Below are 141,238 nucleotides of genomic sequence, written 5' to 3' on the forward strand. Positions count from 1 at the left end.
GTTCAGATGAGTGAAACTGCATGACTGAGGCTTGTGAAATCTCCCTGGCGGTTCGGGAGGCAAAGGGATGGAAAGGAGAACGGGGATGAGTTTAACGCTGGTCTTTGCTGGAGATCCGCAATAAAGGTTTATGCTGCCGCCTACAGTTCTGATTCTATAGCTACACCGCAAAACCTTCACTTGAATTCCCCTCACGGGCTCCTCGGGACGCACGGGCATACAGTATTTTCAATATTTCTTCTCATTTTGTATCCTGACAGCTGTTTTAAAAATAATTAAATTGAGTATCCCTGCTGCTCGATATAGGGCTGCAGAAAACAGCTGTCTTTGTGCCAGTGGGAACGCGAGAAACGGTATTTAGGGGGTGTTGGTTAACTCTCACAGTTAAGCCAATAAATAGATAAATTGGGTTGATAAGAGCGTAAAAGCAGGACTGAAATAATCTCTGTGACTCGGATGGGAGTTGTGCAGTCCTCATGTACAGACCAGAGAGAATGGTACCACCGCAGTTCAGCAACGGGAAGTTAAAACAAAAACACCTACCGTGCTTTTCTCATATCTGTGCTTTCATTGATTAGAACATTCATAATCTGTGTTTTAAATGGATCCCGAAGTTAATGTAATATTGACTGTGATATACCCTATTCAGGAAAGATTACTTCTGAATGTCACTGTTCCATTGCTATAAATCATATGGTTTGTAATCCCTGGCTGGCAGGGAACAGTGGGCCAACTGTCGAAGCGTCTATTTCCCAATGCATTTCCACGATGTTATAATGTCATTTTTCTGAGATTTTCCAGCGCACCTGAGTCTGACCTGTCAGTGTTCAAGCCCTAGGATTTACACCATTTTAAACAACAGAGCCAGAGGGGAGATTGTCCTCGTTTTAATGCTGTGGGCCTGGATTCAATCCGGATTTTGAAAATAATTGGAAGATTGATCAAGCAGAGAGGTTCTTATAAATTGGAAGTAGTCCAAGGTGCGTAAGACTGTGGGGTTTTCATTGTGCAATCCCTGCAACAATGTCTCCACTCCAAAACTGAAGAATCCCTTTATGAATACTGAGTGAATGAATTCTCCATAGGAGATGATCAATAGCTCTAGCTTACAAGTGCTATATCATACACCTTTAGATATATTACTGACATTTTTCACATTTCCAAATATAAGTGCCATTCCTTATAGCGCATTAGGTGATTGTCACTTTCTATATATCCCGCAGAGTTTTAAGGTCAGAGCTGTTAAGCTTGGCCGCTTGGTTAGAAGGAAACACTTTCCAAATTCTGCTACTGAAGTGCAGTTTAGTCCCTTTCTAAATGCACCGTGCAAGGATTTAGATATATTTTTATTTATGGCTTATTTAGTGCCTCTGAAAACATCAATATTTTTCATCATGATCAAATTATCAAAATAGCCAGCAGCCATGTCATCTGGCAACTCGTAGTCGGCAGTGCACTGAAGCTCAGCAGCTGTGAGCCTGGTCAGTACCTGGATGGGAGACTCCTGGGAAAAACTAAGGCTGCTGCTGCTGGAAGAGGTGTTAGAGTGGCCAGTAGGGGGCGCTCACCGTGCAGTCTGTGTGCGTTGTAATGCCCCATCCTCCAGATGAGATGTAAGACCGAGGTCCTGACTCACTGTGGTCACTAAAAATCCCAGGGCGTCTCTCGAAAAGAGTAGGGGTCTTACCTCTTTGTCCTGGCCAGATTTCCCCCCTGGCCTTTACCGATCATGGCCTCCTAATAATTCCCATCTCTGAACTGGCTTCATCACTCTGCTCTCCTCCCCACTGAGAGCTGGTGTGGGGTGAGAGTACTGCTGCACTATGGCTGCTGGCGCATCATCCAGGTGGATGGTGTACACTAGTGGGGGTGGAGGGGATCCCCATTACCTGTAAAGTGCTTTGAGTGGAGAGAGAGCTCTGGCTGGGCAATCCCATGCTGTCCTCAGAGGAGTCACTGTCCTATCCAGCTAGCGGCATGACCCAGGCTCAAACCCCCGATGCCTGCATCATAGAGCTCAGCCTTTATTGACTGAGTCGCTCAGGAATCTCTGTTATATTTTTTAATGTGTAAAGACAGTGAGGCTGTGTTGAGGTTCAGTGTTAAGACACTGAAGGATAGATGGCAGGCATCAGGCGCCCCTTTGAAAGGTTTCGCCACCTGATTGTCAGTCAGTTTGCTTCACATGTAAAATACTGAGTACCACCCCTGCACCCCCCCTTAAATTAAATGACCTAACACCACATCACAGTGGGATTAAATGAATGGAGAAAGTGACAGATAGAAAAATGATGCAATCAGAACTGCCCTAAATGAGATCAGGTTAGCAAAAGGGATTAATTCAAACATGATGACAGATGGCAAATCACAGAGTTGAGACCCTCCTGGACCAGAATCCAGGTTTGCCAGAGCTCCGGTGTGTCCCAAGAGCAGGCCTGTAATCAAGACTCCTTGAGGAAAAAAAATGGAGGGTGTAAAACCAGCGGCACTTTGCAGGCAAAGTCGCACTTACAGGAAGCAGCAGGAGTCTCGCATCTGCTGCCTGCCGGATTCCGAGAGCAGAATTCACATCACGCCGATCGGCGCTCCGTCACATACAGTACACGTCTGTTCGCAGGCAACAGAAAATGTGATCTGGCAAAGACATACGGATGAGGAGAGGACATGTGACCCCAGAACCTCATCTGGCTGCAGTAGTTAAATTGGGCCATGAATTCCATCAGGAGCCCAGAACCCAGCTTCACCCAAAACACAGTTGTCACTGAGGGGAGAAAGGAGGGCTACTGCTCTAATTCCTTGGCACTCTTTCTGTTGAAGTTATTGAAGGCTCCCTCTCAAACACAGACCTCAGCAGGAGCACCCCCTACAGGTTCCACTAACACCTCTTCAAGCAGGAACCTCAGCTTTCCCAGGAGGTCTCCCATCCAGGTACTGGCCAGGCTCACACCTGCTGAGCTTCAGTGGGCTGCCTGGTGTGAGTTGCAGGGTGATCATAGCAGCCAGCTGAATAATGCTATCGGATGTCATCATTCTTCACTATTTAGGAATATTTAAGTCATCTGATGATCCAATTTCCACTCTTGGGGCTGAAGGTGGAGTTTGCCCGTGGATGACACAGAAATAGTCGAACTCGCAAGTCTGGCCGGGAAGCTGCATTTAAGCTCCTGGTGCCAGCTTGCTGCAGCCATTAAGACTGACGTGACCCTTGCTTTAGCGAAACACACAGGGAAGAGTTTTAATACAAGTGCGCAGGTGACACCATCGCTGATTCATTATGTTGCTACTGTGGGTGAAGGAGCAGCGTCAGTGTCAGTGGCTGAGGTCTAGGAGAATCAGTGACCTGGGAGGGAGAAGATAGCACTTCACACTGCAGAAGTCCTGCCCAGACTTCAGCCAGCAGGTTCCTATGATATCTCAACCCATGTTCAACCACAAGTCCAGGTGCGATAGTCTAGGGGGCTAATAGAACGCTTCTCCCATCCTCTCCATGGTGTGTGGTGCATCTCAGCTGCCGATGATGTTGGCTTCCAATATAATAATGTGAAATGGCATAATTTCAGGCACTTTTACATGGCTTTTCCTCTGAATGAGCTGTGTCAGGGGATCTGGCTCAGTCCCTGTTTGGATACAACTTACTCTTGTAATGATGGAGATCTAGGGAAATCTAAGCAGCAGGTTTGTATTCCATTAGTTTTCATTTCTAATAACTGTGAAAATGATTCACTTATAAACCGATCCATCAGAAAATCTGGTTCCTGCTCAGGAGGCAAATGACAAGATCATTCAGAGCACCAAAACATATTCGTAATGCTATTGTTCAAATAAAATACTGCTCTTATCAGAGTGTGGTGTACAGACACATTAGAACAAGTTTCCTAACCATTCCCTAATAAAAATCAGTTCTTCAGGGTTTAACTTAGTTTTTTTGTCTTATTTTTGCAGTATTTGTGGATTTTTTCCTGTCAGCGACAAATAACCTGTGCTTGATGTAAGCCCCAGTCTAAACTACAGGAACAGGAGCTATGTATTTCTTGCCTTTGAGTAAAAATAAAGTATAAATTAGCCAGCAGAGTAACCGGATCTCTCGATCAAAATTGTGAACATAAATGTCACATTGTGGTAAAAAAAGCCACCAACTCACTCCATCCCATTTGCAGACATGCAGTTTAAAGTTTGTGTCATCACCACTGACATCTACTGAAATCACTGTGCATTACACCCACACCAAGACACTGAAACTGCATCACCCACAATCCATTGCTCTGTGGTAGGTGATTTTTTCCATTGCAGAAGCCGGAAGATAGACAGATGTGATAGAATCATAGATAAATACATTATACTATATATAGAGAACTTGTACTGAAAGCACAATACGCACAGGTTCGGCTTGAGGGACTGCTTTTCAGCAGTCAATATGATAGAAGTCAAACACAGATCTACAGGTCAACAGATCTATCTTTAGCACTGTTAGACAGATTTTAAAGAAAGCCATCCAGGGGTAATGAAAAATCTTCATTAGTTTGTGGAGACCCCTGACATACATATACTGAATATATAGTATATATATATTAGTAGACATTGCATTATAAGTCCGGATGTCCCTTATATATCCACTCTTATGCACCTGAAAAACAATGTAATTTTAATCATGTGGAGCACAAACCAGAGCGTGCAAATGAAAACTAAGGGGAAATGCATGCATTTAGAACTGGAACAAGAGGCATTTCTTTACACAAAGGGTGGCAGGAGTTTGAAATGAGGCGCCCAGCCGTGCTGTTGAGGCCGATGCCCTGGCTCCTTTCAAGAAACGGCTGGGTGGGATCCGCAGGTGTGTTAGCGAACGCACGAGCTGGACAAACGGAATGGCCTCTTCTCTCCTTGTGAACCTTTTTCTGCTCTTCTCCTCCGCTCTGGGTCACATCCTTTATGCACAGCGTCTTCTGCAGGTGCTCAGAGCTCAAAGCCAAAAGCAAAATTCGACTTTTCCGGCAGGTTTAAAGGCGGACCAACAACAAGTTGATGAATTAACCCCCAACAGCAACAACAACAGCAAAAAAATAAATAGTTGCACTGCAGTCGTATGCTGGTTGACCTTTGAAGGAATTTAAATTCAGTTTCTGCCAGATGACTGTGTCCTTGAATCGGATGGGCTGAGAGGGGGGGAAGGCAAGGATTATAAAAAAATATGGCCTTCCTGTCCACAGTTGGGAAAAGAAGAAAGACAAAACCCTTTTCTTTGGAACATATTGGAACCGGCATATAAACCTGGGAAAAGCCAAACGTCTTGTCCGAATATTTTGGGCCATGGGTCAGGTGGAAGTGAAGGAGAAGTTTGCGCTGCCCATCGTGCTGACAGCAGGCCCCTCTCTGACATATTGTTTCCCCGTCTCAGCTGTGAGTTATTGTGGTTCCCTTGAAGCCGATGCTTGACGGGGGAGGGGGCCTGGGGGGTTGGGAGAGACCATGATGGCGGGGGGGTGGGGTTGTACGGGGGAGTGGGTGGGGGGCAGGGGTTTCACCTGATGAGATCAGGGAGCCACATGTGCCTGTACACACGAGCTCAATCTCCCCCATCCCACAGGCCACACGGCGCTTCACAAAACGAAACCCTCCTGATGACTAAAAACACTAGTTAGGCTCTAAATTGAATTCAAACTTGCGTAAATACTAATTAGCAACCACGCTTGATCTTGTTTGTATATGCAAATAAATAATGAGATCTCGTTAGTCAGTAAGATTCTTCCAAGCAAAGACATAAACTTTAATAGAGATAATTTGCCGCTGTCTCTATACTTTGGGTAACGACCAGAATGTATTTCTCTGCATGGTGAAATTTTAAGAATTTTATAAAAACATGGAAAAAAATCCCTTGTAGGTTTTTTGGGGGAATTTAAACATTTCTTTCTCTGGAGGCTGTCAGTAATTTGGATATAATTCCATTTGCCTGGACAGGTGATCCCCAGGTAAATTCAGATTTTCAAATATATTTATATTCAAGGCACTTCTGTTCACACTACGTTCCCTAAATGGACTTAAATTAATAATAAAAATCTGAATTTTTATTCAGTGTTTCGGACTATGTACAAATGGATTTTTTCCTTTTAAATGTTTACCTAAATTAATAAATTCTAATAAAATAATATTTGGTCTGGCCTTATTTCAAAACTGGAATGATTCATCTAAAATGTAGTGATTACAACTGTAGGAAAAAATAATGTCCCTTTTCCCAATAGCAAGCTAGTTTATAATTTTCTTTAGACAAAACATAAATGCAATGTATCATGATATAAATTATGTGTGTGGATCTTCACAATATGTCATAGCAAAAATGTTAACCTGTAGGCTACACAATGGTATATTTCATTGTTCATGGTGATGAATGAGAGAAGATAGATCGAGGGTTAACCATCCTTGAATAAAGGTCATGACCTGATCCTGAAATCTTTAGGGAACATTTAAAAAGAGGATTTGGTATGGTGAGGATATCTGCCCTGGTCACAACTGATCAATGTTCTCACAAAATACATTAGAGTGACACATTTACAGATCGGCATTATTGTATTGAACTGCAACTTGCCATATGTAAACACAGACCGAGTACAATACAATGTCCTGTACAATACAGTACATCTATGGTAAAATAGCACCCCTGTGCTTCAAAAACTGCCCTTTCAGTTGTAATTGTATGTCTTACGAAAATATCTGTTCATTAGTTCTTTTTCATCACCATTGAAAGATATCTATGCTCAATGCATCGCCTTAGGTTAAAAGACCCACTGGCTATTCAAAGACAAGAAAACAATCTGAACTCCTTTGAAGCAGATTCTGTTCAAGCACGCTGCTTTTTTACCTTTACTGTTGTCATGAAAATCCATACACTGAAAATAAGTATACTGCCATTGGTTGCTACAGTGGGTTTCTTTATTTAGTGTGATATGCTAAGTGGGATTAAAACAATAACCACTCAACACTGCCACTAACATTAAGGCAACTAGGCTTCATCTTATTTAGAATTTAAATTACACATTTTGAGCTGGACCTGTGTTCTGCTCCATCACAGTTCTGCTTTCAGATTTTAGTATGTACCTAGATCCAGCCCTTGCTGTTTCCTGGAAAGCTTGTCCATTACCTCCCAGCAATCCAAGTGGTTCTAGGATATAAAATGTAAAATTCTTAAAGGTGTGGACAACGTCAACCAATCTGACTTCTTCCGAGTCAACTGCGAAATGTAAATCAGAGGAAGCAAGTGGAAATTACTGGGTGGCAAACTGAAAGCAAGAACACTTTTTTTAAACAAAGGAAAGTAGGAGTTTGGAACAAGTTGCCCAACCATGTTGTCAAAGCGGACACCCTAACTGCTTGAAAGACAGGGTTAATGCAATTATTCCTCACACTTATATAGCGCTTTTCTGGACACTCCACCCAAAGTGCATTACAGGTAATGGGGATCCCCTCCACCACCAATGTGCAGCAACCACATGGCTTGTGACAGCAGCCAGTACCCTTACCACACACCAGCTCCCAGTGGGGAGGAGAGCAGAGTGATGAAACCAGTTCAGAAATGGGGATTATTAGGAGACCATGACTGGTAAAGGCCAATGGACAATTTGGCCTGGACACTGGGGTTACACCCCTACTCTTTTCGAGAAACACCCTGGGATTTTTAATGACTACAGAGAGTCAGGACCTCGATTTTACATCTCATCTGAAGGACGGCACAGTATAGTGACCCCGACAATTAGGACCCACACAGACCACAGGGTGAGCGCCCCCTGCTGGCCCCACTAACACCTCTTCCTACTTCCCAGGAGTATCCCATCAAGGTACTGGCCAGGAACACACCTGCTGTACTTCGGTGGGCTGTCAGCTGGGAGTTGCAGGGTGATATGGCTGCTGGCTGGATGAGGGCTTTCGCTCACTTAGCTATTATCAACCAAACAGGCTAACAGGCTGATTAACCTACTTTCACTTGTAAACTTTCGTAGTTTTTATGTTCTAATGAAACACTAATGCACACAAATGGACATCGCTGCTGTTTTGGTGGTACTAAGTAATAAAATCCCAAACCAAAACTGTATTAGGTGTATTAGGTGTAATACACTGTATTGGTGTATTAGGGTATTGTTACACATGACACATTAGTTAAGGTAGAATAATAGCATAGATTGGGAATAATTATCGTTTTATTCTCTGCATTTCATAAACAGACCAGCGGAAGATTAAATGTTCTGCTCCACGCACAGTTATTACTTTACAGTAACCCTGTCTGTGTGTTGTTTCTGCATTCTCACAGAAGTTCCTGGACTCATCACACAGCTGTGAAGGATAAGCTCCGCACATCTCCCCTGTTGACATTCCTACCATTCGCCGTCTCTTCCCTTCAGACTTTGACTCCAGCCGGTTCACAGCTCATACTCCCCAATTCAGAACCTCAGCATTCAATTCTCCCTGCTATCGGATATTTTTAGAAATTTTATTTTTCATTTAGTTAACTTCCTTTCTGCTGGAATGAATGGCCGCTAATATACTTTCATCCAGCCTGCTGGAACCCAGAAAGTGTGTACGTACAGTTCAGCGATTCTTGACAATAACAGTTCTAGTGGACTCAATTTACCGTTGGATACCTGATGATAGCTTCCTCGTCACCATTCGCTGAACGTCTGCCTAGATGTAGGCGCACCGAGGAGCTGCACCAAACCTCAGTTAATTGATTAGAAGAGCTGATGGTAAAGACGAGGATCCGCCTTGGACCTGTGGGTGGTTAATGCACATCACTTCTTCTCAAACACGTACAAAGCACAGAATCTGATTATACACCTTCTTCCAGCGTCCAATCCTCAGGTGCATTTTGCAGTATACAGAACATATGTCAGGATTCTGTGCAAATACATTATTCAGTTGGAGTGTTTGCTACTGTAGCCTGTGATTTCATTTCAGAAAGTCAAATAATTGAGGACGATCACTGTGGAGGGCTATATTATAAAAGCGCTCTATGCTTCACAGATGAAGCCCTGCCTGCTTCCTTATCCTGGATGTTTAAAATGTTCTTATAACATGTTAAAAATATAATGTTTCATAGAGGTACTATTTGCCAATACAATTACTGGTTGATCTACTGTATGATGCAGGAAGAGGCCATGGTGATTAAAGAGGTTGGCATTCAGTAATTACACTCTTTTAAATGTGATTAAAACAGCAGTCCTGACCCTCTTTCAAAAGGTATTCCCGGTTTATCACAACCCCAGCTCCAGCACAACTCATCGTGAAGGGGAGGCTGGAATGATCAGTTGACACCCCTGCTGAGCACTGCTTTAATCACCTGTAGGAACCCCTCCTTGCACTCCTCCTCCTAGCCGATTGTAGACGCAGGAGGATTTATCGGACAGACAGATCTTGGACTCTTTTGTCAGTGGGAAAAGTGTCACCATATTTTTAAAACAGCAATGAAGATGTCTGCAGATTAAGCATACTAACATTCAGCTTTATTTGGAATGTCATCTTTATTAGTGTGGAACGAGAAAGTACTCAGCATTAAATTGAAAACTGACTTTACCCATATGACCAAACAAGAGGGGGTAATTCAGCCCAGCTAACTCATAGATCTAGTGGCAGAGGTATTGAGTCAAAAAACATGGCTGGGTAGTTTTTCCCAGACACCCACAGCCCTTAATATTAATTTGAGCATAAAAATATAGGTATTTTTCATTAAAATGGTATTATAAAAAATTGTAACAAATTGACTAGCCTTAATTGTAAGAAACGTACCCTTTCTAAAAATAAAAAGAATGATTACACACCTCTGTTTTTCAAAAGGGTCTCTGAAAATTTAGATCTGAAATTAGAAATTGCAAATAAAAAAAAAAGCAGAGGCTAAAGAAGATATAAGTTCCGTAGTCGGACAAAGTTGTACTTTTGGTACATGAAAAGAAATAAATGGATAATTGGTCACTTGATCTGTATTTTAAGAGGGTTTCTGTCTAAATCTATCACAGTTGCTAATGCATATTTATTATATAACTTGTTTCTGATACGGTTGAATGCTGAAATGACATTAGTGCAGCATACTGTGCAAAAGGAGAAGATCATTTATAGCAAGAAATGCTGAGCATTTTTGTTTGTATGCCATTTAACATTTTCTTTCATGCAACGCACAGTCTCTGCTCAATTTCATTATTTTGCTTTCATGTAAAGGTTGGATTGTGTTTTTTCCAGATACTGTCAAGTTGTGTTGCGTTTGAGCACACCCTGGATTCAGTACACACTAAAAATTCTAGCCATTTTTAAAAAATTGTCCTAACATTGGTTTGGATTTTGCCTTCTTTTTTTTCCCTGGCTTTTTAAAAAGTTTTTCTCCATCCACTTGTCACAAACTAATGGCCAGTACTTGATAGAGACTTTTCAGTTTTTAGCTGGGGAAGAACATAAGAAAGTAAGGTTTCATTTGGCACAATTTGCTTATTAGGTTGCATATTGCTAATCACTAGTGGGCCAGACATTTGATTTAAAAACTAGAAAAGTACTCTTTAAGCTGAAAGGCACCATATGCTGGTTGACTGTCTGGCCTGCAGACTTTAAAGTGTCAGACTGTACATCCACACGCTTCTGGCCTCCAGCAGGCACATAAAGCACCACACAATAGATTCTGTAAGTGTAAGGATGAACAGAAACTGTGCATGAGAAATTCATCCAGCAGTTTGGCAGAACCCTAATGAAACACTCTTATACTGTAGGTCATATTTATTTTTTGTTGTGTAACAATTTAAAACATGTAAGGAAATGATACTTTGAAGCCTTTCTTTGTCCTACAGCGATGAGCGATCAGTAAACTTAGAAACGATTTTTTCCTGATCACTCAGGAAGCATCTGTTGTCTGGTTTTTGAAAGTTTAACACACTCAGTGGTTCACAGTGTAGGGGGGTTTCAGGAAAAAAACTCCAGAAGTATCCAAGGGTGGAGCAGTGGCACTGTGGCTAAGGATCTGTGCTCTATGGCTAGAGGTTGCTGGTTCAAATCCCACAGCCAGCAGAGGAATCCTACCCCACTGGGTCCCTGAGCAAGGCCCTTAACCCCAGCTGCTTCAGGGATGCTGCATAAATGGCTGACCCTGTGCTCTGACCCCAAGCTTCTCTTTCCCCATCTGTGTGTCTCATTGAGAATGTGAAAAGACAAATTCCTAATGCAAGAAATTGTATATAGCTAATAAAGTGATCTTATCTTATTAAAAACATGTGATGAGGATAATTTTTGACTGTCATATACATTCCCTTTAGCACAGTTTAAAGGAACAGAACATCTTTAGTGTTGAAGACTCAAGATAAAATCTTGAAAAGTACTGATAAGGTTATAAGAATACAAGAGTCCTGGATCAACAGGGGCCTGGGACCACCAACCATGAAGCAGTTATTCACACAAAGACTTGCGGGGGATTGTGGATTACCCTATCCGGCAATGTTGGTCAATGAACAAAATGATAATATTTTTGTATCAACAAAGTACAAACATCCACAAAGACAAGATTTGTTTGAATGGCCTCCTCTCGTTGAAACCACACTCATGTGTCATTAAGTTGGATTAAAGGTACAATGTACTGTATCCCCACAAAGAAAGCCAACTTGTTTACTTGATTGCAGCTCCTATTGGTGTGGTAAGAACAGAAAGTTAGGCCTGCTTAGTCTAATCATGGCACACACAATGACTTCTGATTTAACACTGCTGCCATTTTGAGTTTGAAACACTGTTTATTGCCAATATATACAGTAATAAATAGATGGGCATCTTTCAAAACTAAGCATTTGCCAACACAACAACAATAGAAAAGAGTTTTTCTTTGAAAATCTGGGCATCGTGTTCGATGCAGTAAAATAATTGCACTGTTATCACAATTATATTTTGATTCCCTGTTTTTCTGGTGTGCAGAGCCTAGGGAAATAAACTGTCTTCTTTGTCTGTTGTATAGCTCTATCTACACTGGCTGCAGTGTCTCTGCAATTTCTTAAAAATAACTTAACGGTATAACTGTGTTTTAAAGACTTCTACACAGGATTCAGTCACATTGCAATAAACAAGTATTCAAATATTTGTCTGAAGACTATATGGGCAAACATGCTTTAGAGACAAGATGTTTTTTTACATTTTAAGATTTTAAGCTACAAAATACATTTCAGTATCAGAATGGTTTGTTCTGCTTCATTAAATCTGACAAATGTGAAATTGTGAAAAATAACATTTATTTTTTATCTGACATTCATGCCATGGTTTGGCTGAAAGCTAATTCCAGTTATGGAGTAACATTATCATATGCAGATATTTTTTTTGCTGTTACTACACCTTTGGAAAATGAAAAAAAAGGAAAATGGACAAATCTAATTGAATTTACAGTCACCTGACACTTTTCATTATACTGTATATTGATAGCTCTTATCTAAGAGCACCATATAGTTAATGACCACGGTACTGACCAAAGTTCAGGCCTGTGTTTTCAGCATTCTTAACCATGAGGTTATAATCAAGTGTTCTGTAAAGTTCATCTCCTCTCATTCATTATTTATAGCGGCTGCTAAGTAAATTTGCAAGATTTCTCATATCCGTGACTATGTATATACCTCAAATTTACACCACCTCCAACTCAATAATTAATACTGTTCATAAAGCGTCTTTGACTTTCAAGTCGTTTTGATAAGCAAGTCTAAAATTTCGTTGAACTTGTGCTGGGAAGGTATTTGGGGCCTGAAGAGTTTTGAAATGTTTTTGTTCAATCATGTGGACACGAGTGATCAATATTCTACTCCAGAAATCAGATCACTGCTGTGTTTCGACTCCTCTTTAGTGCTCTTGTACAGTATATAGTCAAATTCAGTAAGCATAGACAGTAAATGTAAAGATTGCACTTAAGGCTCTTCAGCGCTTTTAAAATAAAACGAATTCAAAATAAAAGTGTATATGTAAAAGTTGAGTGTGGAAAATATCTACAAGACTATGCAATTGTTTCAACGCAAACACAACAACCTATGGTCATATGATCATTAATAGGTCAAATCGATTTTTAATTGCACATAACAGGCGCAATATTAAATATGATACGTGATACTGTCTAACCTCATCTGTGTGTGCACCTGGTTTTAATACCTGTTCCTCCACAACTCGTCTTATTTCTCTCAAATCCATCAGGTTTATTCTTACATAAGGAAAAGGAGTCGGGAGTTCATTTCCACGCGTCGCAGTTAGCGCCAATGCAGATTGGCTGTTTTGTTGTAGCGGAGGGTGTAAATTGCCCTCCTTTGTGCCTGTGTGAGTGTTAAAGAGAGAGAGAGAAAAAAAACGCAGGCGAATAAGCCGCGGCAGCTAGCAGTAACAGCACCGGATTGCTCCGCGTACTTCGCTCTACACTGAGTTGCACTGAGTTACTTCACTCCAGATGAGTTTCACTGAGTTTACATCCGGGTTTTTTCCCTAGGCAATGGGAGTCGTAGCACCCCCGTTCCTTAGGCAAAGTGAAATAAATTCGCCGCACCGTCACAGAAAGTAGTCCGCTGTTCCAAACACATTTTCTCCCCGCGGCGAGACGGGTACTAAAGGATACCGCTCCACTTCCCCGTGGTTTCCGACGTCGCCGATTCGAGTGGCGGCGGTCCCGACCCGTTTCGGTCGCTCCACGCCTGACTTTTGCGAACCCCCCTCCTCTCTCCCTCTTCCTGCGCGGATTGATAACCAGTGTGCTCAGGCCGGGGGTGAATGAGATTGAAGAAGAGTTCTTGTTTTGTATCTCAGTTTCTCTCTTTTTTTTTAAAGACAAATTTGAAAAAAAAATTAAAAAAACACACAAGGGGGAAAGCAAAGATATCAGTTTGTACTCCATGGAGGGTATTTTAATCTTTGCGTTGTGAATTAGTATCCGTGAGAGGATACAGGCTTATAGAGGCTGGGGTGTTTGTAAATATTTATTTAAATAATTGTGTGTGAGAGAGGAGAGGAGGGCTGACTGCTGCTCAAGTGAGTGAAAGAGGAGGGTAAGTGCACCTCTGGAGCCTTATTTTATTATTATTATAAGAACTTTTCATTTGTATACGCAGGAGAACTTTGGTTGCGTTCTGGAGTGATCTGGATGTTCTGCAAATGACGTGCTGGTGTCTGAGCGAGGCTGAGCGTTCCTAGGGCTGCTGTTTTTTGTTCAATAATTCTTATTTCTAGGAGTTGAGTGATATTTTCTAAGTCCATTGCCCATTGGAAGGCAGTAAACGTACTGCGAAAAGGGGGCAGATTCTAACTTGCTGATAGCTTTCATGATTCCCCCCCCCGTGCACGGCGATCGCGCACGCTAAGAAAAAAAAAATATTATATATTTGGAGAGAGAGGTGGGGGGGAGGCAAATAAGACGCCAACAAAAGACTTTGCGGGGCTCTCAAAGTGTTTGTGTAACGGGAGTTTGTCTTTACACCACCGGGGTTATAAATAACAAGAATACTTGTAACTGTTTTTTTTGTGTGTGTGTCATTGTTTTGCAATCGAAACATGTTTGGCCACTAATGGTTTTTATTTTAGTTTTCCTTTCTTTTTTTTTTTCCACCCCCCTCTGGAGGAACGCAACTGTACAGAAAATGCGTTATGGTGACCGAAGTTAATATATGCTTGTTCCACGAGCAGTTGTATAGACGTGGATTCTTATTGGAGGACGAGTGTGTAGTGAGATGACAACTCTCTAATGATCTTAGTGCAACTTAATAATCTCTTTGCATCAAGTCGGGACTTTAATTATTCATCCTTTGATTCCCCCCCCGTTGTTGTCGTAAAACGTATGTTTTTTTTATGGAAAGGATTAGGGGCAGAAGAAGCACGTTTAAGACGACGCTCTCGTTTCGACTTTTACTGAACAGCCTGTGTGAGGCCTATAATTTGATTTTTACGTATACAAAGAGGGTGAAGGATTGAATTGAATTCCGGTTTGTGGACAATGTATTTCGCAGTAGCCGAAGGAGTTACAGTGCTTTCCATTTTTTGTTTCGCTATAATCTAAAATACCTTTCTATATTGTTTACTGTTTAATAAAATGGCCGGGAGGGGGGCGGATTTCTAGTATTGTATCCCACTATTAAGGTAAAAAGTTGTGTAGTATAGTTCAGAGCCTGCTTTTAATATGTATTTATAATTGTCCCAGCAGTAATTTTGTTTCCACTGTGATTCACTGTATAATGCTTCACACGTTGCTGGCTGTGAAGATGCCATTCAATTTAAGGTCCCTTATGAAGTTGCTAGAAAGAAACATGGGTTGGCTGAAGAGACCACTGACGGCTGTTCGTCTGGTGCGTGATTGGACATGTAGCATCTAAAATCAAAGGCGATCTGTGATAATTGTATCTTTCAAACGAGCGCCGTGTGGTAGAATGTCGTCGCAGCTCTCGCTGACGTTTCCTGGACTTTCAAGGTTTTGTTACCTACAGCCTGCGTGGGACTGTAGGTCATACGAGAGAACATGTAATGTGGTACTATCACGACACACAACAAAGTACGGGACACGGATAGTAAGAACGGAGTGACCCACTTTCTCAAGATCTGTCCCCCTCCCCCCCCCAAAAAAAAAAACATTTGCAAATATGGGCCGATTTAACGTTATTTCAGTACTTTAACATCCATTGCAATATTTTTATTACTGCTAGACTGTGCAGCAAAGCTTGTGTGGTATGCAGATAGTATTTCTAGTGAGGTGGGGATTTTTTTAAAAACAAAATAAACTCTTTTTGCGCGGATTTAGTGACACGTTCAGCTGTATCCGTGAAGACTGGCCGTGTTGTTACTATTGTAGGAGCAGAGGTGTGTAGCGTTGCACGTGACAATGGGATCAGCTAAATTAAAAATATTTTGAAAGGGGTGTTTTAATTCTTGAGAGCAAAGCGCACGTATTAGACTGCGTGTATAACGCTACGAAACCATAAAGTTGTAGGTGTGAGCTAGATGGAAGTAAAAAGCATTTTTACACTTAGATTTTATTTTTCTTCCAGAGATGACCTAATCTTCGTGACTAACTCCGGTTTCACGTGGAGTTATCCTATTATCCCTGCGATTTCTAGAAAAAAAAAGGCCCCGATTGCAAATTGTTAGTCAGCAGAGTTCAGGAGTTTTTCTGTTTGTGGGGCTTATGCAAAGACTTAACATTGCAGCAGTCTTCTAACTGTTTCCAATACGTAATGAAAATAAAAAAAGAGGTTTCTTTTCACGTACAGGGTTCCTCAAAAGAGTTTAAAATAATTTTGCTTTGGAGGTTTCTTTGCCTGTCTCTCATAACATGCTTGTTTGGAAGTCCAGCACCTTGTAGACTAAGTGCTAATCACTAGTGGAGAGGCATTTTGACCCTTTGTACCACAGGCAGAATCCACTCTCGGCACTTAATCATGATAACTCTGAGTGGACTAATTCCTTTAAAAACTCCCAAACTTATTAGTTTAGTAGATAGATGCCCTGTGCATGTGGGAATTCTTAGACTTGTATTAATCCTTTCATTGATTACCTCTACCATCAAAAAACCCTAAGATGAGTGTTAATTCAAAGCTGTTACAGTGATAGTGTGAGCTCTGTACCTGTTTGTGACAAATTGTGCTCCCATGAAATCATCATTGGTTAGCAGTTAGAAGTTTGGTCAAAGTTGTGATGATGTCATCTGCACCTGGATGGCTAAACCACACCTTAAGGAAGTGCTTGACTTGAATTAATGTTGTAATTGCTTTAAAAAGTATTTTTCATGCTTTAGTTTATTGTGTGACAATTGCATTTATTTTAAAATTAAGAACATGAGAAAATGAGCCCTACGACATTATAGAAAAAGGAGGGAACTGCTCAAAAACAGAAACAAAAAAGGGAGAAAATAAATAAATGCAAAAATCCAGCACTGTTTTTGTGGCGGCACTAATTCTTTCTATGAAAACAAAGTCTGTAAATGAATGCGTCTGGGTGCGAAACAGAGCTGTCTATACTTTGTATTATTACAAACTTAATGTAGAGGTGTCGCCTCATGCAGCACACGCTGAATTGCGTGTCTACAGCTTAGTTTTCCAGATATTTGGTTTGCAATCCCAGTCTGGGTAATCTATAATTTATCAGGCTCACAGTAGCTCTGATAACATGCAGGACTCAGCCTTGGAGAAACTGAAAGGGCTGTAGTGAAGGCCACACAGCGTAAGAGTTTGTCAAGATGACAGGAAAAGAAAAGATTGTCCTTTTGTGCGGGGTCTTGGAAGATGTTTCCTCTCAGGGTTACAAAACAACATAAGTACTGTGGTCATCAGTTTTAAATGTTTGGTTAAAAAAAAAACAACCCCAATGTTTGGTATTGTTAAAGGCCGCAGCAGGAAAATGTAGCTATCAAGTGTCACAGAGTTTGAAGTCTTATTTTAAGTAAAACACATAAACGTGGGTTAGAGTTTCATGTTTTAAATCAAGGCAGATAAGGGGAATTCCAAAGTGATCTAATTGTGTGAGGACATGTACAGATAAAAGATTCACAGGTATTACTGAATACCAAGCTAAATTGTTTCCAATAACTCCATATTTCTTTGGTACTCAAATGACATTATTTTCTGGGTGTGCATTAAAACAGTTGTGCACTTGTTCGATTTGATACTGAGATATTTTACTGAGCTAACAGGGTGTACAGTAGTTCATAATTAGGCCTGAAGTTTTTAAAACCAGATTGAATTAATCCTTAAAATGACAGAACCTGACATCCAATGGAAAGGATTACAGTTTACTCTCGTAACCTTCATTGACAAGAATGATGAGCCTTTTAAATTTTTTAATTATATGTGCTGTGAGTTTGTGCTTGATCGTTGTACGACCAGCGATTCACAAAGCTCACTGAACTTGAACTTGTTCTAGTTGTTTGCAGTTTCCAACCCTTCTGTAGTTTCTGAATTCTGAGAGGTCAGTTCAGAGATAAATTAAGGGTTATACTATATTACAGTATACCCGATGGGTTTGGCACTTGGCAAAGAATCTTCAAGTCTGCAGAGCCTGTCTGTGTGGAGCTTGCATGTTCTCATGTATTCCATGTATTCCTTTGGATTCATTTCATTTGGTGCTATATTGTCCTGCCACCGGCTGCCTCCCAGAAATGTGCTGGCAAAGCTTTTCTTGCCTGCTCCCGCTCCTAAAATGCCATTTTCTCCGTTCCCCTGTGATGTATAGATGTCCCGTGTGGGGGAGACCTGGTGTACATGGTTACACCTCATGCCCTGGAGTACTGTCCAGCTTGCGGGAAACCACAAAAATGATAACGGGTATAGGGACTGTAATAGTCACTACAGTGTATACTGTAGTGTTTGTATACAACCTGAAATTTGCAACAAGTTGTAGTGTCCTGCAGTGGTCCTGTATAGTGTAGTATGCAACCTCTAATGTAACTTATACAGTATTCTGTGCTAGTGCGTACATTATAACATCCCATAGCATCCTGTACTAGAGTGTTCTGTTCCATAGAGCTTTACACTACGATCTCCTGTGTTGTGTACAGAACTATAGGACACAACAGTATATACACCAGAATAAAATCCTATTACAGTCCCCAGGGATACAAGCATGGGATATCTGCAACTGTAAATAAAGAAAATTGAGAGGAGAGGTTAGTTTCAGTGCTTTTGTTGCCCCTTATTTATTTAAAGCGCAACTTAGTGACCTTTCCTCTGTCCACTCTCCCAACTGAAAGTTCCCAGTCTCGTGCCACACTGCTGTATATGGAAGGAAGAACTGCACTTGTTCAGCACTAGCATGCCATCAATCACATCTTTATGTGCCCCTTCCATTCACTATGGTTCAGGGGTCTCCAGCAAGTCCAGCAAGATTTGTAGGCCGCCATCAAATCATCAAATCGAAATACTCTTCTGCCTCCAGTGGCCAGAGTTCTCTCAATTGAAGAGGTTACTTGTTTGGTTCATCAGTAGCTGACTGGGATGGCTGATTTTTAAAAACAGGTGACCTGTAAGATGAACTAGATTGGGGCTCATCAGGACTGGGGCTGGGGACCCCTGTTGTTGTAAATACTCGAGAGGTTACCTTAGCATGCAATACCAATATAGACTTTTTCAAGTTGAGCATCAGGTAGATCTAGTTAGAAGTTGTACTCTGGTGGTGTCATGATTTTCTCTTTTGGGATTTTTCCTCATTTGTTTTTAGGGAGCTGTGATTAAGTGCTTTTAAAATCCATTTACTTGTTGTAAGTATGTAAATATATTTACATATTCCTTTTTTAATCTTTTTTAATCTTTCAGCGTTTCCTGTCTTTCGGGGAGCTGGAGAGAAGAAACCAGTGAACAGCCAGGTGGTGAGTAGTGCTATAGCTGTTATTATAATTGTGTTTTATCAGCCCAAAGTCTCTGCTTGGTTAGTGACAAGTCTGCTAAAGTGATACCAGGATCTTTCTTATTTTAGGTGGTGCTTTAATCCAATAAAAGCTGACATTAAGAAACGTTTTGTAATTGTAACCTTATATGCTGCCCCCCATAAAAAAAGACACAAACACCCTTTTCTTTGAAGGTTTCAGTTCTGTGCATGCATTCGTAAGCAGGCTTTGTGCACGAGGATGATGACAATAATTACAGTAATGTAAATGCAGTTAGATGAATATCATAATTGCAGTAGTTTAAGATCCCTTTAGGGTCTGGCTGGCCCGGTACTTGTAAGACATTACAACTTATATAAGGTGAGCATATCATCTTCCTTATTTGTTCAAGAAACACACTTTTCTGAAATGCTTAAAGGCTATTTCCTTGTGCAGCTATTAAACTTAACTTGCAATATCCCTGACTTGATTATCTGTACTGTAGCAGTACTCTAGGGCCTGAGTTGGATGGTGTTCAAAACTGGAGATTGTGTGAAGGCAAAGCACTGTAAATGCATCTGAAAATATTGATTGATGCATGTGCTGCACAGCTTTAAAGGGTTTAAAAACTGGAATAATCCTGTGATGATTACACAGCTCTAGTCACTGTTTGTTAAATTTCACTTTTTCAAATAAAAGCTGTAGCGGTATCTTCAACTAAGTTACTGGTGTCACTTTTTAATTTGTGTTTGTCTGTCTCTGGACAGCAGGAAAGTTTAGAGAGTTTCTGGATTACTTTTTATAAGTATTTTTAATTTTGTACCGACACTCATCATTCTGTCACTCGTCATTCTTCTGGGTTCAGTTTTTCATCCTCGCCAGATCCAACGTGCCCACCAACTGGTGAAGAGTACAGCCATTTTGCAAAACAGCAAGTAAATCGCTCAGCCCTGCTCCAGAGAGCCACTGTAATTTTCCAGTGTAAAACTTGGTACAGAGGCTGTGTCACAAAGAAGTGCTGAGCTAGTATTAAACTGCAAAGCCAGGACTGGCCTGTGCCAGCTCTCTGTGTAATTTGGGAGAGACGGTAGAATAGGAATTTTGAAGAACTTCTTTTTTGGGGTCTGGTTTTGTGGGAAGAATTTTATTAGGCACCAAGAGCAAACAAGGTTTCCTTTTACCCCTGCTGTTTAAATTTTTTGTTGTTTTCAGTTGGGCTAAATAAATGTCTTTCTGACTACAGTCTTCTCTGTAATAAACTGTGCTGTAGTATGCGGAGATTGGCAGATCTCTTCACAGCCTAATGAAACCATATTCTTCCTGAGTGTTTTCAAGAATATGTACACCTGCTGCTGATGTCCACTGTGACTGCTTCCTTTCATTGCTGTAAATGCGCATGTGTTCCAGTGCAAACAGCTCTCACATTCTGTAGTGTGTCTTACTGATCACCCAGAACAGGCCGCTGTTATACGATTTCATTGTGAGCTGCTCCAAGCAGATCTTTAAAAAAAAAAAGTTTCCTCCATCTGCATAAGCTGCCATTATTTCTGTTTCCATCCCTGCATTTGGTCGAAAGACCCGATTTTAAGCTATGTAATGGAATGACATTGCCTCTTCCATTCAGTATAATAGAACAGCACTCGCTTCTTGGTCATTTGTCAGGAAATTATTCCTGACAATTCCTAAAGGATCATTTCTAATGTTTGTGGGTGTTGAGATCTCCTTTGCCTTCTTGTCTTTAAAATTTGGGTTCCAGAAGTTTTTCAGTAATACGTATAGCGCCTTTTTGTTTAAAATGTAGTTAACGTAAAATTTGCAGGAGAGTAGGAGAAACTTACTGGTCTTCAGATCTGCAAGGTGATCTAAAAACGAAACCAAATTGCGCTTATAGGGTAACAGAGCAAAGTCAAGAAAACTTTGTTTTATCCGTTTTTATTTTCATTTCCTAACTTTTGCAGATCTTGTGGCACGTTTTGTGTAATTTGTCTGGATTAGGGTTTCGGTTTCCTTGTCTGGCACTGTGCAACCTACATTGGAAAGGCTGGTGGAGCTGAAATAGCAGGGGAGCTGTATTTGAGTTTCACCGGCCTGAGTACTCCACATGTCATATTGCCCTACGTCTATGTCCATCCCCCCCCGCACACCTCCTTAGTGGTTAATTATTATAATGATTTCAGAATCGGGACATTTAAACACGCCGCACAATACGTGAGAATGCAACATCAAAGAGCTGCGCAGAGTACACACTGAAGGCCTTGAAACAAATCTGTAAATGTAAATGATCAAGGAATGGAGATCAAGTAGTCCTATAAGAAAGCCGTGATTTTCTTTTCTTCCCCCCCCCCCCCCCCCATCAAAAAAGGCTGAAAGCTCCCCAGGACTGAACTTCCGAGAGAAGAGATTAAGGATGGAATTGCAGACATTACAGGAGGCATTGAAAGTGGAAATACAAGTCCATCAGGTAGTATTATTTTTTTTCTGCCTTTGCACATTATGGATTAATATAACGTGTCTACATTATTAAAGCTTGCCATCCTTTGAGCAAAATTGACTTAGCCCTTCTTCATTTGATTTCATTTCCTTCTACTTTCGTTGCTTTTCTCCTCCTGGAATGAGTCCTCCAGTTGCCCGTGTAAGAGTGCCAGTGTATTTAGTTATTTTTGTTACAGCGTTTTGGCATGCTTGCTCGTCTCTGCTGCCTACAAAGAGCTAAACAGAGCAGCTTCAAGTCAACTTTGCTTCAGAGCAGATTCACCCTCCTCAGCAAATCTTACCGGCATCTTCAAGCACAGGGCTGGCTGGAAACCACTCGCATCAGCTCCTTGTTGACAGTACAGCTGAGTAATGCAATAGGCCCAGAACTCCAAGACAGTAATAGTAATTGTAATGTATTTCAAAGATAAAAGCCCTGGGAGCAAGAGTGTGCGTATGTATACATAAAGGCAAGATTGAAGAAATAATACTGAAATAAAACGCTGTGGCTTTTGAAATGATAAAGGCCTTTTTTTTTTTTTAAAGTCGCACAGGACTGGTAGAGCGGCCTTGAACCCCTGCCCTATCCTCGCTGCCCTTCCAAGACCAAAAACTAAACTGACGACGAAGTAGTAAAAAAAAAAAGTCAAATGTTGCTATTTGATCATGCAAGGCTTCGGTCTGCTGTGACTGTTCTTTGCAGCTCATCTAACCAGCCTTTAAGAATTATTTTGCACGTTAATTATTGAAGAAGGAAAGATTACGGCGGCCGTGGCAGAAAAGATTGCGAAATGTAGTAAAGACGAAAAATTGCTGCGGCTGGCACTGTGAGCGCGTGGGTCTTCATGCTAAATTTGAGAATTTTGTGTGTGCACAGTGCACACTGTATTGAAGGGTCTTTATTTTAAACATGCTGGTGTTGCGAACAGGTTTTAAAAAAATGCAGAGTGCAGTGAATATAAAAATTTAGATTTTCGTTTTGACTAGACTGCCTAATACACCTAATCTCCGGATGTTTTGACATTATTATACATTTGTGCAAATTCAGAAAGTGACATTCAAACTTTGTCTCCTTTGGCATGTAGGTTAAATATGGTGAGAGATACCCCTCTCCTGAACAAGCACAGTAAAAGGCTGCAGTCTGGGCCTCTACCTGTAGGGGTCGCTGTAACTGTAAAGCAGGCTGATTCACCTTGGATTAGGCTGCAGGTTGAAATAATGTAGCTGTCTTTGCTGGATATACACTCCTAAGCATTTTCTAGAAACCTGTTGAATGTTTTTGAGTCTTTGCTTGAGAAGTTCTGTTGGTAATATTCTTACTAAACTGTCTTTTTCAGAAGTTTACAGGACACAAGTATTTTATTTCCTCTTGTAACTAATTTGAATCTTTTTGTTGTTATAGAAACTAGTTGCCCAGATGAAACAGGATCCTCAGGTAAAGATGGCTTTGTTACATATGATATCAAACCATGTTCTTTACTACATACAAAGTATGTAAGAAACACTTTCTTATAGCTCTCATGAACAATGTTCACAATGTGCAGTGATGTAGAAAAAGCGTTTCCTACATACTTTGTTTTAAGTATTAAAAACGACTCTTCCTTCATAATCTGCATAAAGTGATACTAGCGTTTTAATACAGTGTCCTATACAATGCCTTATTAATCTGTCGATTTTTATTGGGGGGATTTGATGGGGATTTGTGTAGTTTGTTCTTGCAAGTTCGGGCAGTGTACCGTGTCTAGCGGGACATCCTAGTACTGTTTTCAATTGTATTTGTGAGCAGGATGGGCGCTTACATTATAGATCCCTTTGACTGTCAGAGGATAATTGGTTTATTGTTATTGAAACAATTTGGGGCAAAATCGCATGATTTCTCCAAAGTAAAGAAATATGCTTTAATGTTATGCTTATAACATAAAAGCGTTATAAATATGCGTTTAATATCTAACTTTCAGCATTTTTGCTGAATTTGCTGAACTGGCCACAACTGTCGTACTAAGAAAGAACCTCAATTAGAAATAGTCATTTGTGAGGCCACTGGGTTATTTTACAGATGTGGAGTTAACAGTGACGATGACAATATTTTAAAAAGGAAAAGGACAAATTCAGTAAAAAATTCAAGGGGGGGGGATGGGAAAATGTCACTCACGCAGTTGCTGAGTTGTGGAAAACCAGACTTTCATCTCTGTTGCGATGCCTTAGGCTATCAGGTTTTCAGAATGAAGGCTAGGCTGGGACTGGACAGGACAGAGCGAAAGAATGTCCTGCCTGCCTTTGATGCTTAGTCTCGTATAAACTGTCACATCCCATGTGATTTTCTAGATGAAACGCACATTACGAGGGATCTGTATGAAATCTATGTGTCATGCCCTGGACACTTTCTGGATGCCGTGGGTCAGAGTGTTAGTACTGCAGGATGTGCCTACTACACGCAAACACTGCCTTGTATCTGTCTCTCCCGGGACAGTTAAGATGAGCTCGAAGGGTCAAAGAAAGTTGAGCTAGTAATGCATTTTTTTTATGTGGATATTGCTGTTGTGTCATTTTGGGGCTGTTTGGGAGGAGGGGAGGGGGTAAGGGATGCAAACTTTTCTTCCAGCTAGCTCCTTTGTGGTGTTGAATAAAAAGTCCGTCAGTTCATTTTCGAACCAGTTCACCAGTATAGGGTCTTGGGGGTGCCCCGGATAGGATGCACCCTGGACAGGGCAGACACACAGCTGCACAAACACACTCACGCCAAGGCCAGTTAACCTACCAGCATGTGTTTGGACTGTGGGAGGAGACCAGCGCACCCGGAGAAAACCCACACAAACTGGGGGAGAACATACAAACTCCACCCAGACAGCACCCCAGGTCTGGAATTGAACCTGGGACCCCAGCGCTGCAAGGCAGCGACGCTGCCCATCACGCCACTGTGCTGCCCTTGATAAATGATAAAAAGAAAAGGACAAATGAGCAAAATGACGTGAACGTGGATATTTCTGTTAGCCCACTGAGCGCTGCAGACTCGCTGATGGGGAGCTGGGGGCAGCAGGCGATTTGATTACTGTAAAATGCCTCGACTGAGAAGCCCACCTTCGCTCACTGAAGGAACGAGCTGTCAGGTTAACGAGCACGAACGCCCTTGCTGTGTGCCCCCGCCCCGGAAACGTTACGGTGGGGATTCCACTTAACAGCATCTCCGTCTCGCGCCGACGCCGTCGCGTCTTTGGAAATGTTTCCTTAACGACGCAACCCACCTGGCAGTCCAGAGATACCGCTCACCTTATTATTTTTAGAAAGTTAATGATTTTTTTTTTTGGGCTCCAAATAAATGGGGTTTCCAGATCCCGCTTATACTTAACCTTCTCCCGTGATGTATGCAAGGTGTCGGAGCAAGTTAATGTAACATTTAATTCCGGATTCTGAGCGTCTGTTCCCACGCAACACGTCTGGGAGAGGGTGAGATTGATGGAGTGCAGGTGTGCACTTCAGCGCAGGACTGGAGCGGGGGGAAAGCAGGCTGGCCGGCCTCCACTTCACTGCTCGTTTACACAGATTCAAATTCATATTCATCTTGCAAACGGCGCGAAACAGCCAAATCAGATAAGATTAAAAAGATATGGGACTGTGTGGAAGCCCGTAACATACTCCCCTCGGTGGCCTCCTTTACATAGATGATGATGTATAAATGCCATCTCTCTGCCAAATCCACTATTCAAACTTTGTGATAACAGTTTTGCTTTAAAATATATTAATTCCGTGTGAATCTACCTACAGAATAAGTAAAGGCAGGAGGAGAAAAAGGAGGAAAGCATATATATGATCAGGACAGAAAGGAATCTGAGCACCCTGATGAATTTTCAGTCTCTTTTGCAGCTTGTAAAGGTTGCCATGCTTGCATAAAATGCAGTGAAACTGCTCTGAAAGGCATTTAAAACAATTAAGTGCTTTTATTGTGATTTAAAGTTAACAGCGGCCTCACAATGCATCCGTGTGAGGTTCCTGTCAAAACCGCATTCTTCCGCTGATCCTACTATTATCCAAGTTCTCAGGTCCATCCCAGTTTCTATATGGCTGATCGTCTGTTATGAGTAGCTGGGGGTCTGCCTGTGAAATGCTGGGCCTCCCCCTGCTGAAGACATTTTGATCAGTAAGCAGGAAAGGGGCCTGTGAATTTGCTGCTCTCGGGCAACATGCAACATTCGGGGCGTCATATTTTATAGAAGTCAGACCTCCCAAACATTAATGTTGTATCAGAGAAGTGAAAAAATTGTCACTGTCAAAAACAAAAGGATGTACCTGAAGTTCACATGGGTTCTGATTCAGGGGAATTTGACAGTCCCATCAGCTAATTTTTTGCTTTGGAGAAAAACGCAGCCTGACGTCATGATCATACAGATACCAGGAAGGTCTCGTATTTATTTTAAAATCAGCTGCATCAGGGAGAGAGCTTTTTTTTTTTGTGTCACCCTCTGTAAGTGTAAAACAGACACTTCCAGGCTGATTAGATGCATCTTTTTTTTTTTGGGGGTGAAAAGTACATGAAGAATCATTGCACATTCCACTTGTGTGTAGTGGGCTCCAGATCTCCGAGTGCCTTCATAAGAGTCCTGTGTGGGTGACAACATCCAAATGGGAGGACAAGAGGATTAAGAAATAAACACTGTCGTTCAAGCTTACAGTGCAAATGTTACTTCACTCAGAAAATAGAACAGTGCGTGAAATTGCTGGAAGTTATTAAACAATTTCTATTTATAAACAGTAGAAAACTTGTTAGCCTCATTTATCCTAATGTGTTTTGCCATTTTTTCTTGAAGCCCCCCATTAGTACAGGCCACAGTTGTGATAGAAATGATGGAGGCAGGCCTGTTTTCTAAATGATACACTGTAAGTTCTGTCAGAGCGGAGCAAATGGCATAAAAATGTTCGGTTCTACTGGGGGGTGAAAAAGGTCCTTTATTGTTCTGAACCCTTAGATAAAACATGTTTGGCAGCGGTCAAAAGCATTCATTTTCGGCTTTTGATTTTTACCTTTTCTGCTTAGCCTTGTGAGACGAAGATGGCTTTTAGTGCGCTCACTTCAATAAGTTGTGTCCTTTGCCTGCAGAATGCTGATCTGAAGAAGCAGCTACATGAACTTCAAGCCAAGATCACAGCTCTGAGTGAGAAGCAGGTAGGACGCTGGATCCAGCAAGTTTTTAAGAGCTCTACAAATGGTGTGCGCACACACGAACACACGCACGCACGCACACACAAGCTATTGCTTTTATTATTTTCACAGTTAAACATCACGTTTACTATAACTTGCTCAGTTTTTCTCTGTGGTTCTGGTTCTGAATTCTCCCAGCGCTTTTATCAGCAATCGGGATATGTGGTGTCCCTCTCAATCTTGTGAAACAAGAAACATTTTTTTAAAGGTCTGTTGCAGACAAAATATCGTTCCTTGGTGTGGGCTGCCTGTCTCTTCGAACTGTCTGTTGGAGGAGAGATTAAAAGGCATTAATCACGCTCACTCATTTAAAAGCTTGGTTCTGAGGTGGGTTCGTGATCACTCGTTTCTGTTAACACGTTTTCCAGGTTGTGGTGAAATAATTGCAGAATGTCTTAAAAATAGCGGCGAACTTCGGTGCCAGAGGTGTCTGTAAAACCATAAGACATCGAGCAAGTGCAAAATCAGTGTGGTGTTTCTTAAAATGTCTTTTCTGGCAGCAGTTGTGCTGTCTTCCTCTGCTTGTCAGGAGGGCACTCAGAAAAAAAAACATGTTTTGTGCATTAGCCTCTTCTGCTATATGGATTTTTTTTTAAACTTTTCAAACACAAGCATCTCAGATCTGTTGCTAGATTTTAGATTTCCAAACAGTTTAAGGCAGAAGCAGTACGCGTTGCCCCAAATTACTTCCCAGGTGTTTTGCATGAAAAGCGAAACAAAACCTCCCGATTAAGTTATTGATTCACCAACTCTTTTGTTTCATTTTAACACTTTTACTATGTTTATCGTAACATCCTTGGGTGCAATTAAATTGTTTCAGACTTTGGCAAAATCCGAAAACTAGCCAGCGCTCTTTGTATATAGTGCAGCGTATGTGCAGTCATCTGCTGCTGGTTTTAGAGATGCGTCCTAATGCAATGATGATTTCTCTTTTCTTATTTTCTGTTTAATTCTAACTTGTACTCTAATTGTGAATTGGGTGTGGATTTTTATTTGATTAATATGCGTATATACTTTATTTTTGATGTACAGATAATCAATTGGTTAGGTTTTTGAACTATTTTGTAGCAGAAAGATTGCAGGATGGTTGAGGAAGGCGTTCCAGGGGCTTTTCCCAATAAGAAAAGCAGAGCAAAGAAGTCATTTTTAATACTAATGCTCCGTTAAGCTTGCCTCTTCTGTGCAAACCACTTTTTAAAAAAACAAACAAACTTTTCTTTCTTAATGTCATGTGTTGCACGACCCTGTTGTGTAGAGAAGCATTATTCGGATGAGTGTTGGTTTTTCGTTCACGTATTTTCCGTTTTGTGTCTTGTGTCGGACTGCCAATGTTGACCTGGATATTTTTTTTAAAAGAAATGTCAGTTTTTAAGAAGCCTGCCCATCACGTATTGATTGAGCCTTTTGTTCACTAGACTGGCGCAGGAGGTTAAAATGTCAGGTTTACAGCAGGCTTTGCCTTTTGCTTTCCAAAGAAAAAACGTCTTAACGTGTTGGTTGTCTCAAGGCCTGAGACATCTTAATGGGAGGTTTTGTGCACTTCATTTATTTTGTATCGATGTGTGCATATGTTTCTGCAAAGGCTCCGGTGAACGGGAAGTAGCAGGAAATACTGGTACGGATTGCCTTTGCCGCTTGGAATCGGCCAGGGCTGTACAAGCTGCGCTTGCAGAACGTTAAAACGGGCATGTGGTGATAATGCTGTTCCCGACGAGAATCAAAAGCAGATGGTTTTGTCCTGAAATGCTTAGCCGGAATATTTCGGAATGTTTCCAGTTGACAAATGATGCTAAGCAAGTTTTTAACAGTGCTTACTTCCTGTAGTTACATAGGCCATCTGATTGGGTCTGTATGCATACATGCATCATGTACTGTAGATATAGAGGAAACTAAAATCTGTGCCCGTTTTTTATTAGGTGGTGCTTTCTTTTGATGTGACATTATGACATTCCTAGAGTTTAAATGCCTACACAAACCAGCATATTGATTTTCCCAACTGTAAAGAGCATTAAGGGATTTTTTTGATTAGGAAGAAGTATTCCATGTCAATACCCAGTATTCTTTGACTTGAAGAGCATTGTCTTGATAGAATTAAATCCAGCTGCTGCCTTTAGCTTTGTGTTTTGCATTCATTCTCGTTTTACCCTTTTAGGTTTTGTTTATTCATAAAAGCAAATGCCAGCAATTTCTTGATCCTGTTTTTCTGTATGGATTTTTTTTTCTTGCATATTTGTATCAGTCTGCCAGGTCTCCTAAACTTGTTTAGTCACAGAGCAAGCTGCAACATAGGACAAATGTCACTGAACACATTACATAAGGGTTTTTATCCGCTATGAACAATTATTGTTGTGGAACTGATAATGCCGCCTAAACTTGCCTGCTAGGTGCCAGACCCTGAGCGCTTAGAAGGTCAAATGTCTGGGAATCAAGAATACGAAAGGGTCTGTGGTCCCCTAGCGATTCACATCTGTTCGGACGTTTATAACTTCTTGTTTCAGCCCGTGCTGTGCAGTTTTCGTTCTACATCTTAAGCATGCAGTTCCGACACGACAGATGTGAAATCGGAGGGCTCTCCTTCAGTAAAACGAGGAGCCTGTCTCCGGGCCCTTCACACAACAAAGGGCAAGCGCTTGATCCCTCCTCTCGTTTTCCTGCACCCTGCCCACCCCACTCCACCTCTTGTTCTGCGAAAGCGAGGATGTTTCACCTGGCGGAGCAGAGAGAGACATCTGTTTCATCTGCAGGGTTTTGTTAAATCCTTCCAGTTCTCAGGGTTCCAGCTCTTCTGCACCTGTACCGCAAGGGCCCCACTGTGCCTGTGGTATAGCCCCTTACTGAGTGCTGATGAACCATGTTTTTCATTGGAAAATACTGCTGCTCACTGCATGGGGATCAGCGGCCAGTGTTATGATTAAGCAGTGAAATAGAGGTAAGAGTCCAGTGGACTCATAATGGTGTCACCCGAGCGTGATTAATCAGTGGATTGCTAATAGCATCTGTTTTTTGTTCCCACTGTGTGTCCACTGTGTGTCCTTAAATTAAGCCCCATAGTTGATGTCTAATTTACTTATTAGACCTTCTTGAGTTGTTTGCAGCACTTCAGGTATATTTTAAAAATTTTCCAAGAATATTTGAAGCAAGTTTTGAAACTGCACCTTTTAGGAGCAGGATTTAATTAAGAAGGTTTGTTAATTAGATCAATTCAGTTACAAAGACTAACTAATTCAGGAGGACCAGGATGGAAAAGCTCCCTTCTGATGCGATGTTTTGACATTGAGGGTCAGAGTCTCGATTACACTACAGTTTTCATGGGGCTCACAGTGACAAGGGGGTGTGATTGTGAAACATTCCTACTCTGGGAGGTCAACTTGTTGTACGTAAACAATTAAAAGTATGGCTTTTAATAAAAGAGAAGGTTAATTTGCGTACTGTGATTGAGCTGCTTCTCCATTGAATGGGGAAGCTGAAATTTTCAATAGGATGTTGCAGGCATTTGTCTTTTAAATATAGCTTCTGTGTTAGGATTGCTGGTGTGTGTGGCATGGAACACGTTGAACCTTGAATGTAGTGTGATAAAGTGACTCACTCAGCCCTCTCATTTTAATGGAATCATCCTGCGCTTCTGTCCATATTATTGTGAGTTACTGTGGTACAGCACAGACCCCGTTCACATTTCATGCAAAAAACGTGAACAGAAGCAATCTCTTTTATCTGTTCCCCCAGCTTGTGTCTCTTAAGTGTGGGTCGAACTTAAGATGTAGCTCCTATATGAACTTGGGGTTGTAGACCTCAGGCTTCTCTGAAAACCTCAGAGTCCTGTGAGTGAGATTTCTCTACCTTCTCACTTAAGACGAACGCCCTACTGAGTGTCCAGCAACCAACAAAAAAAACAGTGGATCTGAATACATTACACTGACATTTAAACACGGGAAAAATCCAGGGATCACACGTTCTCTCATTTCTGTTTTTTTTTCTGGGGCGCTTGGCCATATTGATTTGCTCGAGCTTTATTGTAGGTTTCGTCCTGCTTGGCTCTTCTGGCACAGAATTGAGGGAGGGAGCCATATTAGCTGTGAGCTAAAAATGAGATCCTCTCGGAGGGTGGGACAGAAAGAGAGGGGAGAGCGAGAGGAACCGGCTGGGAGCCTGTGCCGTAGCACGTCGAGACAGGCCCTCCCTGGCAGGATTCAGGAGCGTGGAGGAAGCCTGTGCATGCGCGTCTTTTTAGTGTAAACACAGTTTGCACTCCTCGGACGTTTCTTTCCTGTGCGCTAACACGGACACCTGCAGTTTCAGTCCTGCGGAGTGCTTTCTTATTTCAGCAGTTAGCCGGCATAGAAGATTTTTTTAAATCTTCCAAGCATGGTGTCCAAGTGGCTGATGCACAGTTCAGAAAGTGCAGGTGAGGGTGGGATAAGACCTCCTGGCTAAATATTGACATTAGAGCAGTTATAAACAAGAAGAGGTCATGTGGACCATCTAGCCTGCTGGGTATTTAGTAGTTAACTGATCCCAGGATGTTATCCAGCCATGTCTTGACAGAAGCCAGGGTATCTGCTACAACAACATGGCTGGGCAACTTGTTCCATCCTTTCACCAGCATACATTTTTTGCATAAAAAGTGCCTCCTTCTCTCAGTTTTAAGAAAACACGACGTTCCTCTGAAGGTCAGTATTGGAGTGACCGTTGCCACTGTAAGAATGACACCTCTTGTGCTCTGCCGTTTTTGTGTTGTTGCAAGTGGAAATTGTAGCGCTGCCGTTTCTGTTGTAAGGAAGTCAGATTTGTGAGTTTGTTCGTACTTGCCAGTTGATACTGGGAAACAGCAGGTCTGCTTATTAAATGGATTCTCGGGGAAGCAAAGTGAGTTGTGCAAACTAAGATATATGTGGTGATTTGAATAGGAAATAAAAACATTGGCAGGAAAGTCATTGTGCGCAGTATTTCAAAGTAAATGTAGAACTGACATTTTAAATGCCTGTAAATATATTTTTCAGAAGCTTCCACAAATGGTAGGATATTCAAGGTGGCAAGCATCCTACGGACATTTTAGTAATGGTAATATATGAATTGTGAAATAATACTTTCTCATGTACTCCTCCAAAAGAATTAGGAATAAATTAAAGAGAAAACGTATTGTACATTCACCCTAGCTCACGGCTTGTTAACATGGTTTGCTCTGCCTCTTTTCGAATTTGAGCATGCAGGAAGTCCTACAGGCAGTTTTTAATTACTGAAGCCAGGTCTCCTCAGTAGCAGACTCTAGTTTACTGGACTGTGGTGGTGATACATGTGGGGATTTAAGGCAAACAGGACAGTCAAGGTCACTGGGACGCATGGCTGCTAACCTGTGATAGTCCACCAGGAAATGTAATGAACCTCAGCCTGTTTTAATCTCAGCCCTCTTACTACGGGAATAGTGACTTCTCCTTCTATATCAGCGCGGCGCGCGGGTGATAAAAAATTAATTGGAAGTTAGGGATCATAAGAGGTTACACCACTGAATTGCTAAACAAGACACCTGCCTATCTGTAAGAGAGAAACCAAATGAGCCTGGAATGTTTTTGGGGAGTTTTTTATAAGCAGCTCTTTTGCTCCTTGTTTTGGTTATTTGATACTAGTTTGTGGCAAGATTTGGAACATAACATACGCACTGGCGTGTCAGAACACCTCACTGGGATAAAAAGGCCCTCATAGCACATCAGTGTTTTTTTATTTATTTTACAGTGGGTGCCATATTCAGCCTTCTGCAGCAGGGCCCATCTGTGTTAGTTTAAAATATTGAAACATCCCACTTAAGTTCTCAATAGCCTCATGATAAAGCCAGCTGTGTTGTGAAGCCTCCTGAATGGTTTGGTTAACAACCAGAAAATCTGGGTAGTAATATAAAAACGAAGGAAGAAGCGAAAGCATACCATGGACAAGCTCAGTGATGGTCATATTTTCCTTGTTTATTTGGTTTAATGGACTTCAGTGAAAAATGTTCTAACAGGTAACTTTGTCTGTAAAATCAGAAATGCCGGACTGCAATAATGAGGAAATGCACAAGGTAAACATAAATACTACATGTTTTTAAAATTCAGGAATATTGGTGGTTGCCTGTAGGGGTAGCGAATTGCTTACGATATGTGTTGTTTGTTTTTAGTATGCTTTAGCACATTTTTACAGTATATTTATGACGCATAAAAGAAAGAGCTTGTGTATGTCTGATAAAAAAATTACAATTTTGATTGACTGTTGCATTTTTTTTTAAAGGTAAGTACAAAATACAGAAAGCATTTATACTATATATAGTAGAGTGTATATACTGTATACATTTTTCTCATATAGTAGTGTGTTTTGGGGCTGAAAAAACATCATTTGTGTTTTAACAGACATTTGCCAAGAATGGACTCCCCTTAGTCTCTTAAAAGGAGGGTGTACTGTTTGAAAGAGTGTCAAAGAGTTTTAATTAAGAATCAACAATTGGTTTGCTATACCCACTCGATACAGAAAAGCCAATTGTGTGCTTCTCCTGTCTCGGCTTGTGGTAGCAAACCCTGCGGCCGCACACGGGAGAGGAGGTATAGGCCGGCTCCTCCGACCCGCCTACCTTCTGGCCACTCGTCTTGTAACATGTCACAGGAAGCACCGCCCCTGGCAAGAGCTTCAGTGCTGATTGGAGGAGAGGCGTGTCTGTCACTGACAGCACCCCAAGCCTGCGAGGGGGCGCTGTACTTCTGAGAGTGGAGCAATTCCCTCCCTACCCTCGGCTGCGCTCGGCTGGAGAATCCCGGCCACAGCCGGCTGCCGATGTGACCCAGTCTCGAACCCAAGACCGCAGAGCTCAGACTGGCACCTTTCGTGGTTGAGCCACTTATGGGGCCTTGCGTCTCAAAGACAATCTCTGCAGGACTGCCTTAAAAGCCAGGCTTCACGTAAATACATCTCCGAATTTCACATTTGTTGCTCCCTTTTTTTTTTCTAAAAACTGCGAGTTCTGCTTGTGGACTGACGTCCCGGTTGGCTTTAGACCTAAACCGAAGCACGATAAAGCCAGCAGTATTGTGATTTCTTTTGAATGGCTTGGTTAACAACCAGAAAAGCTGGGTAGTAATATAAAAATATATTAATAAGGAGGAATAAGCAAAAGCCTATCATGCACAAGCTCAGTAATTGTAATATTTTCCTTGTTGTTTCAGCTTAATGGACTCCAGATTTAGGTGACAGTGTGCTAAAGGGTAATTTTGTCTGTAAAGTCAGAAAGTCTGGAATAATGGGAAATGCACACACGGTAAAAGAAGGTAAAAATAAATTCCACGTGGTTTTAAAATTCAGGAACTGGGGGGAGAAGAGCGGACAGGCTGATCCTGGGCAGCGCTCACCAGGTTTCGACACTATTTGCACTTTTCAAGCTGAGCCAATTCAGTGACTCAAGCACAATCTCTGCTTTGCCTGAGAACAGTCAGCCGAGCTCTGTGTGCGCTCCTTTCCCCAACCCCTTCCCAGGGTTGTGTGGTGCTGGTGCCCATGTGTAATGAGTCCGGGGGATCACCAACTGCGCTGTTCGGTGGAAAGGAAAAATATGAAAGCTTCCCTGAGAGACAAGGGAGCAAAAACAAATGTGAACATTTTCAAAGGATTCCCCGAACTTCAGAAGCACCGTGCCTATCTCTTTGTATGCAGGAACCATTTTCGCTCTCTAGTCATCCTTACTCTTTAGTTATCCTTACTGCACTGGTATTCTTTCATGTATCGTGTGTGTTTATGCCTTATTGTTTCATCATGGCTGCCAGGAGCGCTTTTAAGTTAAGGATTGACTTGGCTTCACAACTGCAGAAATTTTCAGGGACGGAGGACTTAATTTGAAGGACAGAAGGGTAAGCTCGAACCTGTCGGCTTGCTTGTCGTAAAAGTTTTCTGCCACCTTGGAACAAGACAAGTCTCGTGTGGCAGACCGAGGAGGCTGTTCGCCGGAGAATCCCGTTGTGTTGATCCCAGAATCCCGCGTGTCCAGTTCCTGGAAGAAGGCAGAGCAGCAGCTTTGGAGAGATGGCTTGGTCGCATGTTCCTGACGCAGGGAAAAACATGGTAAAGCGCAGTTAAACAGCGGGATTGTGGTAAAAGCACGCACAGATGTCCAGACACAGGAAGTTGTAGCAGGACGGGGGCAAACTTTCCTGGCTGGGGGACACCTTTGTCAAGATGTCAGTGTTAACCAGCACCCCCCCCTTCCAATTAAATCTAATGCCCCAGTGCAGTTTTTGTAATGGTGTTATTAGTAATTAAGTAAACAGTGGTCCACACCGTTGTCGCTGTCATTAAAAAATAATTATGGTCTGTTCTTCACTGAATCATAGTTGTAATTCAGTGGTGATAGTGGTTTAACAAAATGTATTGTTGCAGTAATGAAATGCTCAAAACTGTCCTGCAGTGCTGTACAGCTTCAATTAACTTGTAATTAAGGCATTGCCATTAGCGAGAGGAATAATGATTTTTGACGGTGAAATGTTTTCAGTTTTATCTGGGGAATCCAGGAGTCCCAATATCCCAATATGGGGTTTTAATTTGTAAAAGCTTGCTGTTCATTGTGGAGTAAAAGTGATAAAGAGATATACGAGGGGTATAAGGTAGGTAAACCTTCAGATTTACTGCGGTAAAGAGCCAGACCAGTGTTGGGCCTCTGCCCCAGTAACTCGCAGTGCTCATCTCTGGCCTGTATTTCTGTAGTTAAATGCCCAGGAAATCTGGGAGGGCTATTAAGCTCAGAGTTCACATGAACCTCATACGTCAAAATGTTAAACCTCTTATTTCTAAACTAATTCTAGGGATTTATCGTGCGTTAGTGTGTCTTAAATTCCTTCAAGAATTAAAACGCTGTAATCTCTGTTAGGCAATTTTGTATTCTAGATATGTGAAGATTTCATTGAATACACCATGTGATGTGAATAGATGCATACACTACTTGCATATGTATACTGTAGGTGAATATGTATTTATGTATTTCTGTTTGTGTGTATTTAGGGATTTGAGATGGAAAGAAAACTAATGAGATAAATGCAGAAAAGTCTGAAGACTTCTGTTGAGTTGATTTATTAAATTTGTGCCCTGAATGCTCCATTAGGTTTAGTGTCATCTAATCCTAATTGGTTTTTCTAATTCTTAACATTTTTTCACAAATGGTTTCTTTTCTTTTGAGAACCACAGATCATTTCAGTTCGGGAAGGTCAGGAGAAAAATATTGAAATTCTTCAAGGAGGTAAAGAGAAAGTAGCAGGACGTGAACTTGGTTCAAGTTAGCAGCGATTAAAATATTGAATTGTCAGACTGCAATCTGAAATGAATTTTGTTCAAAAATCTCTGGTTTAAGAAACTTTTCCTTCTTATTTGTCTTTGGTAGAGGGTCTCCCTTAATCTCTTACAATTTTTTTTTTTGAGACACACCTTCAGCTCTTTGTGTAGTGCCCAGTCCCTAGTATAGATCCTCTTGTTCTTTTCCAGGATATTTGTCCATACCATTCAGGAGAATGTTTGTATCTAGTCCTGTCCTAATGTCCCCCATTCAAGATGGAAGTAGTTAAGTTGTTTCTATAGTCCATGAAGTTCAGTAATTGCCACGGTCTTTACAAGTCTTTTGTGTTTGCTTGTAATGTGGTGACCAGAATTGCACGTGATGTCCTAAATGAGGTCTTGCTACTCCAGTGTTTAGTTTTAACATTACTTGCCTGTAAAAATTCATTTCAGCTGAGTCCATTTAACTGTGGTACATTATTTTTTTTTTTGTTGGATCTCTGTTGGAGGTCCTCATTGAATGGGTCTGATGTATAAAGGAGTCCTGCAGCTTGAGCTCTTTGAAAAGGCTGGGGTTCTGTAGGTATACATCATTAGGTAGGAGTCCGTAGAGCTCAATGCTATGAATAGACACTGCAATTTTAGGGCTGGTGTTTGAGAGGGAGGTACACAAGGTGTGTAGCTGTAGGTCACACATGAATATGTGCACACAACCTTCAGAAGTCCTTTGCTTTCATTTCCTCCCATAGGCTTTGGGTGCAACTTCATTAACTTGCTGAAAATCAAAAGGGCCTGATAACGATGTCGATGGCACTAAATTGCTTGTGTGTTTATTTAAAAAAAAAGTGACTATGCTCATTCTGAGATTTCCACCGTAGGAAAGCTGCAATGTAGGGAAGGAGTTGTGCCGGCAGGCTTGGGCTCAGCTTTATTAAAAGGGGGCTTCTGTCGCTGAACCTCTTGTTACCTGCTGGAGTTCTTTGGGCTTCATTTACTTTTCTTGTTTTGCTTAATCTGTTTTTAACTGGCTGGCAGGTTTTAACACATACTGCAGTGCTGTAAGGAACCGCGTGTTACCAAAGCGTGGAAATGATTATCTGCTCAGAAGGCGGTAAGACAAGTGGAGTATTTTTGCTCCGACCATCATCCCTCTGTTATTGGTATGGGATTGCCAGGGCATGAACGTGCAATTTCCGGCAATTCATTTATGAAAGCGTTTCAGTATTCCTTTTTAATGCCACATTGTGCAATTTTCATGCAAGAGGCTTTTATTAACAGGATTATTCCCGTTTGTTTCTAGTTTTTCCTTGGCCTTGATTTTGACTGCAAGGAAATCCGAGTTCCTAGCAGTAAAAAAAATAAATAAATAAAAATGTTGTTTAATTATAAAATAAATCATGCTATTCTTATTGTCTTCAAGCAAAAACATAGCAGGTCAGGCAGCCCTAAACAAACACACGCTCTAAACTCGGGGATAACATACAGTCAACTCTGGGAACATATTGAGGATTCTCCCAAAGTTGTTGAGGTCTGTGGGCCGCTGTCAATTGTAAATTGAGTCAGTATTGTTGAGGGAATGGTTGAATGGAGCTGTGAAAATAGCTTTAAGCTTTTTATTTCTGTGTCCCAGTTCAGTTTATAAACGTCTTCATGAACACTGCTTGAATACACCCAAAAAATTAAAAAAAAGGAAATTGTGCGATCGGCACAGCTGCCTCCGAGCTCACGGATCCCGGATTTGGTTTCGCACAGCGGATCCTTCTGTGTGGTGCTTGCGCGTTCCCCATGTTTGCACAGGTTATTGCCGAGTGACGTGCTTTTGTGCGGACGTGCAGTAGACTGCCGTTGCACCTTGTGGCCACTGATCTTTGCCCAAACTAACGGACGGCTGGAAATTCTGCCTTTACCTGTGCGGCACGAGGTACAGAACTGTATAAACGGTGTGTAAATAATTTAGTTTCAAAAATTGGTTGGAATACGAGCAGAGTCACACATGGGGCTCAGGGTTCTTGGAATTGATTTTCCTGACCCTTCCATTTAGGCCTTGGAGAGAAGAATATCAAACGTGTGTTTTATACAAAAGACCTTTTATTTGTGTGGGTCTGTTTGTTGTTGGGGCTCCTTGTTTAAGGTTTAAAGTTTAAGGTTTATGACCTAAAAACTATGCAATAAAGACTTTTAATCCATTAACCAGTATCTGTTGTGTGTGTATGTTTATGATGGGGGGGGAAGAGAACCAATTGTTATGCTCTTGAGCAATATTTTGTCTTTTTATTATAGAAGCTATGATATAATTCCTATATAGGAAATTAAGCTAATTAGATTAAAATGTGTAAATGTGACATTATCGGGAATAATAGCAAACACAGATTGCCTTTAAATCATGGGTCCTGGGTCTAGGAACGTGGCAGCCAGTCAGGGTGGTGTGTTTGTTTTGGCAAAGAAAGGATGTTCCGTTCATTTTTTTTTTCTGAATGAAAATTCTTCTGGGCCTGCTTGCTTCCATGATCCATAATTTTACTTCCAGTGTAGAAGTCAAACAGGAGGCCGGCAGAGCAGTTGTGGATTGAGCAATGTGATGGAGTTTTCCCTCCTCATCCGGGGTCACAGGGCCAAGAGAGCCCCGTCCCCCCTTCCTCCTGTCAGACACTGCCTGCCTTCACAAGTACCCGCTTGAACACCTTGAAGCTCTCCAGAGCTGTATTTCTTGTTTACGGTCTTTCAAGTTATGTGAATCAACCAGTGAGGTCCCTGCTATTTCCTTCTTTTCCCTCACCTGCTTCACAAGCTGTGGAAAAGTCCATTGTGCAGTAAAGTTACTTAAACCGGCAGTTTCTCGTGTCTGTGTGCGCGTGTGAGGAGGGCAGGTGGTGTAGAAGCTGTTCGGTGGAAAGGTGGGTAACTGGCTTTGGATGCAAATACAAGCAAATGTTTTTTTATCAGCTGCAGTAGGACGCTCTCTGAAATCGGACCTCTCCAGTGGGCAGTGCTGGGTTTTGCTTGTTGCGTTCGGTCTGTTTCTCACACAGTCCCAGCTTTGTTTTCCACGGCTAATGAGAGGCCTTGCTGTGAGGCTGAGTTAGCCGTGGTGCTCACTGATGCATGGCAGAATCGTGAGAGGCTGGGGGGGATTAAAAAGAAAAAGAGGGGAAATTGAAAAAGGAATCAAGACTGATTTCAGATACTTTGAGCCAATTCAAAAAGGCCTTGCATATTCGATGGCGTCCTTTTATGTTTTTTTGCCGTTTTCGTTGTTTTGCTTTTTGGAGTCAAAGGTTGGCATGAACTGGCCGGCCTGCGCCGGGAGTTCTCCCCTCTGCTCGGAGCAGGCGGGATTGGGCAGTCGGCTGTGTCCGGCTCAGCTCGCGCAGCACATTTCGTGAGTCGGTCGCCGCGGTGCCGTCGGAGCTACGCAAGCGTGGCGGATTGTGTTTTTTTTTTTAAAGATGTAGCCTTTCTGTTCCGGCCGGCCGAGGCGCGAGTGCGCACAACAAAGCACTGCCGAACAACAAAAGGCCAGGCCAAATAAAAAATAAAAAAAACGAGACTTCTGATGCTTTTGTAAAAACAAATTCTTTTAAAGAAGAGAATTCACATCACCTATCACGGTATTTGTATTTGTATGACATCAAAACAGAATAAAGCTTAAATGAAACGTCCAATTTTTTTCACCCATTGATGCCCGGAGGCAAAATTGAGTGTATTTCAAGTTATGAAGTTTACCAAATACAACTTAAGCACTTTGATTATGGTTGTAGAAGATTGTACATGCATCTCTGTGCAGATTATGTGCTTGGAACACATGGCAGATTATATGTACAGAAGCATTGTTGTTTCTTAAAATGCTTTGGGTTGCATGTTCCTGGAACTGAGACGTCTCACTGCACCATCTCTGTGTGAAGAGGCTGCTGTGGCAGGAAGGCGGCGTGCTAGCACAGGCGCTGCTCACCCAGAGTGCTGGCTGCTTCCGAGTCTCTCCACTGGGAGTATGGGCTCTGAGCACAGGGCTGGGGACGGGAGCTGTCCTGCCTGGATCTTCCTCCTCTGGGCTCCGTCCTCTCCCGCCGGAGTCCCTTACGGAGCCTGCGTTCCCAACCAGAGCACCGGTCGGAGCTGTTCCGGCGAGCGTTGTGCCTGTGGGAAAAGCAGTCTTGTCCATCCCGAATCCCGGCAAGGGTGGAGGGATGATGCAATCAGATGCGTTCCTTGGGTTCGTACAGCGTGTGAAATAACATCCTCTCGCTTGGCAGGACAGAACCGACCTAGTGCTTCAGTGCCATCCTGAGAAACATCTCTTAGGAGTGTAAGCAATGCTGTTGGTGCTTCCCTGATAGAATTGACTGCTCTTCCGTGGAAGCTGCTAATAAATGTGTCATTACATTTGATTTTGATTTTTTTTTTTTCCCCCAAGCAGACCATGGTCTGGCACCTAGCAATATCTCCTCTGGGCCACATCCTGTACTTGTAACCCAGAAACACAGTTTAACATCCTGGACTTTTTTTTTTTACCAGACGGCACCTCTCAGGAGAACGCTGTTGCCTAGTGACAGGTGCAACATATGTCACTTTTTTGGAATCAAGGTGGTCTTTGTGTGAAGTGTGACCAGCTGGCTAGAACTTTTCTGACACACCTGTACCTGCCGTGTGCAGATGTCTTTAACTGATGTTCAGGTTACTTTATGGACTGCTCATAATAGCTAGATAGACCTGGATAGCGTCCAGGTTTAGTCTTTGTTCCCTTTTTTAGGAGTGGTTCCATCCAAATTGACACAGGAAGTGACTTAATCTGTGCGTTTATCTTAGTAGATTCTTACAGGAGTCTCTGTCCCGAGATACTGGGGGCGGCAACTGATAAGCACTAATACTTAACCACTCGTCAAACACAGCTCGTGCTTGAATAAATGATTCCCCTTTTGAGCTTGACATTAATTGAAAATCAGTCAGAGAAGCAGATTTCACATTCTTCTGTCTACAGTGCATTGTAAGTGAAGGTTAAAAGGCCCAGTTTTGAACTGCTGTGCACCTGTTGATTGTGCGTGTGTGTGATGTCAGATAAGCATATGTAAGCTCATTGAATGCAGGGGTCTTTCTTGAGTCCTTTGCAGATATTGCAAAGACTGTCTCCTTGTGTGTTTTTCGATGCTTCGTGACCGGTTTCATGTAGCCGAACAAGAAATCGGCTCCTGTCACGTTGCGGAGCTCTCCCTGACATTCAGATCAAAGATGATTTGCTGTTCTTTTCAATGCGCTGAAACGTCTTCACTCGAGCTGTAGAGCTGTTCTTCAATCAAACCGCTGTTCTGTTGTGCGCATCAAGGCCAGATATTTATATTCTCCCCTCTCAGGACCGGACTGCCCACACATGAACTCCCCTCAACAGCAGAGCACCAGTAAAAAGCTCAAGTAAAGTTCTTAAAATATCCCGGTGGTGTTTTACCCTTCCTTAGGCCCTTATGAGGTACAGGGCTGAAGAACAAAAAGCAAGTAACTAGAGTCCTTCATTTTTATTTTAAGCGGTTTTCTCTTTTACGTGGCTTTTGGGCTAAGACTCATTCATGTCTGAGGTGGCTCTCGACCGGGAGTCTTGGGGGAAGACTGGGGGGAGGATGGTCCCCTGAAACATAGGGGAGCTTTTTTCTGTACCTCCCATAACAGCTTCAGATGGAGGGAAGACTGGGAGAATGGGGGGGGGGTCCCTAAAACTCCCCCGCAGACAGTGTTACGCTTCACTTGCGTTTCTGCCTTTAAGGTTTGATAATTCACGTTGGCCTCGTCCTTTATCGCCAGGGATTATGCGTTTCAGCTTTGATTTCTGGGTTAACGCTCTGGTCCTTATGTGCGGTGATGCCGTGGGAGAGGTGCCACCCATCAAGGTAAGGTCCAGAAGGAAGAGGAGAAAACCCGCTATGCCATATAGCACCTTTTCCTGTTGGCCGGCAGGGCCTCCGGGCCTTCTGTCCCAGCTTTCCCTGAGCAGGGCACTCCAGACACGAGGCTCGTCTGGGAGAGGGGATGAGCGAAGGCGCGGCGCGAGGGCGGCACAGGGAAGGCTGGCAGGCTGTCTTGTTCTGGCCGAGGCGCGTCTCTGTGATATCGCTGCGCTCGTGGGTCCTGATGGCTCTTTTCCAGCGAGTCGGATGTGTTGCAGCTGATAAGGCTGTTGCCCACCGGGCTGTCTCCGGGGGACTTCCATTACAGATCAGTGCACTCAAGGAGTCAGATTTAATTATGTTAACAACGGCGGGGCATCGCACTGTCACATCAAAAATTAGGCAAATACTCCAGCGCCTGCCCTCCGGGTGGCTTTCCTAAGCCCAGCTCGCCGGCGTTCTCCACGGCTTGCTGGCCCAGACTGAGATAATGAAAGCCGGCAACTCCGCGTGTTGTGTCACAGTGTGTGTGTGCATGCACGTGTGTGTCGATCGGGGAAACCGTACCTAACAAAAGGATCAGCTTGTGTATCAGACAGTAATAACCTGTTACTTCACTTGATGAAGGCCTGAAGAACTCTTTTTTTTTTTTTTCCGTACGCAGTGACGTGAGGCAGGGATTAGCAGCTCTTCATAGCTGCTTTCTAGATACATCCGTCCAGAAATTAGCTGTGCGGTTTGTGAAAGCACAGGATATTTGCCTTTTCACACAAGGGACCCAGTTGCATTCTGGAATGCGATTCCAATCTTAAAAACAAACAAAACTGATCAGGGCAGCTTAGCAGAGGACTTTGTAGGTACTGATCTGACTGTTCTGATATTTTACTATCTGGAATGTACTCAAATTAGTGCATTAGTGCAAACTCCAAAACTAAGTGTGTCACATTGAAGTATAAAATATTACGAGTGTGAAATTTTAAGTGTGTAATGCACACTTTAAAGAAATGCAGTGAATTAACATCTAATCAGATTGGTTGAAAATATAGATTTGGTGAGAATGTGGTGCAGTTCCTTGAAGGGTTGTTAACAGTGGTCTAGTTCTGAAGTTTACACTAGAGCTTGGGATCCTGTTTAGTGATCAACAGACGGTGAAGAAGCTGATGACTTATTTTTGCTTTGATACACTTTACACATAACTTGCTCTTGGTCTTAAGTTGCAGATTTAGAAGAAAAAAATATCCATTAACCATCCACAAGCTCTCATTCCTTGTGGAGTAGAATTCGGCTGGTGATTGTTGCTCTGCTTTGGGGAAAACCCGGAAATCCTGAATGAACTTTAGTGCTGTATCAGGTTGTGAAAAAGTAAATTAAGACAGCTGTTGCCCGGGAGGAATGGAGCCATTCTGAATGGGCAGACTGATGGGCACACAGGATTCTTTTTCAGTCGCTCGGCAGTATCAGAGGCAGCAGGTGTGGTGAATAATTGATGTTGTATAATGTGCTGTTTCACCTTCAATTTCAAGCGCTCCTATTTGCCATTGTTGTTACAAATTCACTGGCCTGGAAGTAATTAATAAGCATGAAGTGTGTGTTTTTGTGGAGAGCAGGGATTATAAGGCTACTACTGTCCCTGCCACGTCAAGTCTGTTGGTTTAACAGAAGCGGTGTTCCTGCCTTCTTTCGAAGGCTCCTAAGTAGCCCTGTGACATTAAATCTCTGGTACGCCCGCCCTAGAAACTGCCAGTAGAGCCGCATGCTGATTGTGTGTCCTTCTGAGACTTTTTTTTTTGTTTACCTTTCAGGTAATAGTTGGTAATGGTCAGGTTGTTGTTTTTTTTCTCCTTACCGAGAAAATGAAAGCCACGTCCAGGCAGAAACCTGTGTGTTTGAGATAGTGGCCCCCCTGCGCGCAGCTGAATTATGTGCAGCGCACTTCTTTGAACCACGCAGCAGAAGGAAGCGTCCGAGGTAATGAGATTAATTCAGGAACTCATGCCTGTTGAGGATCGTTGGCTCCTGAACCGTCCCAGCCTTGCCACATTTGTTTGTCAGATGCGACGGCCTTACATTTGTTGGAAAGTTTTTATTGATTGGTCACATTCCTGCAGACATTCAGCGGTAAACGCGTTGCAAAAGTGAAGCAAAGGGAGCTGATGTTCGCAGGATTTATCTCAAATTATTTGCATGGAAGCAGATGAAGCGTACAAGCAAGTCTGAGCACAGAACAGGTTTTTACATCTGCTCAACCCCTTGTCCAGATACTGTGTGTGACTGCGTCTGTGAGATTGGGCCTTTATTTTGCTCCTAGATAAAAGTGGCATGGTGGTGTAGTGTGCCAACTGGCTGGAGAGCTGATGGAGTGCATTTAATGTCTGGTTCCCTCCCCCACGCCCGGTGCAGTTGGTCCTTTTAGGATGTGAAAAGGGGTTTGTGGAAGTTTTGTGAAGATAAGTGTCAAGGCGTATGAAGGGCATCCCCGTGGGTAGCAGTGCTCATGCACAATAAAACAAGAATTGGCATCGCATCGAAATTCAGTTGAAAGTGTCGTGTCACTGCCGGGCAGATTACCTCGCAGTTCAGGGTCTGTGATACCCGAACACAGCACCAGGTGTCTGAGGTGAGTTCTTTGTGTTTGATTCAATTAGTCTGCGGCTTCCGTTTCAGTTCCATGCGCTGCTTTGCCAAGGTTATTGCTGGTGATTGTGGCCTTTCTGAATGGTTCGAACTCTGACGTCAGGAGGCCTTTCATACTGCAACGAGCGTGTTGCCACAACTGTGTGGAGTCCAGAAGAGAAGCGGATTTTCACTTTGGGGTACGGGGGCTTTCTTAGTACTGGAGGAAGTGGCATTACAGTCCATTAGCCATTTTGTCCGTTAATAAAAGCAAGCTGTTCGCTTCCGGTGGTGCGTGCTGCACCCGAAAGACATTTTAATGCCTCCGCATAATCGCTGAGAGTAGTAGTGCAAGCTTCTGCCACCAGCCCTTAAAATTCAGTCTTTTACACCACTCCGATATTAACAAAATCGGATTTCTGACTTAGTGTCTCCCAGTGTGATTGGTCTCCGGTGCTCATAGCAGAAGTGAGGCAAAAAGGTAACTTGTAGCTGTCTGTTTGGGGAGTGGCAAGAAATTTCCCAAAAGCAATCTGCACTCATCATTTTTTTATCTTAGCATTTATATATATATATAATTATTGCAGGTTCATCTGCATTATTAGACATGCCAACTGCTGTGCCAAATCAGGTTAAAGCATAATTTAATTTACAAAAGTCTGCATTTTGTTTATTTCCATTTCAAGAGTTAGATGTCAGACGTGTCAGCACAGAAAACTTTTCTCCACATCTTCTCATCTTTAAATTTGAAAATCTGGGAGGGATGTGTAGCAGGAACATTACCTCAGTTTCAGAATCTACATACGGGCTTCTCAAGTGGTTCAGCAAAAATTATATTTTTGAAATTTTTGCTGATATTTTCGCACTGGTGTCCTGAAGAAATACCGAACCAGACAAACATCTTGTGCCCTTTTGTTCTCTGTGCTCCCATTTTACCTGAACAGAAAGACATGAAACGGTGATGCTGTGTCCATTCAAAACTTTCCTTCCCAGTGGGGAAAAATCTGAAACCTTGCGCTGTGTCCGTGCATGACCTAATTCTTTCCTTTAAGCAACAATACGTGTGAGCCTGTTTTCAGCACATGCAGGGGTTTGTACCTCATTTTCCGACCATTAATCAAGTCTGTGAATAATGACAAGCGGTGAATGAAGACAGTGTTTGGAACTGGCACTGTTCGTATTAGCAATTTGCAACGCCCGCGTTTGGTGGGTTTTTGAAATGTGGTTTTACACAAGTGGTTGTCGGCTCTCTTGTGGCCTGAGAGAAGAGGGAGGGAACAGGCAGAGGGCTGGAAGAAAGTGTTTCTCGGGATGGGGCTGTTGTACAGGGCTGTGATTTACTGACTGCAGGCCTTTTCAAACTGCATTCAATTTGCCCCCGCTGATTTGCAGCAGCTGGAAGACTTAACCTTGCTCCCCTCTCCACTCTCCCACAGCGGAGGTTCATGGGGGTAGAGCGCTCTCCGCGCTGCGCGCTGCCCAGCCCACCAGCGGCTGAGGCGGCGCTCCTGAGGGAAGGGAGCCCCGCCGGGTCTTCGATTCTGCTGTGTCGCGGTATCCAGCAGGCCCGGGCACGCAGGCGGACGCCTCAGGGGTGTCCAGGCTGGGCCTGTCCTTCTTTTGAACCAGTTGTCGCGGAGGCCTCACACTTTTTGACTTGAGAAGCAGAAAACCCGAGAGACAGCCGCACGAGATTGTGCCGCCTGCATGCTCCCATGTGGCGGTAGGATCAGCTTCTCCCAATGTGCCGAGCTGATGTGTGGAGTTGGCAGTGCCAAATTGGGAAGGGCGCGTGAAGAGAAAGTGAGGCTAATTAGGACCACAGCGGTTAGGACTCTGTAACTCTGGAGGGTTGCGGGTTCAAATCCCAGGTGAATCACTGCTGTTGCACGCTTGAGCAAGGCACCTCCCCTGAATTGCTCTGGTATAATACCCGGCTGTATCGTGTAACGTGTAAGTGTCCACTGGATAAATTACTTGACTCCAAATTAAAAAATATATAATACAAATACCCTGGACGTGGGTGAAGTAGCACGTGTACCCCCCCCCTGAACTGATGTGGATGCCTGTTGCCTGTTTTCCCTCATGGCTGCTCTGTGAGTCACGGCAGTTTAAACACGCGCTCTCAAGGGGACATCATCGAAAGAGACGGCTACACCGCTGCCGGGGGGGGCTTGTGCGGTCAGGGGGGTCACCAGCCGGGCTGGCCAAAGCCGTCTCGCCTCCCCAGGGTCAGCGGCTCGGCACCGGCTGGCGGGATGTGTATCGGTTTGGACAGCGTCAGTGCGATGCTCCTGGCGGACGCGTTCCTGGCCGGTCGGCTGGAAAACAAGGACCCCGTTAGACTCCAGAGGAAAGTAACACTCCGTACGGTGGGAGTGTGAGGGCAAAGGGCCTTCCCATCTGCTTTAGGGAGCGCGTGCGTGGCGTGGAAGGGGCTCCCGAGCGCTTGTTTACACTGTGTTATTACCCAAGAATAGTGGGTCAAATAGCTTGCTGTGAACAAAATAAAAAAAAGGCGCCTTCAGCTGTGTTTCCTAATTGAAAACATTTTATTTATTCGTTCGTGTAAGGGAATGTTCTTCACGAGCTTGTGTTCGTGCTCGGATATGCTTGTTGAAACAGAACCGTTTCTCGCGGCCAGCTCATTTCCAAGCCCTGTTCCCTTCAGTCCTTCCGTTAAGGAGCTGGAATACCAATTTTGAAAAGCGTCACGTTTCCCCGCAGCGTATTTTTAATTTTTATTTCATAGTTAATATAAACGATTACAGCCAGTGCTGGCCGCACACCGGTTTTCCCAGTTTCCTTGTGTCTCCTTAAGTTTTGCCATTATTCACTGTCACCACAAATTATAGCCCACTACAGTTCTCAAAATAGAATTGCAATTATCTTAAAGACTATGGACTTCACTCAGAAAGCGTTTGCCATTTGTTTTATAGAGCCCTTCAATATAGTGGAGAAGGGTTTGTCACAGTGTAATTCGGGGTGGTCACGCTGAATATCACACTTGTGTTGATGGGGAGAGAGAAATGCCTTGGGTACACTGGGCATCTAACTGCAGAAGTGTAGGACTTTGTTAGAAATCCATAGCGTTATTATTATTCATAATCCAAATAATGATGACAGTAATAGTAATTGTTTTATCTCAAAGGATCCCAAAGCTCGTCATGCAAATAAGTTTTCTGCTCACGCTGATAAGCTCAAATTTGTTCTAAGGTGTAGCAACAAATTATTTGTGCAAGTGATGAATAACAGAAATGGCAATACTGTGTATTTAGCTGCTGGCTCATTTTAACTGTAATATCCTATATAGTTCAGGGATCTGAAGCAAGTTTTTTTTTTTCTTTCCCACTTGGTACCAAGAAATAAGCCGAGTTTTTAACATTGTTTTTTGATGTTTTTTTTTTTATTAAAGCGAGTGTCTATTGCCCCGAAGGCAGAATTTTTAATTTCTGCCTTCATACCAGCAGTAGCTGCAGTAGTCTTGCCTGGATGTGGCGCTTTGTCCTGCTCCATAAGCCAGGCGTTACTTTTGGGTAACGGCAGGTTTGCAAAAGAAAGAATGCAGGGAAAGGGGGAGAATGGATGGATATGTGAGAGTCCCCTTTGTTGCTCGTGTTGCACAAGTCCGTCACGTGGGAGGGACGTTATATCTCTGTTCTGCTCGTTTGTGTGCAATAGATATGATTTAGCAGGTTTAATTAATTTGGGAGCATCATGCATATTGATTAGCTCTTCTGTCTGACTTTAAAAGCATTGCTTTAATGGCATGGGGCGTGTTTTTGAGCTGAACCGAAGAGCACAGCTAAACGGTTCTGTTTCAGAAGGAAAGACCTGGAGCGCAGCTCTGCCCATTCCGATTCCTGGAGAGCTCTCGTTCTTTTATGGTGAACCAGGCCTTTCAGACGGACTAGCCAGTATACTGAATAGAAAGTAGCAGGTTTGAGAAGAAGAAAAAAACATGGGAGCAGACCCGCAAGAGCCAGGCTCTAGAAAAGATGGCCGATTCTGTGCACAGGGATGCTGGCAAGTTTGCCAACAGGTTGTGCCATGAAGGAGTTTGTAGTTTCCCCCCCCCTCCTTTCCCTCCATGTGGTGACTTCGTCAGGTTCACCCCTGGGGGCAGGGGATCTGTGTGTCTTGAATCAGGCTCTGCTGCAGTTGACTGTACACTAACGAAGTTCAGGAATGAAAGAGCGGCCTTTTCCCAGGCGACTGCGCCAGAGGAGGTCCCTCTGAAGGTAAGTTGGGCCCGCTGACTCGGGTGCTGCGGGTTCGAGCCCCCCCTGAGTGGGGGTGCACTTCTGGGTTAGCTAGTGCCTTGCTCAGCCTGTGACCCCACCCTGTGCTGTGAACCCCAGAGATTGTCCTGGGGGCAGCTGTGGAGGAAGGAGGTGGGGTGACAGCGAGTTTCCAGCTGTGCCAAGGAGAGATTTCACACCTCCAGCCAGTGCAAACTCTCAAGTCGCACACAGGGGCGCTTGCATGTGGGACTGCAGGGGGGTGCCTGTGTTACCCACATGTGTTACCTACACATCTGTGGAGCAGTGTGACTGTGGCTAGGGATCTGTGCCTGGGGCTGGAAGGTTGCCGGTTCATATCCTGCAGCCGGCAGAGAAATCCTCTGTTGGGCTGACCCTGCACTCTGACCCCAAGCTTCTCTCTCTGTCTGTGTGTCTCATGGAGGGCCATGTATATGGCCAGTAAAGTGATCTTTATAATAAAGTGGGTGTAAAACACATTTTTACAAATAGAAAAGCATCCGGGTTATACAGCTACTGTCACTGAAACAGCTTCTTCATAGATGACACAAAAGCAGTGCGTCTTAAAACTTGTAGTCTTAAGAGGTCCAGTTACTCCAGTTAGAATTTTGGATCGGTGTAATTTTTCTGTATTTATGAGTTGACGCATGTCAATACGGTGCTTCCTGCTGTACCCTTGCTACTTTCACTCCTGGAAGATCATCACAGGTCCGAGGAAAAGATAGTGAAATAGCAGGGGTTTAATTAAATATATTAATTGCTAAGGGCCAGTCTGTTTTTTAAGGTTGCTTTGTCACCTTTGGCAAGTCAGCTAAGGACGGATCTGTTTTGTGTCATTATGTGCCTAAGTCAGGTGCAAAATATAAAGAATTTATAATTCCCAAAATAAGGGGTCACGCTGTCCTCATGCACATGGTGCTGCTTGTTTTTCTTTCTCCAGTGAAAGTGGGATGATCTTTGTACCCATAGGGAGCACAGCACATGGTCTCGCATGCTTGCAAGTTCTTACTATACTGGTGTTTCCAGTGTCACTGTAAAAAACATTAGATTTTTGCAGCAGAGTTGCTGTATATAAGGCAGATCACATGAGAGGCAGCTGCTGATGGGATGTAAAGGTGACAGGCATGTGGTTAGCGGGATGTTTGCTTGGTTGGTATGTGATTAATCATTAAATAATAACGTGGTGCACGTGTTCCCCCGCTCTTTCTTCTTGTGAGGTCTACAGTTTTGAACCTGTTGCCTCACTTAGTGTTTGGATGCCCATTATAAAAATAACCAGTGGGGCACATTGGTATCTTCTTGTGTTGCATACAGATGTGTGTTTATGTAATGTACATGTGATGCTTCAGTGAAGGAAAGAAGAGGCAGGCAGCCTGAATTAGGGAATGCAGTAGACTTCTAAAGCATGGTGGGACAGTTAATTGTGAAGAGAGCTAGGCTCTCCCTTTTGAAAAAGATGCTTGCGTAATATTTTGTGTTTTGGGGCATATCTACTTGACTGCCAAATTCCGATCAGTCGAGAAGAGAAAAAAAACTGGAAGCTCATATATTTAAAGAATGTGAGTATCACTCATTTCTATGCAGCACTACAGAAAAAGGCTGAGATTTTCACTTTTTTTTGTTGTTGTTTTGAAGCCACCTGTGTCATTTTACAGATTACGTGTTGAGAATGTGTCTTTGGTGTTGATTGTTTCATTAAAGGAATCCAATAACTGCTGTGAAATTCAGCATGCAGAAAATGACTAATGCATTCAAAGCACAGGCTGCCTTTCAAGAAAAAGTGTATGTTTAAAATCCGCTGCATTTAATTAAGAGCAGAAAATGAACCAGCCTGTGTTATCTGTTACAGTAGCTACATATCCATGCTTGGTTATTGGAGCAAAAATACCCACAAAGTTTCAAATTCCAGGAGAGCTGCCTGCCTTTTCATGTGCAACAGTTCATCAGTTATGTCTTTCTGCTGAATTGGACAGCACTATAACAACTGCAAAATCCCCTTCCACACAATACAGGACTGGTATCTCGAACACAGAATCAGCACTTAATGCTGATATTTAAGTTTTTTTTTTAATCTTCCCTTTTATTTTTGTTGGGCAGCAGAAACAGAGCAAATAAGATACTAGTGGCACTAGAAAAGGAGTAAAACTGTATCCTACATGCATTCCTCCTGTGCTAATGAATTCTGCAGGCTGCATTGTACCCAAACAATAGGAGGCCGCAGAACATCCCAGCAATACAACAGTGTAAAATAATACTATATGTGCTTCTGCTAACCCACTAATAGCAGAAAGAATCAAAATATAGAGATTTATTTAGATCTAATGGAACAGTAGTTGAGTTTCTCTGTCTGTACTGGAAGAAGGAAGTGCTTAGGGTTTGGAGTGAATAGCAGTAATGCGTTAATGTGTGTCTGTGATGGGTTTAGTTCCAGTGTTGAGAGGACTGTGAGGCAGGCTGCAATGTGAGAGGAATTTCAATCAACGGCTCTGTGCACTGTTTAAATACCATCAGAGCAAAGGGGGGATACATCAAGGAGAGAAATACATGCACCTGAGAAATTAAAGCCGCAGAGTCTGCCTTGTTTTTCTCAGATGAGACCCGAAGAGCGATCAGACGTAGATCAGTTGATGAAACGTTTTTTTTATTATTATTATTATTAGTATTCTTTTTTAAGATCATAAAAGGGGGAGAGAAAGCAGCATCATCGCATCTGAAATCCTTTCGTTAAATTTGATCTGATACAGCTCTGTAGCGGACGTGTTTATGAGTTTCTGGCGAATCAATAAGAATGGCAACTTTGCAATGCATATTGTATCGTCAGCATTTTGTAAGAGATGTTTTTTTTTATTTCGAAAGTAGTGGAAACGGCGTGCCGACACACTGGCTTCTACTCCACAGGAAGGAGAATAAAGTTTCAAGATAAATTGCTGCATCACTGCCTGGCTTTATTTACATTCCTGATTATGGAATGATGCTGCTGCTGTTTGCTTTTCCAGTGGGAGGTTAATACATTTGGAATCCTAATTTTGTGTTACCCCCAGTATAGAGGCGTTTGTGTTTTGATGATAGCATGAGAAGAGAATGTAGATCCTTCACTCATTTCTGCAGAGCGTTGCAGTCGAAAGAGAAAGAAAAAAAAATCTGCATTACTGTATAAACGACAAAGCGTATTCACAGTTGTATAACATGACATTTAACATGTAGGCTCCTCTGGTTTAAGTACCCTGCTCAGTATATTGCATACACCTCTTGCCATCTGTCGGAAATGTCCCCAGAGATGGAAGATGGGTGTCTGCAAATGTAAAGGCTGCTGTATTTCTAAGAGGGCTCTTTTCTTTTTTTTTTCCCGTTTTTGAAATGGCATGTAAGGTGTTTTACAATTGTCGGATATAAATATAGTGACTTCCCCCCCAGAGAGTTCCTGGTGGCAGAGCGACCGCGGAAGAAAGCGAACGCGACTGAGTTGCAGGATCCTCGGTTATTAAGAGGCACCGTCGTCTGCGTGCTGCTCAGGAGGAGGAGGAGGAGGAGGAGGAGGATGAAACCGCTGGCTGGATGTGGAGAGAGGGTGGCCGGTCCCCATTGAAACGCGAGCTCGTTGCGTGAAGGCCCGGCAAGGCCGGGAATCACTTTGTGTTCCTGTTCTTGTAATAACTGTTGACACGCCCTGAAGGAGATAGCTGAGGATAAAGGCCGGGTTCCCTTAGAGAGGTGTGTGTGTGGCGTGTGTGTGTGTGTGGGGGGGGGGTTTCAGAGGCAGACAGAAAGGGAGGGAGGGGGCGCTGACGGTTAAAGAATGGAAATTCCCAACTCATTCATTTTTTTCCCCCCCCAAACTTCCGATTGGGAATCTTCGGAAATTTGCGTGTTGTGCGGACCAGCCGCTCCGAAAGCAGCATCAGTGAGAGTGCAGTGGACACCAACCCCCCAGCACCTCCCCCCTCCTCATGCCTGTTAGGCCTTAAGGATTACTCATGTCCCCACGCTGAGAAAGGGCTAAATAAGCATGTTATTTGTGGCGTATGGGGGCAGAAATTTATTCTGTGACTTTCAAACAATGCGCTGTATCTCTTATTCTTCATGCCTGTTCCAGGGTGTTCTTAACAGGCGCTCTGTTTACCAGTTAGGTGAGCCGGATAAAAATGGGAGTAAAAAAAAAAAACTTATTTCTTTGTACATCAAAGGTATTTTATAATTATTATTGCCCGTCGTGGATGTTTTTTTCCCCTTTAACCAAACGTACTGGATATTTTTTTTGCAAATGTGTTTTCGTCTTCACCAAGGCACAGTTATTTATAGTTTCAAGTGCAATCATCTGTCTCTCACAAAACATGCGGATAAATAAGTCATGAGGCGATTCTATTCCCATTTAGTTATTTTATTTTTGTTTTGTTCTCCACTCTAATGCTGTGAGTGGGGGCATTCCCATCTGTATTAATTTCAGAAAAACCCAGAAAGACGTCTGAAGAATGGATGGCAAACCTCAGATAGTATATGTGTAGCTCACCTCATGTGACTATATGAATTACTTTTTAAAATGTTGCTCCGCGCTTCGTAAGGTTTTGGTTTAGGAGTTAGTCTGAAGTTGTGGATGGGCAAAGGCGACCCACAGAATGAGGCGGACTTTCTAAAGGTGAAAACCACGTGCCTGAGCTGGTCTTTCTCTCCTTGTGTCTTCACCTGGGAACTCCGGTTTGGAAGGCAAGAGCTAGGGACCGCAGGGATTGGACAGGATTGGATCGGGATGAAACTGGGATATTCGGGGACTGACAGAAAAACTTAAAGAAAACTTCCAAAGCAAATAAAGGCACTCAGGGGATTCCGTCCATAGTCAGATTGAATAAAATGTTCAGTTTATTAAAAATACACAACTCGGTTTTGATGTGGCAGCTCTGCGTATCTACCAGCCTCTTACATAAAACATACTAGAATATAAATCTTTTAACAGATATAGAGTAGTAAGAATTGATCTGCACTGCCTGTATTGAGTTCAGTGCATTTGAATAACAATATTGTGTTTCCTGATTTTGTTGGTTTCAGTGTCTCCTACATATTCAGAAAGTGGGTTAGAGGCCTACGGGGAAGAGGAGTTGCAGAAGAAAAGTTTTTATGCGATCTGTAGGGTCTCTGTTTGGCGAACTGTGTTGGTCCTATTCTCTTGCTTTTAATCAAAATAACTGAAAATCTCATCAGAAATGTGCAGAGTACTTAAGATCATAAATTACGTGAGCAGTGCGATTTGGTGTTTTAAAAAAGCAAGCAATTTGGGTAAATTTGTGCAAACCACCTGCCCAGAATACATTCTGCCAAAAAACATGAATTGGTTAATCCCAAGCAAGTGTAAAACTTGAATCATTTAAAACTGTTGATGGATTTTATTGCTTATTTGCAGAAAATAAATTATAACTAGTTGTAATTATATTATATAATCTGTGATACAATGAGGAGATACCAGAATAAAAGCAGAACTGAAGAACAACACAGGTCCAGATATTTCTGGTAGTGATTGAACTTTTCCTCCCTTCACTGGGTTTTAACAAATTACCAGCTATGGACACATTAACATTCTTTGACAAATCCGGCCTGTGATGCACTGATGTTGACAATGTGCCACCCTAGCAGTAGATGTTGGATCTGAAACAAATGAGAATGACATTGAGCAGCCTGTGAAGAATGGACAAGTGTGCCCTCTATGGGTCAAAATGGATGTGACTGAGGACTTGGAAGTCCTGTGGCAGTCCCCTACCTGTCAAATTGCAGTACAGACAGGCCTCACTCCTACTGTACAACTCTGCTGTGTGTTTCTTCTTTATCAGTTTAAGTCCCGGAGAGTTCCAAGGCTAGATTAAAGGATTTGGTCTCATTTTTCAGAGAGCAGTTGCAATGTTTCAGAATTGTGTATGTTAAGAGAGTTACTGTCCTTCCGTTTAAAAAAATAATGTTTTCTAAGGATTGTGATTGAGTGATGTTTTAAGGTACTTAGGGTACATACACACCTTACCCTGTCTCTTTTTTTTAAAGACTAGCTACAGTCCAGCTAATGTTTCTTTTTGGAGTGCTGTACAAGTATGCATTGGAAAGATAAAACTAAGGAAGCAGTCACAAAAAGAGGAGACGTAGATGTCATGAGATAAAAATTATACTTTTTTCCAGTAGAACAAAGGGTAATTTTTGGGGGGCATTTGGATTTGTTGCCGAGTCGCCAGGATTCGGTCCTTTTAACCCAACGCGTGCTCCGCTACTTGTGGCTGTTGTCTCGTTTTCTGAAGGCCGTTGTAATTGTCAGTCAGTCAGCGTGTTGAAATAAGAAGTTATTGGTGTATCAAAGAGCTGCTGATCGAAACCGCAGATGAACCTGCTCCTGGAATGCACAGCACATCACTAGCTGTGAATTCTAATGATTTTCTTTCTTTTTTCCTTTTTTGGAACAAATAAACGGAACCTCAAGCGCTTGGAAACAAGACTTCAGCAGCTGGCTTTCATCTTATCAAAGCGGTGCGTTAAAATGGAGTTAATGAAACGCAATTAACACTCTAGCTTCCATGTCAGTGTTAGAATGAAAGCATAAAACTCTACAGAGAAAGATTTTCACAAATGCTGTAAAAGGGCTACATTTTGTTTTCAAACAGGCAGAGGGGTTTCTTGTGGGGCAGTTACAAAACAGGTTAGAAACCTGGGGTCTTAATAAATGTGTAAGTCAATATAGCGTGTGTTTATGGACTTCTGTATAATTCTCAGACCATGAAGTCTGTGGCACACATATGCTTCAGTTATTCATGCCCCATATTAATCCGAAATCGAGCAGAATCAAAGTGTGCAAAGCAGAATGAAAGCAACCGTGGAGTTTAAATTTTTGTCAGCCTTTCTTCACTTGTTTAAGATAACAATAAATAAATGATCAAAATCCGCACTGAATTCTGAATTATTCACGTGGGCTCTCGGAGAACAGAAAGAGTTCTCTTCACGTTTTCCCATGCCGTCGCATCTGATGGAGCTATCCAGAGAAAAGTTGAACGTGCATCCCGGCGGAAAGCAAGTGGGGTGGACCCCTCGGAGACCCCAGAGGTGCTCAAGGCTGTCCTGATGTTCTCCTGAACCGCTGGCGCTTCTTTGCTGAGCTTTCAGGTGAAGCAGGAGACTCCATCCGTCGCTCAAGTCTTTTTTTCTTTTATAAGCCTCCTGAGATCTTAGACTTTTACAGTTGAACTCTTCAAACCCCCCTTCCCAGTGTTCTAGGCTTCAATGTACTGCAAGTACCAGGGGGTACTGAAACTTTTTGTTTTGGTCTGCTGACCCTCACTAGAACAACAACCGGTCTATGAAGTGCCAGTAAACAAACTCCATTTTCAAATGACTATGGCTACACCCCAGCAGAGACAAAGTAGTCTCTCATCAGGATAGAGGTGGAACAAGCAGCAGGTTGTCCAGGTTAGAGCCTGCTTGTTACTGGGAGGTCGTGGGCTGAAACCCCAGGTGGCGCCCTGCTCCTCAGTCAGACTGCTCCAGTGAATTAATGGGGCACAAATGTAAAAACACAAATTCATAGAATTGCTGACAGCAAGTGCTCTAAATAATCGACAAGAGCATGTAAAGATGCAAATAATAAGAAATGCTATTTTATTTCAGTACAAAATGATTAGACATTAGCATAAATGTGGATGTGTGAGTGCACATCTTTCAATGATGCCACCTGGTGAAACAGGTCTTAAGTGCTCAGTGGATGGCAGCTTCATTCTTCGGTTTCAGGACTGCAGGTATAATCCCCAGCTCTTCATTAACAGGGTGTTAAAAGGAGCTCATTAAAGAGAATGATGCAGAACACAAAAAAGACAGGACCTGATGCTCTCCCCCAGCAATTCATTTAGTAGCTTTAAAGATTATTCATGGAGCAAATAAGACATAAACAAATGAGAGGCCTAAACCTGCAGTATAAGAGCTGGTATTACAGAAGGGTAGGGGCTCGAATCTGTGTTTTGCTCAAGAGGCTTGTACTTCAGTGGTCACATAAGGAATGCAGGATGTATCTTCCCGAACTTTGCGTTTATAACCCATTTCATTTTTTTGTTTTACTGAAAGCTGTTGCAGAAGGTGCAGCGTTGACTATAAAACCAGCCTGTTGCTCGTGCAGCGTCCTTGCTCTGCGAAAAACCCATAGGGGTGTAACCCCTGTGTCCTGGCCAAACTTCTCCCTGGCCTTTACCAATCATGGCCTCCTAATAATCCCCATCTCTGAACTGGCTTCATCACTCTGCTCTCCTCCCCACTGAGAGCTGGTGTGTGGGGAGAGGACTGGAGCATCATCTAGGTGGGGCTGCACACTGGTGCTGGTGCAGGGGATCCCCATTCCCTGTAAAATGCTGTTAGTGTAAGGAAATATTATTATTGTCTCCTGTCGAGAGTGGAAACAAGGCTGGCAGAAGGCTGGCGTCTGGTTAGAAGAGGGTGGCGTACACTGTAGCCGCTCCCCTGCGCTCGCTCCACATTCATTCTTATCCTTGAAGCCCACGTTGTAGACCTCTTCAGTCGGATGAGGATCTGGGAGAAGTCTGGCGCATTTCTGGCCGTGTGGGAGTACGTCTTTCCATCACGACGCGCTGCATCGGAATGAGCGGGTCGTTCTTGGGAGTGGTGCCCTCTGGGAGTCCAGGCTTGCCCGCCCTCTGAGGTCACCACTTGCCCCCTCTGCAGTAGTTATCCGGCACGCGATGAGCGCTAGCCCTGCAGGTTTGTAGCTGAGGGTGAGGGCAAACTGGGATACACTTACCCCTCACTCAGGGATGCTGGTTGGAGTTTGCGGGAGGGGTTTCGTTTGAAAGCCACCTGGATTCCGGTCGCAGAACTCTTGAGTGTTGCTTGTGTGGAAAGTGTTCAAAGTCTCATTCCGATTCTGAAGCATAGGTTTCTGTCCTGTACGACCGTTAAGGCCTGCCTTACCTTTTCCTGCTGCTTTGCTTACACATTCTCTGACAAATGTGTACGGATTATTGGTAGCCCTGTTGTAGGATAATTGCTTTCAGTTAGGTAGCACTTTTCTTCTCAAAAGATCTTGTATAGGATAGAACCCACTGAATTGTGGCACCCACCTTCTCCCTTCTCTTACAGTGCTTTCAGCTCTTTGTGACCAAGACCAAACAGAAATGCTCTGATTGGTGAGTGTCCGAGGGGAGGAGCTTGCTGTGTGAAGTCAGGGCACAGCTTCCCCAGGAAGTGTCCTTTGGAGACCCCACACGCCCCCATACACACACAGAGACACACACAGGCTATGGATCACAGGCATCACTGTCCTAGCCTAGTGACTTTGACAGGGTCATAGGAAACTAAAAGACTGGACAGTGAATAATAAAGGAATTTAAACCACAATTATTACCCAATTGTGGGAGATACTCCTGTTCATGGCGGAGATTAGAAAGCAACAATTGTGCATATGAATTTCAGAAAAAAACAAGCATTGAAACATGTTGAGGGATTTGCATCTATTGCATTAAATTTCAAAAGTTTATCCCCCCCCCCCGAACTAAAATGTTAAGTCACTCTGCAAGGTTATACAGCATATGCCTGATTTATGTTTTGCAGAATTACAAAAAACGACTTGCACAGATCTGGGCTTCAGTTTAAAATTGGCATTTTTGTGCAATTGGTTACATTTCTCAAACAGAAATCTTCCTAACGTCTATTCAAATAAAGCCTTAATTTCCCCCTGCTGCTTTTCCGTAGTCGTCTTTTAGAACTGCCGTTGAGTCATGTTTGCACAGCATATAAGTATGTGCAGAAAGTGAAGACTGAATCGATTTCATGTTTAACCGCTGTTGAGTTTTACATTATTGAGTCTTGCTAACGTATTGCCGTGACCTGCAGTGGCTTCTTCGTGGACTATTCATGTGCACAACCAAAAGTCAGAATTACAGAGATCAGTAGAAATGACTCTGCGTCACCTGTTCAGCTGTCATTAAGCATTCAAATACTGTACGTCAAGAGCCAGCAGCAGCCCAGGCTTCCCAACTGTGCTTTTTACTCCTGCCAGCTCCAGGACACTGAGTTCAGCTCCACTTTCGAACCTGCGTAAAGAACCCGTTTAGTTTTCTTTTCAGGCATCATTTTACTAAAGGGAGGACACGTCAAGTTTGAAATGTTGGCAGCGGGCTGACTTTCAGACGATTGTCCGCTCAGAACGTACCTTGTCTTGTTCAAGTCCCTCTCACATTAAAGAGTCCCGCAGCTGGCTGGTGATGTGTGGGAGTGGGGACCTGGAGCTGAGAATTTAACCTGCGCCTTTCTTGCCTGGGCTGGCAAAGCTGGATCGCTTGCAGCTGTAAAGGAGCACGAGACCGACAGGAGAGCTGGGCCTTTCAGCGCCTCTCTCGCGCTTGTCTTGTACAGTTTGCTTCCTAGAGACACGCAAGGCGCTGTGGAAAACAGATGGCAGAGAAAACTAGCGACACCAGCTCCGTTTTTTAGACTGAAACCTAACACTCAGAAATCGCACTCGCGATAAGCTCAGTGTTCATGTGGCAAGCGGATTTCATGCTCCAGGAAAACCAAGGAAATGAGGAGTTCAGCTTTAACCTCTGAGACTGTGAAAACAGAAACGCCAAAAGAAGAATCTTGTTTGATTTTGCAAAGGTAGTTTAACAGCAGCATCTGTGAATAAGTATAAAATCACATGACTTGTTTGTTTCTGTGGTTGTGGTTCAGCCAAAACAAACCATTTTTTTCTTTGTTACTTACCCTTTCTATGTTGACGAATAAAGACAAAACAAAGCAGATTTTCCCCAACTTGGTAGGATGTGTCCCTAAAGCTCTGATCTTTTATAAAAGCCAGAGGATGACAATGATGAAATCAGCATCATTGTACTTCTACCAGTTGAATTTAGTATTTATACTAAACAGCCTTTGAACGCAGGTTTGTTTTTGACAGAAATGGATCTTTAAACTGCCGCACACATTTCCTACAACAGCAACACACGTGGACAAGAGAAAAACTTCAGATTGTGGTGGAGCTCAGGATAGCAGTGCCTTGACAGAGAGAGAGAAACTGGCACGCTTCATTACTGAAGAGTCCATGACACAGGGAATTGTAATCTTTTGGGTTTTTTTTGTTAGATTTGAATACTCTTTCAGGGACAGATGTGCCTTTTCATAGAAAGACCAGAAACGAGGGGCTGCCCCCAATTTTTGCACGAAGTACCATTTAATAGACGCTGTTGATGATGTGCCAGCCCCTCAGAAAGACCATATGATTTTGGCCTGAAAATACACTATGGATAATTCCTATCAGAATGCATTTGGCAGTGGACACGGTTCTGCTGTGTATGTGTATAAATATCTGGCACTCAATAGCATTAAGCTGGTTCAGCAGTTTGAATAGGAAGGTACATAAAATATTGCAGTCATTTTCTAGACTCAATAGTCTCTTATCAAACGTAGGCAGTTGGAGGTAGCTGGTGTGAAAGCACAGAGGATTTCTCTTAGTGAAAGGTTAATGGACTGAATTAAAGAGAAAAATAAACTGTTCTCTTATTGTGCCTGTGTGCTCTCCAGCTACAGTGAAGTGCATTCTCACTTTTTAACGCAGCGCTTTGTCAGCCTCAGCCGCCTCGCAAGGAGGAGAGAATGTGTGTCACGTGCTCGCTCAGATATCGTAGCCTGGAGAAACGAGACAACTCTGTGAGCTACCTGAGGGGGTGTGCACCGAAATCCGCCCAGGGATCAAGCGCCTGGCTTTTTTTCAACATTTGTTCTTTTTGTTTGGACTCTCTAGGCCTGAGCGACGGTTTGGAATTACCCAAGAAACAGCGGTGTGACATTAAAAGCAGGATTACGCTTTAAAGCAGCAAGTCAAATCAGCTCTTCAGCGATTTGCACAGCAAAGTTACAAGAGTCTAACCTACCACATGCAAGAGATTCAGTGCAGGGCGTTTTGAAGTTGTAGCCATGCAGAGGAAGACTACAGGAAGCCAAATATTTTTCAAAGCAGGGTGACCGTTACCAAAAACCATTACAAGCGCTGGCGAAAAGAGAACAACAGAAGTCAGACTTAGGAAAGGTCAGTTAAAACGAGCATCTTTAGGTTAGACTTCAGCAAGTAGAAAGACGTTCGAGGGCCTGAGTCACAGTAATTGGCGTGGAGTAACTTTGAGAGTGGGATACATGCTCTTCCTCCAATATATTTCCTCTATGATATTTTGTCTTTGAAACGCCACTTGCACAGCTTGCCAGCAGAATATGTAGAGGGGTAGGGAGAGAGGGGCACTGATGTGGGTGTAGGAGAGATCCCAGAGTATAACACTGTGGGGCAGGAGAGTGCCAACCCTACATGAAGATGGAGTTTGATTCCTGATCATGTGGGCACTCTCCACTCTGGGTTGGTAGCACTCTCTTTAGAAGAAATGGTTGCACTGTGTATGGTTCCCTTGAATTGTCTGATGTAGTTCCACAATGCTCCGCTTTTCCTTCTGTTCTTATTTTAGCACATTTGCAGCGCTGCAGCAACAGCCACAGTGCAAACAGTATGAACCCGTCTTCACCCTTGTGCACAGAAACACTGGCACCTGCCTTCTGCCGCGTCTCAGAGCAGCGCGGGGCGAGAGGAATTTCTCCAAAAAGAGCGGCAGGACTGTTCTTTCTTTAACGAGCGGCCCCTTCATTAGCCACCGGCACCAGCTGTCAAGTGACAGCTGAGCTAAGGAAGAATTTAGCGGCCGTGCCCCCCCCCGGGAGAGAGGTGCCGACAAAGGGAGCTGACTAACAGAGGTTAAATAAAACACTGCGGTTTATACTCGCCGTTGCAGTATGTGGAGGGTGGGGGATTTTAAAAAGTGAGTCACAAAAGTCGGCCACACCCTACAGCATGCAAATGCCATCTCCATCAGCACCCGAAGCTGAGGCGGTGGGCCCAGAGAAGACTTTCTGGCCTGTGAGGAATACAGCTCAGAGAGGGTGAGGGAAAGCTAATCTGGTCTCAGAGCACCATTCCTTCACTGCTGAAGGCTTCAGAGGAGAGTTGTGTACAAACTTCTTTGTGGCGCTAAGGAAAACAATCCGTTCACTTTGTGAACTGCACGACGTAGTCAAACAGGCAATATTCTAGGCTGCTTTATGCATGCGTTGGTTGAGAGTATGGGGACGTTACGAATGAAATGGGATTCATTAATAGCCCACTCCTTTATAAACTTTGCAGTGTGTCCTCTTTCCCTTTTACAATAGGAAGGCGAGCGCAGTAACACAAAGGGATTAGAATCAATCCCCAGCCTTTGTAGACTCCGGAGAGTGAACAGCTGGGAGGATTTTATTTCAAGGTTAGTTCCCAGGCATTTATTTTTCTCCTGCCAGAGCAGCTCAGGGCTGCTGAGTGGCAGCAGTTTTTCTGCTCCCAGTTTCCGTGGTTTCAACAGCCGGACTTGAAACGGGCCGCTGGGAAGCGCTGGCCGCAAATCTGCATTGCAAAACCCCGACCTGCAGAAAAAGAGCTGTCCTGGCGATCTGGGATAGAGGCATGCAAAACAGCCCACTGCCTGAAGAAGCAGCGCTGTGTGCAAGAGGGCGGAAGAGGAAAGGCAGAAAGATCTGTCACGTCCGTCCATCCATTTTCTAACCGCTTCATGCGGTACAGGATTGCAGGGAGGCCGGAGCCTATCCCAGCAAGCAACGGGCTCAGGGCAGTATACACCCTGGACGGGACGCCAGTCCAATAAAGGGCACACACAGACACGCACACAATACACACTAGGGCCAATTTTCACAGAGCTCAATAAACCTGCCAGCATGTCTTTGGACTGTGTTGGAAACCAGAGCGATTTGAAATACTTATAAAATTGAATAGTTGTACAGTGTTTTCAGGCACTGAACACGCTGAACAAGGCATAGAACGCTAACAGGATTATTTCACATTTGTACATCTGGAAATGAACAGTATTATTCAAAACATCCCTGGCATTCTTCTGAGTTTTGCATTTTTGGCATTTCTTAAAGAAAAGTGTTAAGGCAACTGTCCCCAATTGAAGGTGGTCAGATGTTATCAGCCTACATTACTGATTAAGGGTCTTATAGAGTCATAAGCTGACTCTTCTGAGCAGAACTGCAGGCTTCCATTTGATGGGAGTCTGTTTGCTTTTTTTCCCTCTGTGAATCTGCAGATTTTTTTTCTGCTGCTGTGTTATCCAGTCCCTGACCCTGTAAGAGGATTATCTCGCTGTATAATTTTAGAAAGCTCTTTTGTTTTTTGAGGTAAGGCAACAATATTCCGGCCGGTGGTACGAAAACAAGCTTTAACAGCGGCCTCTGAATAATCTTAGAGGCCGGTGACACCAGAAAAAGCTATTTAAATGGAACGTTTTTCATCCAGTGTTTGCTGGAAATGAGATGATGTAGTGGCAGACCCATGCAATGCACAACTGGAGTCTAAATTATAGAGTTAAAATTGCTTTAAAATTGTAGAATTGTTTTCGTGTTATGGAACAAGAATAATGAAAGCAACATCCATCAGCAGGGCAATACCATAAAGGTCACAGTGAAGCACACTAGTTATTTTTGACACAGAAGCTGCAAAATTATCTTATTAATTTGCCTGCTGTTTAGATCAAGTGGCTTCTATTTGTGCGTCAGGGTGCTTTAGAGGCACAGCAGAAGTGTCCCCACCATGATTCGAACCCACATCCTTCCAGCTATGAATACAGAGCGCTAACCACCATGCCACACTGCTGGCCTGATCTGTAGAGAAGCTCAGTTTCAGCTTTAGGATGATTCTTCTCTTCTCCCCACACGATGCTCGCATGCTGTATTCTGTTTCAGATGCAGTGTTGTGTGTCGGAAAGGACTGTTCCCCCTCAAACAACAAGTCCGATCTGGAACTTGTGTCCCAAGTCTGGAAAGATGGTTGTTTTCAGACTCGCGCTGATGAGTGAGGGCGGACCTGCAGGGATAGCTGTAGCAAGAATGCCAGGAGAATTCCTGCTGGGGTCCTGCGTTTGGCCAGCCCTTTGTGGGGAATGAGATAGCTGCAGCAGAGCGTCTGTAGACATGCCTGCAGCAGGAATTAAGGGCAGGCAGGTGGTTTTCTGAAGACACAGGTGTTTTACTGCTGAAGGAGGAGTGAAAAACGGCCTGAGGCGGCTCTGTTTTCTGGTCGTCATGGGTACAAGAGCACAGCCACCTCAGTAGCTCTGGAGTCCATAAGGGGGTCCCTGCAGATGTTGTCGCACTTTCGGACTTGTCAGCCCAGATGTGTGCGCTTATCTTGCTCCAGCCTTGACCGGGCTACTGTACGTGCTCAGCGCCGCTGAGTGCTCGTGTCTGCCTGCTGAGAGGCAGAATAAAATCCCAAGAGCACGGGAAGCCACACATGCCGTGCCTGCTACAAGCAAGACAGAAAGCTCATTGATCCACACGGCAGAGGGGAGGAAGTGGGGAATTCTAATGGAAACCCTCACAGTGCGCTTACAAACCACATTCGCCTGGGCAAGACTGTGTGAGGTGGGAGCGCTGACAGGATTGATACCTTTTCTTTTTGAGCGTAGAGCACAGAGCATTCTTTGGCTTGAATTTGTATGGGGTTGTTTTAAACCACCTGCCGCTAATAGTCTGCACTTAACGAGACATTTTCTATATCAAATACCTAAATGTTTTTTAGAAATGTTTCAAATACCTTTTAAAAAGAATGGATGGCCCTAAGAGAGGACACGAAGGAAATTTAAAAGCAGAATTCAGAATTGAAATGGCCGTATAGGTCATCATTTGTTTTTGGTTTTGTGACAGATGTTTTTGGAAGGTCTAAGGCGTATTCGCAGTGAGGCCATTTGTTACTCAGATTTACAAATGGCAGAGGACAGTTTTTTTATGGTTCAAGTGAAGTATGAAACAATAAAGAGAGAAATACCTTGGGTTTCAATTCAGTCTCACAGGTGTACAGACTTGCCTGCAGTAACTGGACAACTGCCAAGGGAAAAAATGCTTTTGTTCTGTACTATAATGGACTTTTTACCCTCTAACTTTTGAGTTAACTCCGTTTCACTCTAGTTTTGGGGGCCAGAATTAAAATGTTAGCAGTTTTTTTAATCACCGTGGTGTCATTTCATAAGCCGTCGTCAGCACCAGTCCAAACTCGTGTCTGCTGTGCAGGTTGATGGGGGTTTAACGAGATCCGCACACCCCGGCTAACAAGGGCCAGGCGGTGTCAACCATAGCGTGTGAGCGAGCAAGCACGTCGTAAATCTTTTTTTTTTCTTAAAAAAAATGGAGATTATGGTCTTCGGAGGCTGAATGTTTTAATACCTACTGCTTTGTGTTTTCCCTTCACGGTTTTAAAAACGTAAAGCTATCGAAACACGAACACAAAACAAACAAAAAAGCTTCTCAGGGCTTCCGGTATGGCAGCTTTTACAAACTTGCGCTCAACGCGTTTGCGGTGATTTGCGAATTTAAATATATAAACCTCGACTACGGCAGTGGTGAGAGGGGAACGTGTATTTTTCAGCGATTTCGAGCAGACTGAATTGTAACATTAGAAGGTCTTCCGTTGCATTTATTTAATATCAGACGCAATAGACAAAAATAAAGTGAAATGTGAATCGTGTTGTTTTATTTTTTATAGACCTGCACTTTCAAAATTCTTTCATATGCATGGGGTCTCGATAGCCAGCCTTCAGTTTGGACAAAGGCCGGTGTCTAGTTTGTTCCTGGAGATTGGGGACGATGGAAAACGTTATAGTTCAAAGTAACCACCTACAGCTAAAAAAAATCCAAATATCGATCAATGTGCGCGGTAATCATGCCAAACTCGCGTTGGCTCAATGATCAGTTCAAACTTTTTTTTCCTCCCTCAAACTCCAGTTCAGCTGTCAAAGATAAAAGGAAACGAAATCGCTCAACACGTACAAGCCTCGTTCAGCCAGAGGGAGGCGGTGTTGCGTTTGGAAGTGAGCAGCAGGGAGAGAGAGTTTTCTTTTTCCAGATCGTGTAGGGTTTTTTTTTCCTCCGGAAGACGGAGCTTTCCGAGTTGAAACTTTTATTTTTGGTGCGCTCACAACCATATGCAAATTCCGCCGCTGCTAACATTTGTCTGGGCAGGGCGTTTGAAAAGACCGATTTAAAACGTGAACGGGCCTCTATCAGTCATGGCCTATTGTTCGCCGTTACGCTTTTTCTAACGTTAGCAATGGCGAAGGTTTAGCTATAGATTCAAAGACCCGATGTTGCCTTTGATGCGATGCCGGGTTTGTTGGAGTCGCCTCCTGTTTGTGAAGAGAGGTTTCCCCCGAGTTATGTTGATTTGTAGAAAATAACGCTTCGTGTTGTCTGTACATTGATGCCCCATGGGGGGGTAGTTGGGGGTTGGGGTGATGTATAGTTTCTCATTATGCTTCACCCTCGCATCTCCACTTCCGATTGGTTCATTCTCCTGTGTAGCCAGATGGCCCGTTCAGCCCCCCCCTCCTCCCTTCTCTCTCTCTCCCTCCCAATAGCTCTCTTTTTACTACCTCCAGAAATATACCACAGGAGTTTTTGTTCAACAAAATCCCCCCCCCCCCCCTCGTTTTTATTTTCTTTCACCGGATGATTGCCTGCGCGGATTTTATTTCAAAACGACTTGGGGGACAAATGGAAAAGGGGTTCAGCCGCCGCTTTTGTGCTTGGTAATTGCGTTGTTTTTTTTCTCTCCTGTGGCCACCGATGATCTCCGATGTAGTTGTATTTTCAGGGTAAATCCGAGGCAGGTGCGGTGTTTTTTACCCTCTCTGTCGTACGCTGCACCCTTCCCCCACACGAACCCCCGTGCAGCAGCTCAGTAGTGTCGATTTGTGTCCTATTGCCTGTGTAGTGTCAGCCCTTCACGAACGAGAGGAGTTGTAACTCTGTGCGCTTTACCCACGGTTACATTGTAACCAAAAGAGTTTTCGCTACTATTGTTTGCGGCAACAGATTTGCTTTGGACACGGCGAGCCTGCTGTAGACTTTCCTTTTGTGTGCTTGGACGACTTCGAAAACGTTTACTGTAGAGATTGAAGTGAAGTACTTTTTTCTCCCCCCTCTACACCTGCTTTGTTCATACAATTGAACCAACTCCAGCTTTTGTGTTGGTGTTTCCCTTAACTGTCCCATTGAGGAAGAGGGGACGGTTATGTTTAATTCTACGTGACAAGAATTTAATGCGTAAATTTCCAGCTTTTGCAAGTTCGGGGTGAATTTCTGAATTAGAATATGAAGTGCTTTTTCTTTTTCCACCCCCCAAAAACGAAGTGAAGCATGAACTTGCCTCTGGCTCTAGGTGAGAGCCGCAGTTTATATCGGGGAGCCGTCTCAAGTCGGGGTTGTGTGTCGTTTTAGCGTTGACAGAATTTGTCATACTTATAAAGCAGGTTGCTCTGTGTTGGAATCGGGTCTTTGTGCTGAAAGCCAGAAATCTGTTTACTGCCTCCATTTTTTTTAATCCCCCTCCGAGAATCGAAAGAGAGCCTAGCTAAAGTTACGCATTTAATTTTCTGAAAAAATGCCAACGCAGGAATGTCTTTCAGATCGCTGTAGTTTACCTCCAAAGCTCTTTCTTTTCAAGTCGCGTTCTTTAGAAACGAATACCCAATAAGGCCACAATGTCGTTTTTATCTTGCAAAAAATGACTCTATAAAGCGACCTGAACGTTTCGCCTTTTCCGAGTTTGAAATCTCCGCATGATTAGAGAAAAAGAGCAGTTTTACAAGTTTTGCGAGGGGGGAAAAAAAACGTTCTTGCCTGTTCATGGTTGGTTTTGCACTGTGGTGGGCTGGCCAGATGGTTTGAATCAGAGCACAAGTATTTATAGCACAGTATTCCAACAGAATTTTAAATTATAATGGGGGGTAGTTTTTTTTTTCTCAGGGAATGGTTCTCCTTTAGTGTTTTAGCTGTATTGGTCCGCTGCTAAAGAGAACAGAAATACATCCTGTAATGTGAATCTCAACCCGTTGAGGCGATGTAGTGGAATTTTGAAGGTGACATTTAGCCAGGTTGCTAAGCTACACTGAGTTGGTTGATGGTTCCTGAGAGGATCTAAGCAAATCGCATCTCCACCCTGCAGGTAAACGGAGGAGTCATGGGGTGTTGATTCGGTTCCATCTTTTTAAGTTTGACAGAGATGCTACAGACCTTGTCACGCCACAGAAGTGTGACCACAGGCGCCGAAGTGCTGATTTGAATCAGATTTGTGTGAAATTTCAGAGTTTTTTTTGGTCTGTTTTCAGTTTAAGTACATTTTTTTAAAAAATCTGTGTGTGTTTGAAACAAAATAATACTTTGCAGTTCTGCAGCAGTTGACCTGCCTGTTTGGCCCCATATGCAGGGCAGCAACAGACTGACGGGACGTTTGTCGTCGCAGCTGAGCGAATGTGTCGCATGAGCTGGCGTAACGGGCGCGAGGAGAAAACGCACAGAAACCGCGGTGGAGGGCTGTGCCCGAACCCGCGCCGGCCTCTCTGACGCCTGGGCCCCGTGTGTCTCTCTCTCTCCCGCAGAAGAAAGTGGTGGAACAGTTGCGGAAGGACCTGCTGGTGAGCAAGGAGCAGCCCGAAGTCAAACTCCAGGCCCAGCCGGCCCTGCCGCCCCCCCCGCCGGGCGACGGCAAGCACGCGCCCCCCGCGCCGGCGCCGACGGAGGCCAAGGCCCTGGTGCAGCCCGCCCCCGCCCAGCTGCCGCTGTCTCTGCTGGCCCAGAACGCCCCCGCGCAGCAGGTAGGCAGCACCCGCCAACCCACCGAGCTCCCCTCCATGTCCGTGTGGGAATCGGGGTCTCCGGAGAGCCTCGGTCCAGCGGGATTTGTAGATCGCCATTAATTGACCGGTCTCTCAGGAGAGGGGGCGACCCCACTGCGCTCAGTGGAACAGGCGAGTGGTTCAATTCATTGAAAGATCACTGAGGGCCAAAATCCCCAGTCCCCAAGGTCCAGAGTCCGGTTAATTGAACAGATTACTCGCTCGACCCCTCAAGAGCTGACAGGTGACGCTGGTCTTTCAGAACAGGTGATCTATAAGTCTAACTGGATTGAGGCTCGCTGGGATGGGATATAGAGCCTAGCTCTGTTTTGTTTTCTGATTATTTCTATGCACCTGCTCCAGCTAGCAAACACCAATAGCAGCCCTGTTGTGATCGAATATTCTGAAGATTAAATCACATACAACGTTGGGTTCCAGGAAAGGTTTTTATTTCTACTCCACGGGGGCCATATGCAATTAAAACAAAGGCGACTAAATGGAATTAAGACATACAGAGCTCTCCTTCTTTCTCTGACTTTCTTTCTCCAGTTGTTACCTGCATGGGGTGTAGGCTTCATTTTGTTCTGAAATTAATAGAGCTCTCCTCAAGTGCAGGCCCACAGACGAACCTCAGTCTTACAATATATGAATTCCCCTCAGCCAGTCCAACTACCTGAAGTGTAACACGAAGAAAGCTCTCCAGGTGGCTGGAGACAAACTGACAGTGACACTGTTTACCACTCGCGGTGCTGTCCGTGGTACTGTCAAAATGTATTCGGTTTGGGCTGGAAGTTGTTGATCCATCAATTTTTTTTTAATGATTTTTTAGGCAGTTTTTTTTGTGTCTCTTCCAATCCTGAATAGTACATCTAGGCCTGGCGACATACTGAGAAAATGAAATTCTTGTCTTTCTTTCTCAACACACACCTAGCCCTCGGGACTGGCTTTGATTAGCGTGGTGAAAGCGGGGAGCTGGCTTTGTGGTGACCTGGGTTGTCTCCAGGGTGAGCTGTAGCTCTGGACAAGAGGGGGCCGCCTGCTTTGTAAACGCCACCAAGCAGGAGAGCAGCCGTACTCAACATCAGAGTGAATGCCAAAAGAGAGTGCCCTTTCTGCAGCAGTGAAGAGGCCCCTTTTATATCTATATATTTCACCAGAGTATGCAGAAGCACAAAAGTGACTTTGGTTTGCATTTTAAAAAAAGCAGCAGCATTTCATTTGAGTTTCAAAGGGGCTGTTACTCAGGTGACCCAACCCATTGTGCTTTCCGGTAGCAACAGGACTTTTTATTTAGGTGCGACTGGCATGAAGCAATAGATGTCTTTCACAGCTGCAGACGAAGTTGAAAAGAAGCGAGGCAGAGGTTTGGAATCTGGTCTGAAGTTTTCACCGTCAGGCGCTTCCTAAAGGCGCGGTAGTCTTGTTGGATGAAAACTACTTTTTAAAGGTGTCAACCGTGGTCCGGGAATACATTATTTTTCTGCTGGGGAAAACAAGGGAAGAGAGTGCGTACACAGCATGTTGTCTTTCTTAAAATTTTAAAAAGACTTTCGGGACGAGGAGATGTGTGTCTGGAAAGGGGGAGGAGGGAGGTGCTCTGGCTTCTGCGAGCATACCTGACCCCAGACTCCCCCAGCAAGGAGCAGAGCCCGGAGGCAGGACTCTTTTCCACTTAGACCCGCCAGTGACAGAGAGCCTCATGGGTGACAAATGTGGAATCATTACGAGGGACCTGAGGGGGGTTCAGACGTCGCTCATTTCTGCAGGAATCCGCTGCCCGGCGCAGACTTCAGCTGTGTCACTTTCTCCCGCCGCTGGTCTCCCGGGTGTAACTCTGCTCTCCATCTTTTCTCCGCGCTCGTTTGTCAGCCCTGACTAACTTCTAGGGAGAAGGCTTCTTGTGTATCTTTTTTTTTTCTCTGAGGCAAGCAGCAATGATCCCAGTACTCAGCGAACCGTTTGATCCAGCCCCTCTGCACAGCCTCTTCAGGAACAGAAAGCACGCAGGTTTTTGCTGTCTTTTTTTTTTTTACTTCTTTTTCTTGCCGAAACAGTCGTGGGACATCTGCTGTCGGAAGGCAGCTTTAATCTCATTTTGACGCGCAATTAAGGCCCTACGTAAATCCGAACAGCAGAAAGTAGAGGCGTGTTGGTGGGGGGGGACCTTTCTAGAAGTTCATTGCAAAGGAATCTGGGGGAAAAAATCCTTTCAATTATATTTAAACATCGGCTTTTTTACTTGCGATTCTCAGATTTAAAGTCTTCAAACTTATTTGCAAAGTTTTCTTTTAACGAAGGGAAGCAGTTAAGTCCCATAGCGCTGCCTTAGAGGCAATGTTGTTGTTTTTGGCTCTGACAGTAGGAGCTTGTGGCAACGATGTGCTGATTTTCAGAGGTGCCAAACCTTACACTTTGACTTGGTTCCAGTCGCTTTACTTTCCCCTCTCTCCTTTTGCTCCAGTTGTTTGTTGCCAACGGCGTACCAGTAGCATAACCGTGAGAAAGGATCTCTTTTGATACATTCTGAAACCTTACAGGCCACTACTTCTGAGACGGGAGTTTTAAGGTATTTTGCAGAGTTTTATTACAGGTGCCTCTTCTGCACTGTCGAGCGGAAAGATTTTGTGGGTCCTGATTTTAGTTTTAAGTTCGCTTTGCGGCTCATCCGCATGCTTTTGATGTGGCAGGCGATGGGGGAGCCTCCCAGACTGGCAGGTTTAAAGGAGTAGATTGAGCTGCGCTGACGATGTTCCGTCAAGAGAGTTTCAGATGAGGCGCCGTCCCTTCGGCCCCCTTCAGCCCTCGAGTCTGTGGCGGGAGGTCTTTGACATGCCGTGGGGTGGTGGAGCGTCTGTGGGCCTGGTGTTTTTGTGTGTCCTAACCTGAGCAGGAGCCTGTGCTGTATCCCTGTGCGCCCGGGGCAGTGACCCCTGCTTGGCGCGACTCTGTGGGCCAGATTGAACTCCGCAAACAGCCAGGTGGAGGAACAGCGGGGCGAGACGCTGGTGCCCGTGTCCCAGCCTGGCACCTCGTAGGCCCTCTCCTGCGCAGTGGATCAGCTGAACCGGCCGGCCTGCGGCGCCAGTCCTCACATGGCGCCCTGTGTGGAGGGGGGGTTCCGTGTTGTAGTCGTTCATAGTATTGGCGTAGCTGTCCTTATTAGTAGCAGGTTGTTTTTTTTTATTGTAAATAGATTTGATAGGGCTGGAAAATCTGCTTGGTGTAACCCGGGTATTTATTTTGTATTTCTGTCAGTGTTGCGATGCAAAATAATAATAATAATGATGATGATTATTATAATAAAGCACCGCTACCATCAAGGCCTCTTTCTTGCCAGCAGAGCAGATGCTTCATTGTTGTAGACGCTGATCAAACATGCTTTCAGAAACGCTTCGTCAGGCCCGAGTTTCTCCAGGCCATTCAGCAATGCAGAAATAATGCCATCAGCATTAGTAGCATCAGGTTCAGCCAAGTCAAGTGGGAAGGCTTTTGGGCTCTCTGCTTTTGTTTTCTTTCATTAGAACCATTTACTGTACCTTTGCACATTGCAGGCCGTTTTTCTTGGTACTTCACTCTTCACTAAAGCATGCATTATTATTGGAGGTGTTTTTGCTTGTTTTCTTTTTGTCATTGTTTCTTCCTGCTCAGAGACATAGGAACGTAAGAAAGTTTACAGACCAGAGGAGTTTCCCTCAGCCCATCTACCTATCTGGTAATTATTAGCCCAGCAGGTGTGAGCCTGGTCAGTACCTGGATGTGAGGCCTCCTGGGAAAAACTAAGGTTGCTGCTGGAAGAAGTGTTAGTGGGGCCAGTAGGGGGCGCTCACCCTGCGATCTATGAGGGTCGTAATGCCCCAGTATAGTGACGGGGACACTATACTGTAAACAAGCGCCGTCCTTCGGATGAGACGTAAAACCAAGGTCCTGACTCTCTGTGGTCATTACAAATCCCAGGGTGTTTCTCGAAAAGAGTAGGGGTGTAACCCCTGTGTCCTGGCCAAATTTCCCCCTGGCCTTTACCAGTCATGGCCTCCTAATAACCCCCATCTCTGAACTGGCTTCATCATTGCTCTCCTCCCCACTGAGAGCTGGTGTGTGGGGAGAATACTGGAGCATCGTCCTGGTGGGGCTACACACTGGTGGTGGTAGTGGGATTCCCCATGACCTGTAAAGCACTTTGAGTGGAGTGTCCAGAAAATATATAAAAGTGAAAGGAATTATTATTATTGTTATTGATCCGCAGGTCTCATTCATCCATTTCTTGAAAGAAGCTACCTTACTTTGCCTTTGCCCTTGTTCCAGTTGGGTAGAAGAATTAAAACGTGATTGCTGCCAGGAATGTACAGTACAGTTTGAGGCATGTGCACCTGATCAAAAGGAGACACATTTGTTCTGAGAACTCAGACGCCTCTTCTCTTTCCAGAGTGTGTCAGTGGGTTGGCTGATGTCTACATATCAAAGCGAATGTTTTAAATCTGCTTTATATAAAATCATAAAAAAAACATTTGTCTTTTTCTGTAGCTCACATTTGCATGTTTTTCCACCTTGGTTTGACACATAAACAGCTGCAGCCGGTGCGTCCCAAGTCTTATTTTAATGACATACCTGCACCTCGAGCAGCGCGTAATAATTCCTCCACCTGTTTAGATTTTAACCACATGACTACCTCTCACAGAACATGCCTGCAGATCATGTGAGCGCTTTGCTGTCTTCCAGCCGCCAGTGGAAGCTAGCCAATGAAAGCAGGTCTCTGAGCAGGCGCTGCTCATCACTGCCACTGTGGAAGTGCGAGAGAGGGGTTGAAGTATGTATGGATGGGATTGACAGGGCTGGTCTTTAAGAAATAGAAAGCACAGCTATTTCAGTTCTTGTCCATTGTTATTCTGTGACGGAGGATCAGTTACGTTTTGCTGTGCAGTGACCAACCAGGTTTGAGGATAAAAACCAGGCCCTGAATTTTTTTTTCCAAGTAAGCAAGCTGTTCTCCAGAATTTTCACATTTCTTTTGTTTAATGTAAATATATATGTATTGTTTTTTTTAGCTGGCAAGCTCTTCTTCAACAGGAACGATTAGTGAAAAAGAAATGTTCTCCTTAATCATGCGCGTTTTCTTTAGGACAAGAAACCTGAGTCACAGCGCCCTCTGCTGCTTGTTTTGAAGTTTTTTGTAAAAGTTGACTATTATTTCCAGTGTTTCATGTATTCAAAGAGCTGTGCTGTGTTACCATTGTTGTGTGCATTGTAACTTGGAGTGCTATAACTTCACAGCCCTAGTTCTGTTCTAGGGCCTTCAGAAGTAAAGACATCCCAGGAAACTGCATACATGCACAGTAAATCAGATTGAAGGCAAATCCCTGACATTGTTCCACATTGTCTTTTCTTGTTGGGAAGGGTGGGGGTGTATTTGTAGGCAGTCTCTTATTTTTTTGGGGGGGAAATCTCTTTTTCTGTCGTAGAAAACGGTGACGGTAACGCCGGTCATCGCCACCAAGACTCTACCTCTCGTGCTCAAAGCTGCCGCCCAGACGATGCCCGCCTCCGTCGTGACGCAGAGGCCCACTGTCGCCATGGTGACTGCGATCAGCAACACGCAGAAAACCAGCGCAAACACGGACATGCAGAACGCGCCCATCAACCTCCAGACTTCCAGCAAGCTTGCCAGTCCCGGCACCGAGGCCGTGAGGATAGTGTCCAAAAACGCTGTCACATTAGTAAGCCATTTATGTTTCTTTCTCCTCTCAGTGACGGGAAAATACTGATTTTTTATGTTCTAAATACTCTTTTAGGGGGCTGTCCCACTAAGTGTTAAAAAAGAAAGCATTTATTCCGTATCCTTACTTGTTGTCTTCACCATTCTTGACCTTAGAGAACGTGCCTCAAAGGCAGTTAAGTTTCATTCTCTGCTTATGTGGATTTCAACTTGCGGTGTACAGTTAACAAAAAAATATGCTTAAAATACCATAAAACCCCAGCGGAAATCGAGCCACTGTAACGTACCTCCGATGTTTGAAAGTGGTCACTGTCTCGTCACAGGTGCAGGCAACAACCACTGCCCACACTATCAAAGTTCCTCAGTTTATCCCTCCTCCCCGACTGACGCCTCGACCCAACTTTCTGCCACAGGTTCGTCATTGTTGCCTCTGTGTTGAAAGCATGTATCGGCAGCTGTTAGTGCCACGAGTAGACAGGGAGGGAACTTGGGCAGCACGGCCCCCGAAGGCCTTTGATATCCCCAGTCGCAAACCATCCTGACATTGGCCTTGCGCTTGTGCCATTTATAGAATCATCTGGGCATGACTAATTCTGCAAATGTTTATCTTAACATATTTTCTGTTGCTGCTGTTTATTATATCTCCGCCTGTACACCTGTTAAACCCCGAAACGGTTAATTTTTTTTTTGTTGCTCGACAAATTTTGTTTCCCCCACTTTAATGAAATCCTTTATCTTCCCTTTAGTTTAACTGTTGTGTTTGCTTGTTTGCTACCTGCAGTTTCACATTCTCGTTACCGATGGATGTAGCATGGCTCGTTTTTTTTCCTTGGAATGCGCCAACTTTTGTTTGTTTTTGTTTGTCACGGTGCAGTGAGGCGTACAGAAAGCAGGAAAGTTAATTAGTGTGTTTGTTAATCAGAGGGTGTCCTGCTCCACTTTGTGTTGAGGGCTACACTAGAGAGATGCCGTAGTTGTGATTTTGTGCAGGGCAAGTGAAGTACAGACTGACTAGGGGCAGGGAGGGGGAATTTTTAAAGTGAAAGTGAAAATAAATACATAAACTGGTTCTGGATTGCTAATGCCTGAGGAATTTTACTGTATATGAGTCCGGGTGTTTAGAATCGATTCTTTAGCCCGAATGGGTAGTAATTCTTTTAAAGTCAAATTAGGTAGGCTAATATGATTACTTTTTGGGGATTTTACCGTAGTTTCCCAGAGATTCAGGCAGTACTTTCTCCCCATACGGGCTCAATACTGCCAAAAAACACACTGTGAGCTTTAGACAGTCGAGGTTGTTCATTGGAGCCAAGCTCTCCTGCTGTAGTGCTCCACTCTTGTTCATTTTAACAGGCATCCATTACCCATTCAGCTGGAAAAAGAATGTTAACAGCCTTACGCAACTGGGTGCTTGATTAGTTCTAATACTTCTTCTAGTACTAATTAAATGCATTGCATTGTCCGGACCTATTTTCCTCTCGAAGGTCTGTGCTGTGCAGTACTCGAAGGTGGTGGTCTAACCCTACCCACCCTCCTCCTCCTCCTCCTCCTCCAGGTGCGACCCAAGCCCATAACGCCCAACAATGTGCCCATTGCCCCCGCGCCGCCCCCCATGCTGGCGGCCCCCCAGCTCATCCAGAGACCGGTGATGCTGACCAAGGTGACAGCCACCTCCCTGCCCACAGCCACGGGCTCCATCCACCAGGTGCGCATCATGAACGGGCAGCCCTGCGCCACCATCGCCAAAACCATCTCTCCGGCGCAGCTCACCAGCATCGTCATCACCGCGCCGGGCACCAGGATAGCGGGGTCGCAGACCCTGCAGATCAGCAGCGCCAACACAGACGCCAAGGTGAGGCGGGTCGGGGTCATGGGGTCAACGGGGTCAAGGTTGGCCTATCCTGTAGCCTAGCCCCAGCGAAACAGGAATAGCTGTCAAGGCTGAGGAGTTAGCCATGACCTGTTTTCTTAGGGGACACTCAAGATATTTTTTTTGTATCTTAAAGAGCGTTAAAGTGCATGGAGTTTTTTAAATGTAGGACAGCCGTCAGCGGCCGTAAAACAATCAGGAGATGATGTGCAAAAAAATAAATCGGTCGGCACCTGATCAGATTGCCCCCGGCCTGGCTGACGGTGGATTAAGTTCCTATTCGTTCTCGTGCCTCCTCCAGACTGTTAAAGTTCAGGGCGGGACCGAGGACAAGTCGCCAGTGACCGTCTCTCCTTCTCCACCTCCTCCTGCCACGGCTCCCCCCAAGCCCAAGCGAGAGGATAACCCGCAGGTGAGACCCTCGACCTCGGTTCTGATCCGTACGGAGCCCGCTGGGCTGTGCCTGCCTGGAGAACAAGTTGAACTTGTCCCGTTGGCAGTCACCGTTCCGTCTCGAATGCAACCTTGAAAACATCCCATCGGGGTAAAAACGAAATAAAAATCCGCGTTTTCTTTCTCCCGTTGTAGAAACTTGCCTTCATGGTGTCCCTGGGATTAGTGACGCACGACCATCTTGAAGGTAGAGTACAAAGAAGCTTTATTCCTGCTGAGTCCTAACCACTGCAAACACAGAGACAAGCACTTTTACATGTGATGGGGATCCCCTAAACCAGCACCAGTGTGCAGCCCCACCTGGATGATGTGCCAGTACGCTCACCATACCGGCTGTCAGTGGGGAGGAGAGCAGAGTGATGAAGCCAGTTCAGAGATGGGGATTATTAGGAGGCCATGATTGGTAGAGGCCAGGGGAAATTTGGCCAGGACAGCGGGGTTACACCCCCACTCTTTTTGAGAAATGCCCTGGGATTTTTAATGACCCCAGAGAGTCAGGATCTCAGTTTTACATCTCATCCGAATGACGGCACCTTTTTACAGTTTAGTGTCCCCGTCACTATACTGGGGCATTAGGACCCACACAGACCGCAAGTTGAGCGCCCCCTACTGGCCCCACTAACACCTCTTCCAGCAGCAATGTTAGCTTTCCCTGGAGTCTCCCATCCAGATACTGACCAGGCTCACACTGCTGAGCTCCAGTGGGCTGCCAGCTGGGAGCTGCAGGGTGACATGGCTGCTGGCCAAAATGAATGAAATGAGATGAGCATCATACATACGTGTATAAGTATAATGGGAGGCATTCAAAATTAAATAAAAGCTGCGGAGTGTTAGATTCATTTCTTACCTTTTTAATGTCCCTCAATCATACTCATGGAAGGGGAATGGGCACGCGCACGAGACCTCACGTACTTTCCTGTGAAGCTAATGCAGCTCTGGTTGTCTTCTTTCTTTAAACGACGACAGAAATCCAGAGCCGGAGACAGGAGCGCAAGCGAAGGACTACTGCCAATCCTGTATACAGCGGAGCAGTGTTTGAGCCCGAGGTACAGACGCATGGACTGCAGGGCCGAGACCTCCCGATCCCTTTCCCACGTTTCCGACAAGCTCCGGCTTGGCACCCTCTGCGACAGGGCCTCGACGTGTTGCAGGAGGGTTGTGATGTGGTGTAGCTGGACAAAAGGTTTTATCAAGGCCAGAACAGTGGGGATCAAATTCTGTTGATCTCAGACTGTGTTGTAGTTGCATTACAAATCATTTAAAGTATTTGCATTGTACATTTTTACAAACGCCTCCTCACAAAAGCCTCATACACCTCATCAAGATGCCAACGAGCAAATACTTCGATGGTATTGTGTTTAACAGTTTCCTTTCAGCTTGCGACAACATCGTAAAGCTGTGTCAACAGCCTATCCTGTAGCCACCAAATTTTTCATTGCAGTTAATAAAAGTGCAGCAACTTTATAATGACGCTGCCACAGCAATTATCTGTATGAAGGAAAGCTACATGTAAAAATGAAGAACTGATGAATGATTGTGCTCTAGCCTTGAGAATGTATTCAGTTGTAGTTCTGTAAATTAAGTGATATAGCTAAGCTTTTTTTTACTACATGTAAAACACATCATCCCGATTTTGTGTTCTAGTTCATTTTGCCTTATCAGTATGTTTTTTGTCACAAGCCTCACTTTTTTTAAAACACGATGTTTTGCCACGCTTGCAGCGCAAGAAGAGTGCAGTAACGTACCTGAACAGCCCCATTCACCAAGGGACGAGGAAGAGAGGTCAGTATGACACCGCGCCGCTCCGTCATGGAGCGCCCCAGGGAGACCAGACTGAGCATGCATCTTTTCTTGGACCGTTTGGAATGTTTTTATTTTATTATCGCTGTAAACATTCCCCGCAGCTAATGTTACTCCATGGTAGCTTTTATTAGACAGCCATTCATAAATTAGCTCTCCCTCGAGCCTCGTAAGAACTGTACTTAGCAGGTGATGGCTGCAGCTGTAACATCACTACAATGTCATTCTGAGCAGCCAGGGTGGCTGAGAAGGGGCTATGCATGATTCTGATGCTAAAATGTGTAAAGTTATTGCTGGCAGCCTACCAGTGCTGTAGAAATCTTAATATAATGCAGATTGCCCTAGCTTCTGTGCTCCTTGGCTCTCCTCAGCAAAGCATTTCATCTCTTTGCACGTCTGTATGGAGCAATGCTTTTTTTTAAAGAATGGAAAAGTTGGTTTTCTGCTTGGATGTTAAACGGAGAAGTGTGGGTTTGAAATTTCAAGAGACGAAAAACGCGATTGTGGATTCGGCAAAGTTTAAACGAGCACCGTGATTTCTGGGTTGTACCACATGCGCACAGAAGCTGGGTTAAAGGAAAGCATGCATGCAGACCCGAGTCACAGAGAAGCTCACGAATCGCGGACAAACCTGGTGCATTTTTATAGCTTATTATTGCGCTGTGTCTAAAAGACCAGCTGCAGATTTCAACTGAACGTGACCTCCCCCCACCCCCTCCGCTCAGTCGTATTGGGAGATAAGAAATATTTGGCTGAGGGGCCTTTCTCCATTAAAGAGTTCATTCTGCACCAGTGTCCTCCATTTTTTTAACACGAGCCGTCTGGAGAAGGTAATCCCGGCTGGCGACTCCTCGGATGTCATGATTGCGAAGCTGTGAAGTGCTTCACAGTGCATCACAGCGGGAGAGTGAGAGTGCTTGAGGGTTCGCTGGCGCTGTGTTCTAGTTGCTTCAGCTGCCGTTCTGCCAGTTTGTGCCTGCAGGCCCTGACCCTTGCCCTTTCAGCCCCTGAAGAGCGAGGGCATTCCCCTGCTTCTCCTGTTTTAATATCGGTACCCGCTTGTTGCTTTTCCTCTGGCTTCTGCACTAACTCTCCTGTCTGTGCTCCTCCTCCTTTTTTTACTTCCACGCTAGCCAATGAGGACCCCTTGTCAAAGGTATGTTAGAAAATATTTTCTTCCCCATTTTTCCTTTTTGTTTTTTTTTCCCTTTTATTTTTTTATCGCTCAGGTCGCCCACCTAAATTCAACAGCGTTCCAGAGCTGGGGTCCCTCACCCCGACCTCCCCCCCATCCAGCCTGCCTTCATCCCCGGCCCACGAAAAGACGGAGATTGGGGGGTTTCACTTCCCAGTGCTCTCCCAGAATCTCCCTCTGCCCAGTCCCAACTCCGGGGATGTAAGTAACTGCTGGTGGTGCCTAAGCCGGCAAGGATGTTTCAGAAACCCCCCACCCCCCCCCTCCCCCACTCCCCGTGAGGAAGTGTTCCTGTGCTCAAACTGGGGATCTGAATCCTGGATTCAGCTGGAGCTGTACTGTCGGAGATCCTCCCTCTCAATACAGGGCTCGTCTACCAAGCCACTTCTTTTCCAATTAGCTCTGTGTCCCACCTCCATCACTCATCGTTTCAATTATTTTTTGTGTTCCTTTATCAAGTCGATAGCCTTACAAACAGTGGACAGTCTACCTTGATTTTCTTTTTTTTTTAAAAAAAAGAAAAGCTACGATAGAAGCGTGGCGCCCCGACATCTGCTCTCCGAATCTCTGGGCTGAATTCCTGCGTGCAGTGCTCTTGCACTTCTCTGCCCCGGGACGTTCTCTCGTGTAAAAAGCCCCCGATGGCTTAGGAGAAGAACCTGCAGCAGCAGCAGTCCTGTTTTGGCCCTGATATACGTGTGCGGATCCCCTGGCGGGTGCAATGCAGTGGGATGAGCTTTTAGAACCGGCAGATGTTGTGCTCCCCCAGTCCTCCCCCCAGACAATGCTGTGTCTAATGGCTCTGGCCTGTAGTGGCAACCGTACTGACTGAGTGCCATTCTTCCCGACAGGGAGACATCCATGAGGATTTCTGCACTGTGTGCAGGCGCAGTGGACAGTTACTCATGTGTGACACGTGTTCACGCGTCTATCACCTGGACTGCTTGGACCCACCCCTGAAAGCCATTCCCAAAGGCATGTGGATCTGTCCAAAATGTCAAGACCAGGTAAATACAGCTCTGACCGGTCCCACGGCCCAGAAGCCCCCCACTCCCCCCCCGTCCCCTGTCCCCTGCGGTTTCCCGCGGGTCCGACCGCCAAGGATCTCCCAGCCCCTCTTGCGCCGTCTCCCGAGCTCGGCCAACGCCAAGCACGTGCTGCAGCGGCTAACGAGATGGACAGCGTCCGCCTTGGCGAGCCCTGGTTTCGCAGACTCTGAGTCGTGCATGAAACAGGCGTCCGGCTTCTCGCCCTTTGCGCGCGGCGGCGGGGGCGGCGGCGTCAGAGCGGACGCGCTGCTCCGAACTCGTGCCCGAGAGTGAGACTGTTCCATGCTTTGTAAGATCCCATGTGCTCAAATGACCACGTGTTTGTGTCCGGGCAGCAGTGCCGTTTGTGTTAAAAGTTTGAACGAAAAGCATTTCATTTTTATGTCCATTTTTCTTTTTTGTCCGTCCACCTTCACCTCCCCCCCCGTAAAACCAGGCAGTGAGAGTCGAGGGATGTCCGATTCTTGAATTCCAGGCCTCGTTTCCCCCTGACGGAATTGTTTGGAATATGTTTTTTTTAAACGTTTTGGTTTGTTTTTTTTCCCGTTTCAGATTTTGAAGAAAGAAGAAGCGATTCCCTGGCCGGGTACATTGGCTATCGTTCATTCCTACATCGCGTATAAAGCAGGTACAGAGGAGGGGCAGGGCTCTAGCCTTGTAACCCTTGTAAAGGGTTGTGGGTTCGAATCCCAGGTGGGACACTGCTCTTTCACCCTTGAGTAAGGTGCCTCTCCAGAATTGCTCTGGTAAAATCCCCTCATGTATAAATGAATGCAAAAGTGGCTTTGGATAAAAGCATATGCAAAATAAATTTAATAGTAAAAGTTAGACAATCAGACAGCTCAAGCAGTGTATAAAATAAGAGAACCCTATGTACAGATTTATTCAAAAGAACTAAACCTTGAAAATGCCTTAAATTTCTTTAAGTGGGCCAAGTCAAATTTCTTGAACTCAAGACCAAGCAGTATTGCAGCTCAACTCCCTTGGTTGAAGCAGCACTTAACTTATTACTCTGAGAGTACTGTGGAAGATTTGGAGATAGGAATCTCTGGAGCTCTAAAACTCCAACCTTATCCTCTTAGGCAGCAGGTTAATCCGGTGCCCTTTTAAGATTTGTAGCCTTCTCTCTGGTGTCCCAGGAGCTGGCGAGATTGTTGAAAGTGTCCCACGCGGGCGATTTCTTTTTCCCTTCCGAAAAGTGACGCGTTTCCTTCCCCTGTCCTCGCAGCGAAAGAGGAGGAGAAGCAGAAGCTGGTTAAGTGGAGCACCGAGCTGAAGCAGGAGAGAGACCTGCTGGAGCAGAAGGTCAAGCAGCTGAGCAATTCCATCACGGTGAGTGTCCGCAGGCCTCTTCAGGAGAGGCAGAGGAGAGAGAGAGAGAGCGCGCTGGGGGCTTTGAGAACCTTTCTCTGTCCTGGAGACACTCCCGGGGGGGTTTTATCAGTCCCAGGCCTGGTGAAATAGTGCATTTCCTGCTTCAGTCTGTCTAGAAATGAATGAGTGAATAGTAATTCTGTAGGCACTGGGTTGCACAGCAGAGACTACAGAGCAAAGGAAGGTTCGCTTTGGCCGATTGAAACTTTTGCTGCAGTCGCACGTCCTTACCAGACTCTTTATTTGTCTCCGCCCCAAGAAATGCATGGAGACCAAGAACACGATGCTGGCCCGGCAGAAGGAGATGCAGGCCTCCCTGGAGAAGGTCAAGCGCCTGTTCCGCCTGGTCCAGGGCACGCAGGGCCCCACCAAACCCGCGGAGGGCGCCCAGGACGCGGAGGGGGTGGCCAACGGGACGGACGGCGGCGGCGGGGGCAGCAGGGAGGAGGACGACACGCGCAGCAACGGCAAAACCTCAGAGCCTTCCCAGCAGCCCGCTGTAACCCTCAGCAGCTCGGACACGAAATAACCCCCCCCCGCTGCCGCCACCGTCGCCGCCGCCAAGAGCAGAGGTCCTTGTGGGACGGGGAACGCCCGACGCTCGGAAGAGAACCCGCTCGCACCCGGAAGGTGCCTAAGTTGCCAATCAATATATATACATATATATATATTTTTGTTGTCGTTGTGTATTGTTGGACTGTGTCAACAGTAGAATTGCATCCAGAGTGCCAGCTTTGGGAATCGAGAAAGGGAGGGGGAAGAAAAAAAGGGTGGCTTTTGTACCAGCGTCATGCCAATTGTTCATTAATTAATTAATGAGAATAATAATTTACAAACATCACACCAGTGTGTGCCTGCAACAATCGCCATGAGCCGCGTTCGGAGATTATTCCCAGGGCGTCCTCGTTCCTTCGTTCCTCGGGGAGGAGTGTCCAGGTCGGAAAAGGCGTCGACGTGCCCAAGGACTGTTTAAATCGCCGTGGAGTTCAGCTCGCGTCCCCAGCGCGGCTGTTGAGTTCCGGCGCGAAACCAAAAGATCAGCAGACGGGGGGCGAAACGCCGGACAGTATTTCTCGACGAGGGCTGGGGGAGTGGGGGGGGGGGGGGGTTCACACGGAGGTATTGCTGTCTTTTAGCTCGCAGAACTGCGGCGCCGAGCGAGATGACCAGCGATCTCTCTCTCTCTCTCTCTCTCCCCCCAACACCACCACCACCACCACTCTTCTCACACAGAACAGCAGGAGGGCCCCTCTGAGACAGCTTCACTCCTACACGGGATGAACGTCCACAGCCGCCAGTACTGCTGGGGGGACCTGATACACACAAGACAAACACTGACAGCAGCAGCACGTAATGCTGATCCTGCAGGATTTAAAAAAAAAAAAAAGAACTGGAATCCGTTACAAAACTGACAGAGCATCACCAGACCATGCATGGTAATGTTTATAGGAAATAGTGTCAGTCCAATATAGTGAGTATTTGTGAGTCAAGTGTGTCGACGTTCCTGACACTAATAGCGAAACTGCAAGGACGCCATCTCAAAAAAATTATTTATTTCTGGGGAGTATTTTTTTTAATAGGAAAAAATATTCAGGTCTTCCTAGTGTTATTTAAAAAAAAAAAGATCAAGAAAATCTTTAAAAAACAAAAAAAGAAGAAAAAAAAGAAAAAAAGTGCTTTTTCTGTTTCCTAAAGTCATTTCTAATAAAAGGTGTTAGAACTGGAATAGTTTCTGTAAATAGTTTTCTTTTTTTTAAGAAATGTTCTTTGTACATAAAATATACTTACTGTCTGTTAAATTCTGAACTGCCAAATGCTATTATATCCAAATCCAGCAGGGAAGTGTCTTCTTATATCATTTAAAAACAATTAAAAAATTCAAGAGGCTTGGTTTTCCATTAAGTGAAAAGTTAAATTAGGAGTCCCTGAGAGAGAGAAAATGCAGACGGTTTTATCTGAGTGTATTAAATGGAAAAGAAACCAATTTATCAGAAAAATCCATTTGTTCTTTTAGCAATTGTCACTGCAATGTAAATATGAATGAGCCAGGCTGTTTTTACTAAGGTTTACAGTTTATGGATCTTGGCAATTAATTTGGGGAGTTGGGCTTGAATCGTTCCCTGAAACAAAAGCACAAGCTTGTCTTAACAATAAACCATCTAATAACATAGGCAAGCTCTTTATTCTCCTTACATGTGTAGCGTATGTGACCCCAGACTCAAACTGCAGTCGCAGGCACATCTCTGAACAGCTGATCTTGCTCAGTGGGTCTTGTCCTTATTGAGGGGTCTGCAAGGCGTGGTCTCGATTTGACACGGCCGAGACTATTTGAAGAGTGTAAAGACTGTTGGTCGTGAGCGTGGATTTCAGATTTGACCCTTGTTTGAGTTTTTTTTTCCCCCCACAATTCAGCCTGCGTGTGAAGATTGTGAGTTAGACGGGACAATTCTGGTATCCGGTTTCAAGTCCTGGATGGATTTGGTGAAGAGTCCCTGGACATGACAGTGCTATCTCTGCATGGCCAAAGAAACCAGAGTTGACGTGTTGATGTGTGATGCACTGATTTCTTTCAACCTACAGTTTCTTCTCCGTGCCCAAAAGGCTCAGCGGTTTCCTGTTCCCTCTCCATTGATGTGAGCTGTACTGACCTATAACATTAGTCTTGTCTGCCACAAAAGGCCTTATGAGATATTTCTGATTTGCTCTTTTGCTTTCACTTGTTTTGTAACAATGCTCAAATTCGGCAAAGTCTGTGTATTACGTTCTGTTCTCAGAAACAACCGCCAGGAGATATTAATCAGTAAATGCATTAAGCCATCAATAAATTCACTCAGTTTCACTTGGAGATTCAGAAGGGCCGATATTGTAAACAGTCACTTTAGTGTTCTTCTATTTGACATTCTTGTTCACAAACCAGCATGAGAACAAGGATCATGTAGCAGGGCTGCTTTGGCATGGCTGAAACTTCGATACCCATCCCTGCAGTAGGAGGGCTCCCTATGAGGCTGTAGGCAGGGTGCAGGATTTTAGTATCCAGATAAAACAACCTTAAGCAGGTGTGGCTCAGCACAGTGGTCTAGGTTTCAAGTCATTTTAAAGTTTCTGTCTCTCTCCCTCTCTTCCTCGTGCTCAAACCCAGTGTTTGACCCGTGCAGCACGTTGCCACACCCTTGTGGCTCGACAGGAAGAAGAGTTGGGAGTTGCGGAGGTGCGTTTTTTGTCCATGTGGGTCACTTGCTACGATGGCAGAGAGAGGTGGTTAGGGCCCTGGAATCGTGATGAAAAGGTTGCAGGTTCAAATCCCAGATGGGGGCACAGCTGTTGTGCCCCTTGGAGGAGGTGCTTCACGCAGGTGGACTCCATAAAATAACCAGTGCTCTTAATGAGTACAAAACACCTTTAGAGCTCTCATGCCTTTATGGACAAACTGTTGGGTGAATGAGTGAATTGCATATTTTATCATCAGGAGCATTGTTTTACACAAGTACAGAATAATATAATAGGCACATCACATGCGTGGATCTCTGGAAATTGACACTAAGCAGGGAGGAACACGTCCCTCTGTTCCTGCAGGCCTGGTTGGCATTCAAACCGATGTTACCTTCCTGAGTCAAGCAGTTTGGTCTTGCTAGTAAACTAGTTAGACTTCGATGTCAGTGGAAACGTAAAGTCCGTTTTTTGATAAGACAGAATCATGAACCCATTTGGTGACCATTAGAGGAGGAGCTGCCTGTGGCTGGAAGGTGAAAGGGGTTTTGAGATGCCAATTTCAAGTACAGGAAATAGCCTTGTCTGGCGTACTTAAATGTAAGCTTATGGAAGAAAAACAGATACACTGTTCACTGCAATGCCTACTTAGACATACTTCTTAGCTGTTTGAGGCAATATTTTGTGTGCGTATATATACCCATACTGTGCGTTTAAAATGTATATACTGATAGTCATTGAAAATGTAACAAATGAGAATTGAAACTTACATTTTTAATGCCTCTTGGTGTATATTATATATGTATACATACATAAGAATGTGTATATTAGTGCTGGAATTCTATGGTATTTTTTCAGATTCCATATATCTAGATTTAGATGTATGCAACTTTTCCCTTCCAAGCTTTGACTATTCAGAAATTGTGGAAGATGCCATTCTTTCAATTATGGTGTTTTTGAAGGACTCAAGCCTATTCCTTACCTTTGCTTGTACCGATGACGCAAGTTTTTCTTAGTCCAGCCCCCACAGTGCTGATTCCTGTTAAGAATTGACGGTGTATCACCGACACCAACTTTCTCCTTTTGGGGAACCAATTTCCGATGGTCAGTGTGCACATGTCAGGGTATCTGGGCATTTTTCTGAGTGCTAATATATATACACAGACATGTATTCTAAACTTTACATATCTGGAACATTTTCTGTCTGTTTTCCCAAAGCTGCTAATCCCATAACGAAACCAGTGCGTTTGTGTGAACAGACACGTTTGGTGAGCCACTTTCCTGACACCTCACTCGCAGAACTCGCAGAACACGAAAAGACTGGGCGCCAGACATTCTTCATTCATCCTGACCTTTGTTTGTAACTTGTTCTATAAAGCCGTGACTCAGCTGTTGCATAGAGGGGTAATAAAGTACAGTATTATGCTGTCTGAACTGGATCTGTATTATTTTCCAAAAACCTGGAAAAGGCACCTTTTTTTGGAACTCTACAAGGCACAGAAGGAAACATCCTTTTATGTAGGGCTGCTGTGACTTTAATCTGGCACGCTGTACACTGGAACAGTCTTGTTTTTCATCAGATATGTAGGACTTCTTTATCAAAAGATTACAGATTTTCTTTTTAAGTAGTGGCATCCGGTATAGAATGAAAACTCTAAGCATGAGCACACAAGGGCTTACTGAACTGGTTGTTGGTGTTTCCTTCCTAACACACACCAAATTTGAATGATTTGCAAGCATAATCATGTAATAAAATGTGGTTTTCGTTGAGTCTGCTCGGAAGTGGGCTGAAAAGACATATCCTTTCTGATTCCTGGCCGCGCGGTGATCCCCAAAATACCATCACTACCTCAGAGGACCGTTTCTTCATCTCTTGCAATGTTCACGACATTCTGTTATCTTCCAACCTTAAAATCCTTCTCATCAGAACGCACTAAAATAAAAACATCAGCATATCCAGTCCTAAGTGCTGCAGCGCACATGTGATAGGACAATAATTTTTTCCACAGATGAGCATGATTTGTTAAGGTACCTGTGGAGTGCCTTTCTCAACAGTTTATTTTGGTAACAAAGTGTACTTTTTTAAGGGAAATGCATCTTGCAGTGGATTTAAAATTCCAAACCCCCTAAGGTTAGCTTTTACATCTCATTGTTCTGATGACTTTGCTGACTTTGGCCTTTAGCTGTCCCTAACCTCTTTAAAAAAAAAAAGAAGCCGATTCATAATGCAAGCAAAAAAAAAATAGCAAAAAAAAAGCACAATTTAGGTTATCCAAAAGAATTTATCCTTTTGACAATACCGCTTGGGGAATGATGGTATGTATTGTGTAAAGTCATATAACTGGTTGTGTTGGATGTCTGAAAGTTGACTCTCTGAATTGATCATGACTGTTCATACTTCAAGCTTTTGATTTTTAAAGTGATATATAAATAATTGTATAGCAGTTGCCTTAAGAAATTAATCTTGTCCCGAACAAAAAAGGTTGTGTTCCAAGTATGGTTTTGAAACCTTTTAGCCTGTGCAGGGTCAAATAAAATACTTGAGAACGAGCTGGGATGGAACTAACCCCTGAATTGTATTCTGTACCTGCTGACGATGAGCAATGCTGTTGCACAAAGTTGAAAATGAATTCCGTGTAAACTAAGAATGACGTGAAAGATCTACCTTTGCCACATCAACCTTCGTAACAATGTAGCGGGGAGAGGAATAATTCACTGCTTGAAACTGTGTGTAGTAATAAGCTTTACGTAGTTCATTCTATATTTAATGGGGAGGAGTCTGCAGTGGAAGAGTTGCTGTCGCCTTTGGCTTCTGTATTAAGACTTGTTTCTGGACTGCACATTCTTGAAAAGTTGTTTGGTTGGCCATGCTCAACAACTTCCGAAAAACAGTGACGCATAGGCAATTGCAAGCAAAAAGTATGCATTCTTTGCAAGATTTTCTGATGCACTTTTTTTTCTTGTGTTATAACACCTTGCTGGTATTATTTTTTCTGCAAAAATGTAGATCTAAACCGAGAATGTAGACTGGGAAAAGACTGGGAGTTTTTCTTTTTTTAACCTCCCTCTGATTTGACCTATTCTTCGTGAGAAATTCACGTGCACCGGCACCCAGATCAAAGCAATTAAACTACGACCCTACCTGGCGATTTTGCAAATCACAAACGCAATAACTCTCGGTGGGTTTCTGTTGGGCGAAAGGAAGAATCTAACAAAGACTGTGAAGTGCTGGGCTTGATTTAGACCGGGCCTTTAGTCTTGGGCCTGTTGACGAGCATGGTGCCAGTGACGAGCGATTATACTTTCCTTCATTTTCTGATTCAAAGATATGCGCAGTTAGACACCACCTCCCTTTTTGGCAGGTTGTTTGTTTTTCAATGAGACATTGTAGCAGTGAGCAAACAGACCAAGGAGGAAGCAGAGGTTTGTTCCACGCTAAAAGTAAAAAAAGTTGGGGGGCGGGGGGGAAGTGTTGCTCACCTGAGTAAAGCTCCTGACTTGAGATCTATTTTTTTACACTAGAACGTGGAAGTTACCTCTGCTGTTTCCTTCAAAATGCGAAGGGAAAGGAGAAAAAACTTCGTTTTTTATGATCTTGGCATTTCTCGTAGAATGATCTAAATGTCATTCCAGTTTGAAAGTTCCCTGGCTCTTCAGCACAGATGATCAGATTAAGAAAAATGCATGTTATGCAAGTTTGTTGAGTTCTTTTCTTTTATAAGGTGCATTTATTATTAAGACCTTTCACGTATAGATTTTGTTTTTTTTGTTATATGCATAAAATTGTAGTTCATTGGTTTTTAGAAACGGGCAACGTCTGCTGCCGAAACTAAACTAAATCTGTAGAAATGTATGTTTTTAACCGAACAAATTTTAAGACCTTTTTACTGGCACTTTTCAGAACCTAAAAATGCTGGAAATATATGTAGGGGAGTAATGCTTAATTAATGTCACACTAAAATAAAATAAATGCCATGATCTGCGTAATTATCCATTCGCAAAAAAACTGAAATAATGGAAGAATTTTAGTACCTTATTTCCAGCTCATTTCTTCAGGTATAATTACTCTGAATTCAATCTTGCCTTTCTGAAACAACGTATTGAATGTCTGTGCTCTTTTTTTGTCAGGGGGAGGGGGATTGTGTGTGTGTGTGTGGTGGGGAGGGGGGGCTAAGTCAAATTATACTGAGTGCGTCGTTCAGTATGAAAACAGGTCAGAGCCACACAGTGTAAACTTTTAAGCACTCATGTTAAAAAAACTGATGTACCCAAAGATCTCAATGTGCATTCTGCTGATTTGAAAGCCTTTTTTATATGCATTTTTAATACATATTGGTTCAAATTATTTTTAAAAAACATAGAAATAACAACTTCAGCTTTGCATTGAAGTGTAGCTTACGTTCACCCCTAAAATCTGTCTCTGTTCAATCAGGGGAGCTGGTTACATCTTTCTTTCTCTTTTCGCACCGGTCCATAGTAACAATGTCAGCTGCAACTGGGATTTTTTACCAACCAAAGTAACTTCAGACATTTTCTTGTTAGGAAAAGATAAACAACTATGCTTTTGGTAGCTTTTTTTAATCAACTTTGGCCAAATATTATAAGGATCTGGACGTACAAGTAGACATATATGATATATAATACCGGATTACAGAGAAAACTTCATTCAGAGATCAATTTCAAACAATTTGGTCAATTTTGGTGCTTTCCACAATGCGTCTTACTACATTTTTCATTGTCTCTTGGGCATTGTGTTCAATCAGCAGTAAATCTTAATATAATTCTGGTTGCAGTTCTTCACATGATTTTTCAGTACAACTGTGGCCTTCTAGTATTATGTCTGATTATCACTATATAATTTCGCCTCCCTTTTATGTCGTTCTTTTAAAGCAGAACTCCCAGTTCTACTTTACTGCTTTGTACCTCATGCACAGCAAATTCAATTGGAAGAATTTCATTAAAAGTCTGCAAAAAAACGAATCTTCCACTTTGTTCAAGGATGCATCTTCAGCTATATTTAAAGAAGCAGAGGAGTAAACTCAAATGTGCTCTAATGTGTAAATTGTTTATTACACAGACTGCATATTCACTTGTAAGAATTTTCTAATTGTATGATTTTTTCATATTGATTTTAAAAGGAGTGTATTTTTTTTAATTTCCAATTTCTCTTTTGTTACAGATCCTATTTTTATTTTATTTTATTTTTTGCCTGACATTGTTAGTGAACTGCAGTTTCTTTACCTCTCTGTCTCCTGTATTTGAGCCTCATGTGATATTAAGTTATTTGTATTCAGTGTTTAGAAAATACTTTAGAGAATTTTGAAAGAAGTGGAAATTAGGAGCATCTGATCAATTTGTATTTATTTATTTTACCATTTTGCTAAATAAAATTACAAAAATCAAAAGTTGCCGTGATTTTCAATCCCTTCATTACATCACTGGGGGAAGTTCTGAGGTGTTTGACTTCTCATTCTTTGTGTCTGGTTATATAAGTTGTTTTTTTTAACAAATTGAAGTGAGCTCATGAATGTGCTTCAGAGTTCTTTAAATATAAAACATATTCCCGGGACTGTCGCAAAAGAAACAGTGTGTTTATTCTTGTCTTTACTGAAGGAAAAGCTTGACAGATGAATCATCTTTTCAGCGAGCAGCTGAACTATAATGATGACACATGTTCTTTTTTTGAGGCAGGGTAATATCACTTCAGCTTTGCAAGATCTCTAGGCTTAAGAAAGTAAAAATGATACCAACATGTATTCATCACAGATCTCTTTACTTAAAACCAGGAATTTTTCCTGTCTGCTCTTGCCTGTTTTTAGTCATCCGCCTTGTGAACTTTTTGGGATGTACACCAGCTTCAGAAACCATTATCACCAATCCAGGTAGCTTAAATAGCTCCAGCAACGCTTTGTATGCTTTCTGGTAGGACTAGACACCGCAAGAAATTGTAATCTGACTGGATTTCCCCTCCTAGTATTTATCTTCGTGAACCCTGAGCAGCACAGATTTCCCAGAATCCTTGTTTAAGGGTGCTACAGAGCCGGTGTCCTCTCTTAAGAGTCGGTGTCATTTGCTTAGCAGACATCTTTATCCAAAGCAATGGACAGACTTCCATTAACTTCCTACTGCTTATTCGTGTGCAATATATTGCTTTTTATGTTTGCTATAGTAAAGATGTTACAATCGTTTGAAATGATGTAGCACCTAAACTCTCATGATTGGATGCGACGGATTTCATAATATAGACCATGTGTGGCTTCTAAAGCTTTTTTTCAGTTGTGTTCTCCCTCAGAGATGACGTGTCAAAATTCTCAAGAGAATCCGGTGGCTACCATCAGCTTTACGCTCTCGGAGGAGAGAGGACCACCTGGAGCATGTGCTCCAGGGCCTCTCCTTGAAAGGTATGCAGCTCTGGGTCGCGATGCCCCCAGCAGCATTGAGCTGGTGAGGATCACGGCTGTCCTTCCTCCAGCGCACAGGAGAGAGGAAACTGTCCAGCCCGGGTCCAGCCAGAGCCGTGCCTGGGAGAGGGCGCCACCTGCTGGTGGGAGGAACTCCGGTCACAGGCGGCCTCGCTCAGCCTCAGACACCGCGCTCCCGTCGCGCGCCGACGTTGTAGCTGTGGGTGTCGCGGGGGGAACGGCGGTGCTGCGGCAGTCCGTGCGGAGTTCGGTCCTGGGGTCCCCCCCCGGGAGGGCCGGAGAGACCCCGGCGCTCGCCGGCCGCCTCACCACTGCATGGTCTTGCTGCGGGTCAGCTTGCTCTTGAGGGCGTGGCTCATCTGCAGGACGCGGGAGCGCTTGTCCATGGCCATCAGGTGCTTGTGAAACTCCAGCCTGACTTCCCGGACCAGCTGGGAGAACGCGGCCTCCACGGCGGCCGAGCTCTCCGCCACCGACAGCTCGTAGAAGGGACACCTGAAAGCACAGCGCAGCCTCAGGGGGCCCCTTTCTTTCAGGAGACCGCGCTGGAGGATCCCGGCCTTCTTTGGAAGAGGCACGCCACTGGCACGTGTCGGATTCCCTTTCCCACCATAAACATCAGGTACAGCACTAGTATTTGTTTTTAAAGGGGATTTAAAAAACTTTAAGATGCTGGAAGGTGGGTATACAATCAAGAATCACTCTGTTGACTCCAGCTAAGCACTAGGTCTAGTCAGCTTTGTAATTTGGTGGCCAAATGATCAATCGAGTAACAACGGGCTGGCTCTGTCGAGCACATAGCTGAAGTATTATTCACTGATCAGACTTGTGGAATGCGTTCTAAAGCCCTTATCGTATCCCCCCCCCCCGCCGGGTCTGTGTGGGTGCAGAGAGATGAAATACCTTAGATCCCCGGCCAGGGACTGTCCTTCCTCCGTCCGGACAACCCGCCCGTTCTCCATGTCCGATTTGTTGGCCACAATGACGGTGGGAATGCCTGCAGGCAGGAAACAGGAGGCACCTGAGCAGCCGGGGCTTAGGCTTTGCTGCATAAACACAATCTCCTGTACTCCCCTGTACTGCTGTCAGCAGTGAAAGCACTGATGGAAGCCCTGGAGTGGACAGCTCTCGACTGAGTTTTTGGTGGTGTTGTAATGGCTTGTGTAGAGCTGAATGAATGAAATGAATGGCCTTATTAATCTCTCCCAAGTGCACTGGATAGGAACATGTTAAAGGAAACACGTCCCAGACAGGTTCACTCGCCCCGCTACTCGCATTGACCACCCCTCAATCTTACTTTTTGCTTACCTAGAATACAACTGTGGTTGCAAAGCCCTGTCACATTAAAATGAACACCTCCCAGGTTACCCTGAATTATCCAATTGATCCCACAGCACATCATTGGGAGGAGAGCAGAGTGATGAAGCCAGTTCAGAGATGGGGGTTATTAGGAGGCCATGACTGGTAAAGAAAAGGGGAGAAATTTGGCCAGGACACCAGGGTAACACCCCTACTCTTCGAGAAACTCCCTGGGATTTTTAGTGACCATATTGAGTCAGGACCTCGATTTTATGTCTCATTCAAAGGAAGCCGCCATTTTTACAGTACAGTGTCCCCGTTACTATAGTGTGGCATTAGGACCCACACAGATTGCAGGGTGAGCGCCCCCTGCTGGCCCCACTAATGCCTCTTCCAGCAGCAATGTACTCACCCAGAGTCTGTTTGACATGGTCGATCAGCCTCTTGAGGTGGGACACAGCCTCGAAGCTGCTGCGGTCGGTGATGGAGTAGATGATGAGAAAGCCGTCACCCCATTTAATAGAAGCCTCCAAGGAACTGGCAGCTGGTCCCACACCCTGATGCAGGAGAGCAGAAGAAAGATTACTAAGGAGAGGAGGTCATTAAGCCCATCTAGCTTGTTTGATTTCTAACGGGTGAAGGATCCAAGAATCGCATCCAGTCAGGGTGTCCATTTCAACAACTTTAGTGGGCAGCTTGTTCCCTGCTCCCACTGCTCTTTGTGCGGAACATGTCCCCTCCTCTTGGTTTTAGAGACAACGGCCCACACGTTGTGTCAACCCACTGTCCTCTGGTTTGCTCTTCACTGTTGATGTTTAAACCAGTCCATGGGGTTTGGCAACGACTTGAGGATTTTTGGAAAGTTGAATCATGTCACATCACAGTCTTCTTCGACTGAGCCCTACAGCAGAAGATCAAGTGATCCACAGGTGCGTTCTTCACTATAGCGGCTCTGTGTGCGCCGAGACCTGTCTGGAAGTCGACATGCGAGATGACGACGAAAAGCAGGCCCCCACAACTGTGCAGTTTCAAGAGGCTGGAAAGTAAACAGCGCAAGAAAGAAAAATTAACAGTCCAACAGACGAACTAGCAGGCACCCCTGCTCATACCTTCTTGTTAGCAGTATCCAGTATCTCAAGATCAATGGCTTCTTTGTCCACAATTTTTCTGCACCTGTATGTTACTTCTAAAAAAGAGTAAAGACACAAAAGAAACAATTTCAGGTTTATAAGGCTATATTCCTACGTGTATTATAAAAGAAGAAACACTAAACTCGGTTCAGCTTATTTACCCTTTTTATGGTCATATTCCCCAATGAAGCGCTTGGTGATGAATCTGACACACAATGCTGAAATTAAACAGAACATGGAGTTTCACTCCTCAAGTTTTTCTAAAAGCTGGCTGTTTCTAATATTTAATGTTGGAAACACCCTCCTCCACCCTCCCTCACACACATATTGTGTTTTTGGAGTAAAATCTAAATTTTTCTTTTGCAGATTTGTTATTATTCTAGATGTGTTCCAGCCACAGTACAGCCATTTCTACCCGACAAAGTTTATGGAAGCAAAGGAACAAGTACAGGTTTATTCCATGCTGAAAAGAGAAGAAAAGAAAAACAACGTTTAGACTGTGGAGACTTATTCCCTTTGGAATAAACCTTTACTTTTTCCTTTGCAGCCTATACAGTTTTTATGGAATAGCGATCCTGGTTTAAAAAAAGGGCATCACAAGGCACTCTCTATATTTGCAAATGGGAAATTTAAAATGGAATTCACTCATTATTTGATACTTCGATACCTTAGAAATCCAGACAAAAAAACAGCAAAAAAACAATTCAGTGGCCGAGTGGAAATGGGTCATAATTTACTCGAGGAATAGGTTTTCCCGCTGTAAGAAAATCCCCCCAGACTGTCTGAAAAGATATGGGTGCCTTCTTTCTTCTTCCAATCCAGACGGTATTGTAAATGATGTATTCTTTCTGAGCGCTGTAGACCGAACGGAGCCGATAGAAACTTAATATGTTGTTGGCAAAAGTTGAACGAGTTTACAATGAGAACCATATTGTTTGGGGTAGGGGCAACACTTGTAGTCTCTGCACTGAATATTACTCAGTTTTATTCCAATACAAAATAAGCCAAATATCACAAATTCTAAGAATCCTTTCTTTTTCCCGTTCAGACATCGTGAATGCAACAGTCGTACTGGGCACAAGGCGCTGTACTGTCTGTAACATATGGGCATTGATCCTGTTCTCCGTCTTCTAAATGATCGCAGTGCAAAGTAGATTTTCTCTACATGTTGCTACGGTAAATCTCGTGAGCATTAAAATTATTCATTAGAGTGCATCTCACACTAAAGAATGCAGTTCTATTTTACCGTGCCGTCGGCTGTCTTTCTCATTGTGCCCCCGCAGATTTTATTTAAGGAGAGCGTGTCTGCGAAAATGTCTCTTTCCAGTCCTTACCAGTCTTCCCGCAGTTGCCCCGTCCCAGGATCACTACCTTGGCTCGGCTCAGCCTGCCTGCTTGTCCCCCGTCTGTCATAGTTGTCCAGGAAGCTGTCTTATAAAAGATATTTAGGATTAACACGGCATTCCTCCTCCATCGAGAACTGAAGACGCTGATTACAGTGTATGTCAAAACACAACTGCTAAAACCTGACAACAAAAAGTTAGAACTTACTTTACTTTACCGTACTTTAGTCATCGTTAAAACAGCCTGGGTTTAAACGAGATGTTTCCCCAGGTGAGGTGGGATGTTGATGAAACACAGCACTACCTGTAACTCTCAAACCAAGAACACACATTTTTACCTAGTGCAGAAAGATGAAGGCGTAAACCTCAGCCCTAATCTATGAAGTGCAGTTGTCTTCTGTACTTGAACCGGGCTGCAGACTTTTGCTGTTCTTCTGTAAAACAAAGTTACAACGTATAGCCAAAATGTAACTTTCCTCCAAATCCCCGAGTCCGCTAAAGGTGTGAATGAAGCATTGCCCGAAGATTCACTCTGGTATAGATCAGCACATAGTAAGGACACTTTCAGGAGTTTCTTTTTCAAGTTTGCAAGCGTCTATTAACACAGTTTGATCCTGTTCGCGGTATGTGGAAGCAGAAGAACCCTACTTATCTGTGTTGCAGCTACAATCATAGTTTGGAATCATAAGACAACTTACCCCGTGGGAGGGTGACAGTCGGTCATTTACATTGGTAAGGTCTTCACTATGAGGAGGTGAATGGAGGACACACAAAAAAACACCAGCGTGGAAAGTTGATTGAAAAGTATATTCTGAAAAACAACGGCAAGTCTGAAAACTGCCCCGCTCCTCGTACTTAGAGTTGCATTGCAACACGCCAGTGCTGAATTTGGCGACTCGGTGTTTTCATCAACATCACGCATGCAGCCAGCGAACTGTGACTCCGGTCCTGCTGATCATTAATTGGAAGGTCCTGAAACAAGCTGCTGTTTGTTGTTTTATTTAATGGCGTGATCTGTGTGTGCTCGCTCGCTGTCGGTCGAATCCAGTCTGCTTTGAAGTTGGAAAGATTTCTTTACCTTGTAAGAACGCGCTCTCCAGATCTCATTAAATGGCACTTTGATTTATTGTGTTTGACAATGGAGCGCCACGGTCCGAGCGCACAGGTCCTAGCGCCGACGCAGTGCGCCTGTTCGCCAGGATCAGCACTGCTGGAATAGTTCTGAATCACTTCACAAACCCACAGTACCTGTAGCGCCAAGCAAATCTTCATAATGAAATTCAAAGGCGAACTTTACATGAAAAAAAAAATCATAGTTTCTAATAACAGTAATTCATTTTATACAGTACAAGAATTCAACATTATTTTCAGTGCTACTAGTAATCACCTTTCTTATTAACTGACCTCTGTTAATCGATAAATGATTTAGAAATGAAGACTGTTGTCATTTTTAAATCTATGCCTGTGTTAACAGGGTATTGTGCATTTCTAAATTGTCATCCTCAGCTCTTATTGTAACCTCCTTAAATATCCATATGTATTTGTAATCATGACCATGGGAAGTGGTGTTTTAGCTTCTAAAAATGTCAGTTTTAAAATGAGTAAATGAAATAGGCCCGCGACAATTTTTTAGATAGAATATACTTCAGCAATCCTTCCAAGATCAGAAATAAGCTAATTTCTAGTAAGCACAGAGCACAAGACAGGACTACACTCCAGGCAAACGTACACAAATGGTCAAGTCAGAGAAGCCAACTGAGCTAGGTGGCGTGTCTCTGGAAGGCAGAGAAACCGGAGCTCCTGGAGAAAGTCCATATAGACACAGAAGTGACACGCAAACTCCACACAGAAAGTGTCCCATTCCAGAGCTGACTCCAGGATGGAAGAGCTGAGTGGCCACCACCGTCTTTACATCTGAGGAGGGAACCCTTTCTCAAGTATCTATACTCAAGAAATAGTCTGGCATGGCTAAGGGTAAGCTCTTTCTTTCTTCTTACATTTATACATTATAAATAGAATGCAACACGGATGGAATTTTAAACCATTTAAGGTGAACATGATTTTAATCAACTATTTTATTAGTCAGATATAGAAAACAGTCAAAAGAAAACCCAAAATCCAAAAAATCAGTTTATTGGAGACAGAAGAAAAGATAAGATCACTTTATTGGCCATTTACAATATCTTGCATTAGGAATTTGTCTTTTCACAGACCCCAGCTTGCTCTCCATGAGACACACAGACAGGGAGAGAGAAGCTGGGGGTCAGAGCGCAGGGTCGGCCATTTATACAGCACCCTTGGAGCAGTTGAGGTTAAGGGCCTTGCTCAGGGGCCCAATGGAGTAGGATTCTCTTTGGGCAATGTCTGGTTTCCACACAGGCAGTAAAACACTGTCCATAATTCCATACTTTGATTTACTGCTGCTGAAGACACGGAGTGTATGCATTCTACGCACCATGGAACCAGATGTATCGCTATAGATATACTGTAAAAAGTCACTAAATCCCATGATGTAAGGCATAAACATATGCAAACCTGTTCTCCGGACATACATACACTCAGAATCAGATTAGTGATTATGCCTTCATTTAATTCAGTCCAAACTGCACACCTCATTTAGTTTAGCCAACAGGACCTAATAAAGTAGGTTTGTACATATCCATCACGCTGACTACTGTGGAAAGAATAAGGACAATTTAAGTGCCATTCCTCACAAAAAAAAACGATCCAGGGAATGAATCATGTCTGATTAATTGGGAAAGGATGAACTGGAAACACATGCATTGAACAGATTTAATGTAGCTCAACTGCCTGATGTAGGCAGTATGGCTTCAGAACAGCTCCAGCAGAGCAGAGAGTGAGGAGATAGGACACTCAGCTCCCTTCCTAATGGGTTTAAATGGGACAGACAATCTATATAGCCAATCAAACCAAATTCACATCTCTCTGGGAGGTGCAAGGAAATGAGTGTAAACGTGTGGGGAAAAATAAGTATTAGAATTTTTAAGCTTGGTACAAAAAAATATATTTCAAATGTATTTCAGATTTTAAGTTAAGAAGGCTTTATCTTGGTTTTAATACAGCTAAAAAATGCGACAGCTGAGGATTACTGAATGATCTCAATTTGTTCACCCGTCAGTAGAGTGTTCATTATTATGGTATTGTATAATTCACGTATAAGGAGACCAGCTCACAAAAGGGCAAAAGACAGTGTCCACTGTTAAGTGTACTTCTGGTAAAGTCCAATTAAGACCTCCGTAGGAAGTTTCATACTGAATTAATAAATTTGTGCATTTCCAGACACTTTCTTTTAAAATAAAGTATGTGGAGTAAGATTCTTTAACAAAAATGTCATTACAGAGAGAAATCCGAAATAAATGATGCAGTTTTTCTCCCCGTTTCTGTTACTGGAAAAATGAGACTAAACAGAAATATCAATCTCATCCATCTTTACTCTTGAGATAAGCCACAACTGGATATAGTCAGGGCTTTCATGAATGCTTTCCATCTGTCTTTTTTGTGGTTGTCTAAGTAGTTGGAAAAAAAAATAAAAAAGGAGATTTTTTTCCCTCATGACAGGAGTTTCCATTAAGAGTTGTTAGGAACTGCTCTGGTCCTGTCCCGCTGCTTTGAAGAGATACAGTACAAAAATGACACTGAGCAGGGGATGGCTTACTTACAATATCTCACTCCAAGCCCATGACAGGTGCATTAACAAAGCACCTTTAGAGCAAGAACAGACATAGATGAAATTATGTTACTCAGAGACAGACGCAAATGGAAAATGAGGCCGTCAATCAGGGGGGTTTCCTTCTGAAGTGGACACAGACTCTTATCAGCGTTATCAGCTTTATCTTGGGAACACTTTACATGACATAGCCGTAAGACGACAGATTCTCTCAAAGTTGCGTTTGTCAACATCAAAGTTGCGTTTGTCAACATGGACTGCTGGGGGAAGACAAAACAAATTAAACTCGACGAGGAACACTTTCCCCATTTTAAAACCATCAGGGACGCCCCGGAGCGGTCACTGCGTCAATGACACAACCGGGGCTTCGGGGATATTCCGGGTGGGCTCGCTAGCTGAAGTGATTGAGGATCAGCTCCTGCCGGATCCTGAAAGCTTCCGGGTCCATGGAGTCCATCTGCTCGCAGCCTTCGTCCGGCTGGTCAGGGGTCTCCGTGCGCTCGAAGGTCCAGGCGTCCAGGCCGGTCTGGAGGGACACGTTGTGGAGCACGCAGCAGGCCAGGATGATGTTGGCGCACTTCTCGGGCGAGTACTGCAGGTAGCCCTTGGACCCGTCCAGGCAGCGGAAGCGGGTCTGTAAGGCCCGGTAAGTCCGGTCAATGATCTCATGCGTGGCCGTATGGGCCATGTTGTAGCGGTATTCCGCAGGGGTTTCTGGGTACTGGAGAGGCGTCATCAGCCACTTCTTCAGAGGATACTTGTTGTCTCCTTCAACGCACAAAACACACAGATACATCAACAACACACCTAGGCAAAAACAAAAACATCTTTACCCACTTCACAAGAGCACGGCAGAGAGGATACAAGCAACCTTTGATTTGATGTAAGAAGCTCAAGAACGCACAGACATTATCAGAAAGAAAAATGGTTTAAAAGATGAGATTGTTCATCTGTTTAGTTCAGGTAATAGGTTAAACGCAAACTAAATACGGCGAAATCGGTAAAATTTTACAACTCACGCCAGCATGACACCGCTTCGAAAAAGTGGCAAATCTAAAACTTCCCCCTCCAACAAAATTATAGGTAAGATAAGATCATTTTATTAGCCCTATATAATTTCTTGCATTCTTGGAAACCCCAGCTCACTCAAGAGAAGCCTGGGGTCAGAGTGCAGAGTCAGCCATTGTACAGCGCCCCTGGAGCAGTTGGGGTTAAGGGCCTTGCTCAGGAGCCCAACGGAGTAGGATTCCTCTGCCGGCCGCGGGATTTGAACCGGTAACCTTCCACCCACAGGCGCAGATCCTTTGCCACTGCTCCGCCCCCAAATGCATTCCCCCCCCGCCCCAAAACGGCACTGGGATATTGAAAGAGCCATTACAAAATTTAAAGAGTGGATGCAAATAATTCCGCTCTACAGAAAGAAAGGGAAGAGCCAAAGAGATGTGAGCAACACGAGGGGTCTGGCATCCCGCCCCTACAGTATGTGATGAGAGAAGGCAGGGCCCATCGGCTCCCGGCCTCTGCAAGCAGTCAAACTAAACCAAGACGGGAACGAAGGAGGAGCCGACGAAGGCTTACCCAGCAACCAGCCGTCGTGATGCACCTGCTCTTCGAACAGCCTGCTCACCGTCGATTGCTGAAATATGGCCGTGTCCTGCAGGCCCCCAGGCCAGTGGGTTTCCGCACTCAGCAGCAGGCCTCTCGGATCGCACACGAGCTGGCAGTTGATGGAGTGAAACCCTTTCCGGTTGACATACGACAGGTCCTCGGCATTGGGGGCCTTGATGGCAATGTGGACGCAGTCCACCACCCCCAGCACGTTGGGCACGCCGGCCACCCGGTAGAACTCGTCTCTGCACTGCTGCTGCGTCGCCTCGTCCTGCGTGAAGCCGATGAACTGGGAGGCCTTTTCCACCAGCGCCTTGGTCACGTTGGCGACGCACCGGCTCATGGAGGCCTGGCTGATCCCTATCGCATCCCCCATCCGGGTCTGGAAGGATCCCGAGGTGTAGAACCCCAGAGCGGCCAGGATCTGCACATCGGGGCTGATGGCCCGCGACCTCTGAGTGGGCCGCGACAGGGTGTCGCCCAGCATTTCCACCAGGTAGTAGATGAATTCCCGCGGGAAGCCGAAATTAGTCAACAGGAACTCATCCGAGACGGTCTCTATGTCAAACCTGTCCAGGGTCCTCTGTCCACGGCCGTAGAGCAAAAGGTCACAATCCAGTATAGCTATAGGGATAGCCATCCCCGATCCTGTAACACGACCAACGACGTGAACAGTCTGGCAGGGCCTGCGAGAGACACAGATATAAATAGTTCACTAGGGACAACGACATCCAAGAACTGAATGCTAGGAGTATTTGATGGGAGAGGTTGGGCTTGGTCAGTGGGCAGCGTAGCTAGTTTGGTGGGGATGGCGATAGGGTACAGAGACTGACTTGTCGACGTTAACCCTCCCGAACTGATTCCATTTCCATGCATCAATGACGTGATCGCACTGACGCTTGACATACTAAAAGGCAAAACAACTACATTCCAAAAAAACAAACGCTGCATTAAAAAGACTCACACGCCCTCTGTACATTAAACCAAAACTTTCAACGATTTTCAGGAAGATGCAATGTATAAAACAGACCTTTGATCTTCTGTGAATATCCACGCAATGTGAATTAAGACTAAAACCTCCAAAACGGCAACGGGGCTTAATGTACTAAAACAAAAGGTATTTTCTTAGTGCGTCTATTGCCGGAAATTCACATTAGTAGTAGTAATTAAGTAGCAGTGATATAAATTCACATTAGTAGTAGTAATTAAGTAGCAGTGATAGTAATTAATGACGCCAGCGTTCACAATAAAGTCAAATTACTCATATGATTTTAGCCTGCATCATGAAAGACATCTAAATGCTGTATCATTACAAGACTTTTCACTGTAAACCATGTTGTATCATAATGTTTCCAGGGCATCAGACAACTCACAAATACTGCTGTAGTACTACTGAGTAATATTAAAATGTACCTTTTTGTAGAATAAAAGGCAAACCTGTCTGTTTACAGTCCACACAACTACCCACATACACCTCCATCGGGCATGACTGCAGAGCGTAAATATCGAATGTTTCTCCTGCGCAGTTTCGACAATATTTCTTTTCACCTCTGAAATACTATAAAAGCCAGAGAGCTGAGCACATCGAGAAAACAAAATATTAGTAGAAATATAGAGTATTATTTCGGATTGTTTTATTGTTATGACGCATGGTTATACAGCCATGAAATACCGAAAGTGCGACTCTTGTCAGAAGCGCCGCTAGCTTTACTTACCCTGACCCGATGAAAACAAACAGAGAAATGGAACAGTTGGCAGATTTTGTTTTGCTGGTTTCTTTAAGTTTTTTAAAATGGTTTTGAAATACCGGACTTTTTCGACGGATTGAAATAAAAACTGTTTGACTAATACTTAAAAATTACGAAACCGTCAATTAGAGTCGAAGAATCCCGTAATCTGATACTGTAATGAGCTGTAAGTATCACGGTGCTTGAACCAACAAGACTACGTTTTAATTGCTACCAATTGCGTATTTTCTAAATTCTAAACGTTAAATATTCGTGGGTCTGTTTATGCTAACTCTATTATGCATTAAAAAGCATAAACATTATTTACTGTAATAGTTTGTATTTTTAATTATTTGCACAACGAGTCAGCCAGGATAACAGAATTGCTGCTATTTGCTGTAGTTATTGTAGGGTGTTTATAACTTCGTGATTGTCTTCTAAACGGCTTCCCCACGTCGGATAAATAAAAGCAAATAGCCAGTACTGAATACTAGTAAGATTGTAAACGTATGTATTACTGTAGGATTAAGCTGCGTCAGTACACCTAGCGTTAGTTTCAGATGCGGTCTGAGAATACCTTGTGCACATTTCCTATTGCTATTGCTGACCGTAAAATGTATCATCTTTCGCTTTTTTTTAAAGTTGCCTTCCATAATGGACAGCGATTTGAGCCCACAGGATAAAAAGGACTTGGACAAATTCATCAAATTTTTTGCCTTAAAGGTACTGTGGCTCGAAAAAAAAAAAAGATGCGGTTCCTGGGTTCATGTAAATATATTCATCAGGGGCGCCAACGTAGTATTCCAGGTGTCTTTGAATATTAATAGATGTGAAATTCCTTATGATAATGTTTAAATGTTACAATCGTCTTGGCGAAGGCCATGCATAATAGTTAAGGTTTTTTGCCGTGCAGTTCTATTTTATTAATTGGGCTAGAAGTTTTGGGAGCATAGTACCCAAAAATAGTTGTGTTATGATATGGTAACTAATTTCACATATGGATGGATGTTTGCCCATTATGCCTTCTGGCATGTAGGGACAGCAACAGTAATGTTTTTTTTATGGTACAGGTATGTTAGCCTTGTGCCCAGCCTCCAACATGGAGGACCTGGCACCCGACGAGGGACACGAACCCACTACCCTGAGATTATGAGTCTCATTCTCTATCAACAGAGCTAGTTGGGCTGTCATTTCACATATAACCCACCATTAATATATTTATTTCTGATGATGATTATCGTCTCCATGCTCAGTTCAGTTTATTTGTCATTTGCACAAGTGCAATGAAATGCTTATTTGCATGTATTCTCCAATACAGTGACTTTAATGAAACACCAAACCTAAACATGGAACAACAGCAGCAACAACAAAGTTAAAAAAACATCCAACTTAAATCCACGTTAAAACAGCAGTGTGAGTCAGTGGTAGAGGTAGAGTTCAATAATTCTAAGTGACCTTTATGCAAAATGACGACTCGCATTTAAAACATTCGCTGACATGAAAAATGAATTAATTGTTGATGGTGAACGTCCGCATTATCCCTTTGTTCCAGACGGTGCAGGTGATTGTTCAAGCCCGACTTGGGGAGAAGATCTGCACCCGCTCCTCATCCTCGCCTACTGGCTCTGACTGGGTAAGACTCTGTCACAGCAGGGCGATCATACAGCCTGGGTCATGCTACCAGCTGACTGTGCCTGGAGTGCTCCAAGCAATGACACCCACTCCACTCCACCCCAGTGGCTGCCACTCCAGGGCAGAGGAGGTTAGGATTAGTTGAGACCCCTGTAACTCCCAGGGAGACTTGTACACTTGTGGTGACGTCCGCAAGGAACACACTTGCCTTCTATTTTGCACGGAACCCTCCTGTACATAACAGCAGAGTCTATAGCATGCCAAGACAAATGTCTTCAAGGGTGGGCAAGTACAAGGAGCCTGTCTGCACCTTTCCATTCACCATGTAGGCATAAAGAGATCATCATTGTGATCCAAGACAAAGATACAAGGGAGGATTCCAAATGATAAAATATTAAAAATATCTGAAAAAATAAGCAGTGATTGTAATGTAACTCATGACAAAAAAAATAACAAGGCAGAGTCTTAACCTGCCATCCCAACCTGTTGATTCATTTCTGTGTTTGGCTCACCTGGCAAAACCCTAAGCAGATGCTTTGAAATAATTTTTAGGTTTTGAAAATGTCCATGATATTTAATCAATTGGGAATATCCAGTTCCAGTGATTGATTTCCAAAGAAGTTCATTATTCATGTGCCCGTGCATCTTTCAGTTGATCCAGATACTGTAATGCGAGTAATTTTACACATCTAGATTTAATTTAAGATTTGAATTTACCTTGAATGTTTTTTTTTTAAAGGAGAGCACTAAAGTTCCTAATTTACAGGTCTGCTAACTGAAGTGTTTAGTTTGTATGTGTTTGCTGTGTTTGTGTGCTTTTTTTGGTAAATGTGTTCTTTGTCTTGTCAGTGAAAAAAGTGCCGTTTTATCTTTACAGTTCAATCTAGCAATAAAAGACATCCCAGAAGTTACCCATGAGGCTAAAAGAGCTCTGGGTGGTCAGCTTCCAGGAATTGGGAGGTCCATGTGTGTGGAAATCTCCCTTAAAACCTCAGAGGTAAGAAAACAGCTGTCAAAGCAGAAAAGGCCTCATTTGCCCCTAAATGGATTTGGGTCCCTTATTTAACTACGAAAATCAGTTGAGAAGAAAGTCTAATTTATTGAGAAGTTACAGCCTAACAATGTACTCATTCACATGGCAAGATCAAGCTGTGCAGCTTGTAGGTTGCACAAGGGCACAACAACAGCATCCTATTTAGAATTTGAATGGAAGTCCACTGGTCTTTTTGTTTGTATAAGAACAGTACCAAGATGAGGGAATTCGCATTTCATTAAAATACATAGAGTGAGTGATTAGCTCAGTTTGTAGAGCATGTGCTATGACATGAAGATGTGAAGCTCAGTCCTTGTCCATTATCCTACATGGCTGTCTTGGTAAACCACTTGGCAAACTCATTGAAGAATGATGCCTTCCATAAATAAGACTTGACTATCGATGATTTATTTTGTTGCATAACCTCTTTCCTACCTTGTTGAAACGTTCTAGACTACTTTGTTTTTTTTAATTTTCTGTTATAGTTTGCTTAAACATTGGTATCCTTGAATTAGCTATTAAGTATGTATGGGCAGCTTTGCGATAAGATTGACTGTGATGCTGAAGAATAATTCTTATGCAGAACGGATTGAACTGGTTATCTGTCATTTGTCTTGTTATATTCATAGGGAGATTCAATGGAACTGGAAACATGGTGTTTGGAAATGAATGAGAAGTAAGTCTTAGCTGTAAGCTGTTTTTTTACTGCCTCATAAATGATCTCATAAATGTTTAAATGGTTGTATTGAAGCTTTGGCTAATATATTTTCTGAGGCAGACCATGGGGAACATACTGATTATCCTGCTAATTATCCATTCAAGCTGTTTCGTTTAGAAGTATGTTATGTGTCTTTTCAATATTAACAACGAACAGAAAAGTTAAAAAGGTGGGGGTAAACCATGCATTTTATTTTTGGAATATACTACCTTTTAATGTATATTCTGAATGTAAAACTGGCAAAATAACTTTGTTTCTGAATTGCAGTTTTTTTGTTTGGCTTATTTGGTTTTAAATCTGAAGATGCATCAGGGATGCTTCTATAAGGATAGTTTAAATGGCCTTTGGAGCACAAATTGCAGTCAGCTCATATTGTTGATACATAAGATGGCTAAAGAGATGAAATGTTGTTTTAACTAAATCTTTGGAAAGTTCTGTTAAAGTAAAAGTAGACTGCAGTGTTATATCACCATTCAGAAATCTTAAACATATTGTTTCAAAACAGCAACAATACAAGAGCAACAATGTACCAGGCTACAAGAAGGCCAAGGAAAAGCAGTCTGATTCTAAAAAATGTTTTGTTATTCTTCCCTGAATAAAAAATGTAACTCTTTATTTTCCAGGTGTGATAAAGATATTAAAGTGTCATACACTGTTTACAACAGACTGTCTCTACTGCTTAAATCATTGCTGGCTATAACAAGGGTGACACCCGCCTACAAGCTATCAAGGAAACAAGGCCATGACTATGTCATTCTGTACAGGTAAAAATGCTTTATACACCTGTGGGAAGCAGTGTCATTGTAATTGGTTTTAACATATACAAACATTTGGCTAAAATGCTTTTCCATGGAGTTCTGAACCCTTAATGCAGTGAGTTCTGCATTATAAAAGTGCACCTTTGAGTGTGTAAAGGTAGTAGAACTATGTTGACCTGTGACTTTTAATTTTTGTATTGCAACTGACAGAAATCCTGGAATGCAACTGGATTTTGTCATGGTATTGACATGATGGAGATAAAAGCACTATAAATGAGGGAAAATATTTTTGGTCACAAATAGGTTTCTCTTTGCATTAAAATTTAATATTGGGTTTCTTTCTTCTGTGTTTTTTAATATGTGTTTTATTTTTTTTGCAGGATATATTTTGGTGAAGTGCAACTTGCAGGGCTTGGAGAAGGTATCCTTTTTAATCTTTTGTTAAATGTTACAATTTTCATACAGTGCGAAACAAAACTATAATATCCCAAGTATTTCTATTCGATAGTATGTATCCTCACACTTTTATTAATAATTCACCAAACCTTGAAATAATCGCTGCACTTATGATCATGTCGTACACATTGAAATTGAGAATAAGCATGTTTTGTATACCCAATGTGTTTGGCCTGTCAGGGCCAGGACACCAGAGTTGACACTACTTCTCTTTTTTGAAAAACTCTCTGGGATTTTTAATGACCACAGAGAGTCAGGAACTCAGTTTTACACCTCATCCGAAGGACTGCACCTTTGTTTACAGTATAGTGTCCCCATCACTATACTGGGGCATTAGGACCCAGGTAGAGCGTCCTCAACTGGTCCCACTAACACCTCTTCCAGCAGCAACCGTTGCTTTCCCAGGAAGTCTCCCATCCAGGAACTGGTCAGGCTCCAACCTGCTGAGCTTTAGTGGGCTGGCAGGTATGTGTTGTAGGGCAATATAGCTGCTGGCAACATGCCACAAGAACCACAGCCCTGGCCAGAGGAGAGGCACAGCTCTGACTGATAACAGCCGGCATGTGCCCCGAGAGACTGCAGGGGTCACCATGTTGCTGAGAGCCCTGCTGAGTTAAGGGCCTCTCATTTAGACATTCCCAGTCTTGGACAGCTCATGACAGGACCCTAGCTCGAACCCGTGACATTTAGGTCAAAGAACACCATGTGCACTCAGACGGCCTCCTTTAATGGTTGAGCTGCTAGGGATCCCGCAAAAGTGTTTTTAAGGCTTTTGTGTCATTGTGTTTTTTTTTATTTTATAATCGTCTTACTGTCTGACAATCACCATTTTTTGTCCTGGTGTTTTCTTTTTTCCTCAGGGTTTCAGACTGTACGTGTAGGGATAGTCGGGACTCCAGTCGGTACCGTCACTCTGTCCTGTGCTTATAGAACTAATCTGGCTTTTATGTCAACCAGGTACTGCCTCTAAGTACTGTCTGTGCTTAAACTGACTTTGTTCATACTTGTGAAGCATGACATGCTCAGCTTTTTGTGTCAGTCTTACAGCTCTAACCTGATGGGGAAAAAAACTGAATCACAGAAGAACAGCTATTTAGAATTTAGCTTTTTAGTTAACTCATTTTTGCTGCAGTTTTAACAGAACTCTAGTTCAGTTGTACATCTTAATACTAGACAGTCACTGTAGTTAGAGTGGATTGTATCAGTACACAACAAGAGCTGTGGCTTCTGAACCTGTGTGTTCAATGGGATTTAAAAACGTTCAGTAATTTCTGTAGTAAATCTACCTTTTATCAAATAATTCTTTGTACTGCCCCTAGGGGTCACCTGTGAGCACAGTTACCTAAGGCAGATTAATGAAAGTGCAGAGGAGGTTTAATAATGTCCTCCCTGTAGGCCATTGTTAGTGTGGAACAGGGTCATCTATTAAATTGGATTAGAGGATAAAGGAAATACAAGATGCTTAATTAGTGATGCATTTACAGGATGTACAGTTTAAACCATTAGCTCTCACTGAGAGATTAAAGAATTCATCAGGATTTTTAAGCAGGATTTTAAAAAGTGAAGTCATAAATTTAAAGAGATTTTCACAGATTTTTTTTTTCAAACTCTGTATCATACCTTTGGGACAAATCAAGTAATAAAAATATTGTGAATTTTTCAGTAGGTATTCATGCCTGCCTCTCTGTTTTTAGGAAATATGATATTAATTTTTGTCTTATTTCTTTTTCAAAGAGCCACTTTTTGTGCTGTCATAGAAAGCTATAGCCATAACTACAAAGAAGTAAACTGCTGAATTTATGTGGAAGGTGATGGGGAATTTAAAGGAAAAGCACAAACCATGGGGTATTTTAAATCTAGTTCAAGCATTTCGGTTTCTCTTTTTCCTGATTTTTGTTTGCAGGCAGTTTGAGAGGACTGCTCCTATAATGGGGATCATCATAGATCATTTTGTTGACCGCCCCTTCCCCAATATGGGACCTATGCACCCTTGCAACTACAGGTGAGAGCATTTTCATTTTCATGTCAATAGCCAACACGCGCACAGTTTGTTCTTCACAATTAAAATTGAGCTTGACTTTTGTTGCCAGCCTGAAAATCTGAATCTCTGAAATAAGGCTTTTTGCCCAGGCTGTTGTGATGCCTTGTGCTCTTGTTTCCCAGGACGACAGGTGAAGATGATGGGGTGATGTATCCCGGAGTTGAGGATTCCCAGGAGGTCTGCACAACATCCTTCTCCACCTCTCCCCCCTCCCAGGTAACCAGCCCCTGGGGGGCACGTCTTGAACACTTCACTTAAACATTTTTGAACCGTCTTACACTCATCTCATCAGTAGTTCCATTCAGGTGATGATGCAGGTGCCCAAACTTAATATAACTTTATAATTTAGAAAATAACTTTTAAGTGCAAAGACATAAAGGACAGTCTTATTGTGTTTTGGGCAGATGGGAAATGTGTTAGATTCCTCTAGTACTTATGTTCCTAATATACTTACACATCTATTAGTCCTGTGGTAAATTTAAGGAAGGATATTTGTGATGTAAACATAAAATATACGTGTTAATTATGATATATTAAATTTCTGTGTCACATTCTACTATATTTTCCAAAGATTTGAAATCTTTGCTCAGTTTCTTGTAAATACCTTTTTTTCTATTAAGTTTCACACAATTATGTGCCACAGTCACAGTGTGACTCTCCTAATGTAGTTTTTCAAAACTGGATTTGAATGTGTCCTAGTATGGATATGCCATTCATTAAACATGCCTTACAAAGTTACTTCTACATCGCCTTAAATCTGATGACCTGGTTTCATGTCACATTTTTAAAATCCTCCTGTGAACGTTTTGAAATTCATGAACAGTTAATGTTTTGATTACCAAGCACCAAATCACATGTCATTTTCTACATTTTCCTTTTTATAAGTTGTGCTTTCCTTTCTCTTTTTTCGTCTCTCTCTGTTTGCTGTCTCTGTGTGTCTCTATGTATAGTGTGTGTCCACCCTAAGTAAGACACACTCTCAGGCACTCAAACCCACAGTGATGGACACTCTGAAGGTCCCCATGCTGGGGTTGGCTTTCTCACACCAAGTGAGTTCAGTGTGTGGGCGGATTTATTACGTGTGGACAACACTTCCACTGTTAATATGACTCCTCTCGCTGCCTAGTAACAGATCTTCAAAAGAATACTTAACTATTAAGCTTAATAACACGAAGCTTAAATGAATTAAATTCTTAACACATCGATGGCTCATCTTTCAACATTGAAATTGCTAATGCCTTCAAATAACTCTACATTTTTCAACATTAGTCTGCCAGTAGGTTTTCAAAACTGTCAAAACAGTGTGTCGCCATCAATTTTCTATCTACCTTTTGACAGATACTTTCTATAAACCCAAAGAGGTTTTGTAGTGCAGATGTAAGAGAATATTGATAGACGGCGGGTCTTGTAGCTGTAGCAGGTAGGGTAGGTAGTTCAAATTCAATGAGAATGACTTCTGCTGCCTCTCACCTCTCCCGTTACCTCTGAAATGCTGAACGAATTTCCAAAATCATTTATCCGTCTCTGTTGCCTCTTTCCGATTATGTTTTTTAGCCTTTGTCTCCCCTGTCTCTCTGCTGTCTTTCTCAGCTGTACAGCTCTCGTCTTTCCTATCAGCCTCCCGCGCTCGGAACAGCTGATCTTTGCTATCCTGCTGTCTTTAACGCTGCCCATCCCCACCAGGTAATGAGCTCCAGAAATAAGTACTTGCCCATAAGGGTGCTTGCTGCCCCACATCCAGCTCTTTGTGTTATCGGTCCATGTGGCCGGGAGGTAAATGCAAGAGTCACACGTAAGTCACGGGTGTTTAATAAGTCTAACACGGTCAGTTTAATATTAATAAATAATGTTTTTCTGTAAGGTAACACAGATTCACTGATGTATCTTAACTTCAGCTCTATTTTTAATCGCACACCGCACACGGAGTTGAAATCAAATTTGAAGTATCGTGGGTAGTTTCCTTTTTTCTTTATTAAACATCTCCTGTGTCTGTTGCATGAGACACTAATTTCAGTTTCAGGGATGGCTTTCCAAAGTCTCGGCAGTGGACAGCAGTAGTCGCTGTAAGGCAGAGTGAATGCAGGCAGCAGCAGCAGTCTGATGCTCTGTGCTGTTCTGTCCCCAGATGGCGATACCAGGGAAGGAGGGAGGGGTGCCCCAGGCCCTGGTGCAGCCTTGTCACGGGGCACAGGCGGAGCATGGCAGAGCGTCCACCTGCCCCCCAGCAGACACTGCTCAGCAAGTCCCGGCCACCCCCTCCAGCAGGTAGGCCCTCCTCTACAGTCCACCAGAGAATCTAGCTGGCTTTGTTGTCCCGGCTGTGGCAGCTGTAAGGAAGGGAAGGCATGGTAAAATGTCCAAGCACAGGGTGATGCGCATGCCCTTTTCTTTTCTTTTCTCTCTCTGCTGTGAAGTGGGGAGGAGACGGATCCCTTATCCAGAAGCAGTGAGGCGAAGGGCACCTCCCCACCGGATTTTGTGGAGACCACCTTTACAAGGAAAGTGGGGGCCTTTGTGAACAAACCTGCCACCCAGGTGAGGGAGAAAAAGGGGGAAGAGCTCAGAATTGTTAGACCTGTTCAGTCCAGGCACCTGACTCCCTACAACCAACCAGTATGCATTTGTACTATTTTTAGTTTCAGTATATTTATCCCTGTTTTATGTCCCCACATAAAAATTGCTATGATGGAAAAACGTGGAAATCTTGAAAATTTTTTAGTGCAATAATTTAGCGGTTATTTTATTGTAGGACATGTTGCAGATTGGGGTGTTGCAGCTTTATAAGTGGTATTAAAGGATTGGAGGTTTCTGTTTTCAGTGAACTTAAGACTACATATCCATACTAGAACACATTCAAATCCTGTTTTTAGAAATGAGTTTTTTTTTTATTTTACACCACTGACATGTGCTTGTGTTGGTGACTGAATAGGTGACTACAGCTACTTTGGATCTGCCTTTTGCTGCGTTTGCTCCAAGGACTTTTGACCCGGAAGAAAATGACCTTATGGTGGGTAATATTATGGCAGCGTCTTGACTCTTCTTGACCATGTACGAACCGCTTTCCTGTGGATTGCTTTTTTATTCGGGGTGCCTCACAGCCCTCAAGGCCATGGGTGTGAGACTCAGTGTAGTTTCTTAGCACTGGTACACATCTTTCCGAGCCTTGCGGTCTCCTCGTGTCCCTCCATGCTGTTTTCTCAGCTTTTACTTGTCTACATCCTGTCTCCCAGGTGAACCCCCCTGAATCTCCGCTGCCAGCATCGCCTCTGCAGACCAGCCTGCACTCCCACGACTCCAGTGGGAGCAGCGGACCGACGCAGGATGACTTCGTCATGGTAGATTTTGTGAGTGCTGTCACTCAAGTCTCCCCTTAAGCCTGAAACCACATCTTCCCTTAGCCTACGTGAGCTTTGTGCCATGTCAAGTGTTGGCTTTAGACTAAACAACCCTTTGAGATGCATCACAAAATGTCCTTTTTTTTGTTTACCCTGTTAGTTAGCACTTTCCCATCCCATGTGAGAACTGTTCAGAATGTATCACATGGTCCTTCCTAGTGAATGCCTTCAATGTAATAATTACTCTCTGACATACACATCCACAAAAAGGTTTCTTCTCCACCAGACCCTGCAGATACATTATCAGATGAGACGTAAAACCGAGATCCTGACTCTCTGTGGTCATTAAAAATCCCTGGGCGTTTCTCAAAATGAGTAAGGATGTAACCCTGGCGTCCTGGCCAAATTTCCCACTGGCCCTTACCAATCATGGCCTCCTAATAATCCCCATCTATGAATTGGCTTCATTACTCTACTCTCCTCCCCACTGAGAGCTGGTGTGTGGGGAGCGTTCTGGCGCACTATGGCTGCCGTCGCATCATCCAGGTGGGGCTGCACACTGGTGGGGGTGGAGGGAATCCCTATTACCTGTAAAGCGCTTTGAGTGGAGTGTCCAGAAAAGCAACATATAAGTGTAAGCAATTATTAATTATTATTATCTACATTTGTTGTCCTTGTTTCAGAAGCCTGCCTTTTCCAAGGATGATATCCTTCCTATGGACCTGGGTACGTTTTACAGAGAGTTCCAGAATCCCCCTCAGCTCAGCAGCCTCTCCATTGACATCAGTGCACAGTCTATGGCAGAAGACTTGGTAAGAAAATGCACTTGTTACACATTGCATCCAGGAAAACATGTTAGCAGAAATCCCACAAGGGACATGGTGTAGGTATCTTATGAATGTTATAGTGGCCATACCCTGAACAAATTAATAAAAATGAACAAACAGAAATGAAAAGGTTTTTTTAAAAAGAATTGCACTTAAGGAAAATCAAGCATGTTGGAAAATGATCATATTATTGACTCTGGTGAATTCCCAAGTTTCACGCTGTTCTGGCCACTCAGTGCATGATGGAATCCGGATCTGGAAGGGCTGCCAGTTTACTGTGAGTCAGCGACCTGTAATCTCTCTCTCTCTGCAGGACTCTCTGCCCGAGAAGCTGGCCATGTACGAGAAGAACATTGACGAATTTGATGCTTTTGTAGAGACCCTGCAGTAAGATCAGATAAGATCAGATCATATTAGACACTCCTGTCATGTTTTTTCACTTCATGCCAAAAAGATGATCTGCAGACCTACTGGAGCAGAAGCTTGTCCGAGTTTGATTACCGTGATTTTTGGGACAAATTGGGAGTGGGGGCAGCTTTTTTTCTTCTGTTTATTTTTTAAACATCCCCAGCGCAACCAGCAATGGTTGACAATTAATTACTGATCTTTGGTGTATAATGTCACCTATGTCTTATCAGAGTCAGCAAAAATTTTATCCATTATGTGTCCCTTTTGCTAGAGCTGTAAAGAGTTAACACACTTCTTTTAAAACTAGCAATTCAGCTGTGGGCATGGCTCAAATTCGTACTCTTTTTGAAAGGTAGAATTTGTAAGTATTTATTCCAAATGTAAATACTGAAGCTCTTCTCTAAACAGTTTTATTTAGCAGTTGAAGAGACCTTCATAGTTTTCATGGAGGTGGTCACAGTTTTCTTTTATTTTTCATATGCAACAATGAAACGTTACCTGAACATGTACTGGAGTGAAACAGCAGACAAACAAGGCAGTCCTTGAATGTAGAAAGCTGTGGAAGAGAGACTGGACATTGTCACTTTAAATGTTAATAATTTGTGAGAAAGAGGTATGTTTTGTGTGCGACTGAGGTTCATGTTCATTGCAAAGGGCTAAAGAGAAACGTTCTTGCTGTTTCTATAGTGGTTTGGTTTGCAAAAACAGGAAATCTGACCTTTTAAATTGAATCGCTCCCATCTCTAGCCCAAAGACACATGCCAGGGGTCTCAGTCACAGTAGATCACGAAGATGTAGAAAATGCACTACATTGCTTATGAATCATCATGTTAGAAAATAATATGATGTTACAGTTTTGTGCTTTATTGCAAGGACTGGTGTGCTTTTTAGCCTTAGAACATTTTGCACTTTTCCTCATTGAAGTCTCATTGAAATGCCGTTTCCTTTCCTACCCCAGGCCTTGTTAATATAGCATGATTATGTTGTATAATAAACCTGACAAGCTATTTTAAAAATGCCTCACCCATCCTATACAGTATATAGAATGTATATATATATAATAGAAAGTCAGTCCGTTGGATAACTATCTTGATTTGTCATTTTTTCTGTGTTTTGAATTTTTGTAAAGGAAAGTCAACCTTAAGAAATATCTAATGCAGGTATGGGCTTGAAGAGGATGCCTAGAAGCAGAAGTGATTTTATTAGCCAAAAGTAGGTTTCCTAACAGTATTTGGCCACTACAACAAATCAAAAACTGAACATCAATCATATGTGCAGTGTTGTGCTTTGTTGTAAAAGTGCAAGCACCAATCAAAAAATCACTTGTTGGTACATTTGTCCAACAAACACATTCAAGCTTGTGAAGTCAAATATGTTCAAGAACAGGGCAGTCTGAATCCATGTCATCAGTAACGTGGTTACCAAGAGATATTCTGTGTGATCCATGCAAAAATGAAAATCTCCTTGCTTTGGTTTTGTTGTGTATTTACGTAAATCAGATTGCAGTTGCAGTCTTTTATTTATATTGTCACACAGTTAAGTTAATTTCATTTTGTGCATGTAATAACTCTGGATTAATTCTATGGGAATATTTTTTAATTAGAAATAAAGTATTTTTTACTGCTTAAGAATTGCAGATGTTAATTGAAAACAGACCTTGCTACACTGCAAAATAGGATATGTGACTTTAAATTGGCAAACATTTTACCAACATGCTTCACAATGTGGACATTTGGTAGTGTTGTATTAAGATTGGCCTAACAGACAGTGAAGTATTACTAAAAAATAATGGTGAAGAGCAATTTTAAAATCTGGAGCATTTTCAGTGGCTAAACAAAGGTTGGCTTTCCTAGTTTATTTGTGAGAGTGTGTTTCTGTATCACTGTAAATGAAAAGCACCTTTCAGTACAAGAAAAATAAGGACAGAGACTTTAAAGGTACTTCATAAATCAGTCGTCTATGGACACATAGAATGCTGTCCGCTACTTATTTGATAACGCATGTGGTAGAGTTCCATTATACATTTGCTATAATTAGTGACAATGAAGACCACTAATGCCAGCTAGCACAGCAAGGACTTGAGGTGGCTTATTAAGTGGCTCTTGGATCTAATGAAACTTCAGTTTATAATGTTCATTAACCAGTGTCCATCTGGTAGTCTATTCTAAGTGGATGTCTTTTTGTACTATAGCACCGTGTGAAAGTGAGGCACATTCAAGTCCCTAAAGCTATGAAATCACTTAAATGTTCATAAAAACCCTAGAATTGCAAAAGCTTATTGGGAAATATCGGGTATAAAGGAGTGTGTGAAAGTCATCGGGGAGGCTATTAAACAAAGCCTGCCTCTTCCACTCAACATGACGATCTGCATTCTGTGAACAGGTTTCTAGAGGAGTGTTTTTCTTTGTACACTTTGGTTAAAAGTGAGCCATGGTTTTGAATGTTTTTGATTTGTGTCAAAAAGCCAGCATTTGAGTCTGTAAAGCACTAGTAAGTGTGGCTGCCATCTAACATAATTATTTCTCAATTGTTCATTATTCCACCCATCACAATCCCTTTGTGTAAATAAAAAAAACATTTTAAGTGAAGGATTACTAATGTGAAATGTTTATTTATCCAGTTATGTTCTGAAACGTGATATAGTTTGTATGCAATTGATCATAGATACAAGTTTTTGCTTAATGTATAGGAAGATTTTGTATAGGAAGGGCTTATTTACAGGCCTTGCCAAGTGTGATACTAATGACGCTCTGCAGTTGAACCCTAGCCTCTCTGTCTGAAAGGGAAATTAAATTTTGTCAACATGAACTGTGTTGTATAAGTGAGTGTCCTTCTCAGTTACCGCAAGAGAGCTGGGAGATTAGCTAACACACACAGAAACGGTTTAAGTGGGTTCCCTTCTGGATTGGACACTAGGCCTTTGCAGTTACCCTCTTTTGAGTCATCTCCATTGAGCCACAATTTAATGCTGGCTGTATATTGTTCATTTTTATTAGAATTGCCAGTTAGTTTGTGTCATTTGCCTTGCCTGATCTGGAATCGGAAATTATTCTTGCGGTCCGGGCCAGTGGACAAACTCTGAGCGAACGCCGAGCGTGAGGAGTTGTAGGCGGACTCCTGCAGTCCAACCTTCCTTCGTGTCTCTCGTCTTTTACCTTGTCGCTGGCCGCACAGCCTCGCGCCGGAGCCTCCTTGCTCTGCTTGGAGGTGTGGTGCTACCCTCACCTGCAGCTCCACAAGCCTGCAAGCTGCCCGGAGGCTGTAGGACTTGCCAGCGATGCCGGGAGCCCAGAGCCGCCTGTCCCAGCTAATCCCACCCCGCCCTTAGCAGATTTCTCCCAACCGTGGGAAGGCAGTCATGTGATCCAACCCCGGACCAGCGACTCCACAATCGGAAAGCTCAACCTGCGCTTGGCAGAGGGCCTGTAGCAGCTGAGTCACTCAAGAGTCCGGCTGGCTGTGAATATGGTAAAAATGGCAGGTTTCTAGCTATGTTTTCTATTTAGAAATAGACCGAATGGTCTCTACCATCAAAAAAAGATGCACAGGAATAAAATCGTGTGCATTTCTTGACCATTTTTATGAAGGTTTACTGTGGTAGATCAGAGAAACATAGCATGCAGTTTTCCTGTGTTTTTTCCCCTTGTTTACTGTATATTTTACCTCTTTTGTCATTGCTGTTTATTAGTAAGAAAGATGGGGAGTTTTAAAAATGGGATGGGTGTGGAATGTATTTTTCCACAAACCAGTTGTATTTTTACAGTATATCTGAGAAGCAGTCCAAAACAGGAAACAAATAATCCTTATAATTACATAGCGCTTTTCTGGACACTTCGCTCAAAGTGCTTTACAAGTAATGGGGAATCCCACCCCCACCAGAGTGAAGCCCCACCTGCATGGTGCGAGAGGTGATGGGTCGGTGGGTCACTATCAAATGATACTATTAATATGTGTGCTCTCAATTGTCCTAATAAGATCTGAAGTTGGATTTTCCATTTTCCCTAACACTATAAGAAGATATTTAAACACATGCAAAAATGGGAAAATTTGTAATGTTTCGGTGCACTCCTTTCTGAATAACATGCATCTTTTTTGCATGTAAGCAGGTGTTGAGGCCATACAGGACTCAAACACGGCAAGAGGCCGGGCCGTCCTGAAATTTACAGCAGGCTCTGGGTCTGTCGGGCCGAGGTGGTGACGATTTATCAACGTCCAAGATCATGCTTCGGTTCTGAACAAAATGCATTGTAAAAGCGAGACCCTAAGATACGTGTTGTAAGGTGGAAAAAATACTTTTTTTTCCCCCTTGACCGCTGACCACCCACGCCCCCGTGAGGCAGGTAACTCGGATCTCCTGGTTTGGCGTCCGTTTAAGCGAGCTCCGCAATCCCTTTACCTTGAACCTTGCAGTTTGCAATGAGATGCATTTAGTTTTGTACGGTTTCCTTATGCGTTTTGCTCTTTTTGTGTCTACACGAAAGCGGAGCAGCCTGCTTGACGTCGGAAGAGCAACCTAGAAAAGCACGTCGCAACTTTGTACTTGACGAAAACAGCGGAGACGAAAGGTAATGCGAACTACAACCCAGACCGCCAGTTACTCCTCTAGTTCTATTGGCTCCTTTGGATTTGATTAAACGGAAGAAATTAAAGTATAATGTTACAAAAGTGCGTCACATTTTCGGCTCTTCGAGAAAGCTGCTACTCTTCGGTTATATAGTCCCTATTTCTTCGGTTTATCCTTTGCACAGATACCAAAAAGAAGTTAAATATTTTATAAGAAGTTGAGGGTAACTTTGTTTCCAGCTTCTCTTGCTCTTTCGTGGTGTAAATTAAAATTAAATGGTGATATGGGATTATTATTTAACTTAAGTTCTTGTAACGTATAGGAGGACAGCCCATAGAATATATAGGTTTAACAAATGCTTGTCAAGACTTGCCTTAGGGAATGCGTTTCCCGTGATGCATAATTGTAAAATCGGGCAGAAAGGCGAGGCTGTAACAAAGCAGCGTTTGCCAAGATTCAAAAAGGCTCCTGCAGAGCGAGGAATAGGGACTCTGTCAGGTCGTGTACCTACTCTCCTGACAGCCATGTGCAATTCCGGTACATCACGCCCGTCACGTCGCCTCTCGCCTGCGCCGAGCCTCACTCCTGAGAGAATTTGTTGCGCAGAGGAGGCGTGAGAAAAATGACCACCGTGCACTTAAAATTAGGTTGTGCAGTTGTCATACAACACAGCATAGAATACAGCGCACGGGTAGTACATGCGTGTCCTACTGCTTGTCTATAACGATTGCCTACAACCAAAACTTTAGAAGCACCGGGCATAACCGTGTGTGAATGTCTGGAGCTGCGTATGAATAAATCTTTTGTCTGATTTTACGTTACAAATAACCCCGAACAGTTCTAAGATACGGTAAAAAAAAGGTTTTGTAGTCGGTAACGAGATGTGGACTGAATCAAGTGTCAGTGAAGGGTATAGGGATGATTTAACAGCAGCTGTGCTTTGGACGCTCTTCCGCAGTAGTAAGACGTAACCATGGCTCTAGGCCGGTGTTGTTACGGCACCTAACAGTGGGGCTGAAGTATCCCAAATTTGAAGGGCTTCTTTTTTTATGAAAGCGCAGGGCCGGGGATGCACGGCCACGTGGGAGAGCACTGGGAGTGGGACATGGATGCCAAGTCTCCTGCAGCCCGCCTGTCGCCATGCCGACGAGCTGTCTACTTTCACACCGACCCAGTCCTGGAGAGCGAAGGCACAGCCGGGGTCAGGGGCACCAAAGGTCAGGCTGTTTGTCCAGTCCCAGCATTTTGCTGGCAGAGCGTTCAATTGGAAGGGAAATATCTCCGAACTGCTACACTTAACTGCTTATTGTTTCCTTCACCTGTTTTTCCCACCCATCCATCAGTGCATTTTCGGAACTGCTCGATTTGCAGGGAGCCAGAGTCTGTCCCAGCAGGCAAAAGGCTTGCAAGGTGGGGTACACCCTGAGAGGGACACTGCGCATTCTCACATCAGGGACAGTTTTTCTAGAAGCCAATTACCCTACCAGAAAGCCTGCACTGTGGGAAGAACCTGGTACCCAGAAGACACCCACACGAAGAAGGGGGGAACATGCAAACTCCACACAGATAGCACCGCAGGAACTGAGCCCAGAGCCTTGGAACTGCGAGGCAGCAATGCTAAAAACTCATGCACCATACCTCCCATCCTTTTTTTCTGCTTTAAATATATCTTACACAATCCTTCCAATCCGTATTTCCCATTTAGGGAATATTCCATTTTCAATTGAATTTCTCTCAGTTCTCAGTTCAGTTTATTTGTCACATGCAAAGTGCAATAAAATGCTTATTTGCATGTATGCTCCAATACAAAGACAATAAGGAAACACAGAACAGCCCCAACAACAAGTTAAATAAAATACAAGTTTAAAAAAAACACTTCTAAACATTTGTAAATCCTGCAGTTTTTTAGGGCAGCATGTTGGTGTGGCCGGTGGCACTGCTGTCTTGCAGCACTTGGGTTCAGGGATTCAAGTCTGGCATGGGCATCCTTATATGTGGAGTGTGCATGTTATCCTCACACCCACAAGGGTTTTCTCCAGGTGCACAAGTCTCCTTCCACTTAAACAGACATCCTGGCTTGTTTCTCTAAGGGCTCTAAGTTGTCCCTGTGTGCATGAGTGGGAGAGGCCTACAGGGGTATGCTCCTGTCTGCCATCCTGTTTCCAGGACAGGCTCTGGGTTTCTGTGACCCTTAACTGGAATAAGTGGCTTTTCTCATGATGGATGGATGTCATTTTGAATTATTGACAGGAAAATGATCAACTACAGTCCACATTTCTTTCTTTTAAAAATAATATTTTCACATTATATCAGTACAGCAAAATCCCACATCCATGCACGAGCACCCAGTTTTGCAGAAGAGGTTTGTGAAGTGGCTGTGAGCTCCTTGTGTCTGTGCTCTGCAGGGTTCAGTCACGGAGAGCACTACTGGGAGATTGAGTTCCTGGAGCCTCCGTGTGGCTCGTCTGTGATGGTAGGGCTAGGAACCAAGAAAGCGCTGCTTCACACCGGGAACTACCAGTTCATCGACCTGCTGGGTGAGAATGGCAATCATTCTCCACAAATCCTGTGCTTGTTTGTCTCTGATAAACAGTCCTTCAGCTGTGCAGATAGTAAGTTTAGAAAACCACATCTTCAAATGCACATAGTGACGGGGTGGTGGTGGGTCTGCTAAGTGTTGCAGTATGATCTAAGGTTATTTTGTCAGTTATTCCTCATAAGATAACAGGCTTTGATATATTTGTCCTGAAATCCTGAAGTTCATACAAACAGGTGTTTGAGATTTTTAGACCTCTGGGGATTAAGAACATGCCTGTGGTCTCCTGTGGAATTTAGGCTAAAAGTCAGTGAGACTGAGGTGGTGTCGGTTTACATCTTAGAAAAGATTTAAAAAGCTGAGGAAAAGGAAAAAAACGGAGATGCATTATGTGTGGCGATAAATTTTGATGTTTACGTAAGAAAGGAAAAAATATATATTTCTTGACCCTGATGACAAAATGCCGTTATTTGTTCATAAAAATTCTTGAAGAAATACTTGTGGAGCAAAGTGCTGCAGTGCCCCCACAACGCAATGTCCGTGAAAGGTGGGAAGGTCTCGCACTGTCCTGTCGAGTTTCATTTCGGTGCCTCTAATTGTCCCTGTCTCTTGATGTGACGTGAAGTTAGGCTTATGTTCCTCTCTTTGTCGATTGGTGTCGTCTGCAAGAAGTCCCCATTGCCTGTGTGTCCGGGCACCAGGCCTGCAGCTGTCAGGTTTTCAGCACGCTGCTCTGCTGCTGTGTTTCTGAAGGGATGGACTGCGAGAGCTGGGGGCTGTCGTATAAGGGCTCCGTCTGGCACGGAGGGGAGAGCAGGACCTACACCCAGCCCTTCTACGACAAGTCGACCGTCATCGGCGTTCTCCTGAACCTGCACACGGGCACCCTGGTGTTCTACAGAAATGGATCCAGCCTTGGCCTCGCCTTCTCCGGTCTGGACCAGGTGAGGCGGCGGGACAGGCCGAGTGAGGTCTTCAATCTGGCCAGCGATAGTGTTGGAGTCTAGGCTTTTTTTAATGTTTGCCATGAGGGTGTTTTGGGAAATGAATTTTCCACTTCGAGTGTCCGGCTGTTTGTTTTTGTCTGGTGTTGAAGAACCATGATGCATGATTAAACGTCACCGTGCTGCTCTTGAGAATTAGTTAGTTCAGGGCTTTAGTAATCTAATACTAAAGACAAGCTTGAGAAGAAGTGGAAAGTCCTTTGAGATGAGCTCACGCCCCTCTCCCTCTCTGCTTGCACAGGTGGGAGCCCCTCTCTACCCCTTGGTCAGCTCCACGGCTCCCGAGACGGAGCTGTTCCTGGGTCTGCGCACCTGCCGGTTCACCTCCCTGCAGGAGCACTGCCTGCAGGCCATCGCGCAGACGCTGGGACAGAGGGCCGTCACAGACCGCCTGCCTCTGCCCGCAGCCTTGCAGGAACAGCTCGGGGTGCGCTGCGGACACCCCTCTCGCACTCTGCTGGGAGTGCGGACGTGACCAGCTCAGGGTGTGCGGACGTGACCAGCTCAGGGTGTGCTCGCTCGGAGTGAGGACGTGACCAGCTCAGGGTGTGCTGCGGACATCCCTCGCTCACTCTGCGATATGAACAGGTGACACTCTCGGAACCACAGTTGTTTGCTCTTGATGAAGTCGGAGAAGAGCCAGTCTGGAACCCAGAAGGCTGAGTTTTGATAGGTTTTTAATAATGCTTGTGCTGGCACTGTTAGCTGACTGGACCAGCTGTCCTGGAGTGTAACATGAAGCTTTGCTCTAAAAGCACTGGACTAAAAAAGCACTTGATGCAACTGGCTGGGGACAAATAGCAGCATGGTTTTTGACTCCTAAAAGTTGCTGGCATCACTTCGTACAAATCCCCACAGCAGGAAAAAGAAAATAAAAGCATATACTGAATTACATCCAGTACCGGTTTCCAGATAAGCCAACTGAAGAAGGCCAGTTTTTACCCGGACAGCTGATCTGAAATCTCAGTGAAACAGAGGAAAAGGAGTAGGTCAGGTGCTGCAGAAGGTCTTCTGACATGAGCACAGATCCGAAAGCACTAAGAGCTGCTGGACTGTATCTGAGCCTGATGGCAGGATGCTGGCCATAGACACTCTCTGGTCATTCATTATCTGTCATGTGGGTAATTTCTAGGTGCTCAGCTTTCCCCCACCTTCCCAAGAGATGCTGGCTGGATTAATTGGTGTCCATAAATTGTCCCTGTGTGTATTTGTCCTGGTGCGCCCACACAAGGGCATAGTCTCATCTCATGCACTACAATTCAGAGCTGCTCCAGGTTGCTGTGTCCCTGTCCAGGATTACACGGCTTTCTGGCAACAGGCAGATGAAGGCTTTGAACCACAGCAGTAGCTGCTTCTCCAGACTTCGCAATCCGAGCATTTCTGATCTGCACGATGAGTGGAGGAACTTTGGAGGCCAAAACATGTCTGTTACAGGGCAACAGAAGGGAAACCGAATTTTCCTGAAAATGAAGACGGTTACAAAATGCCCGTCGCTGTGCACGTGAGTTTATGGATTTGGGATTTTAGATTTTTATCACCACTTTTGCCAGCGCTGTGCATTCATGCCAGAAAAGTTTTTAAAAATAGAATTTTATGTGAAGAGTTGGCAGTAGCTTTAAATCCTGTAATAAGTGCCAGTAAAATGGGCTGTGCAATATTTGCTTTATTAATTTCCTTTTACATTGCATGTAGTTCCACTTTTAAAATACGAGTAGGTTCAACAGAAAGTCGGGGACAACTGTTAGCCTGAGAGTAATCCCCCTGACATCTGGCCTAAAACTCAGATGGAAATATTTTTCACAGATTCAGGTGGATTTAAAAGACAAAACTTGTGTAACCTTGTCCTGCCTTTTTACTCTTCAGCATTGCTACCTGAAGGGTTTCTTGTATTTTCAGCTGAAAACGGTAATGAAAATGAACAGTAGCATGAAAATCCCACGGGCCTTCTTAATGATTAAAATTTGAGTTAAGCCTAACACATCCAGACATTAGGCCTGCAAGGCAGTAATCATGTTGTTGAAAGTTTTAATCTTACATTTTTAAAATAAAAAATGCTAAAGATTAATTTAAATGTTCATAATTATTTAGAATAATATTAGTAATATTTAACTCATCCAAAATATACAAATTTCTGTTACTAATGTTCAGCTGTTGGGAGTGCTGAATTCATGCCAGAGAAGCCTTAGTTTTGTTTTTAGGTTTGAGGAGAGCTGTCATGTTTCTCTCCTATGTTGTAATCACGTAATTAGTCAGTTCTTTAAAGAAATGAATGTATAACTACCAAACATTTCAAGCTGAAACAATATACACTGTTTTCACTACTAAAGATAGATTTTTTTTTATTATAAGCAAACTCAAATTATCGTAAAAGCCAGTTTGAATGATTCTAAACCAAGGCGTTTTTCTGGGAGATTGTACTATACACATTCCAAAATGAAATATATATATATATTAACACATTGCTTTTCTGCCATGTGTAAACATCAGAAAAACAAAAAACATTACTACCACTGTATACAGTCTTCTTATAGTTTTATTCAACTGCTTTATAATTCACAATAGGTAATAAAAAAAGAACGGTTTTGAAAAATAATTGTTTGCCATAAAAGACAGTACTTGCAAGTAGAGAAGAGTAAGAATTTGGCTTCTGTTAAAGCAGAAAAATGTACATTTTACTTCCCCACCATGGCAACAAAAACTCTTTTTACAAAGCAAATGAGATGGGAACAACAGTAACCATCATGCGAAAACAAAACTGTAACATCCTAGCTAAAATACCTGAACAGTACTTATCAGGTACTTCCGTCTTTCCCTATCATAATAAGGCACACGGCCACCTACCAGCATTGCAGCACAAAGCATGCCACAACGATTCAGTCTTAAACAAGGTGTGACCAGACTAGTGTGCGTTCTCTAAAACTCCTGAGATTGCTTAAGTACATATTTTTCAAAACCGTAAAAAATGCATACTACACTACTGGACAATATGATCATCTTTACACTGCTTTTTACATCACTATCTTTGTGACCCAAGGTAAAACTTGTTTTTTTAAACAGCAAACACAAAACCAGACAGTTAAGACTGATCTGTTTTAAGCTTGAATTTTTTAGCTTGAAGTCCTTAAAAAGAAAGAACAATCTTAAGAAGCGATTTGGAACGTTTACTACAAGCATCTGAAATACCAGCAAGACAGCAGATGATCCACAGATTTACCTGGCAGGTTTGTGTTATTTCAAAGTGGCCACATATGTAACACTTTTCAAAACCATTTCAATATTTGGTTTTCTTTACTGACACAGACTAAAAAATGGCACATCATCATTGTCCTGTATCAGGTACTACCTGCAGTGCTTAACAGCAGGACAGGATCCGAAAATGTCTCTGACAAACAGAGAAAGACAGCAAGGAAATAAGATCAATTGACCAGTAACAGAACAAATGTTGAATACTTTATGCTTAAAGACATAAAAAACCCCATCACCCCTTACATAAAGTCCCACCCATCCAGTCTTCTGCCTTGCTTTTAAAAAGAATTAAAGGCTTAAAGTCATTTATGTAGCGGAAAATGCTTCAGTTCCATAGAATGTTTTTTGTATTTTGTTTGGAATGTCAGTGTGGAGACTTGGGAAGAAAGTTTGACAGTGTTACTGAGCAATTTGAATTTTGTTAATTTAACTTTCTGGGTTTTTTTTGGCATAGATTTAAGAAACTCAGCAATTCAGAATTTCTTAAAATTTAATTATCAGTGTATTTCCGATGGCTTAGACATTTTGGACACCATAAAATAATTATAGTCCAATTCTGTGTACTGTTAACATAAGGATATGTTGGAGTCCAAGGTTTATAAAATGGTACATGTCACACAAGGCAGACAGTTAAGACATGAAGAAATGCTCAAGAGGCTACAAACAATATATAAATGAAAACAACCACATTATCTATATATAAATATATATGTGAGTTATACATTACAAAAAGGCAATACAATTTGTCTTAAGTGGCCCATTTATCATTTAATTGCCTTTAAAACTAGCTCAAAATTGTAAAACCAAGTTTCTGATTTTATCCTTGCAAACTAAAGGCTTTATGTTTCATAATATAAATGATCAATTAGGAACAAAGGAACTTATATACAGAGCTTCAGGTCAACCAAGTAAATGTATATGGTATTTTGAAAAGTACTGCTCACCAAATATTGTCATATTCAGTATCTCCTTAATGCCTACCATAATCAATTCAAATCAAACTTCAATAAAACAAGTTAATTACTTAACAGTATAAGGCATCTTTAAAAAAAACAACACTGCACTGAATGCTTTCTATTTTGCCAAGCTGGGCAGTTGTTCGAGAGCATCAGTGAAGAAAAACAATTTATTTTGCAACTGCTTGCTTAAGATTAGTCTGTATTTTGATACATATACAGTACATTTTTATATATATATGGTAGTGTTTATCTGTACCATTATAAAAATTAACTGTGAATCACAAACCGTCAAACCTTTTGGGATTCCAGTGGCATTCTGCTAAACAGTACCAGACTTGTAAGGTGTGCCAAATGTTTCTTTCTTGGTGTTCGAAGTATTGAGAGCAGAAATATAGTTCCTATAGTTTTTTCACTAAAGGGATGTACTGTGTTTTTCTCAGTGGATCCTGCTGATAAGACTTTGTACGTTCCATTATTTCTCTGTAATGCGTGTGTTTGGCAATAGCTACTGTACATTATGGGCGTGGGAAGGTGTACAAGGCGGCAGATTGCAGAGTGCGAGAGACCAGTGTGGAGCTAAGGGCTGGTCTGCTCAAAGACCTGGCTGTGATGGTCCAGGAGCATCCTTGTGAAGTTGTTGATCGGGCCGATGGCACCCAGAGTCATGGCTGCGTCTCGTCCCCACAGCAGGTTTGGTCCAAACACCACAGCCAGGTTAGTGTTGTTCATCTTGTTTACCCCACTCTGATCGGACACCTGCAACAAGAACGGGCGGATTTCATAGCAGCTGTGCAGGCAGAAAACACTAGGCTTAGGGATAAAACCTAAATCAGTTTCTAAAGATCTAAAGATCTCATTAAAACAACACCTTTAAGACCTTTGGAGAAGGATTGAATTGGTCCAGTCAAGGACTGTTTGTTTAATGAAATCACTAATTATTTTCTGTTTTATGATCGCCTAATTGGACTCCTTTTGACATGCCCACCGGTCGCAGGTGCACATTACACTCCGAGTTCCCCAACAAAGTATCAATCCGAGGGGCCACGCATCTCTTGCTAGTGTTACTGTAAGCTTGCAGATTCCAGAAGATCCTATGAAACAGAGGTGACAGGCACCTATTCCAAACTAATGGCAGCTGTCCTCTCATGCCATCACCTGGGTTACTGAGCATCTACGCTGGGAGGACCACCTGCAAACCCCTACGTTTAACCAGGGGTAAAAAGGTTTGCAGATAAGAACCCATCCTTTTGCTCAAACTACCGTCCACTAAGCTTATTAGCCAGCCTGCAGCTCCTTTAGCAAATCACTCGGAATGGCTACATGGAGATACTGTTTTCACTGTACTGTGCATACTGCACTACTTGGACATAGTATATTGCATACACCCTGGACACATAGCAGCTCTATTTATATTGAGTTTTGTCTGTGTTTATTTTATTCAATTTCTATTACATTATTATCTATTATTATGTAACCTTATTTTTTGCCAGCAACTACTCCTACATGCTGTATTGTTGTGCATTTGATCAATAAACTTTGATTGATTGATTAAATGTGGACCTTAAAATAATTTGTAAAGTTCTGGCTAATAGGTTAGCATCTGCGATCCAGAGATTAACTCATTCTGATCAAACTGCCTTCCTTAAAGGAAGACAAGCATCAGATCGTACTAGGCGTCCGATTAATCTGATTCATCACGCTAAGCGCCGGGGAAGCATTAACCCCTTGAAGGGCTGTACAATGGCACATGACTGAGGACACAAGTGGAATCTTTGAGGAACTGAGTTTAAAACCAATAAAAGGAGGCACTTTGAAGGAACAAACTATCTAGCCATGTTGTTGAGGATGATGTCCTTCAAGTAATGGCTGGAAGAAATCCTCAGGTCAGTTCTCTACTAAATACCAAGTGGGCTAGATGGGCCATATGGCTTCCTCTTGTTCGTATCCTTTCTTATGTAGTTTCAAAAAATATATCTTCTTTATGTTTTCAAGTCAGGAATGGTATGAGGAAAAACAGGACTGTGCGACATCTGTAAAGAAATACCACACAAAACGTTCTTGTTTTCTCAGACCGAAAATAGTATATACTTCAAACATCGCTTCTCCTGTCCAAAAAGGTGTAAGGTGTATTTTTTTTTGGTAGAAGGTCACAAATTCTTACCTGCGCCAGGAACTGAATGAGATACTTGAGAGTAGCATAGTTCTCATCTGGGAGCGTCTGAAGCATGCTGCAGAGTACAGCCACCTGACTGCTGTTTTCCACATCTGCAGATAAGAGCACGGCTTTGATCATGGGCACCTTTGGATTTAGTTTTAAGATTTAAATTTAAATTTTTAATCTTCAACACAATAGCTGTTCAACATTTAGTGTGAAAAGGATCCATTCAAGGGTAAGAAAATCATGGGGTATTTATAAAAGTGACCAAGTTTCAATATATGCCTGCAGAAAATCAGGATGTTAGAGGGAATACTCGGGGAAAATGCCTGTAAGACTCTCAAACGCATGTAGCCACTCATTTCCTCCTGTATTGTCTTGACTGTGGTCATCAATAGGATCATGCAGGTTATTGTCTCAGTCAAGACGGAGCCCTCTACACACTGATTAAAGGTATCTCCTCTTGACTAAGGGGATCTAGAAGAAGAAAAAAATGCAAACATCTAAAGGATCTAAAATCCTTTTCATGGTATTTGGGTTATTTTCTGTTTTACTCAGCCCATGAGTATGTCAGTATTTGTCAGTACAACATTCCCCTATCATGCCTTCCTAAACTCAGGCCATTTTAGGAAATGTTTCAAGTGTCAGTAATTCCTGCATCACAGACATGCAAACATGCTCCTCAGATGCAGGGCCACCCTTCACTCATGTTTTGAACCGTAACTCAGAAATCTGATCTTGTATTTCTTAATTTAGGCACTTCTAGGGATACAGTCAACAACCTGTTGTTAGCTCCTAATTAGGTTGGCAGCAACTTACTGTGAAAATTGACAATGTCATTGTAGAGCCGAAAGGTGAGGAGGGGCTCCGGTAATTCCCGAAGGAATGTTTTAAGAATGACAGCAACAAGATGGACGTCATCATACTGGAGGAAATCCACTTTTTCCCCTGGAGGCATGGAGAGGGAAGAAGAGCAACAGTCAAGCCAACACAGAGTATGTGTCTCTTACGTAACAGAATCTGTCAGGATGGATAGATGGTGTTTTGTCTTCAAAATCAAAAACTCCCCATCAGACTCCGTACAGTAGGTTCACTGGCGCACATGGAGATGTACAGCAGCATACAGTCTTAGACTTTTTCTACATTTTCGAAAGGTGTGCCAGAAGAACAATCACGACATTAGACCGAAACCGAAGTAAATCAAAACACTGAAATGTCTGCACTTCATTTCATATTTTAACAAAACAACATCTCTAAAGTAGACATCAGTTTTGTTAAACCCTCACCAAGACCTTGACCTCAAACACAAATGTGAATATCGAGTGATTCAACAGCACGTTGCTGCCTGAATATATTTCAAGGCATCTGAGATGGCTTTTTTCTTTTACAGTACATTGCTTACCCATATTGTATTTATTCTGGACTTCCCTGACCAAGGATATATTGGCTGATCTTCGAAATATGCCTTCTGTTTGGAGACCTAAGATAGAAAAGGCAACAGAAGAATATTATATGTGAAAAAGGACATTATCTTCTGGATTGATTAACTTCTCCGGGATAATTAAACACAGCTGGTTAAGCAGCAATTTCATTAAACACTTCAGGCCCTGTTAAATGAGTTCTTCACTCGCTGTAACATAGGAACACTGGCACCTCCGTTCAGGTTAATATGTTAAAAGAGTTCAAACATAGCAACCAGCATTAACTCAACAGCGATAAGATAATAAAAACAGGATAATATACACCATTTAGATGTCTAGAATTAGGGCAAAACAAAAAAACAGCAATTTGCACAGCAGTAACGCACAGCTGTTATATTATTTTGAAGTCAGTCTTCTTAACTTCTGTCGCCAACTAGCACATCATTTCTTATGGTCATGGAACAGGAAGCAATAAGCAGCATTCACTAGGATCGACTCACCATGCTCCCTCAAATAGCTGATCGTCTCTCGCATTACCAGGGGGATTTTGTCTTTATCTGGACTCTTCTCCTGTAATCTGCTCTCCAAAATAATACAAAACACCAATCAGTGCCTGCATTGCACTGTAAAAAAGACACAGATTCAGGCTGGCCAGAATGTGTGAAACTAAAAAAAAATGTGTTTTTAAGCCTTGATGTTTAAAATTGTGCAAAAACAATGAGCAATTAAAAAAAACCTTCCCCTGCCAAGGATTCAGTGAATTCTTTGTCTCACCTGCCATGTAAATTACTGAATAAAGTCTGGATTTAAAGGTGTTTTTTCACTAGGAACAAGTCTATATCACATCCTGGGTGTTTAACTTGTGACTGGCAGACTTAAGTATTCCTTTTGTGACGTGGTCATTCCTAACTTTGTCTATCTCATAAAAGTTAACAGTTGTCTCTACTAAAAACAGCATGCTTATGAAGAGTCAAACATGCAGGTGTTGAGCACCAAATGGAAACATTGCTGCTTTATATTTACCACTAATGGAAAACGGATTAAAAAGTTGTGAACGCACTGTGAGAGGAAGAGCCCGAATTGCTGGGCTGGCAGTGGAGAATGGGGCGGCACTGGTTTCTGTGCTTGTGAGACCTTCTGCGCAGCCTTGATTTTGTCATCATAACTGGAAAAAAAAAATAGTTCTCAAAACTAGCACAGTGTCTGACCTGAAACAAATGTGTATTTTATCATTTGAAAGGCAGCCGGAACGACACTCCTTTCTCGGTCAAAATGTATTGCAGTGAAACTACTCACAGCACTAGATTTCCCAGTTAAACAAGTTTAATTGTTTTTCTGTGAGAATGAACGTTTTGAAAATGCAGGGCATTATTTTATGGGCCACCCTTGGAAAATCTCAAACCTTTCAATCATACAAAAACATACCTACTTGTATATAAACAGTACTCTATGTGCCTCATTTTTCAAAGTTGGTTATTAATGAGCAAAAACATAATTAAGGAAGTAACCGTTACAAAACAAGTACAAATGCAGGTGTATGTAAATATAAAGAACATTTTCATTAAAGGAAAGTGTACTTGAGTAATTATCTTAATTTATTTAACTGCAAAAATAGATACATTTACTCAGTACTAAACCTTCTACCATCTGTTGAGCATTAGGGTCTCAAGGTATTAATAATATTAAAATAATTAATTTCTTTCAGAAATCACTGAAAACAATCAACATTAAAAGTTTCCTTGTCAGTATAAAATATATTTTTAATGATTGCTAAAAAATAATTCTCATTTTAGCCATTCAGTAATACAAAGCCTTGAAAAACACACAGACTATTTTCACAGCTTCCTTGCACAAAATTTCCCCAAGAATTCCAGAGGACTTTTTAGCTTTCAATTTGTAATGACAGCATCACTGATAGACAAGGTGTTCAGAAGCCACTGTAAACTCATTTTTTTGGCATGGAGAAGCAATAATGTGCTGCTTTAGTACTTGTTTTAAAAACGCACAGCAAAGAAAGAAATTACATACAAAATTCTAAATAATTTTTATTTAAAAAACCATTCATCTTACGTCTTGACCCTCTGGGGTATCACCAGCTGTTCACACTTGACATATTCTTCCAATTCGCTCAGATAGTTCATGTAGAATATCTTCCTTCCAAACTTCCAGCTGGCAAGGATACAGGGCATAAAGAAACTTTTAGAGCTGGTCAGTGGTTATCACATAAATTATACTGTACTAACTTTCCCATTTGTCTAAAGTCACTAATAGGCACTTCTGTATGGATGTTTAGGCACTATAATTGCAGAACTGTGCTAAACACAATTTACAGCTGACACATCCCACAACAGGTGACGTGTGTTAACCTAGAAGAGCACCATTAGTGTTCATGTTTATTTAATCCAGTCACCCTTTGGTAAGAAAACCAGTAGAATGTCTTATAAATCCAACAGAAAAAAAATTAAAATGGACTTTAAATAAATATTATATCATAACAGGACAGTCAAGCCAGTCGGTGGTAATGTCTGCTGATGGTTTCTTTTTTATGTAGTGAAAATTGAGTAGCTCATTAAAATTTTCAACATCTCTGGAACACGAGAGCAGTATTTGGCATAGTTAGGGTGTCAAAGGTAAAAATATTGGCAGTATAGGATTTTAAAGCATTACAATTTAGTTTGCAGTATTTCTGTAATAACATGGACATCAAAAAAGTTAAAGACAAAAAGCTACCTGATAATTGGCTTAAAAAGAATAAGCAGTGTTCTGATGAAAGTGGTGGGATGGACAATGCACAGAGCCTTGATATTCTTCTTGTACCTGAAATCAACCAATATAATAATCATTATCGATTCCTTGAGTTAGCATAAGATTTCTGATCTCAAAGGATCCCAGAGTGCTTTACAAACAGGAAGTGACACACTTCATCCACTACTGAAACACAACATCCATTCTTTAGGGATTTAGGCAGCTCAAAATGCACAGCAGGAATTTAGTCAGGACATCCTGGTCAACATCTCTACTCTAACAAACATCAGAGCATAGTGACCAGATATTCAGGACCTCTTGTCCAAGGGACAGCGCCAACTACAGCACAGTGTGCTGTCTCAACACACTGGGCAAGAGGATTAGTGGATCCCTGGTCCACTAATATAGCAGCAACCTGGTTTCATTACATCACAGTCACCAGTGCAAACAGCAGGTCAGCATGTCTGCATCCGAGCCAAGGAAGAAGAATTACAGTAGTATCAGTCATGAATCTGGCATAATTTCATTTAAGGAACAAGTAATAGGTTTATTCCATGCCGTTTTGGCCGTGGAGCCTTCTTCAGGTGTCTTGAAGAAGGCTCCACGGCCGAAACGTTGCATTTTCTTTCTTCTTTTTTTCAGCATGGAATAAAACTTGATCCTTTGTAGCCTACGCATGCTGACACAGCCACAGGTACCCACCTGAAATAATTTCATTTAGGGTGGAATGTATTTTTTTCCTACTTACAAATGCAGAATGATTTTTTTATATCTTAAACTCCATCTCTACAACCTTTTAGTTTCTATTGTACTTGATATGTGAAACTATGTAAAAGCAACTCATAACTAAGAGTGTACAACTTACTTTCGGTCAAATTCCCTGTAGGCATCCCTGAGCCAGGTGAGGGATGGCTTGTTCTCACTGGTGAGCCCATGGTGGAAATAAATGAGAGTGTAGTCATTTTCAACATACTGGTCCAGGGTATGCTTCAGGTACCTGCGAAAGACAGAAGATGACAGCATACCTGCATAAGTTCATATGCTTCATGTGATGAAAAAGTAAAAAAAGTCAAACCTATAAATATAATCCAGATTTATACATGAAGAACAATAATAACAGCAGTACTTTAAAATGCAGTACGGGCTAAAAAAACATATACAGGACTAGGAACATTTAAAACAATAGAAACAAGCAATTTAACAATAAAAAATCCATCAGCCCAGAAACTGCTATTCTGGTGTTTTGCAAATACTAAACGATGAAAGAAAAGGAAAAATGCACAACTAAGGCATTTTAAACAATTCCAAAATAATTTATCTGACTCGCTGCAAAACATGAATGTAAAAAGCGCTCATAAGCAGAACTGACCAGCTTGCTGTAAGAGGAACCGAGAATGATAATCAGCAGGAAACAGATACTCACGCCAACAGTTTGTGATGGTCAAGCTCATGGTGTGGAGGCATCCGACAGGCACTGAACACAATAACCTTCCTGCCAAAGTTATCATCACCTTTACACAAAAGAATACAACTGCTAATGCAAGAGAAAGACTCGCCTAGCTATGCAACAGAGTAATATGTAAAACAAAATGAATGTCATTTTATTTACTGAAGAGCAAAATCTTGCAATGAAAAACAGAAATATTATAGTATAATTAAAGAGCTAATTATTTGTAAAACGTCCCCTCATTCACCTTGTCATCCCTGGGTATTCACACATTTTCTGCCCAATCTACCGAAATTTAAAAGTTTGTTCAGCTTCTTCCCCCAAATGGTAAAGCAATTTGTTTGTCAAACGTGTAAATGTTGGAACCACAGTCCATATGTCATTCTTTACATAGTTTCCTTCAGTATACAAGATTCATGCAGCAGGTGACTTTCCTTGATCTCATATGCTGTGCTGTTTTTCATTCAGAAATTTATTTTTAGAACTTTGGTCTCAGATAAGACCTTCATTCACGGTCACTTCCCAACAGGAGAGAAAGACATCAAAAACCTCCCACAGATACAGGCCTTGCTGAGTTTCACATTGCCTACAAAGCCTGCCCACATTTTCCTCTTCTGCAAAATAAAATTAAAAAGCCAGCCTTTTGTGAACTCACACAATTGTGAGCATAAGCTTTTCCCCCCCTCTGAGATTCTAACACCACATTTTAGGGGAACTGCCAAGAACATACTTATATCTATTATATCCATCTGGTCTGACTTCCAGCACTTTTAATAGCCAAATTTAATTCAGAAAGAGCTTACAGAAAAAAAATCAAAGGAAGGGTCCTGGATCAGATGGTATTTTAGTGCTTTTGATCGGGTCATGTGAGCATTGTTAAGAAGAATTCTCATGTTTATTTGGTGGGAAATCACAGAAGTCTTCAGTGTCCCCTTGTCTGTCTCTCTCTTCAGTTTTGCACAGTCTTTCTCTGTGTGAAAGTCTTTTTGGTCACAAGCTTCTCCTGTTCTGCTGCGAACTGCAGAACCTGCCTCCTTAACCCTGACTCTCTGATGCACAGAATGGATTCGATTTGCTTGGTAGTGGAAAGAAAATGACATTGAGGGTAAAACAGAGTGTAGTTTTAGTTCAGATAATCTACAGGCACCTTTTTTCCAGTAAACCAAGAATTTCTAGAATGGCTACAGTTTCAAAACCATCAATGGACACTTCACCAAATTCTGTTACTCTTTCTATATCTCTATTGAATAGTGCTCAATGGGAAAAACAAAAAAGTGAAGAAAGCTATTATTGTGAGGTATGTTTTCTACATTTCCTACATTCAACTATTTTACCAAGCAAAATTAAGTGCATGAGTCACACTGGTTTCTAAAAACATCTTTTTGCGAACAATCTTTCCATGAAGCTAATTAGATAAGTTGTAATTTGTTGTGCATATTATTCCTTTGAAAAACATTTTTTCCTTCCCCCCCCCATCACACTGATAGAAAATGGAAGGCACCCTCTTGATCCTACCTGCCACCTCCACAATCTGATGCCTTGCAATGTCATAGTATGGATCATCCCATTTCAAGTGCAGACCCGAATCCAACTTTTTGGAAACATCCGTGTCTGCAAATCAGAATCAGAAGAATGAGTCATTACTGGCACTTACATACTGTGCTAGAGCATATAATCATTTATGGCTCAGTGATTCATTTCATAAAGCAACCCAAGCACCCGCCCTGTCCTCCTTTTCAAGCAAAATGAAGTGCATCGACACACGCTTCTTTCTGATTATGTTAGTCACTCGTGATGTAACCTGAATAACATGCTCAGGTTCAACACAGTGCTTTCCACCTCATTTTCTTATATGGGTTCTTCACTGCTTAATGAGGAAGCCCATTAACTTGATTTCAGTTTGCTCCTCTGTGGCGACTGTGAAGAAGTGCTAATTCACCATCAGCCAAGTCTAACTGCAGTCTAAATCTTGCCTATTCGATTCTATAGCAGGGGGTGATGATGATGTAATGCAGTGCTGAATGCCACAGGCCTGACTGCTGAGAGACTCAGACAGGGTACTGAAGTGGAAGTCTTCTGTACAATATCAAATCCAGAGCGCATAACTCATTTTAAAAACACCCTGTCAAAAGAGTAGTGAGAACTTTAAAAAAAAAGAGACAGTGGTACTATTTATATGGTCTTCTGTATTAGCAGCAAACGTAACTGATTTCAGAGAAACACAGTTGCTATAGAATTGGCTCCAGTCAACCACTAAATATGCAGAACAGATACTGATCTGCAAGTTCCTCAGCTGACCAGTCCTTCTGCTGTAACACCTCAGCAAAACACAGAACCATAGAGGCTAACAGAATGAAGACATTTACTATTAGGAGTATCATTAATTACAATGCTGTATTTAACCAGATAAATCAAGTAAGATCGGATTTTCATTTACAATAACCAGCAGAAGACAGAAGACAAAGCAGTGAAAAGAACAATCAATGACAAAGAAATTAAATACTGTAACTGGACTTTGCAGTGTTAAGGTGCAAGTGTCGGGCAGAAAAGATCTCATCATAAACCCGAATTCCATCCTCAGTCAAAAAGATTACAGTATTTCCAGAGGTGAATTTACGACAAGCGCAGGTCAAAGCTCACCGTTTTCAGAAACACTATGTCATGCTATTACAGTGCCAATCCAACCCTCCAGTCCAGTATATAGACTTCTCCTATAAATTAATAATTAACTTTTATTCTAATATAGTATCTGTCTAGAGTATTCTCCAAGTATTTCTTCGCCCTGTGTTTAATGAGCTTAGTTCTAAAAATGAAATAAGCTTAATTTTTTTTCAGGAATTACAATTGCTAAAAATTTAACTTCAATTTAACTTAACTTCAACTTTAATCACGTTGCCCCTTTAGTCATGATTTAGTAAGCCCACGAAGTGGAATTGCTTTAATCTGCCTCATACTTTATGCCTTTGACAGCCAGGGAAAATGCACAAAACATTTTACTAAGGCAACCAGCATTTTGTTTGATGCCGAAACCAGAGATGTACACATTACTCCTAGATCTGCTATCATTTGTTTTTACATACAGTATTTGGAATTGCGACTTATATCTGATATACTCACCAGATCTACAAAAGCCAACTGTGTGATCTTTCCAAAAGATCACAATAATCGCATGGAAAAAAGTGTAGAAAAAAGTCATCCAATGGCTGGTAATGTAGGTAGTAAATTTCACAAGGACTGTATGTGGAGCTTTATAAGTTACAACAGCGGTAAGCACAGCAAAACCACATGCCAAACCTTTTTAAAAAACAGCCTGCGTAACAACTTACCCGACTTGCTCATTTCCTGCGTCTCATCGGAAGGCCAGTCCTTCTCTGCCAACGTGGAGATCTTGAGCTGCTCCAGAGTATTGGCTGGATCCTCACTGGACAGGTCATCCTGCAGGTCTATCAAGGGGTCAGAGGCCATTGTCCACACTTCCACCCTGCAACTGAGCACCAGACACGCTTGTCAGGTACACATCTTCCCAGAGCTGCAGGACGCACATCCACACACTCTTTTTCAGAGATTTAAAAGGATACATCCATATTCTGTGCTTTCTGTTGCTGTGTACAGCCTACACAATCTGGTTTTTGAAATGCTTTACAAAGCGCGGGGATCTGGTACAGACCAAACTCTGCACGCAGAGCTTCGAACATTAAAACGAGGACTGTGGCCTTTGCTGCTGAGGAGCAGCTTTTAGTCACTTCTGTGTTATTTAACAAAAATAGAAATGTCAGCATCATCAAGGTTGACCACAAAACTGAAAAAGTGACGATTCACAGGAATATTTCAGAACTAGGCACAGCAATTTACACAGTCAGCAAACGAGGTCACTATCTCCACTAGGATGTGAAACTAAGACGTTTCTAGTATACACTTAGGAAGGAATGCAGAGAATTTCCCATTCGGTTCTTACACGGCAAAAACTACTTGTAAGATAAGAGGAAATGTAATGGTGCAAAAACATGCTGATTTAGAATACTAGTAATGACCATTATTTTTAATAAATTGGATAAAATACTTCGTATAAGTATGAAAGAAGAAAAAAACAAGAGGCTTAGCTTACAGATTTAAAGCAGCATTTTATTTTTTTTCACAGGTACGGTAGAATTCTATAGATTTACAGGGAGCAATTCTCATATCCTGCATTGAGAAGGAAGTACATTTGTACATGCATTTGGCTTCCCCTTCAGACATTCTGAAATATTCTGCTTCCCTCGCCAAGCTGCTGTGAATACAAGTGCTATAATCATGGTTCTCAAGCTGCCAAGCTTCATCACCAGCTGCAGTGTGCAGGGACAGGCTGCACAACGGGAGCGTTAAGGGTTCCTGAGGGACAGTCTGCAGGGATATCTTGCTTTTGGACATCTTACCAAATGCAAGTCTGAGTGTCTTCTTTGAGAACACAAAAGCACACAAATACCACGGTTGTGACAATGATGGTCTTTACTAGCTATATAAGCTGTACATTTGCCTGTCCTTTCAATCCAAAGACTTATATACAATTGTATATATACATAGAGAATAAGAGATTTGCATCCCCTATCTGTGCTACTACACCTGAATAGAAAATCACACAACATTATTATTATTTTTAATAATAATAATAATAATAAAAGCACTCATAAACATCTGACATTTCCTAACTCTTTGACATGACAGCTGATATCTCTGCTATACATACTGGATAGTTTATATACTTTTAGTTCAGACTTTTAACCACATTAAATTAACTTAGAATTTCATTCATCTATATGCTGTATTCATTTTCCTTATCTTTTAGAGTCACGTGATAATGAGATCAGGTATCTGCCTGTACCTACCTGCTCACTATTAACAGAAGTCATGTGATTTTCTGGTTAAAGGAATTCACACAACAGGTCAACTGTTCACTGACAGCTGCATCTTCATTCCTTCATTCAGAAACAGAAACTATCATTCAAGAAAGTTAGAGATCCAGTAAAAAAGGGAGAAATTAAGGTGTCATTAGGTTTGAAAATTGAACAATTTAAAGACGGACTATCAAGTCCATCAAGACGGTACCAAAGTCTGTTTCACACAACTGTATGGCTTTACTTGGCCGAATATTAAACAAAACTAGCTGAGAATTTTCTATTTTACCATCAATAATTTATGCAAGATGTTTGTTCTCAGAATGTCATAATGTTCCCTTGGGGGCTAATAAAAGTCTTGACTCCTTCAAAAGAGAACTTTCTGCATTAAAAGATGGGAAAATGATAATTACCACTTTACGAAGAAGATGGTTTATTTTATGAATTCTTGTAATGTTTAACCTGTGAAACAAACTCGTGGTAAAGCTTCAGGGATTAACTGAAATAATGTTCGAATAATATATTAATTTTCAGTTATGAATTTAGGCTCAGAAACACACCAATCTGAATTTCCCTGAATAGCCCATTTTACAGAACTAAGAAACCCAGGCTCTGTCAATCACTGAGAAAATTATACTATGATATTAATAGCAGTACACCTTTTAAGAATGCACCTTGAATTGCATACTAAAACAAAATGAGATGTGTTGTGGAATGCATTTAAGAAGCAGTACAATTATCAATTAAAAACAATATAGATAAAAGTTTCAGAAAAAAAATATTTGTGTGCTGCAAGCATGTACCTAAAATCATAAAGAAAGTTTTCAATTTAAAAATTGTGTTCCTTCGTTACTGCATAGGATCAAAACTACCCGGTAGCCTACAAAAGTGAAATTGAGTCGGCTCTATTTATTGAGAACCTCATACTATATTATCAGATATTTGGATGACCACATCTTTGCTTCATACAGTACATACCCGATACAGAGATTCAGATTCAGAAGAGTGAGGCATGTGTCTTTCCAAGTATGTTTCATAATGTTTCCTCTTCAAACGAGTTTTACTTAAAAGTGGTCACATTACAGCTGCGTGTTGAAACATGAATAAAGGGGACTTAAGCAAAAAGGGTCTGCCCAAATACACATCCCTCTAGCAACACTTTTACTCAGAAAACAAGGTTAACCAAGAAATAGCTGAGAACCCAGTGCCACTGCCCTGCTTCCTGTGATCACACCACCTTGAACTGAGTTGCACAACATCTTTTTCACAACTACTTCAAGCTTTTACTTTTATCCTGCAGTTTTTAAATTTGGGCCATTTATGAAAAGTATTTACAGCTCACTTTGACCTCCCATTGCAAGAATGGGTGGGTAGGGAGTGTTTATGTTTGTGTACTGTTCCTGCATGTAAAACTTTGTCAAGGTCAGCTCAAATAACAGATATTTCAACACTGGGGGGTTGTGATGGCAATAATGATTCAGTCCTCTTCAAAATCCTCCGCAAGAGGGAGTGGCAGGTCAATAAACTGACCCCTACGGATCCTAGTGAGTTTCAAATGAGCATGTAAATCAAATCAGATGCACTGATCTTGGAGTAGCAGTACTGTTACAATGTACACAAACTGCAAAGGTTTATTTATAAAACATGATTCTGCTGGCAGTGGCAATAGCAATATTTTTAAAAATTAAAATCACTGCATCAAAATCTAATCTCTGAGCAACAGCCTACAGAACTGCATCATAGAGTCCAGTACAGGATGCAATTTAAATACTCATTACAGTTTTTTGAATTGGCAATCAAAGAAAGATTAAAATAGCATAATATCTACCTTATAACAAATACGACTTGTATCACTGTTACAACTGAAGGCACTGAAGTCCTGATGCACAACTACAACTGTCTGCTGTGTTATATCAATAGCTCATTGGGCACACGTATAATGTTATTTACATTTTAATTAGTGAACTGATGGACTTGTTTCATTAGTACTGCTCGGTGGAACTAAGGCAAAGGCATAGCACACCGATCCAGAACCATCATAGCCATCTCATCCCCCAAGCGAAGTTGTTCTCTGACTGCACTGACTCCATGAGAATGAGCATGAGAAATTCCAGGAAGGAACAATTCATGCATCAGCAGAATGACCTCAGCTCCCCTTCTAACTGAAAAAGATGCAGGGGTAGCGCTGACAGGTAAGAAATTAAACCTCTGTCTTCTGTGAGCATTTTTGTCCCGGATTTCACCATTGACAGACCTTACACAAAACAATGCATGTGGGAATGATGTGTTGAGCACTATGCTGACAGGTGTATAGCTCAGGTCAGCTGATGGGGACATTGACCTTACACCTATAGAGAGCTCATGTCCCACTCAAAGGGGTTTACAGCTAATAGAGACTCCCCTCCACCACCAATGTGTAGCCCCCACCTGGATGATGCAATGGCAGCCAAAGTGCATCTGTATGCTCACCACATGTCAACTATCAGGCCAATTCAAAGATGGGGATTATTA

The 141,238-nt window shown here is 42.9% G+C and overlaps 6 protein-coding genes across 24 annotated transcripts in view; 3 read left to right on the forward strand and 3 right to left on the reverse strand.

Moving 5' to 3' along the window:
• The first annotated feature begins 13,701 nt into the window (after positions 1–13,701).
• On the forward strand, positions 13,702–84,315 carry phf21aa (PHD finger protein 21Aa). 4 transcript variants are annotated; one of them, XM_088611821.1, is made up of 18 exons: positions 13,702–14,006; positions 19,251–19,303; positions 21,663–21,761; positions 23,175–23,207; positions 26,865–26,930; positions 68,460–68,675; positions 74,153–74,407; positions 74,730–74,819; positions 75,962–76,258; positions 76,578–76,688; positions 76,865–76,916; positions 77,696–77,775; positions 78,451–78,511; positions 79,663–79,685; positions 80,576–80,731; positions 81,326–81,401; positions 82,002–82,105; positions 82,407–84,315. In XM_088611821.1, exons 3-18 carry the CDS (start codon positions 21,708–21,710, stop codon positions 82,674–82,676), a joined length of 1,944 nt encoding a protein of 647 aa, XP_088467947.1. In that variant the 5' UTR covers positions 13,702–14,006; positions 19,251–19,303; positions 21,663–21,707; the 3' UTR covers positions 82,677–84,315. The 4 variants fall into 4 exon arrangements, with proteins under 4 accessions (XP_088467947.1, XP_088467948.1, XP_088467946.1 ...); XM_088611819.1 differs by lacking the exon at positions 79,663–79,685 and adding an exon at positions 79,759–79,925 and having other exon boundaries at positions 13,703–14,006; XM_088611822.1 differs by lacking the exon at positions 80,576–80,731.
• A 6,609-nt stretch (positions 84,316–90,924) lies between these two features.
• On the reverse strand, positions 90,925–97,001 carry LOC148645696 (ras-related and estrogen-regulated growth inhibitor). 2 transcript variants are annotated; one of them, XM_088611824.1, is made up of 8 exons: positions 96,247–97,001; positions 95,887–95,982; positions 95,540–95,632; positions 94,367–94,423; positions 94,185–94,261; positions 93,488–93,632; positions 92,680–92,773; positions 90,925–92,271 (listed from the first exon to the last, which is right to left on the reverse strand). In XM_088611824.1, exons 3-8 carry the CDS (start codon positions 95,616–95,618, stop codon positions 92,082–92,084), a joined length of 642 nt encoding a protein of 213 aa, XP_088467950.1. In that variant the 5' UTR covers positions 95,619–95,632; positions 95,887–95,982; positions 96,247–97,001; the 3' UTR covers positions 90,925–92,081. The 2 variants fall into 2 exon arrangements, with proteins under 2 accessions (XP_088467950.1, XP_088467949.1); XM_088611823.1 differs by having other exon boundaries at positions 95,540–95,636; positions 96,247–96,997.
• A 607-nt stretch (positions 97,002–97,608) lies between these two features.
• harbi1 (harbinger transposase derived 1) lies at positions 97,609–102,370 on the reverse strand. Of its 2 annotated transcripts, none has more exons than XM_088611956.1 (3): positions 102,258–102,370; positions 100,815–101,530; positions 97,609–100,004 (listed from the first exon to the last, which is right to left on the reverse strand). In XM_088611956.1, exons 2-3 carry the CDS (start codon positions 101,482–101,484, stop codon positions 99,628–99,630), a joined length of 1,047 nt encoding a protein of 348 aa, XP_088468082.1. In that variant the 5' UTR covers positions 101,485–101,530; positions 102,258–102,370; the 3' UTR covers positions 97,609–99,627. The 2 variants fall into 2 exon arrangements, with proteins under 2 accessions (XP_088468082.1, XP_088468081.1); XM_088611955.1 differs by having other exon boundaries at positions 97,609–100,043.
• A 168-nt stretch (positions 102,371–102,538) lies between these two features.
• Positions 102,539–116,367, forward strand: atg13 (ATG13 autophagy related 13 homolog (S. cerevisiae)). 4 transcript variants are annotated; one of them, XM_088611943.1, is made up of 18 exons: positions 102,539–102,758; positions 103,214–103,294; positions 104,124–104,204; positions 105,081–105,200; positions 105,866–105,912; positions 106,578–106,718; positions 107,093–107,133; positions 108,029–108,125; positions 109,072–109,170; positions 109,332–109,425; positions 110,160–110,258; positions 110,800–110,892; positions 111,335–111,474; positions 111,624–111,744; positions 112,139–112,216; positions 112,440–112,553; positions 113,228–113,356; positions 113,685–116,367. In XM_088611943.1, the coding sequence occupies exons 2-18, from the start codon at positions 103,226–103,228 to the stop codon at positions 113,760–113,762; spliced, it is 1,641 nt and encodes a 546-aa protein (XP_088468069.1). In that variant the 5' UTR covers positions 102,539–102,758; positions 103,214–103,225; the 3' UTR covers positions 113,763–116,367. The 4 variants fall into 4 exon arrangements, with proteins under 4 accessions (XP_088468069.1, XP_088468071.1, XP_088468072.1 ...); XM_088611945.1 differs by having other exon boundaries at positions 110,827–110,892; XM_088611946.1 differs by lacking the exon at positions 110,160–110,258.
• Positions 116,368–117,578: 1,211 nt separating this feature from the next.
• On the forward strand, positions 117,579–123,704 carry LOC148645699 (SPRY domain-containing SOCS box protein 3). 8 transcript variants are annotated; one of them, XM_088611961.1, is made up of 5 exons: positions 117,579–118,344; positions 119,405–119,560; positions 120,749–120,880; positions 121,549–121,823; positions 122,125–123,704. In XM_088611961.1, exons 2-5 carry the CDS (start codon positions 119,413–119,415, stop codon positions 122,356–122,358), a joined length of 789 nt encoding a protein of 262 aa, XP_088468087.1. In that variant the 5' UTR covers positions 117,579–118,344; positions 119,405–119,412; the 3' UTR covers positions 122,359–123,704. The 8 variants fall into 8 exon arrangements, with proteins under 8 accessions (XP_088468087.1, XP_088468085.1, XP_088468091.1 ...); XM_088611959.1 differs by having other exon boundaries at positions 117,585–118,344; positions 119,400–119,560; XM_088611965.1 differs by having other exon boundaries at positions 117,597–118,344; positions 119,400–119,560; positions 121,633–121,823.
• A 694-nt stretch (positions 123,705–124,398) lies between these two features.
• arhgap1 (Rho GTPase activating protein 1) overlaps positions 124,399–141,238 on the reverse strand; it is an 18,237-nt gene continuing 1,397 nt past the window's right edge. The window contains exons 2-14 of one of the 4 annotated variants that reach the window (XM_088611949.1): positions 138,719–138,808; positions 137,183–137,343; positions 135,372–135,467; positions 133,833–133,920; positions 133,275–133,406; positions 132,395–132,481; positions 131,735–131,833; positions 130,725–130,829; positions 130,165–130,241; positions 129,646–129,723; positions 129,063–129,191; positions 128,250–128,353; positions 124,399–126,844 (exon numbers count right to left, since the gene is read on the reverse strand). In XM_088611949.1, coding sequence (XP_088468075.1) covers positions 126,665–126,844; positions 128,250–128,353; positions 129,063–129,191; positions 129,646–129,723; positions 130,165–130,241; positions 130,725–130,829; positions 131,735–131,833; positions 132,395–132,481; positions 133,275–133,406; positions 133,833–133,920; positions 135,372–135,467; positions 137,183–137,321 — 1,314 coding nt within the window. In that variant the 5' untranslated portion in view covers positions 137,322–137,343; positions 138,719–138,808 and the 3' untranslated portion in view covers positions 124,399–126,664. Of the gene's footprint in view, positions 126,845–128,249; positions 128,354–128,543; positions 128,721–129,062; positions 129,192–129,645; positions 129,724–130,164; positions 130,242–130,724; positions 130,830–131,734; positions 131,834–132,394; positions 132,482–133,274; positions 133,407–133,832; positions 133,921–135,371; positions 135,468–136,973; positions 137,118–137,182; positions 137,344–138,718; positions 138,809–141,238 lie in introns of those variants that run through there. The other 3 variants (XM_088611948.1, XM_088611950.1, XM_088611951.1) reach the window with 3 other exon arrangements.

Source organism: Lepisosteus platostomus, chromosome 18, assembly GCF_059453375.1.
Source record: "Lepisosteus platostomus isolate fLepPlt1 chromosome 18, fLepPlt1.hap1, whole genome shotgun sequence".
Taxonomy (NCBI): Eukaryota; Metazoa; Chordata; class Actinopteri; order Semionotiformes; family Lepisosteidae; genus Lepisosteus; species Lepisosteus platostomus.

Bases quoted from the DNA above. Each gene is read 5' to 3' on its own strand.
- phf21aa (XM_088611819.1), top strand. From the start codon at position 21,708: ATGGAATTGCAGACATTACAGGAGGCATTGAAAGTGGAAATACAAGTC. The intron at 74,408-74,729 runs GTAAGCCATTTA...GTCTCGTCACAG, and splicing joins CCAAAAACGCTGTCACATTA to GTGCAGGCAACAACCACTGC. The intron at 76,689-76,864 runs GTGAGACCCTCG...CTCCCGTTGTAG, and splicing joins AGCGAGAGGATAACCCGCAG to AAACTTGCCTTCATGGTGTC.
- LOC148645696 (XM_088611824.1), bottom strand. From the start codon at position 95,618: ATGACAGACGGGGGACAAGCAGGCAGGCTGAGCCGAGCCAAGGTAGTG. The intron at 93,633-94,184 runs GTATGAGCAGGG...CTCCTGCATCAG, and splicing joins TGGATACTGCTAACAAGAAG to GGTGTGGGACCAGCTGCCAG. The intron at 92,774-93,487 runs GTGAGTACATTG...TCCTGCCTGCAG, and splicing joins CCATGTCAAACAGACTCTGG to GCATTCCCACCGTCATTGTG.
- harbi1 (XM_088611955.1), bottom strand. From the start codon at position 101,484: ATGGCTATCCCTATAGCTATACTGGATTGTGACCTTTTGCTCTACGGC. The intron at 100,044-100,814 runs GTAAGCCTTCGT...GTTTTTGCCTAG, and splicing joins TCACGACGGCTGGTTGCTGG to GTGTGTTGTTGATGTATCTG.
- atg13 (XM_088611943.1), top strand. From the start codon at position 103,226: ATGGACAGCGATTTGAGCCCACAGGATAAAAAGGACTTGGACAAATTC. The intron at 105,913-106,577 runs GTAAGTCTTAGC...TTTATTTTCCAG, and splicing joins TGTTTGGAAATGAATGAGAA to GTGTGATAAAGATATTAAAG. The intron at 111,475-111,623 runs GTAGGCCCTCCT...TCTGCTGTGAAG, and splicing joins CCGGCCACCCCCTCCAGCAG to TGGGGAGGAGACGGATCCCT.
- LOC148645699 (XM_088611957.1), top strand. From the start codon at position 120,598: ATGATCAACTACAGTCCACATTTCTTTCTTTTAAAAATAATATTTTCA. The intron at 120,881-121,548 runs GTGAGAATGGCA...GTCGTCTGCAAG, and splicing joins CCAGTTCATCGACCTGCTGG to AAGTCCCCATTGCCTGTGTG. The intron at 121,824-122,124 runs GTGAGGCGGCGG...CTGCTTGCACAG, and splicing joins CCTTCTCCGGTCTGGACCAG to GTGGGAGCCCCTCTCTACCC.